Here is a 144,179-nt window from a genome sequence, read left to right on the forward strand (position 1 = left end):
TAAATATTTTGCATCGCATGGAAACCCAAGAAGAAGAATCAGCCCCCACTGAAGAAGAAGAATCAGCCGCCAGAGAAGGAGGCCGACCTCGACCGCCGCCACACCGGAGTCATCGTCGACCTCCAAAAAAGATAAAAATTCTCCATATCCGCTTGGAATTTGATTTCGAGCATCTCTGTGACTAAATTGGAGCAAGAGGGATGGCGGGTGAGTTAAAAACTGCAGGTAAAGTCTGGTGGAATCGCTAGGACCAAAACCCAAAAATCCCTCCGATGAGCCCCTTCCCACTTTCCGTTTCACATAATTTTTCAATCATTGTATTCATCGACCTTTTCTGTGCAGGTTTGCTGAAGAAAGAATCTCAGCCACGAAGGAGGACTGGCAGAGTCGCCGCACCTGGAAGTTCCCCCACCGGTAGGTTCGATTTTTTTGATTTTCCAGCCAATCAATGCTCCCTAACATGTTTTTCTACAGGGATACATGTAAAACTAGTTAAAATTGGCCAAAACCGGCCAGGTCAAGATGAACCGCCACTACGGGGACGGAACCAGCGCTAGAGCACGGTGGCGTCGTCGTGTCGAAACCCAAAATTTGCCCGAAAGAGTTTTATATACCGATTTTGGATTTTTTGAGTATTTTTAAGTATATGACGAGCATTTTAGATTTTTACATAAAATATTCAAGAAATTCGGTATCCGTTGGGAGGCATAGTAGATAGCACGACGTCTCAAAACACTGATCCGAGTAAGAATCCCTCACTCTATTCTCTGTTATGGTAAATTGATGCTCAACGACGTATAATTTCATGTTTTTATAAAAAATTAGAGAACTCTAAAAATAATTACATATCACTAGTGGAGCCGAAAACGGTTAGTTCACGATTGTCTCGATTTCTTATTTATTTTTTTATATTGTTGTATTTGCTTGTTATTATAACCAGCATGTTCTTAAATTATATTTTTTATAGCCTTATCAATTTATTTAGTTTATTCGGTTATATACCGTCAGCATGAATATAGTTTAATTGATTTGTAAATATAATATGAGATATTGGTATGCGTGGTTAGTTATTTTGTTGATAGAAATTTTTATATGAAAGACTTACTGGGTACCCAGGGTAAGAGCGGCTGAGCCCAGTACATAGAAAATCCTACCGTAAACGTTACCTCAGTTGGACGGGGCTGGAAAGTCCCTTACTGGGAAGGTTTGGGAGTTATGGTTCACCCTCATAGTAGACGGGGTATCGTGGCGATGGAATATTTGGTGCCCATTACCGGACAGGGTATGGGGACAACCAGTTAATTATTTAAATTGGATATTAGGTTTACGAGTAGGAGGACATCCCTATGGACTCCAAAGGGTACCAGTAAGCAGGTAAGAAAAGGAGGTTATTGTTTCTTATTCTCTTATGCGTGAAAATAAAAAGTTGTATAAATATAGGTCTTCATATGTTGTTTTTGAAAAACTTGTTACGGTAAGTATAAAATAAAAGGTTTTTTTATATTGAATAAATTTACTCAAATTACGGGCTCTATTAATTATTTTATGATTTTTATTAATTTTCAATTTTTTATATCCGTAATTAGTGTGATATTCTTACTGAGTTAGTTTAGCTCACCCTTTCATTAACTATTTCAGATCAAGAAGACTAAAACCTAAATCCTGATCAGTAATAGGGTTGTGAGTAGTTTAGCACCCAAACACCCTTCAAGTACTAGTGAATGTTGTCCTATAAGGCTTATTTATTCACTCTTCTTTTTATTTTCTTAATTACTATTTATATTTTAGTAAGGACATTTTCGTAACACTATTGGATATTCTAAATTATTGTATAAGGAATGTAAACGCTAACTCTATTAATCGCTTCCGTATTTAAATTATATATTCATTTCCTTTAAGATTTTGGGTTTTTATACTTACTCAATAAATACGAAAAATAAATTAAACACTTGCACATTTTCATATTAAAAATACATAAACTACTTCAAAATTATGTAGGCTATGAATCTATAATATTCACTTACATTAGGTACTTAGCAGTCATAATCTTAATTATAGTAGAGTTCCGACTTTATTTATGATATTTTTCTCTCATAAATCCGACATAACTTCAGAATGATTTTTGACTACTTTCTTGACTTAAAAATATCAAACACAATACTAAAAAACTAATCGCGAAAATCAAAGAGAAACCAAACTTCAAAACTTAAGAAAAGACTTAACTTTCTAATGGTTTATAACCTTTATTTGATCATGAGTCTTATTCCACTTCTCTATCTCTTCCTCTGCTCTTACAAATTTAGAGAGTTTCCCCAATATTTTTATATAAAATCTCAAAATACTCTAGAAAATCATAAGTTTTGTATTCCCTATCCTTCTTTTATAAGGATCTGTTTTTTCTGTTAAGAAAAAAGTGTTTATTCCACACACATAACCTGATAAGTTTACATAGTAATAAGTGAAAACATAAGATTTAATCATCTCCTATATGAAATTACAAGTCATTATAAAATTCTTTATATTACATTATTATAATATAATTAAACCGACTTTATATGACGAAACTCTCACTGTCATTAAAGATTCTCCAAAGTCCTTCCTCGACCTTGAACTTTCTCTTGATCTAGACTAACCTGCACTGGGAGTGTGAATTGGGGTAAGCTTCACGAACACAGTAAGAAAGAGGGACAGTGCCTAAAATAAAGATATGCATACACTCAATCACACAAGATTTACAAACCAAATGCATATTTTCTTTAAAACCAATTCTCAAGCAATATGATAACAACAATATCACGAATCTCAATAATTTCCTCATTCACACATGTTCCTAAACATCACGAATATTCTAACATCACTTTCACATAAATAAAGAATTTCACAATAATATTGTTCACTGATTTAGTAACACTTGCACTTACACTTATCATCAAATCATTTATCATTGGACATGCCAATTTCACTTTCACATTACGTTGTTCACTTATCACTTTTTAGTTACTCTTTCATTTTCAGTTGTATTTTTATTAAAGTTCACAATTACCATTTTTTTACGTTTTTCAACAATTTCATCTCGCGATGCTGTTTCTGTCGGCATCAATGAGGGCACTAATAATCTCTACCGCGTGAATACATCACATATCGATCATCACCTTTCATTTTTACTTTCACTTTTTACTTTTCCAATGCACCCGAACATGGAACAATTATGCATTTCATATCAGTAATCACTTTCCACATATACCCCAATATGGAATGGTTATGTATGAGACTTCTCAGTTATGTCTAGTTGAGGCCATATCCACGGATAGGATTCACCACACTTCACTTGCCAAAATGGCTACACACACACCCTCTCCCCATTGATACCCATTAAATGAATTTTCATATCTTTTAAATATTCATTATTATTTTGTAAATCAATCTCATTGCTCTAACACACCTACTTATAAAACTTAAATACTTACATACCTCCACATATAACAAGCATACACTATTTGCACATATTTCGATACAAAGTTTAACTTTCATAACTATTCAATTATCAACCAATACATATATATACATGCACACCATTTATACAAATAGTTTTATACATACACATATACATAACATATACATGTATAACTTTACATATATACATACATAACCTTACTAGTTTACTGAAATTTAAAGGATAATCCCTACAACCACAACACTTATACATTCTTACCTATATACACTACATGTATACATAAACTCATACATCACTTATTTACACTAATTCACGCATCATTCATTTGTACATGTTCTAATGCTCATATAGTCATTATGCATACATAGAAATCATGTTTATACAGGTTTACACATATTATATCATACACATAAACTCACTTTTATACATTTAATTATATATATTCATGAAGTATTCACACATTACAACATACAAACACATGATGAGTTTACTGAAAATACGTTAGAAAACCTAAACAAATTTATAAAATCTGTAAATAATTTATTTTAAGAAAAATAAAATTTTATAAAAACACATGCGTCTTTGAATGAGACTAACTCAATCCCTTACCTATAATCGAATTGAAAAGTGTCAGAATCTTTATTGGCTTTAGTCTATGCTCTCCTCTAAATTCAACATTGTTTAGATAATTATCTGATTACAAATAGAAAACACTTTGGTTAATGACGGACACTTGTAAAAATAATTAGAAAATAGAAGTGGATCAAGTTTTACTGTAGTGCGTAGAAGTGTTAAATCATTTAAATTTAAAACATAAACATATATACGAGACTCTAAATTTTCTTGTTTACATTACTAAAAAAAAGTACGAAATAATAACCTTAATCTCAAAGTCTAGCTTCAAAAATTTTCTTCGTATCACCGCTAACTCTGCATCGGTATTTTTTGTATCTCAATAAACGATATCATAAAATCACAACATAGTATATACAATATATAATTTTTTTTACACACAATGGAATATATATCATATAATATTTTTAAAATAGATATACAAATTAGAAAATGAATGCACAAATCAGAAAATAGATTCACAATTACTTTGTTGAATACTTCATCACTTTTATGGAAGATCAATTAGTTCATCACTATTACAAGTACTAGCATTATTATCGTTAGTAGCACTTTAGCTGTAGACTACGTGTTGACCTACCACCATAGCCAAGTTTTTGACAATATACATGAATCCATCTAAACTTTGCTCGATCTGGTCTTCCAGAACCCAATGTGCCTTATCTCTTAGTATCCTTGCCATTTCCCACATTAATTAAATTCGAACTTAGAGGGATTTCACAACTCTATCTAAGTCTCATGTAACTTTAAGTCTTGTATTCAAGGGATGTCCTAAAATTGTATTTTGATACAACTTGTCATAGACCATACTCGGTCTTATAGAGTAATAATCGGAACATAATTACTTAAATCATATGGACTCGAGTTGAGTAAAATAACTTAACTTCATTAATTATAACAAAGTCGTAGAAGTGTTACATCATTTAAATTTAAAACATAAACATATATACGAGATTCTAAATTTTCTTACTTACATTACTAAACAAAAGTACGAAACAATAACCTTAATCTCATAGTCTAGCTTCAAAATTTTTTCGTATCACCGCTCACTCTGCAGCGATATTTTTAGTATCTAAAAGGTGATAGGGGGTGAGATAAAATATCTCAATAAATTGTATTATGAAATCACAATATAGTACATGCAATATATAATTTTTTTTACACACAATAGAATATATATCGTATAATATTTTTAAAATAGATATACGAATTAGAAAATGAATACAAAAATCAGAAAATAGATTCACAATTACTTTGTTGAATACTTCATCACTATTTTGAAAGATCAATTAGTTATCATACATTATGCGTATGCACATATATTTATCACTGGTTTTTCATATACCCGAAAATAAAATGAAATACATGAGTGCCTTGAAACACGTATATTTATCTCATTATGTGTACGCACATATATTGAAACACTGCTACCCTCCGAATACGGAATGATTAAGGCATGCAGATCAGACTGTTTTTTTATATACCCGAATACGGAACGGTTATATATAAATACACACTTATCACTTCACCAATATACCCAAACATGGAACCATATCGAATGTTAGCATAATATAGGTGCTTCCTAAATAACTCATTTCTATGATGAATGATGCACACATATCAAAATCACATTTTAAAAATATAGAGTGAAATAACACTTATATCAAAGTAAAATTTTAACAAATACTTACTCAACAAATACGAAAGACAAATTAAACAGTTACAAATTTTTATACTGAAAATACGTAAAATACTTCAAAACTATGTAGGTTATAAACACATAATATCCACTTACATTAGGTTCTTAGCAGCCGTAATCTTCATTACGGTAGAGTTCTGGCTTTATTTATGACTTTTTCCTCTCATAAATTTAGCAAAGTTTCGAGATGATTTTTTTATCACTTTTTTGACTCAAAATATCTAATATAATACTCAAAAATTAATCTAAAATATTAAAGAAAAATCAAACTTCAAAACTTAGGAAAGGACTTACCTTTCTAACATTTTATAATCTTCTTTTGATCGTGAGTCTTCTTCCTCTTATCTTCTTCTTCCTTTGCTCTCACAAATTTAATAGAGTTTCTCCAAGTTTTTTTATCTTAAACATCAAAATATTCTAAAAAATCATACACGTTGTACTCCGTCTTCTTCATTCATCCTTTATGCTTCTCACTATTTTTTTCTCATTAGGAATGTCTCTTCTTCCCTTCTCCCATCCTGTATTTCTAGGAGTCAGGAGCCATGAGAGAAAAGTTGTCACCATTCCATCATGCCACTTTATCCAAAAGTTGTTACATTTCATTATGTCACTTCATCTAAAGGTTATCATTTATCACATGCCGTTTTATTTAAAAGGTTTTCACTTTTCACATGTCATTTCATCTAAAAGGTTATCACTTTTTACATAACACTTCATCTAAGAGTTATAATTTTATATGATATCACTTTATTTAAAAGTTATAACTTTTCACATGTCACTTAATTTAAAAGTTATCACTTTCCGTTATATCATTTTATCTACAAGTTATCACTTTTTTATTATACCACTTTATTTGAAAGGTTTTCATTTTTTTTTATATCTCTTCATGCTTATTCTAGCTCTTTCTTATTTATCTATTATTTTTTCGTTTGACTTGAAATTATATTTTTAATCTTATTTTATATTTTAAAACACATATAAAAACTAAACTAATATATCAAATATAAAAAATTAACTCGAGTGTATTTTCAAACTATCACACAAACAGTCTTTTCTTATGTAGAAATATTATATTGAGTTTTCCAAACCATTATATTTATTTCAACTAATATAATATTATAGTTACAAAATATTTATACGAATATGTCATAATTTTTTAATTTAATTAATTATTTAAATTTTAAATTTTATTAAATTAAATATTATTAATCAATAATTATTAACTTATAATACATTTAAAAAATATTAAATTTTAGATAATCGGAAGTCACCATTTAATTTATTATAAGGCTGACTGGGAAACAAATTTTTTTGTTTCCTAACGTTCTTGTAAACGTGACGGGAACAACAAAACGTTTGTCCTATACGTGATGGGAACAATTTACGATCGTATATATTTTAATGAAGATTAATTAATTAATTAATTAATTTATCGTCATACAGTTTAATGTCTTTTTCATTATCCTTGGAGATATGGATAGATGAGAAGCAGTTTTCCATGCGAAACCTCAAAGAAAAAAGAAAAGAAAAGTTGGTATTGAAATAAAAAGAAGAAGAAATTGAGAAAATCTGTATGTTGTATATAATAACATGCCTCCGTAACTTTATATTAAATTATATATATTCCACGTCATCAACATTTTTAGCAAACATAAATATTTTGTGCACAATTAGGTGAACATGTTAGATATGTTATTTATCGAATTTATTGAGTTATGTTTTATTTTTTTCATTTAATTTTTTAATTAAAAAATATGATACTAAAATTAATTATATTTATATATAAATCATCTTTTCTTCTGAATAAGATTTGAATTCTTGACATATATTCCACACGAGAACACCAATAACATTATCATACATAACCCATTTATTTATTTAATTATCTTATTATTAACATTTTATTAAAGCATAAAATATGGTTAATTCTTATATGTCATTTATATTTAGCAACTCATTAGTGCTCCATAATCATTAATCATATCTTGTTTAACTAATTGTTTGAAAAGTTTTTATATGGACGCACATGTGTATGTGTGTGAAATTTGCATCATATTTTTTGTGAGAAAATAACTTTGAATTAACAAATTATAGTAGCTATTTAGATATTATTGTAATTTATCTAACATTTTATTATGTATAATAAAAAGTATTTATTATTTTATAATCCTAAATTATTAATTATTTTCAACTATTTTAATTGTCAAATTGTAATTTTTAAAATATATTTTAAAAGTATAAATAGACTTAAATATTATAAAATAAATTTAATATCGTAAGTCAAATATAGAATATAATTTTTCTTTACAAAAAGCGTGATTATTACAAAATAGATTAAATGTATGTTCAAAAATAATATAATGCATGTTAATATATTTTTTTAGTGTGAACACTAATTTATCACTAATTATCAGGATATCTTAAACAATTACGAATTCAGGGATCTCGAATGATGATATGCTATTATGCTAAACGCATAATGAGCCATATTGCAACGGATAACAAACAGTAATATCCTTACGCACAAAAAATAATATATAAATATTGAAATTATGAACGAATAAAAATAAAGTAATTATATCTTATAATCCTTGTATTAAAATTTCAATTAAATATTTGACTGAAAGAGAGAGTTTAGCTGCTCATATTGAGCATGATACACTATAATGTTTAATTAAAATCGATCGAATAAATTACATAAAAGATAATTGGGGAAGATGAAATCTGCTACTACATTTTACTTTCCGCCTTCAATCTTTTTTTCTTCTTCTATTTAACAAGTCAAGTTATGGGCAGCTAGGTTTTTTTTTTTTTTTCTTCCTTTGATCTTGGTCTCCTTCCATATTTAAAATACTCATTTTTATTTTTCTTCTATGTTTTCTCTTTTTTTATTTCATTTTGACAAATTCTGAAAAATCTATATCTGATCATGCGCTTAGGGTGTAAACCTTACCCAAGGCTTGTCTGTGCACAATCTGATGTCAGCTGTTGTTTATGGGTATAAACCTTGCTCAAAGCTTAGTCACGTACTTGCTACTGAAATTTGTTTTGCTATTATGTTTTTCTGATTTTGAATTTTATCTTTATACCTGTATCAAACTAATAAAAATAACACAAATTAGATATTAAGTGATTTAATATATATTCAATCTAAACAATAAAAGTGACATTTATGCACACTATTGATTAATCATTATAAAATAATTATTTTAATAAAAAACATAATAAACTTACCAATAATTAACTCAATTTAATTACTACAATTCTATTAACACAATAATGAATTAAGATATTATTTAAATTGAATCAAGTATTATGTTCTGATCACTAATAATTCATAATATATAAATAAAGTGTTAAATTATACGTACTTAATAATATTCAAATTTGTAATTTTAAATAAAATATAATAATTTTAATTATTAAATTACCATATTATTCATAAAAATAAATAATAATTAGAATATATATATATATATTATATTTAGTATTTTGATAGTATTATTATTATTATAATGTGCTCAAATCTAATGCCTGGTAGAGAAAATCCAAGTAGCCCAACACCGTACTAGGATTAGGTCACGAGATAGATACATTGAAGTATGCATTATTATTTAGTTGATAATAATAAAATAAGTAAAATACTCAAATCCACTTTCATTAATTAATAATTTTGAATTTTTTTCTTGAATAATTATAAGCATGTATTAATGAATTATATATGTAATATATCCACGTTGCACCTATCTACTGCTTTTAACCATTTTTTAGTGCTCAAATAATTGACCAACGTAAGTTCGTACGTATGCACATATATATGTAACTTTTTTTTTAAAGTGCATGAAAATTAAATATTGTAAAGGGATTATTTTTCAATACGTAATTTATGATTACTTTTTAATAATTTAAAACTGAGTTCTGGTTTTATTTAATTTTTAAAAATTTATAATTTTTGTAGTTAAATACAAATTTTGGTACGAATATGGCATAGAGAAGTGAAAAAAAGGACCTCCAAGGGTAATCTCGTAATTTAACGGGAATCCCCGACAGCTTGCGCGCGAATGTTCCCTTCTCTTTGCGTCTCAGCTCAAAAAGAAAATAAAAAATAGAAAATAAAAATAATTTTTCTTTGAAAATCAGAAAATGAATCTTTGAAAGCAAGTAATAAATTTAATTTTTAATAAAAAAGGTAATAAATTTAATATTAAACGAAAATAAAAAATTAAGTAATTAAATTTCTCAATTACTTCCCATCATCATCGGCACACTGTCCGTACTGTAGCACAGATTAATTTATGTTCACTTAAAAAAATAATAAAAAGCCCTAACTACCACTCTTCTGTCTCTCCAGTCTCACTAAAATGCAGTAATAGCTCACTGTCCTTTCCATCTCTCACTCACTCTCTCTCTCTCTCGTAAGCTGGATGTGTTCGCTAGATCTCTCATAAAATCAACAATTTCTCCTCCTATTTCTCTCTGCAACTTTCTGCTAATCAGTTCTGATTACCATATTAAAATGTAATTATTTTATCGGATGATGATTATGCTTTTGCTCCGTTTAGTTTGATCGTGTCGCTAAAGCTTCTTTTGATTCGATACGTTTCGTGGACCAGTGTAAGTGAAGGTACTGTTAGCTTTTTGTTTATTTTAATGGCGATAGGATCTTCTTTAGTTGCTGAAATGTGAATGGAGATTGGAGAATACGTTTTTTTTTTAATTTTATTTTTTTGCCATCATTATTCTTTGCTTGAACGCTGATTGTTTAAGGAAAAGTGATGGTCTCCTTTAAAAGAAAACGGTTGATGTTATGCAGATTCACGTGGTTTCCTTGATCTGAATGTGAAAAAATAGGAGCTGCAAAGGATTGGGATCCGGCTTTTGCTGCTCCTCTCTCTCTCTCTCTCTGTCTGTCTCTGTCTCTCTCTCTCTCTCTATCTCTCTCTCTCACTCACTCTGCGGTAAATCTTCTTGATTTATTTTTTCCTCTTTTGGCTGTCTCTATCAATCGGTGTTTGTTAACTGCATAAGTTTCATTAGTAATAACTTTGATGTTCATGGCTGTGGCTTATACATGTTTGGTGTTCTTGATAGATAGTTATGTGTATTGTATTTAGAGGTAGCAATCATGTTCAGAAGCTGAATTTAGTTTTTCTTTCTTTTGTCGAGTCGTGATTTTTCTTTTTTTGCTCTTATTCTTTGAAGGAGGCATGTAGAGTTCTTCTAGCGGGCGGCGGCCTATTGGAGTTTCCCTTTATTCTGTTTGGTACGCGTAAAGATTGGGGGAAATAGTCGACATTCTTACTAATATTTAGTTTTCCATTTTATTTTCTTTTTCAAAGTTTAAACTCTGCGGGAGAATGACTATGCACCTTAAGATACTTCTTAACAACTTCTCCTAGTTATATGATTTAGCTGAGTAGAGAGGATTTTGCGGGGCAGATTCTAACATAATTATCAATTATGTCTCTCCGTTTCCAGGAACCTCTACCTAAAGTAAAATTTAAATAAAATAATCATTTTTTTGGTTAAAACAATAGTATAAGTTTAATGTACTATTTTCTGTTGAAGAGTAATATTTAGATAATTTTTTGTTATCTTCTTTCTGGTTTTGCCATGTCGTCACTTTTTTAGTTGATTGTATTTACTGATTATCATTATGATGCAACAGATAGTCTCTGCCTGCTGAATTGACACCTGATTGGAGAAAATGAGGGTGTTGGAGCTTGGGTGTACAACTCTAATTTTGTTGGCTCTCTTTATCATTGGGAGAGCTGAGGTTTACATAGTTACAATGGAAGGAGAGCCAATTATAAGTTACAAAGGCGGTGAGAATGGTTTTGAAGCTACTGCTGTGGAATCTGATGAGAAGATTGATACAACAAGGTATTCTTGAAATACAACAAGTTTTTCCTGGGAATTTCTGTTTTCTTATTGAAATACACATCGATTTCAGTCTTTAAAATTACTATTTACTGTCAGCTCAATGCTTGCCTCTCACTATGCCTTATTCGTTGAAACTTTGCCTTATTTTTTTTGGTCAAAACCAGCTTTAAGCTAGTTTGACCAAGAAAAAAAGCCAAGACATGCCTGGATTGACATAAGCCATTTGTTTATTGCTTCTCTGAAAACCCTCTACAAAGCCCAGGACATGCCTAGATTGACATGAACTAACACCAGAGGTTAAATTTTTGTGTTATTCTCCTGTGTTTATTTTGCTTTCTCACTATGATTCATGTTGTCTTAATCATCAGTTGGTTAGAAATCCATAGAATACTGTACTGCTCGACCATTAGACACTTGTTCATCCAATTGAATATATACTTTTTTCGAGAGAAATATACTGTAACTTCCTAATTATTTGTGCAGCATATAACATGTTAAGAAATAATGCTACGTAACGTCATGATCATATTTTGGGATAGAAATCTCATTTTAGGATTTTTTCAATTATATTTTAAGTAGTCCCTAGAAGGAAGTTTCAGGCATAGTGCCAATGGCACTATATAATTTATAGCGGTAAGGTATTTGCTGTGGTGGTGTCCTGTATGTAATATTCTGGCTCACATTCATAATCTCTCTCTCTGATCACCTTGACTCTTTAAAAAATTGATATATCATTATTCCTTCTTTCAGTGAACTGGTCACATCCTATGCTCGTCACCTTGAGAACAGACATGACATGCTTCTTGGCATGCTCTTAGAGCGCGGAACTTACAAGAAACTCTACAGCTATAAACATCTAGTAAATGGCTTTGCAGTTCATATGTCCCCTGAACAGGTGAATCTTTTGAATTCACTCTTTATTGATTTCTTTTTCGAAAGTTTGATCGGTTTTGACAGTTAGCCCTCTTTCATTCTCATTTCTTTACATTATTCCAAAATACTACTAGGCAGAAACCCTAAGACGTGGTCCAGGTGTGAAATCTGTGGAGAGAGACTGGAAGGTGAGGAGGCTCACAACACATACCCCACAGTTTTTGGGGCTTCCAACTGGTGTATGGCCAACAGGTGGTGGTTTTGACAGGGCAGGAGAGAACATTGTAATTGGCTTTGTGGACTCAGGCATTTATCCACATCATCCAAGCTTTGCAACTCATAATACTGAACCATATGGGCCTGTTCCAAGATACAGAGGAAAATGTGAAGTTGATCCTGATAGTAAGAGGAGCTTCTGTAATGGAAAGATAATTGGAGCCCAACATTTTGCTGAAGCTGCAAAAGCAGCCGGCGCATTCAATCCTTCTATTGATTTTGCTTCACCCCTGGATGGTGATGGACACGGAAGGTTTGCTTGGATATTGATCACTTTCAACTCAAAGTTTATGCTGTCATTTTTTTCATTAATGTTTAATTTATGTTATTCCACCTTAACAAGAGAGATTATAATCTTGGAGATGCATAAATAACTTCCTTTCTTTTCAGTTGTTGGCAGACAAAAATATAGATAATGGTTGAGAATCCAAATACTGAGCGTGCATTCATGGGCAGGCATTCTGAACCAAATATTTTAGTTTTACCTAATAATACCGAATAAGTTAATCATGATCATAAATCACATTGAGTTTCCTAGAACTATTATTCTAATGCAATATTGGCAGATTTAAGATATTTATCTTGATAATTTTTGTTACAAATGTGTGCAATCTAGAAGAATTTATTGAACTTGCATTCAGAGATCTTGCAATATAGAAAACTTTTATATGATATTTTCTGACAGTAAAATGTTACATATGCTTTTTACCTTTTCTACTGTCCGCTGGATGTCAAGAAGTTAGTAATCCTTGAAATAAAACTTAATAGTATTTCGCTTCAAAAGAATTGATGGATTGGAAAAAATCTACTAATATTAACATTATGACGGTGCTGGCCCGTCATTCGTCAGTCTAATCTTTCTTAGAGAGAGTCCATGACAATAAGATTTTTCAGCTCATAAGTTTCTTTATTTGATTAGTGTCTTTTTGCAATTTATAGATCTTTTATTCAAGTTCCCAGCAGTGATATTATTGTTCATTGCGATGGAAGAATGTCTTGAAATTATGTGTTCATACCCAATCACAATTTCAATTCATACTGACATGACAGATTAATATTTGTGATTGTAATATAATGGTAATTGTATCACATTCTTATTTTTTATAAGAGGACCATTTTGAGTCATTAAAATCATATCAAGCAACTAGTTGATTTGAAGGTTTAAGTGGATTGGAATGTGCCTAAGATGCACTTGACGTAATAAATGAGAGGTAGAAGGTACCGTGCTACTTCTGTTACTCTAATCCTGAAGAATGCTTCTCAATGTATCTGTATAATAATAGGCTTTAAATCAAAGAATACGACATACTGAATGCCTTGTCCTCATCTTATTTTCTCCTAGAAGTATCTGATATCTTTTTCTTTTTTCTTTTAATTAAATTCTTGGATACCAGTCACACAGCAGCTATTGCAGCTGGAAATAATGGTATTCCTGTGAGAATGCATGGCTATGAATTTGGGAAAGCAAGTGGAATGGCTCCCCGTGCCAGGTGGGTATTAATAAACATTTCCATAGTTAATCGAACTGGAAATATTCATATTAATTTATTGGATACATGAAAACTGAGAGAATTTCTTTCAGGATTGCGGTGTACAAGGCTCTGTACAGGCTTTTTGGGGGTTTTGTTGCAGATGTGGTAGCTGCAATTGATCAGGTAAGTTCGTAGTTGTTGACAGCATCTAAGAAATTGGGAGAGGCTTCTAGAATTGTATTTTGATGTTATTCCTTCTTCAAGGATTCATGAAGTATTAGGCTGAGTACCTTCCTTTCACAAATTCAAAGACCATTTTCCTATTGTGTTTTTTGTTTGGAGGGAAAAGATAATATAAGCTTATATTTCTGCTTCTTCTTGTTGACAACTAAGCAATTGTCTAGTATTTAATTAAACTTTATGTTTAGCTCAAAAGTTTTTTCTAATGAACTAAGCATCTTTGGAGAAAAGACAATATAATAGCGGTTTTCATTCATTTGTGATAAACAATCTTCCTTACCAACTTCTTTAATGAGAGTCCTTGCTTCATTGTCTGTAAATACTGTGTTTTCTGCAATTAATATGATATAAACAGATGGCTTCATGTCAACCAAGTAGACACTCCTTTTTTAAGCATTTGTTTTTATCTATATTTCAATTGAATGCTTTTAACTCAAAGAACTTTTCTGAGCAGGCTGTTCATGATGGGGTGGATATACTCAGCCTCTCAGTTGGGCCAAACAGTCCTCCAGCAACCACTAAGACCACATTTTTGAATCCATTTGATGCTACACTTCTCGCAGCTGTAAAAGCGGGTATTTTTGTTGCTCAGGCAGCTGGAAATGGAGGTCCTTTTCCAAAAACCTTGGTTTCTTACAGCCCATGGATAGCAACTGTAGCAGCAGCAGTCGATGACCGTAGATACAAGAACCATCTGACACTTGGGAATGGAAAATTATTACCTGGGATTGGATTGTCGCGTAAGTGTTAGCAACAATAGTAATTTTCTTCCAATGTTTTGGCTTCTGGGAAGAGAGACAAAGCATCGTGTAGAGCGTAGAATCGCATCAAACAAGAACTAGATTTTGAAATTCGATTGAGAAGATAAATCTTGGTAATCTGTTGAAAATTGTATAAGATCAAAACAACAAAAACTGTGGAGCATACATGGGGAAGGGAAAAAGATAACATGATCCAATAAAGTAACCCATATATTATTTCAAAAAAAAAAAAGGTAACCCATCCAATAGTATTTAACATTCAGAAAACTGCCAAATAAAATGCGTTCCAAGCTAAAATATTGCAAGTATCACCTCTTGCTGATGAAATTGCTCTTCAAACTTTCTTATAAGCGATTACGTTGTCTTTTCGTCCTCATTATGCCTTACAGATCAAGTAGTTATTTACCAATTCCCATGCATATGCTTTTTTCTGGTCATTTGGGTTCATTGTGATGCTCAAGCTTGTTTCTACGAATAATTTATAAAATCTCAAGGATCTTGTTTATATTGCCTAGTGCTTCAATGCCTGCAGTTAATCATTTAGTTTCTTTAATCATATTCTGAAACTGAAAATAATCTTATGTTCTTCTCCAGCTTCTACTCACCTGAATGAAACATTCACTATGGTTGCTGCAAATGATGTGCTTCTGGATTCTTCAGTAATGAAGTATAGTCCCTCAGACTGCCAGAGACCAGAAGTATTTGATAAGAAGTTGGTTGAGGGAAAGATTCTTCTTTGTGGCTATTCTTTCAATTTTGTTGTTGGTACTGCATCAATCAAGAAAGTCTGGGAGACAGCCAAGAGTGTTGGTGCAGTTGGCTTTGTTCTTGCTGTGGAAAATGTTTCTCCAGGAACAAAATTTGATCCTGTTCCTGTTGGTATTCCTGGAATCCTTATCACTGATGTCACTAAATCACAGGTATATCGCTACCACATCATGACTTGCATCTGATAGATAATGCAAATGGGAAATCTTCGGTTTACAAGTTCGGTAAAATAAGCAGAAAAAGCAATTTTGACTAGTATTTTTGGGAAAGCTCCTTGAAGTCATGTTCCCTTTTATCCTCTTGATTCTTTTACAAGTTGATTGCCATCTATCATGGCTCTGAAGTATATAGTCTGAAATTTGTGGCCAAATATGCTCGTCAAATCTTACCATGCGACAATATCGTTGCTATGTATTCTGACTATTGCTTTACTCTTGCGAGGAGATCAGATTGAATACTATTCTAAGCTTGTCACATGTGAGAAAGAGAAGTAATCCAGTAAAGAAAGGAAGGAGGGAAAGAGTAATGAGGACGAAAAGACAATGTGACTTCCTCATTCCTCAAACTTTACATTGTGAAATAATGAAGTGTAAGAAAAGGAAAGGAGGGAAATAAGGCAAAAGAGGAGACTAGCACAGAAAACAGTATTAATATTCCCTTAATTTTTCTTTTGCAATAAGATATTTTAGTGCTTAACTGAGCTTGTGCGGATAATCTGTTTTTTGTGATTCTTTAAGGAGCCATTGTCATTATTATTTTATATTTTCCTTATTCATTCCCAATATAGTCTTTCTCTATTTCTACCATTTCTTGCACTCAATTTTGATAGTTTCTGATCTTGTTTGTTGCCTTCTTATTTAGGATTTAATAGAATATTATAACATCTCTACGTCAAGGGATTGGACTGGACGGGTGAAGAGCTTCAAAGCTATAGGTAGCATTGGAGATGGTTTGATGCCCATACTGCATAAATCAGCACCACAGGTGGCGATATTCTCTGCTCGAGGGCCCAACACTAAAGATTTCAGCTTTCAAGATGCAGATCTTCTTAAACCTGACATACTGGCTCCTGGTGCCTTAATTTGGGCAGCTTGGTCTCCAAATGGAACAGATGAGCCTAATTATATTGGTAAAAATGTGTCCAGTTATCTAGTTACATTTCTTGTCTACTTAGACACGAAGCTTAGGACGTAAATAGCATATAATTTTGCAGAGAAAAGAAGGAAAATAGTGATTTGCTTGGAAACACAGACCATTTACATCTTAAATGATTATTTGTTTTGAGCAGGGGAAGGATTTGCCATGATATCTGGAACTAGCATGGCTGCACCACATATAGCAGGAATAGCTGCTCTAGTGAAGCAGAAGCACCCTCGTTGGAGTCCTGCTGCTATAAAATCAGCTTTGATGACGACATCAACAACGCTGGACAGGGCAGGAAGGCCCCTTCAAGCACAGCAATATTCTGAAACAGAGGCAATGAAGCTGGTTACAGCTACACCTTTTGATTATGGAAGTGGTCATGTCAATCCAAGGGCTGCATTGGATCCGGGACTCATTTTTGATGCAGGTATATCTGCTTCTCCATTATAATTATATTCTCTTTGATTTGTTTATCGGAAACTGGATATAGTTTGGACCTAGTCTTGCTAACAGATTTGCTCAAAACCTGAGAAATCAAGCATGCAGTCTGAGGAATTCTTTGGACAGATCCCCAATGACCTAAGGATAAAATGTTTTTGTCTATATTATCTGAATACATTTCCAAAACAAACATGATAAGTACAGCAGATCAGCATTTAATTACAGATCTTTTAGAAGGAATCAGAACCACAGTCAAAATGTTTGGAAAATAAATTGAATTTAAGGCAGTTGTATTCTTAAATTATTAATTTCTTACTTGAACCCTAAAAGAAATGGTAAAATGTTAGTTAAATTGTTAACTGTTTGTTTACTAAACAATTATGATTCTTTTTCTATCCATGGTTCCTACTGATATATTGCATGAAACCGAAGTTTCTGGTTCAATGAAAATCTCAATTTGCTCCTTTTAACTTCCCTGCCAATTCTTGTTATTATAGGCTATGAGGATTACCTGGGATTTTTGTGCACAACACCCGGGATCGATGTCCATGAAATTCGGAACTACACAAACTCACCTTGCAACTACACCATGGGCCATCCTTCAAATTTCAATACCCCATCAATCACAATCTCCCACCTAGTGGGAACTCAATCAGTCACTCGTACAGTAACTAATATTGCCGAGGAAGAAACATATGTGATGACAGCTAGAATGGACCCATCCATTGCCATTGAAGTGAATCCTCCGGCAATGACTCTTAGACCGGGTGCATCACGAAAATTCTCTGTGACTCTCACTGTTAGATCAGTTGCTGGAACCTACAAGTTTGGGCAAGTGTTAATGAAAGGTAGCCGCGGACACAAAGTTAGGGTTCCAGTGGTAGCTTTGGCGCACTGGCGATAGTTTGATATCTACATTAAGGTTTTTATGGTTGTATTATTCTTTCTGATATATGGTAATAAGATAGAGATGTAGAGATGTATTGTCTAAAATATGCATGTGGAATAGATGTAAAGATAACTGGTATAAGGGGGGGGAAACTCCCTTGTTTTTTATGAAGTTTTGCTAATTTTTGCTAGTAATTTGATTTCTTATTACCATCTAAGTCTAAATCCCCTTGCCTATATAATTGGATTTCACATATAAAAATAAAGTTAATTTTACTGAATTAAAAATTAAAAATTACTACTCTTAAAAACTCAAACTGGTAATAAAAGTTTCCAAAACAAGTATCGGCACAAACTTCTTTTTTGTTAAAACAGTTTATAAATATTACTGGATAATTATCTGTATATCTTTTTTAGTTGTTTTATAAAATTTTCGACTAATGAAACCATTTCTTTATGTAATATAAACACTATTTTATGTACTATTTGATTAATTATTTACGTAGGATTTATAAATTGAAAAATTTCAGTTACAAAATAAATTTATCCTCATAGCCTATGGGCAGGTGGAGATTATAAACTCTGAAAACAAAGAAAGCCTCCGTAGCGTAAAACTAACTCCCAACACTCTCCCTTTCATTCACTTTCCCACCCGACTCGACACAACCTTTTCGCACATAGAAGGGAAGCTAGATACAAGTAAGCCTGCGAATAACAACGCACCTTTGATTCAATTAATTAGTGGTTGCTGTAGCAGATTCTAACCGAGTCTTCAATTGGTAGCATGTTTCTGCTTTGATCATATGTTGCTGCTTTGATCATATGTTGCAATCTTGGAGAGAATATCAGTGTGTTCTAGGGTGAGGTGTTTGATAAAATGCTCCAAAGAAAGGCCTATTTTAGTGTAGCTTCTTTCCTTAATATTTGAGGTTTATCGGCAGCCGAGTTTTTGTGGCTGCATTTTGCATTATGAACATGATCTGTATTATCCTAATGCAAAGGAATTATTGTTTGCATCCTAGGTCTTGGGCATGAAGAGCTAAAGTAGGTTTTGGAATGTTTTGTTCACCGTTTTCAATTTGTAGCAACCAATTATTGCTTCTGATAATTTTTCCTATGAACACGGGTTGCAGATAGCTACAAGGTTTGGACAATTTCTGTAGCACATGGAAGAGTCATCATTTCTTGATAGAATGCTCAGCCATCTTCGGGCATCATGCAAGTAGGAGTTTATTTTTTAAAATTCCACCCGTTCCATAGAGTTTCATTTTAACTACTGAGCTTGTTTTCTTTTGATGTTTTTCTTCACCATAAATGTACTGTAATTGGTGAATGTACGTTGCAGTGTAGGTTATTTCCATTTTACTTCCTGTCTAGGAAATATTTTGTGCTAGCAAGTATCTGTTGCTTTTAGATTAATTCCTTTTGTATTTATAAGCTTGAAACCTGTCTGCCAGTTGTTTGCTGGGGTCACTGTGAACTTACCATTGTTTTTTGTGAATTATTTTGTACTCTATACGGTGTGGAGTGATAAAGATACCCATTGATTGATCTGTTAAATAATTTTGCTAGACACAAAATTTGAGAAATAACTGTACTCAGCGATCATACAGAGTATGATGTGTGAACCTAAATTAGGGACAGAAAGAGTTAGTGTCACAGTGGAAATCAGCTGTTTGAGTAGCGTGGAATCTCCTTTGAAATCATTCCTTTTTTCTGATGGAATACTTGTTTGCTTGCCTTCAAAAGACAGTTTAACCTCATTTCTTGCACGTATTACTTATTAAACCAAGGTACTATACTGGTTATCCAAAAGATCTTGGGCCATCGCGGATTATTCACTTTACATCAGAGCGTGAATTTGTCCAGCTCCTTCATGAAGGTCGGCCTGTAGTTGTTGCATTCACCATCAGGTAACTTGGAAGTGGATGCCTTTGTCCTCCCTCTAACTTTTATTTCTTCAATTATGAACTGAACTCCACAGATCTGACCACCATTTATTTTAATAATGTAGGAGTAACTATACAAAACATCTTGATAAGGTACTTGAGGAAGCTGCTGCAGAGTTCTATCCGAGTATAAAATTTATGCGTGTGAGTAATTTCTGGTAAATGGAGGTTTGACTTGATATATTTTGCCAAAATTTATTGTTGTAAATCACCTGTAGATATTTGTCAGTTGTTTCTTTCTTCATGGTTTTTGTTCTTTAATGAATTTGTTTTTGGGAATTTCACCGGAAAAAGCATGTTCATATTGTTTTCTTTCATATAAGCTTCTTAAAAAGAAGGCCCAATTGCAGAAACAGAAAAAGAAAATTCAATTTTTCATCCAAAACCAAAAAGCATGAAGCTACAGTACAAAGTATTAAGCTTCCTGCTTTGCATCCTTGTGATATGAAGATGCACTCACGTACCAAAGGAATGTGTGCCACATACAAAAGCAACTCAAAGGAAAGAAATCTACAAGGTCCACCAAGTTCTGCTTCCTTGTTGAGATGTGCACTAAAAACCAAGAATAAAGGGTATACAACCAAAATTTTCTAACTATATGAAAAGAGTTTTCCACCTCACAGAAACCCGCATGTTCCCTAGCCTACCTTGCAGATCAAAAGATTGTGAGAGAGATAAGAGCTCTAGCTTTTGAGCTCTTACCTTGTCTAAAACAGACCCCTGTCCTGAACTGAGGGCATCAGAGAAGCAAGTAACCAGCAATTGCAGCATTTTTCCTTTAAATAGTTATACTCTTTTTTTTTAATGTTTAATGATTTTGAAAAGTGAAAACAATCTGCACAAATACTAACCAAATATATTTGTTTATTTCGAAATAACAAAGTGAACAGAATAGAAGTCGCTAAATGCCACCTATTGATTTTGCATAATGTAGTCTACCCCTGAAATCTGAAAGCAACTTATGATATTAGTTCAAACTCTTCTGGATAGTTTTGTTATCTCCTTAAGGCCTCTGTTGCTTATTCTCACCCTAATTAATAAAAGTATTTTGCCTCTTGCTTGGTCCTTGTTTTCAGGTTGAGTGCCCAAAATATCCTGGGTTCTGTATAACGCGGCAGAAGAAGGAATACCCTTTCATTGAAATTTTTCATAGTCCGGAACAAGTATTCCTTCATTCTTGTTTTTTTTTCTTTTCTGTAATATATTTTGCTTAATATCAGTTACTATCTCTTAGCTTCTATCATCTCCTATTTGAACTAGATCATCTGTTTGTGGTTTATTAGGAAGTTTATAATGTCACGTATGGGAAGGATAGCAGGTTGGATTTGAGGCAGGGAATAACTTTCAGATCCCCACCTCTGCAAGCTCCCTTGTTCTTGATACCTGGCGAGGATTTTTTCCTGCTGTGCATTCCTGCAGTTTGTCTGCAGATTTTTTTAAAAATTTTTTCTAATGTTAATCAAATCAAGTTATAACTACACAAATTTTTCATATAATCATAAATTCCAAAAGATCATTCCAAAAAATCATAAATTCAACATATTCAATACAAATTGGAAAAAGAAAATCTCAACTATTGATAAGAAAGGTAATTTATTTATTGTTGTTACTAACACAATATAAATATTATACATAAAGCATAAAATATATTATTATACATGTGAAGTGGGTAAGTGGGAAAGGGAACCCCTTTCTCTGTTCCCGTCCTTGATTTGCATGAGACTTGTTTGTCCCCATCTACTTCAGTCTCAAATAGGGCATTGATCTTGATATTATTGGGGATTTTCCACTAATCCCACTCGGGTATGGGTAAAATTGACATTCCCAGTTACTTGTTGAAAGTTATGTGACCATAGTCAAACAGGGATTTCACTCTTTTATGTAGCTGAAGTTTGCCTCCAAGATTTTCCATGACTGAACCAGGAAACTCTGCTGCTAAGCAATAACTTGATGTTGATAAACTTAGTTAGTTGGATTATCAGTTGGAGTTCACAGGATGCTTTTCCTGTAACTATGGAAGCTATAGACCAAAAAATTATAAATTCCAAATTCTTGCTTGAGGAAACAAACAGAGGAAAAAGGGATGTTTGAAGTCCTCTTCAGTATCAAAATAAATTGGGTGGTAGGATTGACTTATGAGTTCTAACTACTTAAATCCTCGTCTCATGGAAAGCTTTGATAGTATAAGGGCACTGCATGGCTTTGGTTAAAGATGTAGTTTTGTTTGGGGATAACTAAAAAATGCAGTTTCTTACGAGGGCGGTTGTGGCGCCTGTGTGACACATGTTGGTTCCGGGATTTTAGTTTGTCTCTATTTTCTATAGCCATAGACAATGCCATGTTAGTAAAGCTCTTCTATTTGTCAAGGGTAGCACTAAAAATTCTTTCTTTTGCAGGCAGCCAGCCAAGGAAGGGTTGCTGATCCAAATATTACAAGATATTCTGTAAAAGTTTTACCAGTGAGTCTTTATTTTCCTATTTGTCATTCTAATAGTAAAATTCATAAACTAAGTAATAGTGTTCTTCTAACCCAAGAGGGCTATTCCTGTACTCTCTATAGGGTGTTTTTGTATGAAATACTAAAAAGCTTTCAAATGCATTAGCTGCAGCTATAGGCAGCCAGCCTCCACTAAATTAATTCCACCATTCATTTATATGATATCTCTCTATCTTTTCCTGAACTTGATGATTCAGAAGATTATGTGGATGATAATGCATTAGGATCATATAAGTATGCTCTCATAACTAATCTATGAAATCTTGATATTTTAACCCGTAAAAAAGAAGCAAAAACACGACTGATATACATACACCTTTTATTTTTACCCCCTGTGGGATTGTAAACTGACTAGTTTTTTCTTTCTCTATCTCCCATGTATCTCTGTTTGCCAGTTCAATTATGACCTAAGTGCCTATGGATTCAGAGAATTCTTCAAGCGCTATGGAATAAGATCATCAGATCCCAGATAAAGAGCAGATGTTCACTGTAAGTTTATTATCTCCTCCTGGGTTATTGTCGCTACAGCAGAATTTTTTTCCATGTAGACATTTACTTGGTGGCCATGTGAACCACTTGTAAACTGGTTAATTACAAACGTATTTTGTTAAATTGTCAGGTTCTCTAATAGTAAATGTTGGGTATTTTATTTGTGTAATATAAATATCATGAATTTGGAGGACACTTGTTTGAAAATTAAGGATCCGGGAGGCTTATGAATTTAAAATTGATGGTCAGTAAAATAGTCAATAATATTTAAAGCTTTATAGCTGTTGGAATGAAATGTTTTTCTTTCATTGTAATCAAGAGTTGTGTATCTTCCTTAGTTAATTTTTCTAATAATTATTCCGCTGCCAATAAAGAAGTTAAAGAATTTGTCTAATTGGAAATGCAGGAGAAATTCTTTTGCTGAGGTTTTTTTTATTTTTTATTTTTTATTTTTTATTTTTTATTTTTTAACAAGCAAACTTTCTTTCAACTAGTGAAAAGAAAAACTTTATCTACATTTGGAATTTTTGTGTGTGTGTGTGTGTGTTTTTTTTTTTTTTTTAATTTTCAAGGAGAGAATTATATTTAATTAGGTGAAATTTACTTGTAATTTTGGGTTTGATTTTATGGATATTATAATTAAATTCTCTTAGCGTTCAAAATATTTTTTGGGTCAACTTTTGTGCATTAAAACTAAGTTTTTATGGTTTGACTAAAAATATGTAACTTATATAGGAAGTAGGAGATTTATGAGATAAGCTTCGCTGCATTTTTTGGATCCTAGACTTGAGTTATAAGTTGATATTAGATTAGAACCGGCTAAGGAGGTGTTAATTTAAAATTCTCAAAATTTTATGTTTATATATATATATATATATATATATTCCTTTTGAAAATGACTGTTTTTTTTTAATTAAAAAGTTTTAATTTGATTTTCAAAATGTACAAGATACATATTATTCTCCTAATGAAGGTTTGCATTCAATTACCGATATTTATATTACCACAATATTATTTATATTTTTTAAAAATATTTTGGATACTATATATCTTTATATTATTTAACTTTAAAAATAAATAAATAGTTAATTTTTAAATTCTCTAGATTCTTAATAATAATAATTTTTGTCATTTAATTTCATTAAACATTTTTCAAAATTATCTATTTTATATCTACGATGGTATATGATGAGAAAAAATGAACATCTAGAGTTACAAAATAACCATAAATACGTATGTAATAAAAAATTATAATTATGCCTCAAATTCTTTGTATTACACATCTAACAAATCATATAATACCACTAAAATGTGGAGTTCTATATTGGACAAAATTTTAGGATTTAGATCCAAGACTTTAAAACTTTGAACTTAAATTATTGGTATTTGTGATTTGAACTTTTTATATATAGCTTAGGAATTATATATGTAAATATTAATGTAGAATTGGAATATAAGTATAATGAAATATAATATTTATTTGAATTTGAATTGTATAAGGAAAAGGGATTCTACAGATGAGATTTGATTGCTTATTTTGGATTAGTTGGATTTCCAAAGGATAAGAAGTCTTTTAGTATAACTCAAATTTGGCGACTATAATTAATTTCTAAGATTCTTAACTACAAAAAGTATTACAAAAACTAATATTGGGAGATTTTTTTTCAATTATTGGATTAGATTACAAAGTGAACTTCTTTTTTCTCAATACACAACAGATCCTAGATTCTCTAACAATAATACATTATTTAGGTAAAATTTAAGAAAATCAATGTATAATACCTTTACTCCATTGAAGAAGATATTCGTTGTTGTGCCTTGATGTCCAAGTTGAATATTTACAAAACAAAGATAAAAAACACGCAGAAAACTAGAGCTTCTGGCGTTTACGTGAGAGAAAGAAGTCTGGAGAAGAAGAAAACCCAATTAAGGGTTTTCTGGTGGAGAAGAAGAGGTATCTATACCTCATTTTCTGGTGTAGCAGTAGCCAAGACACACTGTTTAATGAAACATTGCGTTTTGGTTCCCATATGGAAGTAGCCTGACAGAACATGGGCTGCACGCAGCTCATTCTAACAAGCCTTTTAACATCCCCCTCAAGATGGAGAATAGATGTTTTCTGCTCCTATCTTGATCATATGTTCTTTGAAAAGCCAGCTAGACAAAGCATTTGTAAAAATGTCTGTTAGCTGTCGTTTACTGTTCACATGTCTCGTTATAATACTCTATTCCTGTACCTTATCTTTAACAAGGTGGCAATATATTTCAATATGTTTAGTTCTCTCATGGAATATAAGGTTAGTAGCTATATGTATGACAACTTGATTATCATAATACAAATCTATTGCTCCTAAGGTACTTACCTTAAGGTCATTGAGTATATACTTGATCCACGTTAACTCACAACATATACTAACTATAGTTCTATACTCTGCATCTGCAGAAGATCTAGTAATTGTTTGTTGTTTCTTAGACTTTCAAGATACTAGCAAGTTCCCCAACAAAACACAGCATCTTGTAGCAGATTTTCTTGTGTCTGGATATCCCGCCTAGTCACTGTCAATGTAAGCCTTTAGTTTCAATTTAAATGTGCTTGAGTGAAATGGACCCTGGCTTGGAATGCCTTTGACATACTTCAGAATCTTATATGCAGCCTTTAGATGGCAGTCTCTAGGACTTTCCATAAATTGGCTGAGCATTTGAATAGAGTACGCAAGGTCTAACCTAGTCAATATAAGGTACATTAATCTACCATCAACCTTCTATGCATTCTTGGATATGGGATTGGCTCTGTTTCATCCCTTGAAAGTTTAATATTTTGGTCTAAGGGAAGTGATGAACTTTTGCTCCCTAGAACTCCTGCATCCTTTAAAAGGTCTAAGGCATACTTCCTCTGACATACGTGAACTCCTCTATTTGACCTAACAACTTCAATTCCAAGAAAATATTTTAAATTTTCTAAGTTCTTAATTTTAAATTTATTATCCATTATTATCTTTAGTTCTTTAATCATATCTTCATCATTACTTGTCACAATGATGTCATCAATATATACAAGTAGATATGTAAAACTTTTACCATTAGCTTTTATGAATAAATTGTAGTCGGCCTTGGATTGTTTGAAATCTTGTTGAGTAATAATCTCAGAAAATTTAGCGTACCATTTTATAGACACTTGTTTAAGTCCATATAAGCTTTTCTACAGTCTACAAGCTTTCTCTTCTCTTGTTTTAGAATGCCCGGGAGGAAGTTCCATGTATACCTCCTCATTTAAGTCTCCATGCCATAAGGCATTGTTGACATCCAGTTGTTGAAGATGCCATCCCTTAATTCCCGCTAAAGCTAATAATATTTTTACTGAAACTATTTTGGCAACTGGTGAGAAAGTCTTATGGTAATCTAAACCTTTTATTTGGGTGAAACCCTTAGCGGCAAGTCTGGCTTTATGTCTCTCAATGGTACCATCTTCCTTGAATTTCACTTTGTGAACCCATTTGCATCCAATAGCCTTTTTTTTTTTTTTTTCCGCAGGGAGGTCCATAATCCTCAAAGTTCTATTATCTTTTAGCTTAAATTGCATTGCCTTCCGCCAATCGTCACTCTTGTTTGCTTCTTCAAACGAGTTAGGATCTTCTTGGGATGCTACAACCAGAATATATCTCTTATGTCCTCCTATAATCCTAAAGTACCAAACAATATTTGCTATGGGAATAACTCCATTTGATTAAGAGTCTTCTCCATTTGTCTCTTCAACATTATTTTCATGTTCCTTGATTTGCTCACACATATAATATTTTAAGTACGTTGGTGCCTTTCCTTGTTCTTGTGGATTTTTTCGAGTGGGTGTCTCATTAGTGGCAACTTCGTCAGAGACTAGTTCTTGATCAATGTCCTACCCATGACTTTCTATTTCTCTAGTTGTTGTTTCTTCCAGTATTTGATTAGGTATTCCCACAACTCTTTCTAAATTCTCCATTTGTCCCTCTAGGTTAACCTCTTCAAAGTCTAATGCAATGTTCATTCTTGTTGTGGGTATAGAACCATGCGTTAATTTTGTGGAGGTTTCTGATGTCCTCATCCAACTTCTATTCTTATAAAGAAACACATTCTCATGAAAGATAACATTCTTAGATATGATAATATCACCTATTTCAATATCTTATAGCTTGTATCCCTTAGTATTAAAAGAGTATCACAAAAATACACATTTCCTAGCCCTTGCATCAAACTTATGTCTGTTTCCAATTAAAGTTGATGCAAAAGCCAAACAATAAAAAAATTCTTAAATGGTTATATCCTGGTGGTTTCTCAAATAATATTTCAAAAGGAGTTTTTTTGTTCACAGCTGGTGTAGGAATCCTATTAATAAGATAAACGATAGTTGATATAAAATCACTCAAATACTTTATGTCAAGACTGCTTTAGAATCTTAATGTTCTGGAAGTATTGAGAATATGTTGATGCTTCTTTTCAATTCTTCTATTTTATTGCAGTGTCTCAACACAAAAGGTTTGATGTAAAATTCCTTTCTCAGCATAATATTTCTTCATCTCGAATTCTTTACCATTGCCACTCTTGATCACTTTCACCTTCCTATCAAATTGAATCAACAAATGCACAAAAATGTTGTAAGTGCATGCTGGTCTCAGCCTTGCTTTTCATCAAATATACCCAAGTACATCTACTATGATCATCAAAAATTGATAAAAAATACTTATAAATATTATAAAATATCTCATTACAGGGCCCACAAATATTACAGTGAATTAGATTAAATCATTTTAAAGCTCTACTGCTGCTATCATCAAAAACGAATTTATGCATCTTAGCTAGTGGACAAACATAACACAACTTACAATTATTTATTTTGGATACATTTGATTTTATAATTGACTTGGATTGTAAAAGTTGTCCAAGTTTGTAGTGTGATACATCAATTTCTTGCATTTCTTTAGGACCCAAAAAGGTTGCACCTGTGAAGGCTGGTCTGGTTGTTTTTCTCAATGGTTTGGTGGAATTAAGTTGATACAATCCATCCTTAATTCCTCCCATTCCAATCATTTTCCAGGTTATAAGGTCTTGAATAACACATTGTGTTTGTGAAAAGATAAACAATACTTACAATCTTGTGTTAGTCTTCTAGTAGAAATTAAATTGAAATTAAACGATGGCACACACAACACATTGTTGAGAACTGTCCTCACTCAACTTAGTTATTCCAGTGTGCAACACATTGACTTTTACACCGTTTGGCAAAGTAACATTGTAAAAGATATTTGATGTAATTTTAGTATATAATTCTGATGTGTGAATAATATGATTAGATGCACCACTGACAATTATCCAAGGAACATGCATATTCTCATCACTAGAAGATACTTGATTGAAGGCATTTTGTTCGGTATACCTCTGTTCGAGGTCAGCCCAAAGATTACATGCAGTTTTTGTATAAAATGTGTTGGCCTTAATGTTTGAGGCTAGATTTGAGGAATCTAAAATCTTTCCAGTCAAACAATGAGATTTTGGTTTGCATTTGAGATTGTTCTGGTTAAAACTATGGGCCTTTTGTTTATGCTTCTCATGTGTGAATGTAAGCTTTTTATTTCTGTCATTTGTTTTATATGTACTTCCCTCCTTTTCACAGATTTGAAACTATAATAAACCCAATAATTTCTTTAAATAGGCACTCGAACTAACCTCTCGATTTTTCCTTTTTTGTTTCTTTTACAAGTTTAGATAATAAACCTCTCGTCTTTTTTCCTCTTTTTTTTTGGATTCAGACCAACCCGTTCTGTATGTGTTTGTTTATCAGGTTTAGATAAACCGAAAGAGACCTTAGGTTATAAAGTGAACTTCTTCTTCCTCGATACACATCAGATCTTAGGTTCTCTAACAATAATACATTACTTTGATAAAAAAATGAGAAAATCAATAAACAATACCTTTACTCCATTGAAGAAGATATTTGCTGTTGTGCATTGATGTTCAAGTTGAATATATGCAAAACAAAGATAAAAGGAAATGTAGAAAACTAGAGCTTATAGTGTCTGCATGAGAGAAAAAAGTCTAGAGAAGAAGAAAACCCGATTAAGGATTTTCTGGTAGAGAAGAATAGATATTTATACCTCATTTTCTGGCGTAGCAGCAGTCAAAACGCACCGTTTAACGAAACAGTGCGTTTTGGTTCCCATATGGAAGCAGCCTGACAAGAACATGGCTGCACACAGCTCATTCTAACATGTCTTTTAACAATTTTCTCAATTTACTAAAATTAATTTGATTTATTTTGATTTTAATAAAAATGTACTTTTTTTTAAATATTTGAGTTAAAAAAAAGATAAACATATACCTTAATTATTACATTATTAAATGTACAAGTGGTATTAATTTAATTAAATATCAAGTAATGAAGGAAAATTCCCTCTTGACCTCTATAAATTACAATAATTTTGGCTCATATTCAATGAACACCCAATAGCTTCCCATTTGCCTACTGATCTCTCTCCCTGTATGTTCCCTCTCTCAGTTATCTTTATCCATTTTATATATACACACAAACATATACATATACTTATCATATAGATATACAAAAACAAAAAAACAAAAAACAAAAAATGGACATGACAGTCTCCATCAAGAATCACTACACGGTGAAACCAGCAACTCAAACATGGAGGGGACGAATCCCATTGACAGAATTGGATCAAGTCGGCATCATCTCTCATGTCCCCATTATTTACTTCTACAAGCTTTCCTCCCCAGACTCCATCATCAACATCCTCAGAGGTTCGCTAAGTCAAATCCTTGTCCCGTTTTACCCATTAGCCGGCCGCTTATGCTTGCTCGGCAGAGGTCGAATGGAGCTCGACTGCAACTCCGATGGCGCCTTGCTCGTCGATGCCGAGTCTAAACTCAGACTCGACTTCTCAGTTCCTGACTTTTCATCTCTATCCCGATCACTCGCTCCCCACCTTCTTCCCCGCATAGATTACCGTCGTGTCCCTCTTCCAGAAATCCCGATATTACTCGTGCAGCACACTAAATTCAACTGCGGTGCCATCAGCGTTGCAGTCGGGATTTCTCACACCGTCGCCGACGGCCGGAGTGTCTTCCATTTTATCTCCGAATGGGCCAGAGTTACTCGCGGGGAGCCGGTCCGTGTTATGCCGCGGTTTAATGATGCAGAAATTCTTCGAATTATCAATCCGTATGATTCAGATCCATGGCAAGACCCTGATAAAAATTTCTCCTCTGACCCACCTATATTGCTTTTCGACCCGGATAGTACCCATTCCTCCATTGATAAAACAACCGAAGCAACCATGATTCTGACAAAAAACAAAGTAGCCAATCTCAAAATCATGGCTAATTCTGACTCTAATCTCAACTTCAGCCGATACGAGAGCATCGCAGCCCACATCTGGCGTTGCGCGTGCAAAGCTCGTTTCCAAAAACCAGATGACCCAACAGGGTTAGCCGTCTGTATTGACATCCGCAACCGTCTACGGCAGCCGGCGCTGCCACAATCCTACTTCGGCAACGCGGCTTTCGACTTCGTCGTAAAGAGCACCGTCGGCGAGATAATCTCAAACCCATTAACCTTCGCGACGAGTAAAATCAGGGAGACGGTAAAAAAGGTGACGAATGAGTATGTGAGGTATGCCATAGGATATTTGAAAAACCAACCGGATCTGACGATGTTTCAAGACAGTCTTAAGGCTCTGAAGCGCAGCGACATTGTTGGGGTGTTGAGTTGGTTGACATTTCCATCTCATGATTTTGATTTTGTGTGGGGGAAGGTGGAGTTTGCGGAGCCTGGAGATCGGGATTTTGATGGCGACTGTGTTATTCTTCCAGGTCCTGAGAATGATGAATCCATAGTTGTTAGAGTGAGGTTGCAGGTGACTCATATGGAAGCTTTTAAAAAATACTTCCATGAAGATATACATGCAGCAGCTTACGCTGATCGAACAGGTTTCAAAAAGCGTTCTTCTCTTTAGTTAGTTAATTTTCTGCTTTTATATATATATATATATATATATATATATACTTTTGTTGTATTCTCGCTACAATATTATATCGTAATTAATATATATATATAAACTAATTAAATAATTTTTAATTTTTATAATAATTTATATAATTGTGAACTTCTAAGTACAAATACATGCAATTTTACAATTGAATAAATTAAAACTAGAAACGTGTCTTATAATATATGGCTGACTATCTAACGTTATTATAATTATAAGTTGATAATTATTATTTGTTAACGTCAATTTTCGGCATATTAATAAATGAATATTTTAAAATAATAATAAAATATAATAATATAAATGACCAAAATTGATAATGTAATTCCAATATAACCTACCAAATACAAAATTTGATATTTCAATATTTTTAAACTTAAACTTTATCTCTTTGATAAGTACAAATATAGAGTTGGAGACTGATTCAAATAATAATAATAATAAATAAAAAAGTCAAAGTTGAACAAATTTAAACTCTTATCTAAAAGTCAAACTTGAATAAACTCTATAAAATATAATGCAATAAACCTAATCCTTTTAAAATATGTTTATTCTATAATAAATAAATTTTAAAAAGTAAGATTATTGGGTTTACAGAATATTATTATTATTTGAATATTAAAGAGAAAACCCTGTAAAAATAAGCTTATTATAATATTCGTTATAATTAATTAAATGTTTTAAACACTTGTTTTTCTAATAAATATCAAAACGCTATTCGCCAATTTTTGAAGGCAAATGAATACACTTTTTACGTGCATTCTAAATTCAAATCATATTAATATATATTAGCAAAATTATATGTAAATTTGTAATCTAAATTTTATAAAATTTATTAGTAAAAGTTTATAAGCAGATTATCAAAGTCATATAGATTTTTGGTTCTTAGTTTATTCTAAAACGTACCCATACTACAAATTTTATATACATGGAAATTTTATATGTACATTTTAGTTAAATTATGTGCAAATTTGTGAATAAATCTAAACCTTATGAAATTTTTAAGTATAAATTTGTATAGGTAATATTTGTAAGTTATTAGATTTGCTTCTAATTTTATTCTAAACACATCCTTGATATAAGATCATAGTTAAGCAATCTAAGATCAATTATAACAATAGCTTCCCGTTTTCGTAATCTTTGGAATTTACTATCAAGAAATCTTTCAATCTAATTATCATGCATGTATGTTATATAAATCATTTATGTTCTAATTTTTTTTATTATATATTAAAACTAAAAAAAATAAGCAACTAAATTATTAAAAAACCACAGGATTTGAACTATAATAAGTGTAAACTAAAGAAATAAAATTTTAATTGATCTGAATTTATATACAGCATAGTATATTTTTCTTAAGAAAAATAAGAATTCTACAAATGGTGTAATTAATATTTTTCAAAAATTATAAAATAAATTGTAAATTTATGTTAATTGGGCTTATTAGATGCATGTTATAATTACACAGTCAGCCCATATCAGTACGAGCCCAGATGAACATTAGTATAATTATAATATATATATATATACACACATATAATAACTTTAAAAAACAGAAGAATAATAATAATTAAGCCCAGATGATATTAGTTCAAACTCTTCTGGATATTTTTGTTGTCTCCTTAAGGCCTCTTTCGCCTCTTTCGCTTACTGTCACTATGGAAGCTATAGACAAAAAATTGGAAGCAAGAGGAAAAAGAGAAGCTTGAAGTCCTCTTCAGTATCAAAATAAATTGGGTGGTAGGATTGACTTATGAGTTCTAACTACTTAAATCCTCGTCTCATGGAAAGCTTTGATAGTATAAGGGCAGTGCATGGCTTTGGTTAAAGATAACTAAAAAAATGCAGTTCCTTATGAGGGCTGTTGTGGCACTTGTGCGACAAATGCTTGTGTTTGAGTTTTAGTTTGTCTCTATTTTCTTTAGTCATGGATTTCTATCAGATTTCAGTCTGACAAGGCCATGTTAGTAATGCTCTTCTACTTGTCAACGGTTGCACTAAAAATTCTTTTTTATGCAGGCAGCCAACCAAGGAAGAGTTGCTGATCCAAATACTATTAGATATTCTGTAAAAGTTTTACCAATGGGTCTTTGTTTTCCTATTTGTCATACTAATAATAAAATCCATAAACGAAGTAGTTATGTCCTTTTAATCCGATAGGGCTATTCTTGTAGTCTCTAGAGGGTTTTTCCATATGAAATTCGTGAAAAATTTCATATGCATTATTAGTTGGAGCTGCAGGCAGCCAGCCTCCACTAAGTTCATTCCATCAGACATTCATCTCTATGATATCTAGAGATCTTTTCCTCAAGAACTTGGTAATTCAGCAGTTTATGCGGATGATAACACATTAAGATCGTATAAATAATGCTCTCATAACTTAATATATGAAATTTTAATTCGTCCAGCTGTTTACATTTTGTCTTTATCCCTGCGGGATTGTAAACTGACTAGTTTTTGTTTCTTTATCTCTGATATATCTTTGTTGTCTAGTTCAATTATGACCTAAATGCCTATACTGAATAGATTTGTGAGGTAAGTTTTGCCAGTCTTTTTGAATCCTACACTTGAGTTATAAGTTGATATTACCTTAGAACGGGCTAACCAAAATTTTATGTTTATATATATTCTTTTTAAAAATGACTATTTTTTAGTTTAAAAGTTTTTGAAAAATTATATATATATAATTTATATGATATATATATATATATATATGTTTATTCTCCTAGTGAAGGTTTGCATTCAGTTATGAATATTTATAGTACCACATGATTGTTAATAATATTTTCTTTCAAATATTATGGATACTATATCTTTCTATCATTTAAATTTAAAAATAAATAGAATTCATAATAAAAATTTTCATCATTGAAGATCTATCAAAATTATCCATTTTATTTCTATAAAATGAATATATAGAGTAAAAAAAATAATCGTAAGTACATATGAAAGGAAATTATAATTATGTCCCATGTTTCTGTATTATATATCTAACAATCATATGATGCAATTATGTTGTGAAGTTCTCAATCAACCATTACTAATTATACAATTATTTTGGACTTACATATAAGAATTTAAAAATTTAAAAATCAAGTTATTAGTATTTGTAATTTAAACTTTTATATAGAGTTTAATAATTATATATATATATATATATATATATATACATTTGATGTAGGATTGGAATGTAAGTATAGTGATGTAATAGCCTAGATTTGTGAGGGAGGGTGAGATGAACGGTTAGGATGAGATAAAAGAAATCAATGGTTGGAATGTGAAGTTGGGATCGATATAAAAGGAGGCGTCGGGCAGAGAGAGGGAGGGAGGAGAAGAAAGAAAAGAAAAGGGAAAACAAAGAGTGTGCGAGTGAGAGAGGGAGATGATTGCGAGATAGGCAGTAATCGAAGGCGAGTGCAGGAGGAGAACTACTCGGAAGTTCGGGAAGGAGGTGGGGTTGTGGTAGCTTTGGGAGATAGAGGAGGATGGAAGCAAGATGTAAGAGAAATTTGAAACTTCTAAACTAATTTAGGGCAAACCTCGGTGAGATTGTGTGTGCAAATTAATGGAGATGCTCCTTATCAAGGAGATATAAGTCGAGGCACAATATTAGCCGAGGAAGTGCAAAAGTAGTCGAGGTCTGATAAGGGAGAGGGAGTAATTTGAAGAGAGAGGTGTAGGGGTGGGTAGTTGGTTGCGTAAGGGAGAGGAGTGAACTGGAGGTGTCGTGGGGACGAGAACAAAGCTTGTGGATGATGAGTTTGTGTGTAACCGAGGGGTGAGGTAAAAATGAGAGTGGGATGCATTGTTGTATAGGTATAAGTATCGGCGGCGGGTGACTGGTGGCGAGTGTAGGTTCAGTTGTGTGTGTGTAGGGCTACTTACCGAGGGAGACACCTTCTGTTGTGCAGGGACGGTGGCACGTGGTCTGTACGTGTGAAACTATAGGTGGAGTGGGGTTTACGTGATATAGTGGGTAGGTTAGGCAATATGTGGTATGTGTATGTATATGTACTTAGGTGTGGGAGGTCTCTTAGTCGGTGTATGTGGATTCTAGTATACAGGTGTGGAAATTAGTGGCACGCTGTGTGTGTGTGTGTGATACTTGCATACATGGATGTGCCGATATGATGAGTAGTGACATGTATTTATGGCCACTTAGTGGTCGATGGGGCACTCACCTGGTCAAGTGTGTGTGAGGCTGTTTGGCTGATGTTGGTGGAGTTCGGTGGGGCCATTCAGTGGTCGTTGCCGTGGGAATAACGGTGTGTACTTGAAGTTGTGGTGCGGTAGTGCATAGGGCTATCTAATGGCCGATATGAGTATTGTGGTTGCTGTTGGGGAGGGACCTCGGGATACAGTGAAGGTGTGCGTGTGTGGTCTTGGTGGACCAATGTTTGGATGCATTCCAGCGTGCGTGGATGGTCTGGATCTGTTCTCTCCTCAGGCACGATCAGACGATCGCGATTTAACACAATGAATAGCTTAGATTCGTTCCCTCTTTAAATGCGATCGTACGGTGCATATCCAATCGTGATGAACAGTCCATATTCATTTTCTCTTTAAACGCGATAAATGGTCCAAAGTAAAGGGAGATGAGTATAAATATATCACTTCATACCGAATTCTAACTCTAGTCCCCCAGCCCCCCGCTAGAGAAGAGAGCCGATCGTCGCCTGCCGCCGCATCGGAGCCACATCCGACCGCCAAAAAAGGTAAAAAAAAATTTATTCGCTCGAAATTTGATTTTGAACACCCCCATGATCAAATCGGAGCAAAAGGACCAGCGGATGAGCTGAAAACCGTAGGTAAAGCCTAGCGATGTTGCCGCAGAAAAAACTAAAAATCGCCTCCGATGAGCCCTTTTCTGATTCTCGTTTCGTGTAATTTTTTCGCCATTGTACTATTCTGTTTTCTACAGGTTAACTGAAGAAAAATGCTTAACCGAGAAGGTGTGTAACACCCAAATTTTATTATTTTTATTTTTATTTTTTAATTTATTTTAATTTATATTAGAATTTTAGTTTAATTTTTTAATATTTAATTTATAATATTTTAATTTAATTTAATTTAATTTAATAAAAATAAAAATAATAATAATGATAAAATATGGTGAAATTATTTTTGGGATTTAATTGAAATTGATTTTAGGAAAAATGGGTGAAAATTTAGACTCTAAAGTGTTTTTGAAAAGAAAATCAGAAACCAGGGGGTCAAAATGCAATTTAGAAAAGTTGTGCCACGTCAGAAGCCTCGGCCAACCAGAACACGCCGCGTGGCAAGGAAGCTGATGCGGGAGGCCACGCAAGACGAAGCCATGTGGGCGATCCGCGTGCACGTGATCGAGCGGTCCAGATCTCACGCGTGTGGACGGCCCAGATCTCACACGCATGGACGACCCAGATTGAATTACGCACAGATGGCCCAGATCGCATCGCGATGGACGGCCCAAATTTATTCCTATTTTAATCGCGATCGGACGGCCCAGAATAAATTGTGTTGGACGACAGAGATTAAAAGGGAAAGGTTATAAATAACCTCACCCACACCCGACCCCAAACCCTAGCCGCCAGTACCCTCGCCGGAGAAGAAGAACCAGTCACCAGAGGAGCCGGCCCCCTTCACCCGCCGCCGCATCGGAGGATTTTTCGACCGCCAAACGAGGTAAATTTTCTCCCCATTGGCTCGTTTTTTGATGCTGAATCCGCCTATGGCCAAATCGAAGCTAAACCACCGGCCACTCGGTTGGAAAACACCGCCGAAGTTTAGCGGCACCGCCGCGGCTTCCCTCAGTTTTTTCCTCCGATGAGGCCCTTTCCGGTTCCCGTTCGATGCAATTTTTACACCACTGTGATCAACGTCCTTTTCTCTACAGGTTGACTGGAGCAAAACATCAAATCCTGACTCGCACTGGAGAAGCCGCTGCACCCGAGAGCTCCGCTGCCGGTAAGTCTCGGTTTTTCATGATTTTTTGGCCCACCGAGGGCCCTATGGTTGTTTTATTGCAGGAACCAATGCAAGTTTGGCCAAATTCGGCCGAAAACAGCCAACCTGAGACAGATCGCCGTCGTGCCAGAATTCTGATATTGGTAGAAAAGGGGCCCTGGGTTCGATTTGGGATTTTTTGGGACACGTGCAGGTACCGGTAGTATGTTTCAGTTTCCCAAAAAAAATTTAAGGAATTTAGGGACAGCCCGTAGGCGCATTGTAGAGCTGATTTCAGACCCCGAAATAAGTAAGGATTTCTCACCCTATTTTCTATCACGGTATTAAAGCTCAATAAATAATAAAACGACATTTCATGAATTAATACATGTGTATAATTAATTAAGGTTACTAATGGAGCCCGAATTTGATGTATTTTTCGGTCAGTTGTTGTTTGATCTATTTTTCAGCTTTAAATGCAGTATGGTATTTGATGTATTTATTTTATGATTTTGTATGCATTAATCATGATTTCTTTTATTATGGTTTGAATTATGGTGAACCCGATGTTGTGTTGTTTTGTTTGGTGTTCATTATTGATTTACGTGTTTGTGTATGATTGGATAATTGAGACCAAGAAAAATGGGGAAAATGTTATGTAAATTGATAAATGGATAATGTGGACAGCCTGACTAGATATCCTGGGAGATGGTGGACGGACCAGATCCGTAGAGAACCCTACCGGGAACGTGGTCTCTCATATCGGACGGGGTATGGAGACCTTATGTGTTTTGGCGCCCATACCAGACTGGGTATGGGGACGACCCGTTTCACCCTCATACTGGACGGGGTATTGAGGTTTATGATTTTGGCGCCCATACTGGACGGGGTATGGGGACAGCCCGTTTCACCCTCATATCGGACGGGGTATTGCGGTTCATAGTTTTGGCGCCCATACCGGACGGGGTATGGCCCTGGAATCAGATTATTAATGTTAATGGTTCACGTGTAGCGGAGACCCCCTATGGATCTCCACGGATACTAGTAGGCTGGTAAAAGATAAAATTTGTTGTCTGATTATTGAAGTGCAAAAATATAACATGTGTTATGTTACAAAACGTATATGATTTTATGATGGTTATAATGTTATTGTTTCCATATGTTATTTTCACGAATCTCACCGAGGTAAGTGGACAGTAAATGTTTTTATAATTAATAAATGAGTTTGTTATAAATTATGCTCTATTGGTCGTTTTTGTTTTCTACCAACCTTTACATCTGTGGCAATGAGATAGTTGATGTCTTTACTGGGCTAGTGTAGCTCATTCCTTACTTAACCATTTCAGCTCAGGAAAATGTGGTTCCCGAACCCGTTCCGCAGGAAGATGGCGAGTTAGACGCCTAAAGATTTTATAGTTCTATTTATAATTTTTATTTTGAGTATTTCTTTTAATTAGCTTATTCTTTCATACGTTGAATACGTTTATGGTTATTGTGTAAGGAATATTAATCAGAATTTTTATTTCGCTTCTGCATTTAAAATTTTTAATACATACATCTTCATTTAAATTTTCAGGGCCGTTACAGTTGATATCAGAGCCGCGTTCCTCGGACTCATCCCTTACACAATAATGCTTAAAGAAATACCCACTGATAAATCGTTACTCAACTCTTCCGTGTGAAATGCAGGTGCAAAGAAATGAGGAGAGGAAGACCTCCACTAAACCAAGCAACCCGGGATGATTCGCTTCGGGAAGATGTGGACAGAATATTTGAGATGCTAGAAAGGATCATGGTCGCCCAACAAGGTCGAGAGGAGAGAATGGAGTTACCCGAACCTCCCCCTACCACAAATTGAGCCACCGCTACAGCAAGCGGATCCCGAGCCACCCCGGCACGAGCCTGCTCCACCACAGTACCACCCGGCACCACCGCCGCAGTATGAACCAGTGCCCCAACCACTATACTGCCCGACACCACCACAGTACAATCTAGTACCCCCACCATATCAGCAGGTGCCATCACAGGGCCCCCCAGTCTATCCCCAGCTGGGCCTAGTCCCTCTTCCACGGGACTCAGCTCCTTTCTTGATCGACCCAGGCTATATAGAGAGGTACAGGAGGCTGAACCCTTCCACTTTTATAGGGGGATCCTCTTTCGAAGATGCCCAATACTAGTTGTGGAGACTGAGAGAGCCTTCAAGACCTTGGAAGTAGTTCCTGAGCAGAGAGCTGCCGCTGCTTCCTACATGCTGGTAGGGGAAGCAGGTCGTTGATGGGAGCTCAAGCAGGCCACCCTGCCTACACCAGCCACTTGGGAGCAGTTCTTAGCGGCTTTCCATGCGAAGTATCTCCCTAAGCACATCCGACACCTGAAGGAGATGGAGTTTGTTTAGCTGGTCCAGGGAAACATGACGGTATCGGAATATGCTCGTAAGTTCCTAGAGTTGGGCTGATACTCCCTGGAGACATTGATGGATGAGACGGATCGCCGCCGCGAGTGGCGGTGTCGTTGCCGGAGCACGGCGGAGCCGCCGTGCCGGAATTTCGATATTGGCCGAAAAGGGGCCCTGGGTCTGATTTGGAATTTTTTGGGACACGTGCAGGTACCGGTAGTGCGTTTCAGTTTTTTTAAAAAAAATTCAGAGAATTTAGAGACAACCTGTAGGCGCATTGTAGAGCCAATTTCAAATCTCGAAACAAGTAAAGATTTCTCACCCTATTTCCTATCACGGTATTAAAGCTCAATAAATAATAAAACGGCATTTCATGAATTAATACATGTGTATAATTAATTAAGGTTACTAATGGACCCCGAATCAGATGTATTTTTCGGTCAGTTGTTGTTTGATCTATTTTTAAGCTTTAAATGCAGTATGGTATTTGATGTATTTATTTTATGGTTTTGTATGCATGAATCATGGTTTCTTTTATTATGGTTTGAATTATGGTGAACCTGATATTGTGTTGTTTTGTTTGGTGTTCATTATTGGTTTACGTGTTTGTGTATGATTGGATAATTGAGACCAAGAAAAATGATAAAAAGGTTATGTAAATTGATAAATGGATAATGTGGACAGTCTGACTAGATATCCTGGGAGATGGTGGACAGACTGGATCCGTAGGGAACCCTACCGGGAATGTGGTCTCTCATATCAGATGGGGTATGGAGACCTTATGTGTTTTTGTGCCCATACCGGACGGGGTATGGGGACGGCCCGTTTCACCCTCATACCGGACGGGGTATTGAGGTTTATGGTTTTGGCACCCATACCGGACGGGGTATGGGGACGACCCGTTTCGCCCTCATACCGGATGGGGTATTGAGGTTCATGGTTTTGGCGCCCATACCGGACGGGGTATGGGGACGGCCCTGGAATCATATTATTAATGTTAATAGTTCACGTGTAGCGGGGACCCCTTATGGATCCCCACGAATACTAGTAGGCTGGAAAAAGATGAAATTTGTTGTCTGATTATTGAAGTACAAAAGTATAATATGTGTTATGTTACAAAGCGTACATGATTTTATGATGGTTATAATGTTATTGTTTCCATATGTTATTTTTACGAATCTCACCGATGTAAGTGGATAGTAAAATTTTTTATCATGGATAGATGAGTTTGTTATAAATTATGCTCCATTGGTCGTTTTTGTTTTCTACCAACCTTTACTTATGTGGCAGTGAGATAGTATGATGTCTTTACTGGGCTAGTGTAGCTCATTCCTTACTTAACCATTTCATATCAGGAAGACGTGGTTCCCGAGCCCGTTCTGCAGGAAGATGGCGAGTCAGACGCCTAAAGATTTTATAGTTCTATTTATAGTTTTTATTTCGAGTATTTCTTTTAATTAGCTTATTCTTTCATACGTTGAATACATTTATGGTTATTGTGTAAGGGATGTTAATCAGAATTTTTATTTCGCTTTCGTATTTAAAATTTTTAATACATACATCTTCATTTAAATTTCCGGGGCCGTTACAAGGTGAGCCGGCAGAGTTGTTGCACTGAAAAATCTTGTCGTCGGTGAGTTTTATTTTTCGACTTTTTTCGGCCAACCGAGGCCTCTTAATGTGTTTTCTCGCAGTGATGAGTATAAAGCTAGCCAAAATTCGAAGCAAACCGCCTTGCGAGCGGCGATGCCATCGCTGGAGCACGGCGATACTATCATGCCAGAATTTCAAAATTGGCCAAAAAAAGTTTTTAACACCGATTTTAGATTTTTATGGTATTTCTAAATACTTGAAGCGTGTTTTAATTTCTAAAGGAAAATTCAAGAAACTCGGGGACCACCAGTAGGCGCAGGTAAAACTTTAGTGTTTCGGAGACTGATTTGTGTAAGAATCCTTCACCTTATTTCTTGTTATAGAATTGAAGTTTAATTATAAATAATACAATATTTTATGTAATTTAGAAAACTTCGATAATTAATTAAAATTACTAATGGAGCCGAGACCGGTTATTTATTACTGTTTGTCCTGTTTTAACTGATTGATTGATTTTACAGTTTTAAATGCATAATAATACACTGGAGTTGGTAAAATAATTCAGTTGTATTTTTTTTTTATACATGTATTGCTTGTCTTACGTGATTTACAGTTAAATTGTGAAACTAAAAACTAAATTGCTTGATTAAGTGGATGAATGAATGATTGATTTATTGGATATTCTGAGAGATGGTAGACGGATTGGGTATATAAGAAATCCTACTGTGAACGTTGCCTCATATCGGATGGGGTATTGAGGGATCATATTTTTTATGCTTATACCGGGCGGGGTATGGGGACAATAAGTTAGTTGACAATGTTGAAGTAGGGTTCATGCGTAATGGAGACATCCCTATGGACCCCCATGGATACCAGTAGGCAGATAAAAAGGGAAAGCTGTTGTTATGACTAATTGAATATGAGATTATGATCTTGTTTGTGTTATTACCTCTATAAGTCATTTATGAAAATCTCACTATAGTAAATATGTAATAAATAATTTTATTTATGATAAACGAATTTACTTAAATTAATAGGTCCATTAGATGTTTTTTACGATTTTTACCAACCTTTATTTTTGTATCGGTGAGTAGTGTGATATTCTTACTGGGCTAGTGTATTTCACAATTTTATTAACCATTTCAGATCAAGAGAACTAAAATCTAGATCCTGATCAACAAGGGAGTTGTGAATAGTTCACCACTCGGACTCCCTTCAAAAGCTAGTGAAGGTCGTCTTAAGATACCTAATTGTTTACTTTTTATTTATTTCTTGATTTTTTACTTGTTCTTTTATAAGGGTAATTCTCGTAGCTTTATTAGATATTTTAAATTATTGTGTATGTAATGTAAATCATAACTCTATTATTTCGTTTCCGCATTCAATTTATAATTTATTTTCTTTTAAGATTTGGATCGTTACAGTTATTACTTTAATAAAATAATCTGAAATTGATTCTCCTATCTTTATGTGTAAAGTCTTAAAACCAACAAAAAGAGCTTGAAGTTAGACATATATTGCATTTTGGTTGAATTAATATCATGTTAGATGTCATTTATCCGATAATATATCATCTGGTACAAAAAATAATAATTTTTAATAAAACTATTAAAAATTTGAAAAGATAAAACTCAGAAAAAAAAAAAAAAAAAACTTTGAATTGGCTTATAACTGGCAGGAGAAGTATTTTCCTTTTGTTTTATGTTTTTAACTTTAATTAAAAATTAATATTTTGTAACTTTATATGCAGTGTGCTATGTCATTAGATATATACATTCATATATATATATATATATCATATAATGTAGATATTTATCAAATTAAAATATAATATAAGTTTAACTTAGATTAACGTGACATTTTTAATAATAACGTTATGGTACATTAATTCCGAGAAGGATTTAATATTTTAACATATCCAAAACTGGTTAAGTTAATCAAGAGGTGTCTATAGAGGGTGTGAGTCTTCTTTAGTTCATTTTTTATATAATTATTATCTTTAGTTAAAATTGTTTAGGGGAGAATTTCTTTTGGAAATGCAGAAGAAATTCTTTTGCAGCAAATTAACTTTTATTCAATTAGTAAAAATATAACTTCATTTACATTTGGGATTTTGTGTGTTTGTGTTTTTTTTTTTTTGTAGGAGAAAAATTATATTTAATTAGAAGAAATTTACTTGTAATTACAAATAATTTTATTTGCTTTTATAGATATTATTATTAAACTTTTTTAGCGGTCAAAATATTTTTGGGTCAACTTTTGTTAATTAAAACTAAGTTTTTCTTGTGTGACCAAGAATAGGTATTTTGTGTGGTAAGATAATATGAGAAGATGCTTATTTTTCTGCTAACAGAAAACGATTTTTAATTATTGACCTTTTGTATTATTGTCTTTGTTTTCTCCTAAATGCTATTAGAACTCTAAATAATCTTTACACCACAATTGTAATAGCCCAGAACTTAAAAAGAAATAAAAATATGAATTGAATGCGGAAGTGGAATAATAGAATTAGAGTTTACATTTCTTATACAATAATTTTAAATATCCAATAGGGTTACGAGAATGTTCCTTCTAAAAAAACAAATGAAAATAAAAAAAAATAAAACGAAAAGTAGACAACTGAGCATCTTAGGACGACCTTCATTAGCTTTTGAATGAGTCCGGGTGGTAAACTATTCACAACCCTCTTGTTGATCGAGATCTGAGTTTTGGTCCTCTTGATCTGAAATAGTTAATGAAGAGGTGAACTACACTAGACCAGTAAGAATATCACACTACTCACCAATACAAAAAATAAAGATTGGTAAAAATCATAAAAACAACCAATAGAGCTCTTAATTTAAGTAAATTCATTTATTATTAGTAAAATTATTTATTGCATACTTACCGTTGTGAGATTTTCAAAATCGACATATAGAGACAATAGCTTAAAAAACATCATAATCTCATATTCAAGTAAACAAAAATAACAATTTTCCCTTTTTATTTGTCTACTAGTATTCATAGGGGTCTATAGGGATGTCCCACTATGCGTGAACCAACATCCAATCTTGTCAACTAACCAGTTGTCCCCATACCTCCGTTTGGTATGAGCGTAAAAAATATCATTCCTCAATACCCAGTCGATATGCAGGTGAAACGGACCGTCCTCATACGTCGTCGCATATGAACGTCAAAAATACCAATTCTCGATACTCCGTCCGGTATGAGATGACGTTTACGGTAGGATTTCTTATGTACCCGGTCTGTCCACCATCTCCTAAAATATCCAGTAAGACTACCATTTATTCATTCACGTAACCAATCAATTTTTTGTTTACATTTAATTTTCAGTTTTATAATTTAACTGTAAATCAGCATAAGACAAATAATACATGTATCAAGAAAACATAACTCAATTATTTTACCAATTTTAAAAAATCGCATGAAACGAGAATTGGGAAGGGGCTCATTAGATGCGATTGTTAGGGTGATGAGTTGGTTGGCATTTCCATCTCATGAGATTGATTTTGGGTGGGGGAAGGTGGAGTTTGCAGAGCCTAGAGATCGGGATTTTGATGGTGACTGTGTTGTTCTTCCAGGTCATGAGAATGATGAATCATATTGAAGCTTTTAGAAAATACTTCCATGAAGATATACATGCAGCTTGCGCTGGTCAAACAGGTTTCAAAAAGCGTTCTTCTCTTTAGTTTGTTAATTTTCTCCTCTCTTTTTTTCCATATGTTTTCGTTAAAATATTATATTATATTTCAACTAATTAAATAAAATATTTTGTACATAATTTTTTAGTTTTTTATAGTTTTAAACTTTCAAGTGCAAATACATAAAAATTTACAATTGAATAAATGAAAACTAAGAAAAGTATATGATTAACATATTTGTAACATTATGGTTAATTGTTTATTATAATTATGGTTGATAATTATTATTTGTTAATCTCAATTTTTCGACATAGTAATAAATGAATATTTTAAAATAATAAAAAGATATAATCATGATCTATAGATTATTAAATTGGTAATAAAATTCCAATATAAATAATTAAATACAAGGCTTATTGGCTAGCTCACTTGGAAATTTGAATATTCTAATATTTTTATACCTTGCTTAATTCTTTGAGAAAAAAACATATATAAATGGGACTAATTCAAAGAAGAAGAATAATCACAAAAAGTCAAACTTAAAATAAATTCTACAAAATTTAAGACAATAAACCTAACGCTTTAAAAATAAGTTTTATTCTATAATAAATTGATAAAGACATAAAAGACTGATTCAAAAAATAACAACAATAGTAATAAAAAGTCAAAGCTAATGAAATTTAAACTCTGAGCTTAAAATCAAACTTGAACTTAACCCTTTAAAAATAAATTTGTTCTATAATAATAAATAGTGGATAATAGATTTAAATTTTATCCGCCGATATTTAAAAGTAAACGTTTAAATTTAGATTATATTATTTCTTTTAAGCTATATAACATATGTAAATGATTTTTCATTTATTTTATTAATTATATCTCAAATTTATAGTTTAGTTTCTTTTTTCAAAGAAATTTAAATATATATTTATTTGATTTATTTGTGTTACTTAATTAATTGACTCGTGTTATGTTTTTTAATATTGCTAAAATTCAAAAGAAAATAGATATCTGTAAACATCAAGAATCAATACATAATGAAACTAGTGACAAAAACATGAGTGAGTCGGATCCCATTGACAAAATTGGATCAAATCAACATCATCTCTCGTGTCACCATACCATAATTTAATTTTTATAATAACCTCCGTACTAAGACTCCATCGTCAACATCCTCAGTCAAATCCTTGTCTCTTGTTTGCAAACAACACACTTTTCGTATTCTTTTGTTGTAGAGACTTTGATCTATCAAAATTAATATATCTAATAATGAAAATGTCAAAACTACGAGAAACGTGATTGTTGAATGTTTTTAAGATAGAGAGAGAATATTTATCAATAATCATTTTATCTTGAATCCAAATCGTACTCTATTTTTTTTTTTAAATGAGAATCTCATACCATTTCTTTTATAATTGATAAAGATTTAGAAAATTAGTTTTTTAATTTAGAATATAAAAAATATTAAAAATTATTTGAACAATATCTTTTATAATTTGAACGATCACTTATCATTTCTCTATAACTAAAACTTTACAGTTATCTCTAAATTTTACTTATAGTAGTTGTATTCAGTTTCTGAGTACCACAAATTCTTGTGTGTTTCTGCCTTAGGTTAGTGATAATGAGATTTTTTTTTTTTTTTTGCAAAATTAGACCATCTTTCACCATCTTTATTTAAGTTTGTTTGACATTTTGATTTATAATACTCATACTTGTAACATTTGTAGCATTTAATTTTAGATTTATCTGTTGATTCTGATTTTAAATAAGTTGAATGTTTTTTGTCACTATCTTTTCCTCTAATATGAGAATACTAATTATTCATGTTTCTATCATCATTGTTGATCATGCTGCTTCTTTTTTCTCAGTCATCTTTTTTTGGTGTTATAGACTTATTATCAAATGAGACATGTACAGTCTACTCTTTTTTGTCTAGTCGCTTTATTTTTGTTCGTGAAGTACTAAAGTTTCTGTAATTCATTGATATTTTTATATTTTTCGATTGAACAAATAACGTAATTGAATTTTATTGTCATAAAACGAAGTATATTTTCAACAATAATAACATATTCTAGTTTTTCACTATAAATTTACATCTTATTTATAATTATTATCTTATATAAAGATTAAGTTCAATATTTATCGTATTTTTATATGATACGTATAATCGTTATAAATGAAATTTATTACTTATTATTTTCTTAAATAATAGATAAACTAGGTTCATTGCTTATTAGCTTACGAGGCAGTAAACAATTCAAATTAACCGACAATCGTAGAAAAAATAACTATTCAATTTATTTAACGTCTTCCTCGTATTGATTACAAACAAGTTCCTCTTCGAAAAATACCAGCTCGTATAGCTGACGAAGTTTCAACTCGGTTTGACCGGCATCATGAACGAGGCATTTCGTGTCCTCCAGCACTTTAACGATCAAGAATAAGAATTTTTCAAGCTATCAACTCATCTAATTCTGATCATTAATGACAAGAAGTTTCATATGAATCTGTCAAACTTTTCAACAAAAACAAAGATTAGTACCAATTCCACCATTAATAAAACGACCGAAGCAGCAACCATTACGTTCTAATAATTCCACACATCATGATTTTCAACGGCATTAACTTTCGCCTTAAACTTGTCTTCTTTGAAATTCTTTTTCTCATACGTGACTTCTTTACATTCTATTTCTTTTTATTATATATTAAAACTAAAAATCTTTAAGGAACTACAGGATTTGAACTATAATAACTGTAAAATTGTAATTGATCTGAATTTATTATATTTTTCTTGAGAAAAATAATAATTCAAACAAATGGTGTAATTAATATTTTTTTTTCAAAAAGATTATAAAATAAATTATAAATTTCTGTTAATTGGGCTTATGAGATGAATTTTATAATTACACAAAAAGCCCAGTTCATGGGCTGACGGGATATCAGTACGAGCCCAGATGAACACTAGTAGGGAATTGAGGCCAATACAAGGCCCAATTCTCAAACACATTCTAAAAAATTGATTTTATATAATTATATAATATATATATATATATGTATATTCATATAATAACTTTAAAAAATAAAATAAAATTCTATAAACTACCGATTTATAAAAATAGGTGATTGGTAATTGGGCGGCTGCTTGGGTTGGATGAACAGACAAATGAATTGGGGCTCCCTGTAAAATTTGAAGCACTTTTTTATTCATGTCTTCGTAAGTACGGTAGTCGGCCATGATTGTTTGCTTCACATGACTATTAATTTCAGTAGGTGGATGGTGAATTATAAATCACATGCATGAAATAGATGTTTATAAATATTTTAAGATGAGTTGGGAAAGAAAATATTTTAAAAATTAGCATATGAAAAAGTTGTATATATCTTTTAATTTTATGTATTCATGATGAATATATATCCATGAGAAGAATGACTTTGAATTTGCTAGCCAATATTTATTGTTTCAAATATTTAATGGAGAAATAGAAAAATTTTACTCATTTCAAAAAAAAAAAAAAAACCCTAAAGAGACATTCTACTCAGTTGTCTTGTTCGAACGGTTGTAACATTTATTAGTCGGTATATACATACGCTCATATATGAGATAAAGAAGATAAAGAAATTTTATATAAAAATATAATCAATTAAAAATAATTTATTAGTGGATATATATGTACACTGTTACACCACGAAGATCACATTCAAAAACCCACATTATGCATATTGAAACACGATCTACTAGCCATTAGTCTTCTTTTGTATTTTCTTTTACTATATTTCAACTTGTACTTGCTTAATTGTAGGCTTTGTTTGTTATTTCTCGTGTGTATAAATTCAATATCCATTAATAAAATAGGCATTCATCAATTCAAGCAAAATTATGTGATTTTTTTCTTTTTTTGCATCTAAAGCAGAGAACCTTTACTCACAATTCTTAATATTTTGATTGAAATCTATCAATCAGTATCAAAACAAGTTTACTATGACCACAAATAAGGAGAGAATTGAGAATCAAGAGCTTAATACCGGTAGCATGTAAGACAACCCGAGCCGCATAGAAGTAGCCATGACCAACAAACTCCATCAGCTGGAAGACACTCTCCGATGGTTGACAAAGACCTTAGTGTTGAATCGGGAGGGTTCTAGCAGACATTTAGTGAACTAAATGTGCCCTGCATGTCCAATTTGGTACGACATCACTAAGTAGATAAACGGAAGTCGACTGACGTTTCACTCGAAGATGGCAAAACTCAAGTTTCCTACCAATTTTGGCGATGATCCAATGGACCGGGTTGGGCAATATTTCGAGTACAACACAGAAAAGGACCACAAAGTCTCCCTAGCTTCCTTCCATCTCAAATGAGAGGTGAATTAGTGGTGGCTCTAGTTATGATAAGCATTCAAAGAAGAAAGAAGAATACTGACATAGGTCAGATTGGTCGAGGAGCTGTGGGCCAGATTTGGGACGATTGAGTGTGAAGACTTTGATGAAGCTCTATCATATGTGAAGCAAATGAGCCCACAGGGAGACTATCAAAGAGAGTTTGAAAGGGTGGGCAACTAGGTATATCGCTGGACTCAAAAAACATTAGTCGGGACCTTAATGGGCAGGGCTAAGCCTGAAATATCATATGAAATACACATGTTCAGGCTCAAGTCACTGAACAAAGAAATTAGCTTGACTCGTATGAAAGAAGAGCAGTTGGGTTGGCAATAATCTCAGACCGAGCATAACCCGCTCGCCAACTTGACAGCCGACCCCCTTTAACAAACTTGACAAACCTCAGTTTCTAATATTACTAAACAGAAATGCCTCTCCTAGTGTTATCAACCCCACCTCTTGATAGAAGGGATCAAAGAAGAAGAGGACAAAAATACCGGTGATAAGGAGCCCACAATCTATCTCTATGTACTCATATGATGATCCAGTGCCTAGACCATGAGGGTCACGACAACCATCCAGTAACACACGGTGGTAGTTCTCATATATAGTGGCTCTGTTCACAATTTTGTTAGTGAGCGAATAGCTGATATGATGTGATTATTGGTCGTGCCCACCCGAGCCCTTTCAAACAAGGTCGCAAATAGTAGACCACTTCATTATAGGGGCCGATTCAAAGACGTTCCAATCATGATTTAAGTATCCCATCCACTCACAATCTATATGTTTTACCACTAACCTATTTTGATATAATGTTGGGTATATAATGGTTAAAGATGCTAAGACTCGTTAGCTGCAATTAGAAGTAGCTCACAATGGATTCCAATGGGATGGATGCTGTAGGACGTTATGCAACCTTGATGCTCTGCCCATCCAAATCACTTATCTCAAGGAGGTGGCCAGGGAGGCAAGCCGACGGTACTCAATACGTGTTGTCTGTATGTTGGACGGAACAGAGTCGGGAGTGACTGGAATTGACCTAGACATGTAGATAATTGTGGTCGAGTATGCTAATGTGTTCTTGGAGACCAATCAACTGCCACTCGCACAAGAGATTAACCACTATATCAACTTCAAAGAAATGATAAAGCCGACCAAAATGAAACCATACCGGTATGCACATTTTCAAAAATATAACATTGAGAAGTAAGTAAATGATATGTTTCAAGACTAAATAATTCGACCCAGTACTAGTCCATTCTCATCACCGATATTATTGATTTGAAAGAAAGACGATACTTGACACTTTTACATGGATTATAAGACCCTTACTTGTGTTATCATAAAGGACTGGTTCCCTATTCTAACTGTGGACAATATACTAGACGGGTTATATGGGGTGGTCTACTTCACCAAACTAGACTTAATTACTGGATATCATCAAGTCACGGTACACCCAATTGACATTCCTAAGACTGCCTTCCACACCCACAACGGACATTACGAGTATTTAATGATGCCCTTTGACTTGTGTAACACTCCATCAACATTTTAAGCCATCATGAACTCCATCTTCCGCCACACCTTCGCAGTTTCATTCTTGTAGTCTTTGATGATATCCTATTCTATAATCCAAAATGGACCTTACATCTTGATCATGTCAAATAGATATTCGAGATCTTAAGAAAGTACTAAGTTTATGTGAAGCTCAAAAATTGTACATTCAGGCAGCAAGAACTTGAGTATTTGGGATACATCATCAACACTCAAGCGGTTAAGGTAGACCCAAGTAAAATATAAGCAATAGTAAGTCAAGACCACCATCCAATATCACTGAATTTTGTGGGTTCTTTGGGTTTAACGAGTTACTACAAAAAGTTAGTTCGAGATTAGGACATAATAACTTAACCCCTCGCTAACTTGTTAAAAAAGTGACAATTTAGGTGGACCGAAAAAGTAAAAAGGGCTTTTGAACAGCTTAGGCAAGCCTTAACCTCCACACCTACACTAGTATTACCCAATTTTAGTAAGTCATTTGTAATAGAGATTGATGCATCAAGCAATAATATAGAAGCCTTGTTATCCCAGCGAGGACAACCCATCGCATATATGAGTCGAGCTCTTGGAGTCTCAAAACAAATATGATCGACCTATGCAAAAAAAAAAAAAAGGTTGGCCATTGTCATGGCAATCTGACTCTGGAGACCTTACTTGCTAGGACATATGTTTTCCATCCATACAAATCAAAAAAGTCTAAAGTACTTACTGGATCAGCGTATCACCACCCCTAAGTAACAAAAATGGGTTTATAAGCTATTTGGATATCACCACCCTGTCGATGCACCCAAGAAGTAGATATCATCAAGTCAAGATACCATATGGGAAAACACTCAAGAATTATAGACCAACTTCATTGACCTGAACCTTGGGGACAAGGATCTTTAAAAAGTGGGGAGTATTGTAGTACCACGAAGATCCCATAGAAGACTCATTCAAAACCCTTGTTATGTAAATTGAAAACAAGAAAAATGTGAAGAAAATATCGAAAGGGAAATTCGCGCACGATCCAAAAATCTACACATGATCTATTGCCCATTAGTCTTCCTTTATATCTTCTTTTGCTATGTTTCACTTTGTAGTTGCTTAATTTGTAAAACTTGTTTATTATTTCTCATGTGTATAAATTCAGCATTCACTAACAAAAAAAAAAAAAAAGGATTCATTAGTTCAATTAAAGTTATGTGGTTTCCTTTGCACTTAAAGCAGAGACCCTTCACTCACAATTCTTGTGGTTTTGATTGAGACTTATCATACACCCATATATGAGATAGATAAGATAAAGAGATTTTAGGTGAAAATATAATCGTTGTCAAGTAATAAAGCTATTAATCATGTTCGTGTTATTTAATTATGATTAATTAATATATATATTTTTAATAAATTCATGTATAAATCAATTCAAACATTCTCATGAATATCAATTTGATATTTAATTCTACGTATCGGACAGAAGGATTTCTACTTTATTTTGAGCGGAACATGACATGAGGTTCAATTTTATCTTGGGGCAAACCCAACCATGGAAAGTGATAAAGATCCTCTTGACAAACTCCGGAGCCCAAACGTAAGGCAGAAGTAAACTTGGATAAGATAAACCTGATTCCCAAACAAGCCCTTAAATATCTCTAACTGGTTATTGTCACAGTCAAACCATCTTCCATTATTGGTGCAGCGTCTTCCTTCCTGTAGAAGAATTAAATATGGAACGCGGTATCTTCCCAAGGTCTGTTTGGGTGAAAATATTATTGAAAGAATAAACAGATTATTCATTCCTATCATTTTCTCCTTCATTTCCCTCCATCCAAACAATCCTTACTCGGTACGATTCAAGTAAATAGCTTTTTATTCTTTTCTTTTTGAGAGTCAAGTCCATGCGGCTAAACTAAATGTTATCCTGGAGATTCCCTTTAGAATAAGTTTGGTCTTAGAAACAAGACTTTTTAATTTTCTTTTATCATATATATATATATACACACACACTAGCATTGGTACATTATTATTAATTGAATTTGTCATGAAATGATAATTATATATATATATATATATATTTGGTTTACGGGCTTAAAAAAGTCAAATTGAATTTAAATGATAAAATTAATGATTTTTTTTCTTTAAAAAAAAAAAATTAATTTGCCTTCATTTCATTGATTTTAATTTTTTGTGTTTGATTTTATTTTAGAAAATTTGCATTACGATTGTGGGATATATGTGAAAATGAAAATGTAATCATATTATTACGAGTGTGAATTTCAAAGTTTTTGTTATTTTCTGATGGATCAATTTGCATGAACATTGGTACTTTTTGCTTCCTTCAAAAAATTGATATAATAATTTTTATAAATACCATAATTTAATATTTAAAACTCATTATTTTATAATTATGTTATGATTTAATAAATTTTTTTTTTTATTAATAAGAGTGCCAAGAATTTAATATCTAATTAATATTCTTATATGAAAAATTAAGATATTAAATGTTGAAAAATTAGTTTGAACTACTGAATAAAAAATAAGCTATTGTATGTATTTGAGAGAAGGTGAGCTTGCTTATATTATTAATTGGCAGGAGCGCCAGGCCGCGTGGTGAACCCGTCGTATTATATTATTTCTCTTCGCCGTTTTAGACTCTATAAATATTTTAAGCGACTTTTGGCTGGCAGCAAAACAAAAGCCTCTCTTTTCCCCGTTGATTCTCTCTGCGATCAGTATCTCTTCGTCATCTCCGTCCTACTTGTTTCCTTCCTTCTCCTCCAATGGTACGTTTCCTTTCTCTCTCTTCTCTCTCCTGCTATTACGGTCTGTTTCGGTTCCTCTTTTTCTGCTTATATAACATATACGTGAGGTGTCGGAGTGTATATGTAGAAATTCACAGTGAGAGAACATATACTCGTTTTTTCATCTTTCGATCGGTGATCTGTATTGATGGTTTTCCCTGTGCTGTTGTTGCTGTTTTCCGGCGAGATTAAGGTGGTATTTGAATGCGTCAAGTTGTTTTCTCGTAATCGCCGACGATATTTCTACGGCGCATTCTAATATTCCGCCGTACTTACCGTCTTTATAATGATTCTCTCTTTAATTTTCTTCTCTAAGAAGCGTCTCTGTTTAGATTCTTAATTCAAATCACGGTTCGTGTTTATCTCCTTCCTTTTTTCTACTCTCAAAATAATTTATTTTAGTATCTTCTCCAGAAAATTTTCTTTAAAAAAAATGTATTTTCACGATTTGAGGTAACTACATCGATTTTGCTTTCACATTGAATAATAATTTTGATTTGAATATATATATATATATATATATATATCACTTAACAAAGAAAGTACTGTAGCACCAAAACGACACATTAGAACTGTTATAAATTGAGTGTGTGTATGTATATATATGCGTGTGTGTGTGTGGAGATTAATTTGATTATCGTAGTCAGAATATTTTCTTGACATTTTCCTCAAAGACAGGAGTATTGCTACGGCGTTTTCTTCGACGTTATACTTTTTAATATTACCTCTTTTATATATGTATACAAAATTTAATATGATTTTTTATATACAATTTGTATTTACTGAAGTTTGGTTTATATTTTAATGTGATTACATGAAATAAATATTATAGAAATTTGAAAAAATATATATAATTCTATTAATTTTTTTCGTCAACTTAAGTTTTTTTTTTTTTTACTGACATGTGAATATAAAAATTTATAATTGTAAAATTAAAAAAATAATTAAATTTAATATAATGTGTAGATTGTAATTAATTAATATATATGTTTGGATCAAACAAACTTTCATATTTTAAGTTAAAATATTAAGTAGTGAAAGATCCATTCAATTTTTTACTTGAAGCCCAAGATAATTAATTTGACTTATGTAATAAATCATTGAGTTATATAGCTAACTTGAAAATCATCTATGAACTCATTTTGGGTTAGGGATATAGTATAATATGATTTCTTGTGTATTTATATATATATATATATATATATTAGTACTATGTTTTTAAGTATTGTATATGACGTGAATAACATGATATTCTAGTTGTTAAAGAGTATTTTATTTTATTTAAAAATTATGAATTTTTCAACGTGAAATTCATCATATTATGCTTAATTTAATAAAATTAATTTATTAATATATTAATAGAACTACAGAGTTAAATTTTATTAAATTTATGAAGAAAAAAAAATGAACATTTTGTAATTAGAAAATTTCTTTAATTTAAAAACTTAATCTAATTTTTTTATTTAACTTTAATTAATTACCGATGGTGAGACAATATCAAAGATATGGAGTGATTTTTTTAATAAATTATTTTTATTAATTGAAAGCAACTAAACTAAGAAAAGAAAAAAAAAATTAATTAAATTAAGATGAGTTTAAGGGCACTAATTAATTGTGTTAGGTGGGTGTGGTATTAGGGTTAATTATACAATTATAGATGTGGATGTAACAATGATTGTTTGTTTGTTTGTGGTGGATTATTAAATTATATATATGAATATAAAAATTAAAAATGGTGCAGGTGATAGATGACAAAGAAAGAGAGAGGACAAAGGTTGTTCTTACCAAACCGCTGTCGTTAAATGAAGAATCAGATTCAGATTATGGAGCTCCCAATCTTCTTCAACGTCTCCTCAGTCTCTTCAAAAATGTCCGCCCTGGTTCTGATCTCACCTCCTTCCAGGCAATCCCCACTCTGTCTTTTACCCTTAAATTTTATAATAATGAAATCTCATACCAATAGTCATGTAGTAGGTGGGAGCTGCTGCATGTAAATATAAATATATGGCACATGTCTAATACATTCTTTTTATTTTTAATTGTTTATTTAATAATTTTTACAGTTGCCGCCTCTGTTCAACTTCCCAAAATCACATCTCCAGTGCTATGGAGAATCAGTGTACAGCATCAGTAGTGATATGCTGAGCAAATGCAGCAAGGCCGAGACACCCATCGACAGATTTACAGCAGTTGTCGGCTGGAGCATCTCTACTTTGCGCCCGTTGACTTTTGGAGTCGCTCCTTACAATCCTGTTCTCGGCGAGACTCACCATGTCTCCCGAGGAAATCTCCATGTCCTTCTCGAGCAGGTTACTTAAACATACTGTAGATTTGTATGTATGTCTGTATACATATATGTGGGTGTGTATATTTATATAACAAGAATTCTTCTTGCAGGTTTCACATCACCCGCCAGTTTCTGCACTCCATGCAACAGACGAGAAAGAAAACATTGAGCTCATCTGGACTCACCACGCAGTTCCCAAGTTCTACGGAACTTCGGTGGAGACGGAGGTTCACGGAAGAAGGCAACTCAATCTCCTAACCCGAAACGAAACCTATGAAATGAATTCACCCAAATTACTCATCAGATTCCTTCCTTTCCCCGGCGTTGACTGGGTCGGAAACGTCAAGATCTGCTGTCATGAAACAGGCCTCGAAGCCGACTTATCTTTCAGAGCGACTTCATTTCTAGGACTTAGAAAAAGCCACAGATCCGTCAAAGGCAAAATCCATCACCGCTCATCCCCCAACAATCCCCTGTTCGAGATTAACGGTAACTGGGACAGAACTGTGACAGCGAAGGACGTTAATAATGGAGGAATAACAGTGATATTCGACGCGAAAGAAGCTCTTACGGGGCTTAAAACTCCGGCCATTAAAGATTTGAAGGGGGTTTGGAGAAGTGAGTCGGCGGCAGTGTGGGGAGAAGTGAGTGAAGGGATAATGAGGGGGGATTGGAAGAAAGCGAGAGAAGCGAAGATGGCAGTGGAGGAGAAGCAGAGAGAGATGATGAGAGAAAGAGAAGGGAGAGGGCAGACTTGGGTTCCAAAGCATTTTAGTCTGAGTTGCAGTAAAGACGGTGTTTGGGAATGTTGTCCTCTGCAAAAATGGGTGCCTCCTGCTCCAATTGTTTCATCAATTTGATAATTATTTACTAATTTCATCATCTGTATTGCCCACCAAACACCATGTAACATTATTTGTGAATCAAATTAGATAGTAAAATTATTTTTAAAAAGTTGAGACTTAAATTTCTGTTTTATTTTTTATTTCAGTTATATGAAATTATTAGTTATTTAAAAATATTTTTTTTAAAAAAAAAAAAAAAAAAGACTGTGAATTTACATTTAGAAAAAAAAATTAACAACGATTAAGATATAGAATTACCAATATATATATATATATATATATATCTTAACAAAGAATTAGGGAAAGAAAAAGAAAGAAAGTTGGAATGGTAATAAAATCAAACAATAAAAGTAGAGACTATCCATAAAGAGAAAAATCTAATAACAATGGATACTTGAAAGTCCAATGCCAACTGCCAACAATCATAGCTGTGACAAAAGCAATTGCATTTTCTGGGAAAATTTATAAATTAATAATAACAATCCAGAATTCTACAATACTATTAGTGAGATCATAATATATACATACATACTATATATACACACATCAAATGATGATGGGTTCCAGTTACTCTGCATAAATTTCTTGCAAATCAGATTCACTTCTCCGATTAAAAGACCTCTCTCTAATTGTATCCAAAACAGGTCTCCATGACCGACCCAGCCTAGGACCCATCTCTGCTCTGCAACCCATCATCATTTTTTTCCTCTGCATCTCCCCCTCTCCCCCACCATGGCTAGCTTTTTCTGACTTAAACTTACCACTAAACTTGCAGGACTTCGCTCTTTTTGTCAGCTTTCTCGTCAGAGATGCCAAGCCCACCGGAGAAACATCAGTTTGCAAGGTGGAATAAGGGAGAAGAAAGTAGACGTGGCCTGGCTCGAGAATCTTTTCGGGTTTAAGCTCAGGCTTTGAGCAGTTGGAGAGAAGCTGAGATGGGGTGCAGATGAAGGTTTTTGGAGGCTTGCTGCCAGTGATCAATTGGCCAACTGAGACTGGGTGATCAAACTCCTCTACATAGCCATTCAGGTGGACGACACGGATCTTATTGGCTGTGGATGATGGTGAGCTGCTGGTACCGGAGAAGATGCAACCCATGATGATCTCTTCCCCTGTTTAGCTCTGTTTCTGATCTGTTGAAACATTCAAAGGTTGCTAAGGGTGAAAACAGAAGCATACATATATATATATATATAATGAGACTTATCAACTTTCATGTATAGCTAAAAGATGGTCCCTCTCCTTGGTTTGGTGTAGAAAATTTTACCCCACTTACTCTCTCCCTCCTTATTATATATGCATATACACACAAAATTATATATTAACTTTCAATTCAAATTACAACTTGTATGCCACATATAATTTCGTACTTTGCAATTCAAACTCAGTAATCTTTTTTATAGTATTATATGATTTAGTTCACTGACATCTCAAGTAAAACTGAATAGACTATAAACTAATGAGTCAGACTTTTGACATGTTCTTTTACATGAGTGTTTAAAGGTGTGTTTTTGACCAAAGTTGTTGCCCTGGCAGTACGGTGTTTGGTGGATCCTCCACTTCACTAAAATAGAATAACTGTATCCATCCAAATACATTATATTTTTTAGTGGCTTGACTTTCCTTCAAATTTAAAGGTTTTCCCCCATAATTAAGGTTTTAGGTAAGTTAATTGGATCAATTAACAAACCGTATGCTATGTTGAAATTGTTTGGATCTAACCATGGATGGTAATTTAAGTAGTTATTTTCATAGAAAAGTTACAAGTAGAAACCTGTATATAGAACTACCTAGACTTCCAACTATCATGAAGAGAGAGCATTTTCAACCAAATTTCAATAGAACTACCTAGACTCGCCAGAAAAGTAAAAAGTGTGGCCCCAGTTAGAAACAAATCTTATCTGTTGATAAATAGGTATGGTGAGCCACAGACCTAATCATATACTATTTGGTCCGTAGGTCTAAGGCTTCAAAATTTCTATCCTAACAAATTGCAGAATCATCATGCAATGGAAAAGAGAGATTCAACATGCAGGTTCTAATAAATGGGGGTTTACCTCATTGAATGTTCTTGAATTTGTAGATGTTACAGAGAAATCATCTGCAACCCACCCACCAGCTCATCTTATTCAAGAGGAAGCCTGAAAAAGTAATATCCAATAATTGAGAGGCTTTTCATATCTTATACCAAAGATCTATAACTTGAGCAAATGGAAAAGTCTTAAAATATTAAAAAGAAAGATATTAGTATATACCAGAAAGTCCACTAAAAAAAGTATAAACCAGAAAGCAGGAACAAGTCCAAGCATAAAGACAATAAAACAAAATGCTGCAGAACACTAGATAGAAATTTATAAAGAAGAAAATCCACAATTCTTTTACACACATCATCTAGTTCTGTTTTTGAATTTGCTTTTGTCCTACTTGATCATGTGGGACAAAGCCTGCAATCTCACCTTCCACTATGATCTTATAAAGAAAAATATCACAGTAAGCTCGAGATTGTAATGATTAAATTTAAGTGCCAATTACTTAGTTGTTAGATATTAATATTTGAGAAACAAGTACTTCCAAAATCATAATCTGACCATTAAAATGCAGTTACTCTGTAAGCTTGACTTTACGGTAATAACACCCTTTAGAAGAATATGCATCATCTTACTGGAAACATAAAGTGATGTGCTTATAAGCTAAATAAGGAGAGGTGGCTTATACCATAGTGATTGACGATTTCTTATGCTCAAGCCGCCACATAGTTCCGCATCTGCTTCATTATTTCATGACCTGTTTCACAAGATGAAAACATCAACAACAAAGTTAAATTTGAAAAAATTGTAAAAGCAACCCCAACATTTGCCTCGACAAAAATCACAAAATCCATGTAGCAGAAAAACTTTTAAAAGAAAAAAAAAAGAAAAGTTATTTTATGTACTTTTCACCTCATCTTCAAAGAAAAGAGGGCTTCAAACTAACTACTGGAAGATAGTTTAGTTCATGATGTACACAATCATTTGATGGATAATCCTACTTAACCTCATGTTATGTCAATACTGTAAACTGAATAAGGGAAATTAATGATTTATTTGAATATTCTTTCCAATGAGCTTGACCAGAAACTTTTGCCAACATAAAATAGAAAGAAAACTACGTTCCAAATGGCAACATGAATAACAAACTTCAATTACCTTATCAATTGATAAGTCTTGATAACATCGATATTACCTTCAAGGCAGAGGAAGAAAGCAAGTGGTTAGTATTCTGATACAAGAAGAGGAAGCTCCAGATTTAGAATAATTCGTTAAATATCTCCATGACTGCTAGAGATCAATAATCTATTTTCCTGCTGCAGCTCTTCTTCTGAGCAGAACAAACTAATCATGGATAAGTCTTAATGACATATATATCACTTAACTTCAAGGCAGAGGAAGTAAAAATAGCTTGTACGCGGACAACAGAGAGGAAGCTCCCAATTTAGTAGCATCAGCCACATAATTTTACATGCTAAATATCTCCATTCACACTAGATAGCATATTTCTCACTATTATATTTGCCTGCTGCAGCTCTCCTTTTGAACAGAGCGAACTAATTGTAGAGTAGAAAAAGTCAAAATTGTGAATGCGGAAATCTTTTCCTACATTGAGAGGATTTTCCCACACTACATCCCCGTTTCTCAAGGTGCAGTTATTAGAATCCGCATCAGTTATTTGACTGGACACTACTGACCTTGGACTATCCGTATCCAAAGTTTCATGTTCATATAATTCATTTGGTGTTTGTGGTCCATGATTAGCCTGCAATTTCCTCTGGCTAGGGAAAAACATGGATCCAATTTCATCAAGGACAGTGACAGCTTCATGGACATTTCCTCGCTCGCATAGGTCATCAAGAATGCTCTTAATCGAATCTGATTCAACCTCGGTATCAACTCTACTTATTAGTTCATCAACTGAACTTGACTGAAGCATCTCTCTCAGGATGCTCCTAGCCTCTTCCATCCTTCCTTTGGTACAAAGACCTCTTACCAGATATAAAAAACCCAAGAAATCAGGTGACCTACTTTTCCTATTGAACTGAACAAAAAAACTAAGAGCCCCCTCCATGTCACCTTTTTGACAATAACCATTAATCATAGCACTAGTGGTGAATTCATCAGGCATAACACCTTTTAGCTCCAAATTGGATAGTAACTTCAATGCTTCCTCCATTTGACCAAATTTGCAGTAAGCATCAATAAATGAGTTGTAAACATGTAAACTGGGTTCAAAGCCTTTTGACACCATCCTATCAAACAATTTCTTGGCATCTAACAATAGTCCTTCTTTACATAAAGTATCAATAAGGATTGCTATTGTGATTCTAGAGGGAACCAAATCAATCCTCTCTAACGAATCAAATAGTCGAAATGCTTCAACAAGACACCCTTGGCGGCACAGTCCATTTATGACAGAATTATAAGTGATAATATTAAGAGTAATCCCCTCATGTCTAGCAAAAGCACAGAGATCCAAGGCCTTGTGAATATATCCACTCTTGCACAGGCCATCAACCATGATTGTATAATCAACCACACCCATCACTGGCATATTGTTTTCAGCTCGTAATAAAAGTTCATAAGCATCTGATGCTCTGCCAGTCTCTACAAGCATTTTGAAAACAGTGGCTGGGATAGAAAGAGCTGAGGTATTTCCTGCCACCATCTTGAGATACTGTAAGGCCTTATCCACATCCTTCAGACACAAGTAAAACAACAGCATCTTGCCAACCATTGGCAGAAGTAGGCCATATTCCTTTACAAACATAGTCATAAAAGGCCTGAATAGTGTTTTTTTCCCTGCAGTAAGAACCCCCTTTAACATTGAGTAGTAAGAGTCGCACATTACAACTGACCCTGTCCTCCTCATCATGACAAAAACTGCATTTGCAGCATCTAGAGAGGCTCTCTTGCACAAGAAACGGATAGCACCATTACATATGACATCATAAACATCTGACCTCAAATTCTGAAAACTACATACCAGATTCAGGACTCCCTCTGCACCTAATTCTGCAAAAATAGCATTTATTAGTGTCTTATAGACCCCTATATCCAAAGCCAAACCTTTATCACAGAGTTCAATAAACACTTCCACGGCCATATCCAGCATTCTATTTTTGCAGAGTGCTTTAAGAATACAATTGTAGCTTGCAACTGAAGAAACTGAGGTCTTCCTAAATTCGTCAAATACCTCAAGTGCCTCCTCAATTCTACCCACACTACAATATCCATAGATCATTGTAAAATAAGTAACAGAATCTGCTAGCAAATCCAATTCCGGCATTGCCTCGTACAGTGAATGAGCATCTTCATATGCACCCACCATAAAAAGTGCTTTCAGAAGTATGTTGCACATAACAACATCCAGACAAACTCCTGCAACCTGAAACCTCTTTTTTGTTTCCAGAACTCCCTTGACATTTTCTTCTCCAATATACCCGTGTAACAATGTGCCATACGTGACAATATCTCCTAGTACGCCTTTTGATACCCCATCTGCCTCTGAGGTCCTACCAACCTTGCACAATCCATTTATCACTGTATTATATGTAATGATGCTCGGTTTAATCCCCTTCTTCTCCATATCACCTAGCAGATAGAAAGCATGGTCTAAATCTCCTCTCCTACAAATCCCATCAATCAAAGTCGCATACATAAATTCGTCCACTTCCAATCCCAAAGCTTGAATGTTCTTGAAAATGGAGAATGCCTCCTCCAACTTCCCTTTCTTGCAAAATCCCTGGATCAGTGATGTATAAGTGACCAGATTTGGTTTCACTCCGTTTTTTATCATTTTCTCCAACAAACCTACTGCTTTTTCAGCATTTCCCTCCTTTGAGAACCCATCGATGAGTATAGTATAGCTAACTGTGTCCGGATTTATTCCCCATTTCACCATTTCCCCATACTCTCGAAATGCCTCCATTAATGCACCTTCCCTCAAATACACACAAATCCAACAACTATAGAAAATGACATCAAATGCCAATCCTTCCTTCAGCATTTTACAGAACAACCCACTAACCTCATTAACTCTATCCAACATACAAAGTGCACTTACAAGCGACGTATAAGTGACAACATTAGGTTTTAAAGTTCCTGAATTTAAAGCATTCTCGAAGAACCCTAATGCAAGTTCCGGTTTACCCATCTTACAAAATCCAGAAATCACTGCGCTACAAACAAAATTATCAAATGGGTACTTAACTGTATCATCCGTCATCAATTCTACAACCTCAATAGCTCTAGCCATGTTTCCTCTGGAACTGAAACAATGTATCAATGAACAGAAAGTGAACGAAGAAGGCAATATACCATGATTCCTCACGCAGTTCTGCAACACGGCGAAAGCCTTCTCGGGATCGTCGAGCTTGATTATATAACCCTTAATTAGAGCATCCCACAAGCGAGTTGGAGAAAATCTTTTTGATGATCTCTCTGTCAGGGTAGTCATGAAATGCTCTGCTTCTTCGAATTTGTCCAACTTGAGAAGAGCCCAAGTGAAGATAGAGTGAGTTTCGAGGTTTCCTGGGATTTTATTCGAGCTCAACTGAGAGAAAAAATGAACAATTAAATTGAATTTACGTGTTTGAGAGAGAAAGCGAAGAAAATGGTTTATAGATTTGAAGCTGGGAGTGAAGCCTCTTTTGAGCAGAACTTGTAGAGATTGCGTTCTGGTCAGATTGTGAGAGGAACAATATGAAGAATAAGGATAGAAAGAACGAGAAAGTTTCTGGGTTAGAAGAGGAGAGAAAACCATGAATGGTTTGAATTTGCAGAAGAGTTGAGGATGAGTCAGCTCCTGCAGTTTCGACATGGGCATTTTCCGTCGCTGGAAACCATGGAGCTCATGGTAATGGGGCTCTTGCAGGCAGAAAGACTGCCGGCAAATTAATATGAATAATTAACACTTCCACACAATTCAAACATTTTCTTCGAACAAATTTAAGAAAGATTTTTATCTTCTTTACAATTTTGTGTTTATATATAAAGAGTAAAAAGTCAGCGTAATATTATTTTGATGTTGTTATAGATTTATTTTATTTTGCTTAACGTTGCTAATATCATATTTGTGGTTTAAATAAAAATAATTATTTACTTTTTTCAGTTTGTTAATGTTTCTTTTAATTGTTATAAATTTCAAATTATATAGAATATAAAATATGAAAAACAAAATAAAATTTTGTATCTTTTTTGTCAGAAAAAAAAAAATCAATTTTATAAAATAATCATGAAATATTAAAATAATTTTATAAGTTTAAAATTAAATTATTAAAAAATAAATCTAATTGTATGATATATCAAACAATTAAAAGGTATATTACAACAATTTAACCTAAAATTAAAGGTTACCATTACTATGATAATCAATTATTAATATAAATTAAAAATATTTATATATGATATTTGTGTTACATTATTGTTTAAAATATTAATAAAATATCTTAACTCAACATTATAATAAAAATTTTATGATATTCAGGTTTTTGAATTAATATTTTATTTACAAAAAACCATAAATAATTAATCAAGAAGTTGACAATCAATTCTCTGAAAGAAAATCTTCTTCCCCAAAAGATCATAACCAATGTTGTAGTTCTGTTGAGCCATGACTCCAATCACATTCAACTCATGAAGATTGCTACCATGCACCGCCATGCAGAATTCATCACCACCATTCTCCTGAAACATGCTCTCTGCATCTAATCCCAGTTCCGCACCTCCGGCGAACCCAAACGTCACCACCGGAAATCCCTCCAAGTCCCGATCAACTCTCCCCCTGTAGCACAACTGCGACGGCTGATCCGGGTTGTTCACACGTTCCAGAACTCCTTCCAGTAGGCTCTTCACTTCACCGGCGAGAGCATCGAAGGCGGCATTACTCAGGAACGTGATCGTCGTACCGCTGTCAATGACGGTCCCTCCGGCGCCGGAATTCGTTCTTTTGAACGTCTCTGGGTTGATATCGAGCGCCTTCTCGCCAACAATGATCTTCTCCATGTTGAGATAGTAAAGCGAGTTGAAAACTTCTAAGGAAGTTGAAAAACCTTCCATGTCTGCTGCATCACCGAATATCAACTGGTTATCCATGTAATTAGGATCTCTGATTCTCCCCAAGCAGTAAGAGAATTTTGAATCCAGCTTGTTCACCAAAGAGATTGGATTAGGACCCAGACCCAGAATCCCGCTCTGTTGCCTATCGAAGTCGTTGTTGTTATGTCCACAGCCGATAATCACGTCGGTCACAGACGTTAAACCTTCATCGGAGGTACTAAAAGTCAGCTTCTCAGTCGCCATTAGGCCGGCGACATGGGTTCCGTCCACATACCCAAGAGAAAATTTACAGTTTTTTGATAAATCGCAGTTTCCTCCCGAACAAAAACCAGAGTTACAGTCCAAGTTTCGGTATGTTGAAGATTTCGACGGATCAAAAACAGGGCTCGATTGTTCAAAGCACCTGACGCAAGGAAGACACTGAACCCACAACAGATTGCTGCCGGTATCCACGGTTACCAACTGCGACACCGGCGGTTCGCCGATGGAGAAGTTGGCCAAGAACTGCACGGCGCTCTCCGCTGCGACAACTCCGATGTCAATGGTTGGTGAAACATTATTGTTCGACATGGCCTTGGATTGCAAGTAGGCCAAACGCGCCATAGAGTGTTTCAAGGAACGTGAAGCATGGCCGGAGACGGTGGCTTTGGCAGCGTCATAGTAAGGAGAGGAAATGGAGTCGCGGTTAATGAGTTTTGTAACTAATCGTCGCAGAGATGGTGAAATTGCACGAGGGCTATTAGCTGAAGCTGCTATAATGGCAGGTAGGATCAATGGCAAAGTGAAGAGAAGAGTGTGGAGGAAGAGGAAAAGTGAAGTGTAGTTGGCCATGGGGAAAATGGTGGTCTGTGTTATTGAAGTAAAACAGAGAAGAAGCTGATGATTTACTGGTGAATGATCTGTTTGTTATTTAAAGAGGTATTTGTTTTTTCCCTTTCATGAGAAGAATGAGAATTACCAATCCTTCTTCATAAAAAATATTTATATATTAAAAAAATGTACTACATGTATTTATATATACCAATTCTCTCTTTTACTAAAACCAAAAAAAAAAAAATGTGCAACCTTCTGTCACAGCCAAGATTTCTATAGGTTTCTAAAAAAAGTTAGGTCTATCTAAAAACTTAAGAAATAAATATACCTTGGCACATAAATTCTTTTGCCTGAAACATATTCACAAGGTTAAAACCAGCAATTTCTCTCCGAGTTAAAATACTCAATTCTCCAAGATAAGATATTCTAATAAAAGTTTCTAAAACTCAAAAACATTTTTTTATAACCTAAAAGGTAAATTTTTAGGGAATTTTAAGCATAGAGGAAAAATAACAAGAACAGTGATAATATACAGAATTCATCCGTCAGTGTTTTTCCCATCACAGACTTCAAATTTCTAAAGCCTGAAATTCTGGCAGAAATTGAAGAAAAAAAGTTCAATTTCAAATTTTTCACTTTTACAATGACTAACAATTAAAATCACTAAAAAAAATTAAGCCCCCAAAAATTCTGGTCCAGAAATATATAACAGCCACAGCTCAAATGACCATCAAATATAAACCCCAGCCTCCTATAACCAAAACAAAAAAAACATAACCGAAGGAAGCAACACAAAGCTTGCTCACCCTTCAAGTCTCTCCTCTCATGTCCTTCCCCTCCTCCTAGTTGCCCTTTCATCAAGAATTGTTGTCCAGGAACATTTCGTGCCTTTAACAATTCGCCAATTTACAACTTTTGAAAGCTTATATGTCAGAACCGTTGACAGGCGACAAATATTGGGGGGAGTAATCAAAGAATTGAGTGTGATGTATATCTCCCTCAAATTGTTGTATAGTTTGAGAACATGTCCAGCAACTTATCTAGAGCTTCAGGATGAAATTTCCTCGCAAATAAGTAGCATGGCCGTCTAATACCATTCCATACGCATGGCCAATATAGCTCTTCCCCCTGAAGAACCAAAGAATAACAGAAAAATGAAAGAGGATCAGCGGATGTCAGCTGACCTTCTAATGCAATCACGAGAAAAATCATTTGGTATCTTACCCTGCCCACACTAGTTACATGTACACTTATTTCTGTCGTCTGCATTCATAAAAGAGCATCAACATATTAGTTATTATTACCAAAGTATATGATGCTTGGAAAATATGCCTATCTAAAAATTTCCAGGGGTGAAAAGTCACAATGACAATTTTTATGGACAAAAGTCAAAAAAGTAGAACACTCTTTTGAGGGCTTAAAAAAGAGGTGACGACTGAAATTTCTTAGCATACCTCACACCTCTTACCTCCTATTTACTTCCTTCTCCACTTCTTTTCTCTTTCCTTTATTTCAATTCTTTAGTTCAAAACAATATTTCAGCAGTATTAATCACAATAACAAGAGAACACATGACGGCATTCAGATTGACCTTTCTTTCTATTTGGGTCCTACAAGCTGGTTTTGAAAGAAAATTAATTCAAAAAAAACCAAAAACAGGTTAGATGTTTAGGAAGTGTTTTACTTCATAAGGTACTCTTATCAGCTTATTTTTTAGTTTATAAGCTCTAGAAATAAGCATATAGGCTAGAGAAATAAGATAAATAAACTTTTTGCCAAACTATTAACTCACAATTGATAAAATTTATGTTTTAAGAACTTTTAAGCTTAAAAGAAAAACAGCTAATCTAAATAGCTTTCAAGTAAAAACAAAATTAAAGCATCAGTATACCGTAAGATTCTTCAGAAGATCGTACGTAATATCCTGGGCCCTATATAACTTTGGATGCCACTTTCTTTCAGACCAATCCACCTGTGTTACTGACCAATTTGAAATACCGCTAGGATCAAGCATCTGAAACCATGTAGAAGCTTATTAGTTTTAGGCCAAAAATATCAAAAAGTTAAAGATGGGATAGTGAGGATGATTCTCACATTGAAAAAGGTCGGTAAGTAATGCTCATCAGCAATGCAGTTTTTATTACCCTCAACACCAGGCTGTAATTCATGAACACCCTCATCAATAAATGGTTAGTGAGATAGAATATACGTTGCATGTAAGAAGAAGAACCTCTTGAACTTTCTATCAAGGTTGCAAGTGAGAGAAAAACAAGCTATAATGATAAAAACCTTTCAAACATTATATATCAAAGATAAATCCTTACATAACAAAATTTCAAAGTAACTTCAATGGTTTCATAAGAATATCAAGGGAAAGTGGACAATAACTTCCTGGATTAGAATGTACTTCGTAATTTGCCATCAAATCATGAACATTGAAGCTTGCTAATTAAAAAATTTCTAAGCTCAGAAAAAGAAGCCATAATATTAACATATGTCCATGAGGATTGACATGGGAAAAACATGGAAAAATAAACAAAACAAACAAACTCACATGACCCAAACCTTCCCAACATACCCTTTTAAAAAAAGCTCCTTAACACAATGCTACGAAGTCTTGAGAATTCAACAAACAATGAGCATTTCTAGTCCAATTAGACGAGTCGACAAGATAAACCAAATCATGAATTGAAGCTTGCTAATTGAAAACTTATAATCTCAGAAAAAGAAGCCATAATATTAACATACATCCATGATGACTGACATGGGAAAGACATGGAAAAATAAAGAAAACAAACCAACTCACATAACCCAAACCTACCCAACATGTCTTTTTTAAGAAAAGCTCTTTAACATAATGCTACAAATTCTTGAGGATTCAATGAACAATGAGCATTTCTAATTCAATTAGACGAGTTGACAAGATAAACCAAATCATTTCTTTTTTTAAATAAGATAAACCAAATCATACTTCAAACTATAGATATGCACACACCCTACAGTAATCCCGGAATTTTGAGTAGTAAAGACTGTCAGCCATAACGATCACAGCATGCTGCCGCTTCATCGTGAACCACTGCCCAAAGAAAATATAAAGATAAGCTTTTCAAGAAGAAAAGAAGCACAAACCAGACATCAGACACCAGAACTGCATATTTCTCAGTGTCAAGCTACTACTCTGTTAATGTAGACCAACCATAAATGCTTTCAAATGTTCTGCTGGTAATTTTTTCAAACAGCCAACTGAAAATCTACAAGGTACGGCACAATTTAGATTTTATAGTTACCAGTGTTGAAAAACTAATGGTGAAAGAAGTAGCCATTTGATTAGTGCCACCAACTTTCTTCTCAGTTGTGATTATATAAACAGGTTAAGCTTTTCCTTTTCCTATATTAAGGAGAAGAAAATATACCTGAGCACCCTTTCTGAAATCTTTCCTCTGGATTTCAGGTAACATGTGTTCCATATGCCTGCCAGTTCCATGTGGACCAGGATCCTCGAAGCTGGGGACGAAAAGAGGCATGCATCAATCGCCAGAAACAAGGTTAGGATAATCAAACATCATGATACGGAGAATCTCAAATCATTCCTAGGTCTCTGGAAGCAGGGAGGGAAAACAAAACTGACTAGCAATGCAAATGATTTATCTGTTGGACAAAATGAGGGGAAAAAGTGCCAAACCACACAGAATACCGTATATTCAATCCATCATGAAAGAAGATATATGTTACCAGTCAATAAAGCTGACATTTGTGTACATCAGATAGTTGTAGACATATTCAAAATTCCAAAGGGGAATACAACTGCAAAGCAAGAAACAAGTTCTCACAAAATGTTTGAAATAATATCTAAATGGTTAGGAAAGAATAAATAAATGTTATACAGTGAAGCAACATAAACATCAAACCACCTTTCAGAAAGCAGTACAAAATGCAGGTTATCAGGGTCTTTGAGAGCACTAGCCAAAAGTCGCTTCTCTGCATCAACCATCGAAATTCTTCCCCATACCACCTATAGAAATAATTGACCAACCAGTGTAACGCACGCTGAACTGAACTACACATGTGAACTAGAACATATAACAAAATAGCAATAGTAATTGAAGTCACCGTGCTTCGGAATTAGGGGCAGTCTCTAACTTTTGTGCAAGATATGGACTCTTGAACTCATTTTTCTCAAAGACCCAGAAACCATGCATGATTTATGAAAAAAAAAAGCTATAGAACAATAATAAAAATTTTTGTAGATAATGCACAAAGGAAATGAACTCAAACAAGTAACACCTGCAAATTTCAGAAACAATATCACCAGCAAGTCCATCAAACAAAATTCCGCAACTCTAACTTATAACAGAGAAACGAATTGCAGCTGTTTATGCCTCATGAACTTAGTTTGTTCCAATAGGTGAAAACAGTATCTTCATTTACCATCATCTTTTTTCGCTAATCCTCTTGAGCAAGGGAACTAGAAATAAAGTCAGAAACCTTATTGCTCTGATTGTGAATAACAGGTCATATATGTTATTACTTTTAAGTTATTGGCTTCATGTAAATGAGAGAGAATTATTTAGTCTCTAGAGCTTCCTACTTCCAGAAAGCTAAGTTATCTTGTACCTACGTTTTGTCTTTCACAGGAAAAAAAAACTAAAAAAAAAAGTTCCTTGCACCAGAAGCATAAAAAGAAAACTAAACAATTTCATCTGGCTTTTAATCCTGGAGTGTTTCGTACTCCACAAGGTCAGACATGAAATTATCATAACAAATTCTGGCTATTTCACTATTATTCTAGCATCAAAAAACCTTGCAGATTTTGCTAAAAAAACAGAGCCAGAAAACAGAAGTGGATGTAAATGTTAATGACCAGCATGATGTGAATGCACTCAAGCTAACTTGTAGAAAGTAGATTTATGAACCTCATCACTGCGAATATCCCGATTAAGGAAGTACCGGCTAACATGAACTGGTCTTTGCTTTGATGCATGCACATAAACAGAGAATTTGCCTTCATGGCCCTGACGAAAAGGAGAAGATGAAGCAAACATAAAGTTATATAACTTCTACCAATGCCAAAAGTGCTCAGTTTATATACTTGTAAGTCTACTTCCTAAATGCATTAAGTTTAACAAGACTAATATATAACATACTTGGATCCTTCATTGATTTTGAAATAATTTTCTATTTATTTCCTAATTGCCAGATGCTTTGATACTTCTGTATGACAATACGCTACTCATATTTCTAATGTGATATGTGCGTGAAAGGAAAGTAAAATTTGGTCACCAATGTTACTTTCCCTAGCCGAAGCTCATGGGTCATAGCCTAAGCTTAGATGTAACAGGAACAAAGCAGACGTGCAACTTTAAGTCTCAGTAAGTTCTTAAGTAATTTTCTGTCCAGCATACACAACATTTAATAGTGCCAAACAGTAAGGTCAAATTCTTCCAGCAAATTTTGGTTCATGAAAATTGAATGCTTACTGAAAAAATACATGGAATGGTTTTTTTAATTTTACGTAATGCCAAAAAGCAAGACTAAAGCATCAATTAACATGCTTATTGAAATTAAAGCAAAAGAAAAGAAAATAATACATATAGGAAAAACAGAACCATACCTGGAAAAATTTATCCCACAACTTCTCAAAAGGCAGTGAACCAGGACTCAAGAACATGAATGCGATTTTAGAATTTTTAGTTAAAACAAGAGGTGAGCTCAAAATATCCCTAATTACTACACGAGATGCTATCTCCTCATCACTATATTCCCTGACAGGAGGTGGAAGCCAATCATTAAAAGCCTTGCAACTATGGGAGAATACATAACAGGCAGCCTTGGTTTGGCGTGGATGCATATACAGAAATACTAAAAACATGCTGACCAAGGAAACCAGCAAAGCAATCCAAAGTGGCCTCTTCAAAGGAGAACGGTGGCGAGGCCCAGGCAAGATCTGCATATCACCCATGCTGCCTAGATGCCACGCCTGACCTGCCTTCATCTAATCAAATGCATCAAATTTTATGTCCATTAAATGTCCTTCTCCAAAGTCTTACCCACTCCCACGCGCCAACTGGAATTAATACTTATAGGGAACTAGATATTGTTGGACTGGTTGATATAACAATCTAAAACACAAAAGCAAAAAATTCCATTAGCAGGCTAGAAACTTGTAGCAAGAGCAGACACTTATCTTTTATTTCAGGAGTAGAAGAGAGAAACAAAGCGAAAAAATTGGGCAATAAGATCAAACAAGACACCAAAAAGAAAAGCAATGATGCTGCTAAAATATGTCTAGCAAGAACATCATAAATGAAATATATGTCATGCAACTGCAGCTGTTAAAATCTTTACCCTCAGAAACCTAAAATGTCCGAGCACCTAATCGAAGCTAAAAAGGTCAAATCAGGCACTCTCCATTAAATGAGGAAAAACAGTTTCCTCTTTTCTCAGTTTTTCCCGCACGGTTTCCAGCAAGCAAACACCAATGGCAATTCTAACTTCTCAATCGTCTCAACAGAAGAGCAAAACCAAAATCAAATTGAATTAAGAATGGCAGAGTAAAAGAAGAGTCGGCATATAATGCAGATCCTTTGAATTCAATTTTATTTCCATTTGCGCAACTACTGAAACCGAACTCGATTCCGAAGCAGTCCACATTAAAGAAAATAACGAAGCACCGACAGGGGGACAAGAGTCAAACCAATTCCCAACCCCCACCTGCAATATGCCACCAAAGAACCACTCAAAATCCAAATCCAAAATGCACACGCTCAATTGAATCTATTCTCAACTCTTTCACATTTCCTCCATCCATTTCCAAATTGTATGCAAGCTCATACGACAGGCTCACAGATATCGAACAGCAAACAAAAGCATAAAAAAGGAGTTAGGAAGAAAACATTTGCCTTCTCTATCATTAATACGTAACCCGATAAGACACGGGCGTTGACTTTAAGTTAGACCAGTAATTGCAATCAGATTCATCTGTTTCAAGCATGTGCATTTCATTTCCGGAATAGAAAGCGCAGAACGTGAAGACATTATTTCTCTCTCTCTTCCCTTTCCATCCCCATCTCAGGTGCCAAAAAGTCAAGACACCAAAAAGAAAAAAGAAAAAGAAACGAAACAAAAACACATCTCCATCACGTAGCAAGCAAGAAGAACCAATACGGATAACACAAGACATCATCAGTACCTGAAAATTCAAGCTGAAGAGAGGTAAAGAAAAAGGCAGATCCCAACACGACGCAAAACTCTACAGAATCTCGGGCCTCAAAAAGGATCCAGAATATTTGCTTATGGCGTTTCAAGATCTACGACAAGACACCACTAGAAATAACGCCCTTCGAACACAAACGAAGAGAGACAAAGAAGAAGAAGGAGGAGGAGGAGGAGAAGGAAGAGAAACAGTAGGAGTTATATGCTTGCATTAATGTGTAAATATACCCGATTTAGTGATTCCTTAGAGACGATTCGTTTTTTCTCTGTGTTGTTTGTTTGGTGGATTCGTTTTCTCTCTCTTCTTCTTCCTTCTTTGTTTTCTTTTATATAAAAATTGTCGCCAAGACGAGAGAGACGACTCGACGAAGCACTGGTGTGCTTTTCGCTCCGGTCCAAACACAAACGTGGAGAACGAATTTAGCCGGCGACTTATTTTATTTATCTTTCAATTTAATTCTTTAAAAAATAATTAAGGGGGAATTATTTTTATTTATTTAAATAAATAATAATAATAATAATTTACCCTATTTGTAGGGGGGTAACATGGTAGGCCTAAGCGCATTCCAAGCGCGTGCCCGCGGATTTGTCTGGCCGCTAGCACTTTCGTGTATTTACAAATTTACCACCAGATATAGGTAATTTTTTCAGTTAATTAAGTTTTAATAAATTTTATTGGCTAATTTTTTGGATTAATCTAAGTAAATCAATGAAAATTAAGATACTAATATAAACTTTTTATATACTAACATAAAGTTTAGATGTTAAATTAATTGGTGTGACATTTTGAGAATTTTTTAATATAATTTAATAAAAAAAAAATTGTATCAATTTTAAATAAAAAATAAAATAAAATTTCGCAGGTCTTATTTTTCTTAAAAATATTCTCTATGACAAATATAATTTATATTGTAATGTCTTAAAATATACAAGATTTTAATACTAAAACATGTTAGTATAAATATGTTGAGTACATAAATATACATATCTTATTTTTATTGTTTAACTAAAAGTACGTAAATATGTTATCATAATTAGGTATAGGTATCAACATGAATTAAATATATGTAACGCCCGTTTTTTTTTCTTAATGGCGTAAGCTAAGACAATTCTACGACCACATATGAACGCGTCATTCCAAATCCACCACAAACATAGAAACTTTACCGCAATCTATTATTTAAAGTCACAATAAACCTGCAACCCTACATGTAATATCACAGTGAAGAATAATTTTACAGACTCCCAGCAGACACACTAATCTACCCCACTACTAGTTATTACACACTCAATCATGCCAAAAAAACGAAAGTATTATTGCCATGTTCCTTTATCCGCTAGGCTCAGAAATCAGCAACTCCGATCCCGACTCCATCCCTACTTCATCTGTAAATAATAAGGAATGAGTATATACAACTCAGTACAGTAAAAATTAAGTTACAAGCATCATATACAACAATAGGGAACTTAAGAGTCCTATATGTACTTCACCTACTCAACCTAATACCTACCATTGGTAATTTAAAAATTATGCATGTTAATTGTGACCGCCCCTTGACGTCCCCTAACCGTACAAATACTCTCTCCCGTCACCAATATCACCGATCACCAATAAACCGTCTATCTCCCGACCCCTAATAGGCCACACACACACACAAATACCATTCTCACCCATCACCAGTATCAGCGCCCACCAATAAACCACCTATCTCTCGACCCCTAATAGGCTACACACACAGATTTCATTCTCACCCGTCACCAGTATCGGCGATCACCAATAAACCGCCTATCCTCGCCCCTAATAGGCCACACACACACACAGATTCCATTCTCACTGGTCACTAGTATCGGCGACCACTAATAAACTGTCTATCTCTCGACCCCTAATAGGCCACGCACACACCCAAATATCATTCTTTTCCGTCACCAATATCGGTGACAAAACCCCTTCCCGTTGGAGTCTCCCGACCATCACCACCATCGGCGATCAACTTACTTTTTTTAGGTAGCGACCACCAATATCAGCGTCCCCCAATGTTACCAACTCAAGGACCCTACCATCCCATACTAGCTCCACCATGTTATCTTGAGACTCTCCTATTCCTTTACCTGGTATACCTGCCCAACACACATCTCTTCCTAGAACACAGACTAACATTTCACACACACGTTGGTAATGTTCCCTCGCCAACTATTACATTTACAGCAGTTATACCAACTTATATACAACCCACACCCTCACACCACACAACTACCAACACACCCCTATCCGGATACCTTAAACCACGCCTTATTGGCCTATCTTTTCCTTTCCCATATTTCTAGCATATACGCTCTCCTCTCCTTCTATATCTACCTCTCCCTACGGTCATACCGCACTTCTCCTCTTACCCGAATCTCTTCCAACACACCGAACTCATCCATCTCCCTCCTTCCACAGTCCACTATAAGGACCCCCTACACAATTATGAACTCTCCTCTCTCTCACAGAACTCACACACCACTTTCATTCTTCTTCTACCTCCCATAGCCTATTCAAAATATCACAACTCACACACTCACAATCACAACTCTCATATCTCTCACAGAACACTCACCATCTTCCTTCTTTCTTCTCTCTCCTCCTGCGGCCTCCTTCGTGTACCCCACTCGCACACACACAACGTCACCTCACCCTCATGGATCTCACTCACTCATCGACCTCCTCGTTCACTCTCTCTTCCCATGGCCTTCACCATGTACTCACACTCATGTTACACAACATAACCACATTCTCTCACGGATCTCTCCCACTCTCCAATCACACACTCACAATCACAAACTATCATCTCTCTCACAGAACACTCACCAACTTCCTTCTTCCTTCTCTCTCCTCCCGCGGCCTCTTCCGTGCACCCCGCTCGCACACACACCACGTCACCTCGCTCTCACGGATCTCACCCACTCAGCGACCTCCTCGTTCACTCTCTCCTCCCGCGACCTTCACCATGTACTCACACTCATGTTACACAAAATAACCACACTCTCTCACGGATCTCTCCCACTCTCCAACGTCTTTATTCTCTCTCTTCCCGCAGCCTCCTCCGTGAGCACCTCTACGATTCCACCTGCCATCCACAACTGCTTGTCTCTACCCCGTAGTCTATTGCTCTACATGCTAAACAGAACCTAGAATTCTCAACTTAAGATCACATATTCGAAATCACTCCACACCTATACAAGAACTCAAAATTTACCGTACCTCTCGTCTCCATTTTCCTCCTTCCCTTGGCTTGCTCCGTCACCGTCCTCTGCTCCTCCTCTCTCTCTCTTCTCGCTCCTCTTCGCTCCGGCTCTTCTCTCTCTCTCTCTCTCGAACCTTTTCTTTCCCCCGATCTCTCTTCTCTCTTTTCTTTCCTTTCCTCCCTTTTTTCTTTCCTCTTTTCTCTTTTCTTTTCTTTCCTCCCTTTTTTTCTTTTCCTCTTTTCTCTTTTCTTTTCTTTCCTCTCTTTCTGCCCGTCCATCTCAAAACGACGTCGTTTCTTTTTTTTTTCCAGTTACTACAATATATCACCAGTATAGGGCACATATGAATATTATATGTACATATATATATTTCTGTTTATGAAATCTTCTTACTTTAATGCTATTTGTGGATCACAAAATTATTTAGAAGATTGGTTGTGACAATATGCCCAAGTAGCTTGCACTTCAATATTTATACTAAATTTTTTTTTTTATTTTTTATGTAAAAAATAAATATTTTTATATTGCTTATATCTAAAATTATTTTTATTTTCTTAGATACTATACTTATTATTTAAGAAATAATAAAATAGTCATGTAAAATAGTCATTTTATAGATAAAATACTATAAAATATTTTATAATATATTTTTTATAAATATTTATTTTTACAATAATTATTTATTAAATTATTTTTTAATTGAGATTACATTATTTTAAATAACTAAATTGAATACATATTTGTGATTAGTACATTAATTTTAACCGTTTAGTAGTGTACCATATGGTGTTTGCAAATAATCTTAATTAATTATAATTTTCTCTTTACTTTTTGGTTTTTTTAAAAAAAATATAAAACATTGATATTACATCAAATCTTACATATTGATACTTATTCTACTTTCATTGATAATTTAATTAGAATTTTAAATTATATATTTTATTAGTTAATATAAAAGATTCTGTCAAGTTATTTGTCAGAATTGTTAATATTACATCAAAAATCTAATTATTATACAAAAATATGAACCCTCTATGCATGTTTTTATAAAATTAAAAGAATTTGTATATAATATAGTATTTTTATTACTAATTTGATTAAAAATTTACTTTATATTTTGTAAAAGCCCAAATCCCATATTAGATATTCCATGTGTATAACTCAAATATGGTGAAATAAACAATACTGAAATTTATAATTTAGTAGAAACAATCTGAGTTTAAGATTATATTTTTTGCACAGTTTACTTAAAATATCTAATATGGCTACGGGAATGCCTTTAAAACTTTAATGAGAAAAGTATAGGAGAAAACAAATATGATTAACCTATACTCGAAACTGACGAAATTGAAGAGACAATCTTATAACTAGTTTTTTACTGTTCAGGATCCGGGTTTTAGTCATTCTGATATAAAATAGTTAATAATAAAAGAGTGAGTTACACTAGCTCAATAAGAATATCAACATCTTACCACTAATACAGAAAATTAAAGAGTTGTAAAAAATATTATACAAACAATAAAGCCCAATTTTAATAAAACTCGAATGTTAGTGTAATTATTATTCGTTTGACTGAAAACATTAATATTTTCTCAACTCACCTATAAATTCTTAAATGTCACAATACGCATTTTAAAAGATATATAACAATTAACCCTACGTTATTTTTCAAAACTAGATTCCTTACCATATTCATCTCCGTCATTTTACCTTTCCTACTGGTGTCGCTGGGGGTCCATAGGAATCCTCACTACATGTGGACACGAATATTTTCTTTATAATTAAACGATCGTCCCCATATCCTGTTCGGTAATGGGTGCCAAAACACATAACCACATCAATACCATGTCCATTATAAGTGTAATTAAACCAATTCCCAACCTCATCCGGTATGAGATTTTTCAGTCCCGTACGACTGAGGGTAATGTCTATGGTAGGGTTCACCCCACGCATTAAATCCATACACTCTTTTCCAAGATACTCGATTAGTCCCTTACATTCAACACCATTATTTCACACATCTCTTTTTTTTTTATTTACTATTTAGTCCTAAAAGATACATCTATATTTTAAACAATACATAAGTACGGAACTCATATTTTAGATGTGAAATATGTTTGCATTATATCAATAAAAACGTATCATACAATAATAGAATGACATGACAATATAGATAAAAAAACTTTATCACGTTAGCCATAGATTTAAAGTGAATAAATTAAAGTAAGCAAAACAGTAAATAAATAAGTATAATAAACGACTAAAGAAATAACTACTGCAAATAAATTTCAAAATAGGTATAGACTAACCGGTTACTTGCTCCATTGGCAACCTGTACTTAATTAATTAAAGAACTGCTAATTAACTAAATTTTTTTATTTATTATCAGTTTGGCTTCAATTTAATCGTAATAGAGAAAAAAGGTGAGAGATTCCTACCCTGGGTTGGTATCCAAAACACTGTATTTTTCACTACGGTCCCTAACAATTTTTTTATTCTTGGATTTCTTAGATTTTCCTGCTAAGATCAAAACATATGTCAAAATAACATGAAAATATGCGAGAAACGGCCAAAAAAAGACAAAAATCTCATTGGGGGTTTGGGTTGAGGTTATGGCACAGTGCCGCCGCTGCGCTCTGTCACCTGGTCCTCCCTCTTCGGCGGCTCTTCCTCTCAGTTAGGCCAGTTTCAGCCAGATCTTGGTGAAAATCTGTTTAAATCATGGTTAGGAGGGGTCTATTGGCGAAAAAAGGGAAAAATCGAAGCTTACCAGCATTTTTGGCCTTCTAGTGCAACGACTCAGCCGAGCTCTGTAGTTCCTTCCCCACGAGTTACGGTTGTTTTCGGTTATTCTGCATTAAAAATGTGTTAGGCAGCTAGAGGACAAAGAAACGGGAAGAACGGGAAGAAAAATCGTACTCATTAGCGTGTTTTGAGTCTCTTGTGCAGCAGCACCAACGTCTTCTAGTGGTTGGGCTTCTCCTTCGATTGCCTTTCTTCTTCTTCTCCAACGAGGTACGTTTGGCTAGGGTTAGGGTTTTGATTGGAAGAGACGCTTAAATACCCCCTTCCCTCGATCTAGGTCGTCCATCTGGGCCCGCATGGATCCTTATCAGCTGTTTAATCACGCTTATTAGGAAAACAGATTTGAGTCATTCGATCGAAGATGTTTGGACCGTCCGATCATGCTTATCTGAAAAATTAATCTGGATTGTTCGTGCGCGGGGGAGTGAACACGGGCTATTAAATCACCTTGGCACGTGAATTACTTGAGTGGTTCCTGCGTAGAGCCCGTGCCAGTGTGTCTGACACGTAATGCGTTCTGTGTAACACCTTGCTAGCCCAATATTTCATTCGACCCAATTCAAAAGACCCAAACCCATAAGCTCAGCCCCAAGCCTTGGACCTCTCTTTTCTTTTTGCTACCTATAACCCAACAAAATGGAGGAGTTTAGTACAAAAAAGGAGAGGAATCTCAAGTGGAGGGGGATAGTGTCAGCCTAGAGAGAGAAGGAAAGAGATAAGAGTGTGAGAGAATAGTAAAAAGATACTGGAGGGAATAATGAGATTAAAGGAAGCTGGGGGATAGTGAATAACAAGTATATCGTCCAAAGCACCATCACTAACGCAGGGGCGTAGGGAGAGGAAGGAGAAAGACCGAGAAGACAGAGGGAGGGAAAAGAGACAAACTAGTGTGAAATTGCTGGGAGAGTTCGAGGAAGATGAAGATTTGAGTGAACTATTGCTGAAGGATAAAAAATAGAGGTGAGGGTAAGAAAATGTAGAATTTCATATTTTATTATGGTAATACTTGCCCGAGTCTATACTTTTCTAGTTTTGAATGTCGATTGAGTCTTAATATTAGGAGAAAGTTGGGTGGAGGTCACATAACTGGACTAGAAAAACTAGGATGATATTGGATGGGAGTAGGATTGGTTAGGAAGGAGAGTAGGGGAGGACCAATCGGATGGGAACGGATGAGGAGCTGGAGTGAGTGTGAACCAGGTAGGCTAGGATAAAGTCATAAAAATTGAGAAAAAGAGTTAGATAATATGGTATAAGGGGAGTGATGAAAGTGTAGGGACCATCAGTGTGTATGTTCGGGTATAATTAAAATCAATGAGAATATAGGTGTGTGCATGGCCTCCACAAGCCAGAGGTTATAAGTCAGTGTGTGTGATCGTGTGGTGTGTTGTGTATATATGTGGCCTTTACAGGTTGTGTGTGTTGTTTGGGATAGCCTCATAGGCCATGAGACGGAGTGTTGTTGTGATATGCCTTGTGTATGTGTGTAGCCAACAAATGGTCGGTATTGGCATGAGACTGCTGTTTTATATTTTAGAAAGCCAATATAGGTGATTGTATATGTGTGTGGCCAACGGATGGCCGATATTGGCATGAGGCTGCTATTTTATATTTCAGAAAGCCAATATAGGCGATTGTGTGTGTGTGTGGGACCCTCACATGTCGGTTTTATAACGACTTGAAATTTAAAAGAAAATAAAGACATGAATTGAGTACGGAAGCGGAATAATAGAGTTAGAATTTACATTCCTTAACAATAGTTTTAAATACCAAATAAGACTACGGAAATGTCCATTCTAAAATAATAAACGAAAATTAAATAAATAAATGAAAAGTAGATAATTGAGCATCCTAGGACGACCTTCATTAGCTTTTGAAGGAGTTTAGATGGTAAACTATTCAGAACCCTCTTATTGATCGGGATCTGAGTCTTGGTCATTTTAATATGAAATAGTTAATAAAGTGATGAGCTACACTAGTCCAATAAGAATATCCTACTACTCATCGATATAGAAACTGAAGATTGGTAAAAATCATAAAAATAACCAATTGAGCTCTTAATTTAAGTAAATTCATTTATCATAAGTAAAACTATTTATTGCATACTTACCATTGCGAGATTTCCAAAACTGACCTATAGAGACAATAGCTCAACAACGTCATAATCTCATATTCAAGTAAGCAAGAATAACAATTTTCTCTTTTTATTTTCCTACTGGTATCCATAGAGGTCCATAAGAATGTCCTACTACGTGCGAACCAATATCCAACCTTTTTAACTAACCGGCCGTCCACATATCCCGTCTGGTATGAGCGCTAGAAATACCATCCTTCAATACCTCATCCGATATGAGGGTGAAACGAAACGTCCCCATACTTCGTTCGGTATGAGCGCTAAAAATATCAATTCTCGATATCCTATCCGATATGAGGTGATGTTCACGGTAGGGTTTCCTATGTACCCGGTCCATCTACCATCTCCTAAGATATCTAGTAAGGCTACCATTAATTCATTCATTTAACCAATAAATTTTCTGTTTACATTTAATTTTTAGTTTCACCATTTAACTGTAAATCAACGCAAGACAAACAATATATGCATAAAGGAAACACAACTGAGTCGTTTTACCAATTCTAGTATATTATCATACATTTAAAGCTGTAAAATCAAATAATTGGTTAAACATGACAACAATAATAAATAACCGGTTCTGCCTCTATTAGTAACTTGTAATTAATTTTCGATACTTTCTAAATTATGCAAAATACTGTATTATTGATCATTAGACTTTAATTCCATAACATGGAATAAAGTAAGAGATTCTTACCCGAATCAGTGTTCGAAATATCAAACTTTCAACTACACCTACTAGTGGTCCCCAGGTTTCTTGAATTTTTATGCAGATGTTAAAATACGCTTCACGTATCTAAAAATACCCCGAACAAATTCAAAATCGATTTAAAAGCCTTTTTCAGTAAATTTTAAAATTCTGGCACGGCGGCACAGTCGTGCTCCGGTGACAATATCATCGTCTGCGGTGGCAGTTTGCCTCAGACTGGTCATTTTCAGCTAGTTTTGATCGGTTTCAGTCGGTTTTATACCCATCCCTGAGAGAAAATATATTAGGAGGCCTCGGTTGACTGAAAAAAGTAAAAAAACAAAAACTTACCGGCGGCAGAATTTTCTGGTGTGGCAGGCATTTTTCTTCAGTCAACCTGTAGCGCCCGGACAGAGAAGAAAAAAAAATAAAATAAATAAATAAATAAATAAAAAGCCACATCGGCAGCCACGTCAGTAGTCCCGGCCAACCGGGACCTGCCACGTGGCAAAACCATGTCGTTCCAAAAAGGGCCACGTTGGCGATCCGCGTGGGCGCGATCGGACGGCCCAGATCAGGCGTGCGATCGGACAGCCCAGATTTAAACGCACGGACGGCCCAGATTTAATCAAAAACGGACGGCCCAGATTAAAACAAAATGGACGGCTGATATCAAAAGGCAAGGGGTTATAAATAGAACCCCCACACCAGACCACAAACCCTAGCCGCCTGCCGCTCGCCGGAGAAGACGAACCAGAAGCCGGCCGCCGCCACCCGCCGCCGCACCGGAGGAACTTCCGACCGCCGATCGAGGTAAATTTCGTACCCCCGACTCGTTTTTCCACGCTGATTCCTCCTGTGGCTAAATCGGAGCCAAAATCCCGGCCAAACGGCCGGAATGCACGGCCGAAGCCCAGCGGCGCCGCCGCGCCCTTCTCGGTTTTTGCCTCCGATGAGGCCCTTCCCGGCCTCCGTTTGATGCAATTTTTATATCACCGTGATCACCACTCTTTTCTCTACAGGTTGACCGGAGCCGAATCACCAAAACACGAACCTCGCCGGAGAGCCGCCGCACCCGAGAGCGCCGCCGCCGGTAAGCTCCGTTTTTCCGTGATTTTTTGGCCCCCCGAGGGCCCTAGGGTTGTTTTCTCGCAGGGACCAATGCGAGTGTGGCCGAATTCGGCCGGAAACGGCCGAAAACAGCCAACTCGAGGCGAATCGCTGCCGCCAGCGGCGGCGCCGTCGCCGGAGCACGGCGGAGCCACCGTGCCGAAGTTGCGATATTGGCCGAAAGGGGCCCTGGGCCTAATTTGGAATTTTTTTGGAACACGTGCAGGTACCAGTAGTGCGTTTCAGTTCCCCGGAAAAAATTCAGGGAAAATTAGGGACAGCCTGCAGGCGCACTGTGAAGCCGTGTTCGGACCCCGAAACGAGTAAGGACCCCTCACCCTATTTCCTATCACGGTTTTAAAGTCCAATAAATGATAAAACGGTTTTTCATGAATCAACGAATGTGTGAAATTGCTTAAGGTCGCTAATGGAGCCCGAGTCTAGTGTGTTTGTCGGTTAACTGTTATTTGGCCTGTTTTACAGTTTTAAATGCAGCATGAGGTTCGATGTTTTCATTTTATAGTTCCGTGTGTATATTTTACTGTTTTATTGATTATGGATTGAATGACCGGGATATTGATACTATATGTTGTCTGTTTGGCATAAATTATCGTTTTGCTTGTTTGTATGTGATTGATAATGCTGACTGAGGGAAAAGGGCGAATGAAAGATTATGTGAATGGAAATTGTATAATGTGTTCAGCCTGACTAGATATCCTAGGAGATGGTGGACGGACCGGGTCCGTAGGGAACCCTACCGGGATTGTGGTCTCCCATACCGGACGGGGTATGAAGATCTTATGTATTTTGGCGCCCATACCGGACGGGGTATGGGGACGGCCCGTTTCACCCTCATACCGGACGGGGTAATGAGGTTTATAGTTTTGGCGCCCATACCGGACGGGGTATGAGGACGGCCCTGTAATATGATTTTAAGTGTTAAGGATTAACGGGTAGCGGGACCCCTATGGATCCCCATGGATACTAGTGGGCTGGTGAATTAGGAAAATATGTTGTGAAACTATTGAATCACGAAGAGGGTGATAGGTATTATGTTATACAGTTCATATATATGTTTTCATGATGATGATGATGTTATTGCTTTCGTATATTGTTTTATGAATTTCACCGAGGTAAGTAAATGGTAAAGATTTTATTTTCGATAAAAGGATTTGTTGTAAATCATCCATTGGTCTTTTTGTGTTTTCTACCCACATTTACCTCTGTGACGGTGAGATATCATGATGTCTTTACTGGGCTAGTGTAGCTCATTCCTTATTTAATCATTTCAGATCAAGAGGACATCGTTCCCGAGCCGGTTCCGCAGGAGGACGGCGAAGGGGACGCCTAAAGACTCCATAGTCACATTCGAAGTTTTTACTTTCGAGTTTTCTTCCTTAGGTAGTTTGATCCTTTATATTTTGTGAGCACGTTTTTGGTTTTGGTGTAAGGGATGTTATTCAAATTTTGACTTTGCTTCCGCATTTGATATTTTTAATATACATTCCATTATAAATTTTCGGGGATGTTACAGTTGGTATCAGAGCCAGGTTTCCTCGGACCCATCCCTTACACTAATGTGCCTTAGAGAAATACTCACCGATATATTGTTACTCAATCATTCCTTGTGAATGCAGGTACACAGGAATGAGGAGAGGAAGGCCCCCACTAAACCGAGCGGCCCCAGATAATTCAATTTGGGAGGATTTAGATAGACTATTCGAGATGGTGGAGGCTCTCGCAGCTGCCCAGCGAAGGCAAGAGGAGAGAAGGGAGTTACCGGGACCTCATCCGCTAGTGCAGGTCGAGCCCCCGCTACAGCAGGCTGATCCCGAGCCATCCCGGCAGGAGCTTGTTCCTCCACGATACCACCCGGCACCACAGCCGCGGTACGATCCGGTACCACAGCCACAGTACCAACAGGTGCCGCCACAGCACATTCCAGTGCCCCCACCACATCAGCAGGTGCCACCACAGGGTCCCCCAGTTCACCCTCAGCCGGCCCCAGTCCCTCTACCTCGGGACCCCGCTCCCTCCTTGATCGACCCCGGCTTCATAGAGAGGTACAGGAGACTGAACCCTTCTACTTTTTCAGGGGGATCCTCGTTCGAAGAGGCCCAATACTGGCTGGCAGAGACTGAGAGAGCTTTTGAGACCTTGGGAGTAGTTCCTGAGCAGAGGGCTGCCATTGCCTCCTACATGCTGGTAGAGGAAGCAGTACGCTGGTGGGAGCTCAAGCGGGCCACCCTGCCTGTACCAATTACTTGGGAGCAGTTCCTAGCGGCCTTCCATGCGGAGTATCTCCCTAAACACATCCAACATTTAAAGGAAATGGAATTTGCTCAATTGGTCTAGGGTAATATGACAGTGTCGGAGTATGCCCGCAAGTTCCTGGAGCTGGGCCGACATGCCCTGGAGACATTGTTGGATGAGGGCCGAAAGGCCAGGAAATTCCAGTGGGGCCTCCGCCCGGCGATCAGACAGCACTTATTGGTGATGGAGCTCGAGACATATTCGGCAGTCCTGGCAAAGGCGCAGATCATAGAAAGGAGCTTTGACACCCGCCCTCAGCTAGCGGGAAGTTCCCGACCCTCAGGCCCGCTCCGCAGGCCAGCGCCTACCATGCCTGTCCAACCCAGTAAGAGGCCCAGGCCTGCCGTTCAGGCCCCTCCTCAGGCTATGGGGGCAGCACGTGGGAAGATCTGCCAGTACTGCGGCAGGGATCATGGGGACCGACCCTGCTACCGCCTCAACAACACCTGTCGCATATGCGGCAGTGCCCAGCACTATGCGAGGGAGTGCCCTAGGAACCAGAATCAAGGGAGGCCTCCAATCTAGGGCAGAGTTTACAACCTTACCCAGAAGGATGCCGACGCAGACCCGGACGTGGTACATGGTATGTATACTATCTCTGGCCACATTGCTCATATTTTGTTTGATACTGGTGCATCACATTCTTTTATTTCACATGTTCTTGCTTCCAAAATTTGTGTATCACTTGATAGACTTGATTCATTATTGTTTGTATCTACCGCTGGGGGGGAGACATTGCTAGGAGAGGTTGTCTACAGGGCATGTGCCGTGGAGATAGCAGATAGAAAATTGAGGGTAGACCTGATAGGGTTAGACACAGGGGATTTTGATGTAATCTTAGGAATGGATTGGCTAGCGGCGTATCACGCCACCATAGACTGCTTTAATAAAAAGATTGTATTTAATCCTCCCAACGAGGAGCCATTTACAAGTTAATAAAATTATTCGGTACTGATTTTCCCTAACGACAAATTCTTTTCTTCTTAATGCCTAGTGCCTTGATATTGTATTTTCCCTAACTAGGTAAACCCAAGAAAGAAGTTTGTATCCAAGAGATTCCAGTAGTCCGAGACTTTCCAGACGTATTTCCGGATGAACTGTCCGGTTTACCAGGGGATAGAGAGGTCGAGTTCACCATAGACTTACAGCCAGGAACCCAGCCCATCTCGGTAGCTCCTTACCGAATGAGCCGCATCGAGATGGAAGAGCTAAGGAAACAAATCACTGAGCTACAAAACAGTGGCTTCATTAGACACAACATTTCCCCATGGGGTGCCGGGGTTACTTTTGCAAAGAAAGGGGATGGAACGCTGAGACTGTGTATTGATTATAGAAGGATAAACAAGGTAACAATTAAGAACAAGTACCCTCTTCCCCGGATTGATGACCTTTTCGATCAGTTACAGGGTGCACAGGTCTTTTCTAAAATAGATCTACGATCAGGTTACCATCAGGTAAAAGTGAGAGCAGAAGACATCCCCAAGACGGCATTCCGAACCAGGTACGGACACTATGAGTTCCTGGTTATGCTGTTTGGGCTAACCAACGCCCCGGCCATCTTTATGGATCTAATGAACAGAATCTTCAGAGAATTCTTGGACCAATTTGTCATCGTGTTCATCGATGATATCTTAGTCTACTCAAAAAGTAGGGAAGAACATGCTCGTCATCTTGCCCAAGTCCTACAGGTACTCAGGAAAAAGAAGTTGTATGCGAAGTTGAGCAAGTGTGGGTTTTGGCTCGAACAAACCGCCTTCCTAGGACATGTTATATCGAAGGAAGGGGTGTCGGTGAACCCCGAAAAGGTTGAAGCGGTACTTGGTTGGGAAAAGCTGACAACAGAATATCTAGCATTGGAACATCATACATAAAGAATAAACGATTGTTAGTATGAAATATTTTTCTTGATAAATACATGAATGTATACACCTTATCACCGTTGAGAATAGAATTGTGCGATATAGATACTAATACTGATTGATTATGTACTCTCCAAGAAATTTTATATATTTTAGTAAATGAGATGATGTGAACTCGTTGTATGATGCACAATTATTGGGAAGTGAGTTGACAGGTACGCCTCCATAATTAGAATGGGGTGTTACATTTTGATGGCCACGTGGTTTGTACTTTTTCTTTTTAACAATTTGATAAAAGTTTTTAATTTTCTTTCTCAAACATACCCCATTTATTTACAGTTTTACCCTGACTTTTTAAAAATTGTTTCAAAAACGTCCAAAATGCATATATTAAAATAAATCAATAAAAATATTTCAAATCTAGGAACTTAATATTATTATTACTTAGAAAACAATATAATTTTCCATCTCGAGCATAATTTTTGGATTTGGGATGTCACATATTTTACTATATTAATTAATAATTTGCACCATTTGATAGCATGCCCTTTTAAAGTACAAATTTTAATCAAAATAATCCTAAAAAAATCAACCAAAATAAGATAAAATAATTTTTTTATTAAACTATTAAAAAAAATAATTGAATATGTATCATCATAAATTTTTATAATTTTTTTTCAGTTAGGTATAAAAGGGTTGACTTTGATTATTTTAATTATTCGGTTTTGGGTCAATTACATGAATTGTATTTTCTACTTTATTAAAAAAAATAATTGGGTCGTCTATAATGATATTTATTTATAGTAAGTTGTTGAAAGTTTTGTTAATTATGAAAAAGTATTTTTCAAGTTAATTTTTTATTTTACAATATTACATAACTTTTTTTTCTCTTAGAATTAAATCATAAATTAATTTTAAACTGAAAATTAAGTTATATTAATATCTTATTTTCTCCACCTAATTTTCCTGGAATATTAAAAAACAAAATTAATTGGAAACCAAAAAAAATAAATTAAAATTAAGTAATATTGCATTTTATCTTTTTTTTTTCTTTTTTTTTTTATACTGTTTTAGTATTCTGGGAAGAAGAAAACCCGGACTTGCAATGATTGGTTGCGAATTGCTACGCGACTCACGGCGCGTGATATAATTTTGAAGCTTGAGCATGGCATGTTTGCACCAATAGAATTCGACCTTACATTATTGGACTCCACGTCGAATTACGAAATGACGAAACTACCCTTCTCTTGTTTCATGCAGTTCAGACCAATCCAATTGGTCAAATTAGTAATTTAAGCAACTAATATTTAACAAATATATATTAAATTTAATGTTTAATTTAAGGGGAATGAAGATTTTATTAATGTTTAATCTTAATTTTATTATACTTATGAATAAATAATTACGGGAAAATTTTATAAGAAATAAAGTCTCAAATACGGTTTAGAGATCAAGTCATATTTTTTGACAAGTAAAATAAAATAAAACGCAAATATGAAAACGTATTTAGGCGGTCAAACTATTTACTAATAAAAACATAAAAAGTCAACAATCACAGAAGGTTCCCAAGAAGCCAAGTACAATTAATAAATATCAATCATACTGATTGACATATTCATAATAGATTAAATTGAACACAAAATAATAAATTAATCTACTTATTCTCTTAACTAACTCAATATATATAAATATAAATAAATTCAAATTCTAAATCTTTTTTTTTTTTCAAAAGATGCAAATGTTATTTTTAATTTTTAAAATGACTGCTATAATTGATAAAGTTTGCTCTCTATAACAAAACCCTCGGATATTGATAACCCAATATATAATTTAATTATTTTGGTTTTATTATATAGTATATTAGTTATTCTTTCTTTAATCTTTATGTGCAAGAAATAAAATTTTCCAATTTCACATGTAAAAAAAAAAAAAACACAATAGATTAATGGACTTGCTACCATATCTATTTAATTTTAGTAAAGTTTTTATTTTTGATCCAATTATAATTAAAATAAATTTAAACATTGTCATTTATGATTTAAAAATTGCATTAAAATTAATTAATTTTATATTTAAATAATGTATAAAGTACTTGGTTTACTATACGGACTGAAAAATAAAATATATATATTGAATTCAAAAAATCTTCTTAAAATTTTAAATCTTGATTTTTCAAAATAAAATAACAAAATTTAGAAATTATCATATTATTTTTTTGTATAGATATTATGGATTATAATGATTAAGAATACAAAAAGTTAGTATTGAATACTTATGGTTGTGTCTATTTAGCTGACTTTATTTTGAACTACCTTATAATTAAATTACCTTTACACATTCATTTTTTTTTAATTTTAATATAATTCAATAAGTAAAAAAGTATTTAATTTACAAAATAATAATTGCAATTAAAGATTAATTAAGCATTTATGCTTTTAATCAAGTGGGTAATTATAATAATTACTTGAGATTAATTATCTAAATCTGGGCATGGAAAATGGAGTCAAGAAAACGTGTAATTATTCCACAGCCATGCTTTGACCATGTGGGAGAAGTCAGTGATCATAAACAATTGGTATTATGAAAATTAATTATGTAATTAAGGTTGGATTTTTTGACCAGTAATGCCCTAATTAAGGACAGGTCTTATCTAGCCCAGGTCAAGCCCTAAATGTCCTTGTACTTAGGACTAGATCCAATGGCTGGCCTGACCGACCGGCTAATCCAAAGGCTAAGGCCCAAGGACATGGCCTGTCAACTTGATGTAAACCTGTCTATTTTGGGTTTAAAATTAATTTAAGATTAAGGTTTTTAATTGTGTCAATATAATAATTATCTAAAATTTTCTAAAGCAATGATTATGATGTAATAAATAGAAAATTACATATTATATTATATTTAAAAATTTTAATTATATATATAACATATATAAGATATTATTTATTTTTTAATATATTTATTAATAAAATAATATATAAACATTAAATATATATTCATAATCCATAAAAATTATCACGAATTAATTTTCGGGTCTAGATGTTACATAAAGAATGTAAACTCTAATATTATTGTTCGTTTATGCATTTAAAATATAAATACATTTCCTTTGAGTTCTGGATCATTATATATTATTTATTTTTTAAATATTTTTATTAATTAAATAATATATAAACATTAGTGATAATACAATATAAAGTATTTTTAAAAGGAGGTATACCGTAAAATAGTTAAACTTAAATGTATAATTTTTTAGATAAGTAGCGATTAATTAATTTAAATTTTATTATTTATTTACGCCATGAGGTAATTTTTATACTTACCACTAAACTTGTTATCTTTTATTTACCAGCCCCACCATTTCATCCCCTAAACTTTATCATGTTTAGTGCTCTTTTTTTTTTACTTGAAAAATAATATAAAAAGTAATAACATATATAGTTCAGAATATTTTTGATCAATAGATTAAAAAAATAATTAAATAATATCTTGGTCATTCATTATATAATTTAATAAAAGCTAACCATTTATATTATGCTAATATGACATATTAAATTATTTTGAAAATTAATATTAAACTATATATATATTATTTACCCACCTTGATTATATACTTCTTTGCAAACATGTACTAGTTCTAATACTGTATTGGTTCACCTTTTACTTGACAAATGATATAAAAAATAATCACATCATTTAATTCAACAACTGTTAGATCAATAATTAGTAAAATAATTAAAGTTTAAATAACATGTTGCTCATTAATTATATAATTTAATGAAAACTAACCATTTATATTATGCTAATTTGACATATTAAATTAATTTGAAAATTAATATTAAACTTATATATATATATTATTTCCTACCTTGATTATATGTTTCTTTGTAAATATATACTATTCATAATAATGTATTAGTTCACCTTTTGCTTGACAAATAATATAACTACTAAAAAAAATTAAAATTTAACTAAAATGTTGCTCATTAATTACATAATTTAATCAAAGCTACCCATTTATATCATGCTAATATGACATATTAAATTAAATTGAGAATTCATATTAAACTTATATATATAGATATTTACCTACCTTGATTATATATTTCTTCATAAGTATGTATTATTCTTAATAATGTATTAGTTAACAATTTAAATTTTGAATATTTAATACTTAATTGGATCAAATTACTTTTAACGTCATATTAATTCATCATCTATAAAAAAAAACCTACAGCTCAAAACTAATTAACACAACAATTAACATTGTCTACAATGATTAACCATCTTAATCCCAGATTTCAATATTCTTCCCTCCTCCTCCTCCTCCTCCTCCTCGCCTCTCCTTTGTTAGGTATGCGCGCGCGCACACACACATACATATATATGCATATATACATTAACATATATGGATACCCCCTGTGTATATGTTAATGGTATTTACTGCAAAGATTGTAATGTTAGTAATAACGAAGACAACAGTAATACTAACAGCGACAAAATTAATTTTTAATATATAATTTATGTGTATGCAGTGAGGAGTTCGAAGGCGATTTCTAGTGCCAAAACATATGATTGCTCGGAATCGTTAGGATTATGCGATAACAATTGCGAGGCAAGGTGTCGGGCTAAACATGGTCGTGAGACTCAAGGATCGTGCGATTATACATCGAAGCTGCCACAATGCACCTGTAACTACAGCTGTAATCCGCCCCGACATTCGCCTTCATTGCTAGATACTTGCACCAGTGGTGCTGGCATATGTAGTGAAGCCCACAGCGATCCCCAATGCAATCAATTTTGTGGCGAAAAATATCCTCGGGGTATAGGCTTTTGTATCGAAATTGGTACGTATAGATTATGTGAATGTCAATATCCGTGTTAAAAATATTTGTTCAATAAATACAAAACCAAATATTTTGAAATTTATTAATAATTATATGGCATTGTAATTCTAGTTTGAATTATTTAATTTAATCTAAATATTGAATTAATATTATTTAATGTATAAAAAATAATTAATGCATCAGCGATGATGAATTAAGCACGTGCCGACAAATGCGAGTATAGTTAGAATTTAAACAATAAAAATTTGTTTTAGGATATTATTGAAAATAATGTTTAATTTATTATTTTAATATATTTAAATAAGTAATCGTTAACTTATAATATATTTATAAAATAATAAATTCTATATTTTTGATATTATTTAAACTCATAATTTTTATTAAAATATTATAACTTTAATAATAAACTACTGAATTATTTGTAAGCATCTTAAAAAGGATAGATATTGTATTGCCTTAAATTTATTTTAAATTTTAGGGTATTAATCAAAATGAGAATATAACTAGTATTTATAGTTATAATTGTGCTTATATAGTTGATTTTATTTTGGATTACGATAAACTAGAATTGGATTAATGATTAATAAATTTACAGGATTCATTTAAAATTTGAGATAATTTCTAGTTTTAAGTATAATGCAAAAGTAAATATGTATATTTTTGTTATTTAATTAATTTTAATATTTATTGATGTATAGATGATTAATTTATTAATTTTATAAGGACACGGAACTTACATGGAAACAATGTCATAAATTAAATACGAAAGTGTATAATAATATTAGGATTTACATTTTTTATATATAAATTAGCATACTCAATAGGGTTACCGAAATGTCCCCTTCACAGCAGTTCGTAAAATAAAAAACGTAATAACATATAAAAATAGTAAATAAATATTATAGGGATGTTAACCTCCACTAGCTCTTATTAGGATCTGGGAGGACACCTACTCACAACCCTCCTGCTAATCAGGATTTGAATTTTAGTTTTCTTGATCTGAAATGGTTAATAGGGGAGGGGGTGAGCTACACTGACGTGATTAGAATATCACACTACTCATCGATACAGAAACCAAAGGTTGGTAAAAATTATAAAAACAACCAATGGAACTCTTAATTTAAGTAAATTCATTTATCATAAGGAAAACCATTTATTGCATACTTACCATTGCGAGATTTTCAAAACTGACCTATAAAGACAATAACTCAAATAACATTATGATCTCATATTCAAGTGAGTAAGAACAATAACTTTCTCTTTTTATTTTGCTTAATGGTATCCCTAGAGGTCCATAAAGGTATCCCACTATGTGTAAACATAATATCTAAACTTGTCAACTAACCAGCTGTCCCCATACCCCATCCAGTATGAGCACCAAAAATACCATTTTTTATACCCTATTCGATATGATGGTGAATCGGGCCGTCCGCATATCCCGTCCGGTATGAGTACAAAAAATATCATCCTTTGATACCCCGTCTGGTATGAGGTAACGTTCACGTTAGGGTTCCCTATGTACTCGGTCCGTCCACCATCTTTCATGATATCCAGTAAGACAACCATTCATTAATTCACATAACCAAGCAAATTTCCATTTGCATCTTAATTTTAAATTTCACAAATCAACTGTAAATCACGCAAGTATATACATTAAGAAAGCACAATTGAATCATTTAACCATTCCAATATATTGTCATGTATTTAAAGCTGTAAATTCAAATAATCACTCAAATAGGATAAATAAATAACTAACAAGTTTTAACTCTATTAGTGACCTGTATTACTATATTATTTCATAAAATACTATATTATTGATTATTAAACTTTAATTCCATAATAGCAAATAGGGTGAGGGATTCTTACTTGAATCGGTGTCCGAAATACAAAACTTTTTATTGCGCCTACTGGTGTTCCCCGGGTTTCCTGAATTTTTTCGTTGAAATCAAAACACGCTTCACATACTTAAAAATACCCCAAAAATCCAAAATCAATGTTAAAATTTTTTTTTGGCCAATTTTGGGGTTCCGGCAAGCGGCACCGTTGTGCTCTAGCGACGAGACAACCGCCCACGGCGGCGGTTTGCCTCAGCCTGACTGCTTTTGATCAGTTTTGTAACAACCCAGAACTTAAAAAAAATAAATTATAAATTGATTGCGGAAGTAAAATAATAAAGTTAGGGTTTACATTCCTTACACAATAATTCAAAATACCTAATAGGGCTACAAGAATAACCATTTTAAAAGAACAAATAAAAAATCAAAGAAATAAATGGAAAGTAAACAACCGAGCATCCTATTTGTAACCCTCTTATGAATCGGGATCTGTATTTTGGTCCTCTTGATCTGAAATGGTTAATGGAAGAGTGAGCTACACTAGTCTAGTAAGAATGTCACACTATTCACTGAACAGAAATGAAGGTTGGTAAAAATCATAAAAACACCTAATGGAGCTCTTAATTTAAAAAAATTCATTTATCATAAACAAAATCATTTATTGCATACTTATTGTAGCGAGATTTTCAAAATCAATCTATAAAGGCAATAACACAAACAATATCATAATCTCATTTTCAATTAGACAGAACAACAACTTTTCCACAAACAATATCATAATCTCATTTTCAATTAGCTAGAACAACAACTTTTTCTTTTTATCTGCCTACTGATATCCATGGGGGTCCATAAGGATGTCTCCACTATGCGTGAACCCTTATTCAACATTATCAACTAATCAGTCATCTCCATATCCCGTCCAGTATGAGCACCAAAAATATCATCTCTTAATACCCCATCCGATATGAGGGTGAAATGGGTCATCCCCATAACTCGTCCGGTATGAGTGTCAAAATACCAAACTTTAATACCTCGTTCGGTATGAGACAACGTTCGCTGTAGGGTTCCCTATGTACCTAGTCCGTCCACCATCTCCTAGGATATCCAGTAAGGCTACAATTCATTTATTCACTTAATCAAGCAATTTTTCGCTTATATTTAATTTCTAGTTTCACAATTAACTGTAAATCATACAAAACAAGCAATACATGCATCAAGGAACCACAACTGAATCATTTTATCAAATTCAGTATGTTATTATATATTTAAAACTGTAAAATCAATCAATCAGTTAAAATAGGACAAACAGTAATAAATAACCGATTTTGGCTCCAATAGTAATATGTAATTAATTATCGAAAATTTTTAAATTATGCAAAATATTATATTATTTATAATTAAACTTCAATTCTATAACATGAAATAAGGTGAGGGATTCTTATCTGAATCGGTGTCCGAAATACTAAACTTTCAGCTACGCCTGTTGGTAGTCCCCGGGATCTCTGAATTTTTCTTTAAAGATTAAAATACGGTTCAAGTACCTAGAAATACCTCAAAAACTCAAAAATTAATGTTAAAAACCTTTTTCGGCCAATTTCAGAATTCCGGCACAGCAGCACTGCCGCTCTCCAGCAACGACACCACTGCTCGCAGTGGCGATTTGCCTCGAACTGGCCATTTTGGTCAATTTTGGCTGATTTTAGTCGGTTTTATACTCATCCCTGCGAGAAAACACGTTAACGAGCATTCGTTGGCCGAAAAAAGTTAAAAAATAAAAATTCATCGACAGCAGAATTTTTCGGTGAGGCGGCTCCACTGGCTCACCTTCGCGGTTGGGCATTTTTCTTCGGTCAACCTATAAAAAATAGAATAGTGATTACAATAGTAGAAAAATCGCATGAAACGGGAATCGAGAAGGGGCTCATAAGAGGCAGTTTTTTATTTTTCCCACGGCGGCACTGCGGGGCTTTACCCGCAGTTTTCAGCTCATTCATCGGTCTTTTTGCTCCGATTTGGCCATGGGGGTGTTTAAAATCAAATTTCGAGTGAATGAAATTTTTTTACCATTTTTGGCAATCGAAGGTGGCTTTGGCGCGACAGCGGGTGGCGGTCGGCTCTCTTCTCTGGTGACTGGTTCTTCTTCTCCGATGGGGGGGCTGGCGGCTAGGGTTAGGGTTTAGTGTTAAATGAGGTATTTATATCCGTCTTCTTTTAATCTGAACCGTTCGTCGCGTTTGATCTCGACCATCCGATCGCATTTAAAGAGAAAATGAACCTGGACCGTACGATCGCGTTTAAAAAGGGAACAAATCTATACCATTCATCGCGATTAATTATGACTGTCCGATCGCGTCTAAGAAGGGAATGGATCTGGACCGTCCACGCACACGGGAACAAATTCGGATTGTCCGATCGCGGGCACGCGGATTGCTAGCATGACTTCCTGCGTAGCACCGAGTCAGCGTGCATTGCCACGCGGCGCGCTGTAGTTCGTCGGTGCTACTGACAAGGCGAATCCTACGTGACACATTTTTTTAAATTGTATTTTGACCTCCAGTTTTTAATTTTTCTTTTAAATATACCCCCGAACCCAAATTTTTACCAATTTCTCCCAAAATTGTTTTCAATTTCATCATCCACTTATTTTTTCCTAATTTTACATTAAATAAAAATTTATAAAATTAAAAATTATATTTTTATGTATTTATTATTATTATTATTATTATTTTAAAAAATTAATTTCGGACCACGAGTATTATAACTCTCCCCCTCCTTAAAAGAAATTCGGTCCCTCAAATTTGTATCTCTCTCACTCAATCAAACAGTTGGGGATATTGGGCTCTGAAGTCTGATTCTAACTCTCATGTGACCTCTCTCTGTGTGTGATTTTGCCATAGGACTTTAACGAACGAAATTTCCTGGTTGTAAAATACTCTGCTATTTCGGTCCACAATACCCACTGATACCTCCTCGTAGGATAGATCCTCCTGGAGTGAAAGGGGCTTGTGGATTAAGATGTGAGAGGGGTCAGGGTTGTACATGCGTAGCATGGACACATGAAATACATTATGGATCCTAGATAGTTCTGGAGGCAGTGCTAGTCTGTAGGTGGCGGTGCCAATTCTATCTAAGATTTCAAATGGTCTAATAAACCGGGAATTTAGTTTTTCCATCTTGCCAAACTTACTGATTCCTTTGAAATGAGTGACCTTAAAGAACACCCGATCACCTTACTTAAATTCCAAATCCCTCCTCCAGGTATCCGCATAACTCTTCTGCCTGCTCTGAGCTGTCTAGATGTTTTTCCTGATCTTAACTATTTTGGCTGTAGTCTCCTCCACAAAATCTGGATTGAATAATTTTTTATCACCCACCTCTTTCCAACAGATCAGCAATTTGCATGAGTGACCATACAACGCCTCGTACGGAGCCATACCGATATTTTCTTGGTAGCTGTTATTGTAGGCAAACTCTATTAGGGGTAAATGATCATCCCAATGGGCTCCAAAGTCAAGAATACAAGCTCGGAGTATATCCTCCAGTGTGCGGATAATCCTTTCTGATTGTCCATCAATCTAAGTGTAGAATGTAGCACTAAAGGACAGTTTCATTTCCATGGCTTGTTGAAAACTAGACCGAAATTAAGAAGTGAACTTGGGGTCCCTATCGGGCACTACTGTCACTGGCACTCTAAGTAACCTGACTATCTCCCGTATATACATTCTTGTTAACTTGTCCAAGGGGTGGGTCGGCCCTCTTGATGGCCAAGAAGTGGGAAGACTTTGTGAGCCAGTCAATAATTACCCAAATGGTATCATGTTCTGAGCGTGCCCTAGATAATCATGTCACGAAATTCATTGTAATATATTCCCACTTCCACTACAGAATCGGTAATAGCTGAAGTAGCCTGCCTGGGTGTTGATGCTTTGCCTTGACTTACTGACATACCAAACACTTGGAAACAAAGTCGGTCACATCTCTTTTAATCCCGTTCCACCAAAATCAGGGTCGCATACTTTGATCCATCTTAGTGCTTCTAGGATGCATTGCTAACTTTGAGCTATGGGTCTCGGTCATGATTCCCTTTTCAGCTCACTGTCACGTGAAACACACACTCTATCCTAAAATCTAAGCAACCCATCGGCAGAGACTCGAAATTCTGAATTTACTCCCTATTCCGCATATTTCTTGAGGGCTGCTAGGGTGGAATCACGGATTGGACTTCATTTATTCTCTGAATCAACTTAGGTTGAACAGTTAAGTGGGCCAAACATGTAACTCTCTTCAGGTCCTGGAGTTGTACATGTTGTACGGCCCCTATTGCCCTGCATTCTGAAACCATTAAGTGAGCTAATATACCTGTATTTTTTATGCTGAGTGCATCGGCTGCCATGTTGCCCTTGCCCGGGTGATACAAGATGTTGCAATCATAATCCTTGAGGACTTTTATCCATCTTCTTTTATAGATGTTGAGATCATTTTGAGTGAATATGTATTTTAAGCTCTTATGGTTGGTATAGGTATGAAAGGTCTCCCCATACAAATAATGGTGCCAAGTCTTCAAGACGTAAATAATCGTGGCAAGTTCTAAGTCATGGGTGAGATAGCTTTTCTCATGACTCTTCAACTGCCTGGACCCATAGGTTATGACCTTTCCATGCTGCATCAGAACATAACCTAACCCCAGATAGGAGGCATTACTATAAACTGTATATCCTCCTGTCCCACTCAGCAAGGCCAACACAGGTGCAGTAGTCAACCGGTTCTTTAGTTCTAAAAAACTCTTTTTATAATCCTCGCTCCACTCAAACTTGACGTTCTTTTTTCTAAACCAAGTCAAAGGAGTGGCTAGGCTAGAAAATCCTTCCACAAACCTGCGGTAATAACTTGCCATTCCCAGAAAGTTACAAATCTCTTTGACTGATGTTAATTTTTCCAAACTGAGCATTGCCTCAACTTTTTTGGAGTTCACTGAGACTCTATCCCTTGATATGATGTGTCCTAGGAAGGTAGTTTGCTCGAGCCAGAACCCACACTTACTCAGCTTTGTATACAACTTCTTTTCTCTTAGAACCTGCAAAACCTGAGTCAGATGGTAAGTGTGTTCCTCTCTGCTTTTTGAATATACTAGGATATCATCGATAAATACAATGACAAACTGATCCAAAAATTATCTAAAACCCCTGTTCATCAAATCTATGAAGATGGCTGGTACATTGGTTAGTCTAAATAGCATGACTAAGAATTCATAATGTCTGTACCTACTTCAAAAAGCTGTTTTGGGAATGTCTTCTACCTTGATCTTTACCTGATGGTAACCTGAACGCAGATCTATTTTGGAGAAGACTTGGGCACCTTACAACTGATCAAAAAGGTCATCGATCCTAAGGAGGGGGTACTTGTTCTTGATCGTGATCTTGTTCAGTCCTCTGTAGTTAATACATAACCTTAACATCCCATCTCCCTTCCTTGTAAATGTAACTCCGGTACCCCAAGGGGATACACTATGTTGGATGAATCTACTATTCTGCAATTCATTGATCTATTTCCTCAACTCCTCCATCTCAACATAACTCATGCTATAAGGGGCAACCAAAATAGGCTGGATGTCTTGCTGAAGATCTATGGTGAATTCAACTTCTCTATCTACTGGTAGTCCGGGTAATTCATCCGAGAAGTCTCAAACTACCGAAATTTCTCGAATATAAATTTCTTTCTTAAGTTTGCCTAGTTGGAGAAAACAACCGAGTTAAAGCACTTAATAATAGGAAAAATTGCCATGATGGAATAATGTTTAAGGAATTTTATTAATTTGTAAATGACTCTTCATTAGGAGGGTTGAATACAAGTTTGTTATGAAAATAATCTATGGTGGCGTGATACACTGCTTGCCAGTTCATTCTTAGGATTACAACAAAGTCCCCCGTGTCAATCTCTATTAGGTCCACACTCAATTTTTTATCTACTATATCTATGATACAAGCTCTATATATAACCTCCCCCAGTAGTGTCCTACTCCCAAGAGTAGACACAAACAATACATAATCAAGTCTTTCAGGTAATTATATTTAAGTTTGATGCAAAAGCATGTGAAACAAATGAATGTGAGGCACTAGTATAAATTAAAACAATTGCAAGATGATTATAGATAGTGTACGTACCCTGTATCACGTCTGCATTGGCTTCTGCATCTTGCTAAGTGAGGTTGTAAACTCTGCCCTGAATAGGAGGTCTGGCTTGGTTCTGATTCATCGGGCACTCCCTCGCGTAATGCTGGGCACTCCCACATATGCGGCAAGTATTGTTGAGGCGATAGCAGGGTCGGTCCCCATGATTCTTACCACAATACTGGCAAGTCCTATCACGTCCTGTTATCATAATCTGATGATGAGCCTGAGTCATTGGCTTAGGTCTCTTATTCTGCTGAACAGATACAGTGTTGCTGATCTGCAGTGTGAAACCGAGGGCCTGAGGTTCCCTACTACTGGAGGAAAAATACGAAGGTTCATCTCCACTAGCTATGCCTTGGCTAGAATGGTCGAGTAAGTACTGAGCTAAAACACATACAGTTGCTGTCTAATCTTAGGACGAAGGTCTCATTCGAACTTTCTTGCCTTTCTGCCTTTATCCATCATGCTCTTAGGGGAATACCGGTCCAACTCTACGAACTTTCGTGCATATTCTGATACAGCCATATCACCCTGGACCAGGTGTACAAACTTCATTTTCTTCAGATGTCGAAGATGCTCTAGGAGGTACTCTGCATTGAAGGTCATCAAAAATTATTCCTAAACGACTGGAACAGGCAGGATGGCTTGCTTGAGTTGCCACCAGCGGCTTGCCTCTCCCACTAGTATGTAGGTGGCAAGTATGACTCTCTGTTTGGGAATCATCCCAAGAGTCGTGAAGGTCTTCTCTGTCTCAGCTAACCAGTACTCGGCCTCTTCAAAGGAGGATACCCCTGCAAAAGTAGATGAATTTAGTCTTTTATACCTCTCAATATAGCCTGGGTCTATCATGGGAGGAACTGAGTCCCGTGGAAGAGGGACTAGATTGTGTTGGGGATAGACTTGATGGCCTTGTGGTGGTACTGGATGATATGGTGGAGGCACCAGATTGTACTGTGGTGGTGCTGGGTGATGTAGTTGGGGCATCGAGCTATACTGTGGTGGTGCCAGATGATGCGGTTGGGGCACCGGACCATATTGTGATGGTGCCGGATGATACTGTAGAGGAGTAAGGTTGTACTGGAGTAGCTTAGGATCATCTCACTGCAAAGGTGGCTCAACTTGTGGTAGTGGGGGAGGGGTAGATAGCTCCCTACTCTCCTGCCAGGTCTGTTGGGCAACGATGAGTCTCTCCAGTATTTTAAATAATCGGTCAACATCCTCTTGAAGCGAACCATCCCAGTCTACTCGGTTTAGTGGGGGTCTTCCTCTCTTCATCTATCTGTACCTACATTTCACAAGGAACGGTTGAGTGATAATTCATTTTTTTGGTATTTCCTAGGGTTTTTGTCTAAGGAATAGTTCCGAGGAACGCGGCTCTGATACTAATTGTAACAACCCGAAACTTAAAAGGAAATAAATTATAAATTGAATGCAAAAGTAAAATAATAAAGTTAAGGTTTACATTCCTTATACAATAATTCAGAATACCCAATATGGCTATGGAAATGACCCTTCTAAAAGAACAAACAAAAAATCAAAAAATAAATAGAAAGTAAACAATTAAGTATCTTATTCGCAACTCTCTTATGGATCGGGATCTAGATCTTGGTCCTCTTGATCTGAAATGGTTAATGAAAAAGTGAGATATACTAGCCCAGTAAGAATGTCACACTACTCACCGATACAGAAATAAAGGTTGGTAAAAATCATAAAAACACCTAATGGAGCTCTTAATTTAAGTAAATTCATTTATCATAAATAAAATCATTTATTGCATACTTACCATAGCGAGATTTTCAATACCGATCTATAGAGACAATAATACAAACAACATCATAATCTCATTTTCAATTAGCTAGAACAACATCTTTTCATTTTTATCTGCCTACTAGTATCCATGGGGGTTTATAGGGATGTCCCCACTACGCATGAACCCTTATTCAACATTGTCAACTAACCGGCCATCCCCACACCCTGTCCGGTATGAGTGCCAAAAATATCATCTCTTAATACCTTGTTCGTTATGAGGGTGAAACAGGTCGTCCCCATACCTCGTCCAATATGAGCGCCAAAATACCAAACATCGATACCCCGTTCGGTATGAGAAAACGTTCATGGTAGGGTTCCCTATGTACCCGGTCTGTCTACCATCTCCTAAGATATCCAGTAAGGCTACCATTCATTCATTCATTTAATCAAGCAAATTTCTGCTTACATTTAATTTTCAGTTTCACAATTTAACTGTAAATCACGCAAGACAAGCAATACATGCATTAAGGAAACACAACTAAATCATCTTACCAATTCCAGAGTATTATTTTACATTTAAAACTGTAAAATAAATCAATCAATTAAAACAAGACAAACAGTAATAAATAACCGATTTAGGCTCTATTAATAATATATAATTAATTATCAAAGTTTTTTAAATTACGCAAAATAACGTATTATTTATAATTAAACTTCAATTCCATAACAAAAAATAAGGTGAGGGATTCTTATCCCAATCGGTGTCCAAAAAACTAAACTTTCAGCTGCGCCTACTAGCGATCCCCAAGTTCCCTGAATTTTTTTTTGGAGATTAAAGCACGCTTCAAGTACCTAGAAATACCCCAAAAACCCAAAAAACGGTGTTAAAAACTTTTTTCAGCCAATTTCTGAATTCCGGCACGGTGGCACCGCCGTGCTCCAGCAACGGCACTGCCACCTGCAGCAGTGGTTTGCCTCGGAATAGCCGTTTTCGGTCAATTTTGGCCGATTTTTGCCAGTTTTATACTAATCCCTGCGAGAAAATACGTTAAGAGACCTCGGTTGACCGAAAAAAATCGAAAAAAACTCACCAGCGGTGGAATTTTTTGGTGCGGCAGCTTTGCTGATTCACCTGTAAAAAACAAAATGTAGTTATATCAAAAACAATATGTTCCAATTTTTAGTTAAATTTATGTTTGTAATAAGTGATGGAATCCGGTTATACCAAGTCTAATTTTAAAATGATAAAAATCTCTAAATACAATATAATTAAATTATAAATTTAAACAAAAAATCTGTAGCATTCCAACTCAATTGCATTCTAATTCAAACTAATTACTTTTATAATTAAATTTATTAACATATGAAATTAAGAATCTATAACTATAGAATTTAAGATACATATAAGGATATGAATTTAAAATGTATGGAATATATAAATCCCAACTAATTCATACATATTAAATAAATAAAACTTAAGAGTTGAATTAAAAAATATGTGTATATATATGAGCCAAACACTTAATCTTGAGAAAAGAAATGGATTTCTGATTTTGATATTTAATAAAAGTGGATTACTATTTTTATTCAAAATATAAAAACTAAATTAATTTTTTTTTTTCAAATTAATAGATATAAGTCCAAAAAAGTTTTAACCAACCCTAAATATTAATAATAAGAATTTAGTTGTTAATCTGTAATTAATCTCTATAATTTATGATAAATTGATATCATATTAATTACCCCGCCAGAAATTTCCGCTTCAGGATTCTGTTTATCTTCCATTATCAGAGTTATCCCTTGATTATTATTTATTCTTAATTATATATTAATTATTAATCATATGATATTTCCGATTTTAGTGAATTCTTTAATAGCTAATTAGCTCAATAAATCCAAAAAAAAAATCCATCATCTACTCAAAAAAAGAAAAAGAAAATCTCAATTAATTATCTTAATTACTTTGATTTATACTAATCCATCATTTATAAATAAATCTACAACTAATCAAAAAATCAATTGCACAATATAATTTTCCAGCATCTCAAAGAAACTTAACGTCATAATGGCTAAGCTGCTTAATCCAGAATCCTGAAGCCTTCCTCTTGGCTTTTGCACTTGTAGGTATGTGTATACAATATACCCACATATATATATGACCATTGTAACACTCCGAGATGTTAAATGTACTTGTTGTCATTCCTTAATCAAATCATGACTACTAAATAGATATTTTCTGCGTTCTTCCAAATCAATTCAAGATATCGCACATTACAACCACCAATATTAAAAGGACAGGTGAAAACTCCCATTTACAAAGGAATATTAAATTGTAATGTTACAAGTGTAAGTCAATATGAGTCTACACAGTTTGACTAATCCGCTTCCTTTAAATATTATACTATAGCTGCTACTCCCAACTATGTTCCATGTACTACTGCATCTTAAAATGATATAAAATGAACATATACTACCTCAGTAAAATGAATTCGCAATGTAAAAAATAGTATGGAAAAACATTTGCATTTCTAGCCTGACATCCCCCCATGTAAACCTACTCAATGTACAAATATACCCCAATCACTTCCTTCCACCCGTCTCCCTCAAAAGTCCCCAACCCTTCTCCAATCAATTAACAATACTGATTAGTCTACCTCCTCATCATTATTGGTGTGTCCTGTACCTACAGAGACCTAACCAGCCCATATTTCACAATTTATGACACTTATATAAGCTTACTCTAAACCTGTATCTAAAGAACAATGATCTTATATATATGTAGAGTCATGTCAACTGCATCGGCATGAGAATATCCACACCAGTCACTCACCATGACCCAGAAGAAACACCATAAGAGCAATCCTAAGTGATACACTACTAGAACAGTTCAACCATTTAACACATGCATACGTTGACGTTCATTCGACCACTCGCACCAACAATACGCTAACCCTCACTCAACCGCACTCATACACACCAACGCCACAACAACCCTCACTCGGCCACAAACACACTAACACCCCAACGACCCTCACTCGGCCACACACACACACCCCCAACGACCCTCGCTCGACCACCCACACAACACTCTAACCCCTAACAGCCCTCACTCGGCCACACACCTCCACCACATTGGCCACATACACATCTTCACCACACCAGCCCTCATCCAACAGCCACCAATTGATCATATGCATGCACACAGTTCTACCACTGTTGGCAATCCATCGGCCACCCCTAGGCCACACACGCACACCATTATGCCATTATTGGCCAATCATCGACCAACTTAAGGCCATGCACGCACTACACTATCTCGATTCGCCCCTTAACGACCATTCCAATGCCAGACACACACTGTTTCGCCATGCCAACACTCACTGGCCCCCTCAAGGCCACATACACTATTTTGCCACCATCGACACCCACCGGCCATTATACAACCACACACTCATCCCACTTCGCCATTGTAACACCCTTGGGTGATTCATAACACGCACATTATACTCAAACTCCCTACTCATGAACTCATCCAAAACCAATGTTCTCTATGCATTACAATTATCAAGTCTATCTAACGAAATCTTCATAACTCGTTTCACAATTCAACCATATCAAGGTAGCAAATGAAAAAGATCCCCAAAAAGTTTCTATTTATTACGAATACATGAAATGAATGAAAATCCAATATAATCCAACATGCATCCAACTTCTTGGTAATTTACTTCCCCAGGTATGGTCCCACTGGCTAGGGTTTTGGTTCCGTCTGTTGTCCTACTGTATCTACAAATGACATATAGTGTGCATACTGTAACCTAGTAAAATAAATTCACAACTCAAACAAGGGATGCAAATACATTTGAACCCCTAACTTGATGCTAAGTCTACGCCCACAACTTAATGTCTCTCCCGCCCTATTCTCTCTTTGTAACCCTATCTCACCACTCCTTGGTTTACTCTACAACCAGCCCAAGCCCTTGTTAATTACTACCAACTACCAACCCACTCATCCATACACTTACTAGACACCTATTGCATTTACCGACTCTTTCATTCTTCCTCAAACTAAGGGAACCCTTAACATCTCATTTCACCTAAAAATCTCATACCACAAGGAGCATTCCTATAATAGCATAGTCAAAATAAAAACATAATATCTCCCTTGTACACATATCGACCTTTGCTTGGCCACACATACACCTACTCTAGTCCTAGCTATTTTCAGCCCTATGCCACCCACATACACATACCTCCAATAACTACACTGCCCCCAGTTATCACACGCTCTTCCGGCACCAGTTCGGCCACACACACATACACACCGACTCTAACTCTACCATATACATACACTTACTAACCTTAATTCAGCCACACACACAACCCGGCTTTAACTAACCACACACATAACTCACCGACCTTAATCAGCCACATACACACATTTACCAGCCTTAAGTTTTACTATACACACTCACCGGCCTCAATAAGCCACACACACTGGCATTCATTCAGCCATACAGACACACAACGACCTTAATTTAGCCACACATATGCATACACACATCAGCAGTACACACACACTCACTGGCCTTAATCAGCCACATACACACCCTCACCGGCCTTAATTTTTGCAACACACATTCACCAGCCTCAATCAGCCACACATACACACACACACACATCAACAGTACACACACAACACTACTCAAACAGAAATATCACCGCAAGCTATAAAATATACACGCATCTACCGACGTCAGTTCGGCCACACACACAACCTGCTACTAGCACCAACATCGGCACCACAACTTCCCTCTTTGTCATCACCAACATCAATGCACCAACAGTCACATACACCGGCACCAATATCGGCACCTTAATGTGTCCAACCAGCAAGATTGCCAACACCTATACCGCTCCAATGACTCTATGCTAGACTCACTTTTCTTCCTACAACCTTGTCTTATTACTCTCTCTCTGTTAACTCTCTCTCTTCCCATCTGCAACAACTCGACCCACTTCTGTATACTATCCTATTTCACCCCAATCCTATCATAGGACGCATACTAACTCCATTAATGGTTGTTCCTTTCATTCCCCCTCACTTCCACTCGATTCACTCACCATTCCTCATCTCTCTACTTCCTTCTAACTTGAAATCATCCTTTAAGCACCTGGATAGAAATTCAAACCATGTCACCATAGCAAAGTTTGAGAACCCGAATTTATTTACCTTTAGCCTCCATCTTCTCCTAAATTGGTAAGATCTTCTTTACTCATACACTTCTTCAACCTCCGTTCTCGATCTCTCCTTCAGTTTCTTCACTCTTCCTTCTTCTCTGTCAACTGACCTTTCTATCTTTTCCCCCCTTTTTTGTTTTTTTTTTCTTTTTTCTTTTTTTTTTCTTCCCTCAGCCCACCCTTATTTATATATCTTCCTTCCCATCCAATCTCAACCATTTATCATACCATTCCAATCCTCACTATCCACCTAGTTGACTCTTATGCCTACCAAGACCTTAAACCCCTTGCTGTGTTACAGGTGAGAAGAGTGGGGCTGGCCTATGGGCTTGTGCCCTTTGCATTGTGCCAAAGAAAACATTAGGCTAGTTGGGCGTTACAAATCTCCCCCCTTAAAAAAAATTGGTCTTTCAAATTTGCAGCAAGTAGGGGTTCAAAACATACTTATTTGTTTCCAAGTTCCTCCTCAACCTGATGGTGTTGTTGTAATGTTATTACTGAAAAAATTTGTTTAATTTGTAATAATTTTTTTCCTAACTTCCATGACTAGGGTATAATTGTTATGGTTTGGTCTCTCAATTCCAAATATTTTAACACTTATCGTTGTTGGTGACTCACTGTAATTTTTTTAGAATATTTAATCAAGTTAAAGGAATGCCATCTTGGGCTATAGTGATCTTCAAAATTCATTAAAGTCTAATGTCTTTCAATCATAGTGTAAGAAATTGTTATTACTATATCACCTGTTTTGAAAACATCATTTCATATTCTCACTACAAGAATTGATTTTTGATTACCTAAGCAATCTCATCACTGTGGTACATTTCCAGTCTCCCAAGTTTCCCACGTCTACTTTACGCTACTGTTTCCTAATTTTTGAAATTCAATATTTGATTATTTGGAGTGTATTATCTTAAATCTTTAATAAAAATACACATCATTCCTAAGGACTTAGGGTTTTAATCTACTGTGGCTGTTCGTATTCGTATAGGAAAGTTCACCAACACCACAATTTAGTCTTACTCTTCTGTTTCATATTCACATCCTCCAAAGTAGGTGTGTACGAAACTAAGTGGGTGAGATGCTTTTCGAACTCTCGGATGTTATTTGTGGGTTCCTTACCATACTAAAATTCACAAGATCCTTTTTCCTTTTTTCTTTTAACAATTTGCATCTTCATGAATTTCCTTTAGCTGAATCATATTATTCTTCTAAATCCATCAAGGCTAAATGATTCATAATATACCTCAATACTTGATCAACCTACTCCTAAAGTCCTTTTGAATGTACGTGATGGCTATTTTAAGCAATCATTAGGAATTGCTTAGGCAAAAGGTTCATTTATGAGTGACTAAGTTTGGTTTTATCTCTTACAGGATTAGGTACTACACTTTTGAGTTTTCAAAATTTTTAAGTGATCACTCTTAAATATGACCTTAAAATATGAGTTATGTGTTTATCATATCATCGATTTCTCTTTGTTGGTTCAGAGAGAAATCTTCCACGTGTGGTGGGTTATGGGTCTTCTACACTTCCACTGTGCTGTTATGATAATATCTACTTGGAGGTCTATCCTAATATATTAGCATATTGTACTACTTTGTGTTCCCTTTAAGTATAAGAGAACTATGTGCTAGATTTATCATCATTTTATTGATGATTTGTTCGTCATAACATGTATAATAGTGTCATGGCTTTCTTCCGGGTCACAACCAGCCTGAGCCCTTGTCAATATTTCTATCACCTACCAACTCATTCATCCATACACTTACTAGACACCTATTGCACTTACCAACTCCTTCATTCTTCCACACACTAAGGGAACCCTTAACATCTCATTTCAACTAAAACTCTCACACCACAAGAATCATTCTTATAATAGCATATTCAAAATAGAAACATAATGTATCCCTTGCATACATAACGGCCTTTATTTGGCCACATATACACCTACTCTAATCCGAGCTATTTTCAGCCCTATGCCACCCACACACACATACCTTTAACAACTACACTGTCCCCTATTATCACACGTTCCTCCGGCACTAGTTCAACTACACACACACACCGGCCCTAACTTTGCCACACACACACACTCACCGACCTTAATTCAGTCACACACACAACCTAAACTTAACCAACCACACACACACACACTCACCAGCCTAAATCAGCCACATACACACCATCACCGACCTTAATTCAGCCACACACACAACTCGGCCTTAACCAGCCACACATACACTCATCGGCCTTAATCAGCGATATGCATACCCTCACTGGCCTTAATTTCTGCCATACACACTCATCGGCCTCAATCAGCCATATGCATACCCTCACCAGCCTTAATTTATGCCACACATACTCATCGGCCTCAATCAACCATACACACATTGGCCTTCACTTGACCATACAAACACACACACCGGCCTTCACTCAGCCATACAAACACACACACCGACCTCAATTCAGCCACACACACACACACACACACACATCAACAGTACACACACAACACTACTTAAGCAGAAATATTGCCACAAGATATAAAATATACACCCATCTACCGGCCTCAGTTTGGACACACACATAACCTGCAACTAGCACCAGCATCAGCACCACAACTTCCCTCTCTGCCATTGCCAACATCAGCGCACCAACACTCACATACACCGACACCAATGTCGGGACCTCAATATATCAAACCAGCAAGATTGCCAACACCTACACCACTTTAATGACTCCACACCAGACTCACTTTCCTTCTTACAACCTCATCTTGCTACTCTCTCTCTCTCGTTACTCTCTCCCTTCCCTTTTGCAACAACCCGACCCCCATATACTATCATATTTTACCCCAATCCTGCTATACGACACACTTTAACTCCATTATGGGTTGTTCCTTTCCTTCCCCCTCACTTCCACTCAATTCACTCACCATTCCTCATCTCTTTACCTTCTCCCAACTCGAAATCATCCTTTAAGCACCTGGACAAAAATTCAAACCACGTCACCATAATAAAGTTTGAGAACCCGAGTTTATTTACCTCTAGCCTCCATCTTCTCCTAGCTCGGTAAGATCTTCTTAACTCGTAAGCTTCCTCAACCTCTGCTCTCGATCCCTCCTTTCATTTCTTCACTCTCTCTCTTTCCCTGTCGACCGACCTCTCTCTTTCCCCCCCTTTTTTGTTTTTTTTTTCCTTTTTCTTTTCTTTTCTTTTTCTTCCCTTAGCCCACCCCTATTTATATATCTCCTTTCCCATCTAATCTTAACCCTTCATCCTACCATTCCAATCCTCACTGTCCACTTAGTTGACTCCTAAACCTACTTGACTTTACAACACCCTCCTTTGCTGTGTTACAGGTGAGAAGAGTGGGGCTGGCCTATGGGCTTGGGTCATTTGGATTGGGCTAAAGAAAACATTAGGCTAGCTGGGTGTTACAACCATTACCGACAACTGACCATCAAATGGCCACTCATACACACACACAACCTTTACCGACACATCAGAACACACATTCCTTCAAAATCTGATGACATTCCTAAATGTTTTTACCTATTTTCACCCTTACCTCTTGATCTCCATGCAATTCCTTCCTATCACCCCTAAAATTGACTCAGACTTTCTTGCTACCTAAACTTTATAGAACATTATCTATTTCCCTTCCCCTTTCTCTCCTCACAAACCATAAAAGTAATAATCTGGTAAGAATTTCATAACTGATTTACCATTTTCACCATTCAAAATCCACTTGCCTCTCGTTTCGAGTGTGGTGTCAGATTGCAGTGACATACCTCCTTTTAAATAATCTCCCTCATATGTGGTTGTACTCCGACAAGGTCTCTCGTGCTACCTCATCCATCTTAGCCTTTTAAGAGTCGTTTCCTCTTTTCCTCCTTAGTCGAGCTTCCTCCCTTTTTCTTTATGCTAACCTCACCATAAAACCCTTACGATGTTGCAGATGAGAAGAAGAAAGGGAAGGCTATTCGTGTAGGCTTGGGGTTCGAGCTCGGGTGGGTTTTTTTATTCTATTTTATTAGGCTGAAGGAGGTATTGGGCTTGTTAGGTGTTACAATCTCTCCCCTTAAAAAAATTAGTCCTCCAAATTTGTCATGACAAGGGATACCTGTTTTCAAGTTTCCTCCTCAACCAGATGGCTTCGTTGCTATGTTATCACCAAAAAGATCTTTTAGTGCATAACCACTTCTTCTCTAAATCGCATAAGTAAGGTATAATTGCAAAGAATTCATCTCTCTATTCCAAGTATTTTAGTGCTTAGAGTTTATTGGTGCCTCACTATAGTTATCTTAAAAACATTTGATTCAACGAAAAAAATATCATCATGGACCCTAGTGATCCTCAAGATTCATTAAAGTATAATATTTTTCAATTATATTGTATGCAATTATTATTACCATCCACATGCTTAGAAAGCATCATTTCTAGTTTATCCTTTTAACAGTCTGTATTAGGTACTAATTTCACCACAGGAATATATTATTGATTACCTAAGTAGCCCCCATACTATACATTTCCAGTCTCCTAAGTTTCGTATGTCTACTTTAAACCATTGTTTATTGACTTCTGAAAATTAATATTTACTCATTTAAAGCATATTATCTAAAATCTTTAATAAAAAAATATTAGGTATCACCAAAATACCCATCATTCCTAAGGATTCAGGGTCTTAATCTACTTTGATTGTTCTTATTGGTATAGGGAAGTTCACCAACATGACAGTTTAGCCTCAATATTATGTTTCATATTCACATTCCTTCAAGATATGTGGGCACAAAAATTAAATGGGTGTGAAGGTTCTCAAACCTCAAGTTATTACTTGTGGTTTTATCACAATATTAGGGTTCTCAATGCCTTTTCCCATTGCTTCCAATGACCTTGCACTTTCTTGATTTATCCTTATGTTGAATCATATTGTTCTTTTAAACCCAACAAAAGCTGAATAATTCCTAGTATGCCTCGATACTTGATCAACTCATTTCAAAAGTCCATTAGAATGTGCGTGGTAATTCATGAAATTCGTAGATATTGCCGACAATCATTAGGAATTCCTTGGGTCCCAGATTCATTTATTAGTTTTATTACGAGTGGTTGAGTTTGATTTCATCTCTCGCAAGATCTGATATTACACTTTTTGAGGATTTTTTTTACTTTTCGAGTGACCCTATTAAATATGGCTTGAAGATATAAGTCACTTGTTTATCATATCATCGATTTCTCCTAGTTAATTCGAAGAGAAATCTTCCATATGTGGTGGGTTATGGGTCCACTACACTTCTGCTGTTTTATTATGATTATATTTACTGGGAGGTTTGTCCTAATATATTGGTATATCGTATTACTTCGTGTTTTCTTTAGGTATATGGGAACTATGTGTTGAATTTATCATTATATTTTTAATTATCATTATATATGTATATATTTTTTTAATATATCCATGGTGTCCTGGTTTTCTTCCATGGGGGTTTTCCTAAGGAGTAACAAGAATTCAAGAGTCGTAATTAGGCATAATTTGACTCAACCAACACAAAAGTTTTCTATCCACCAAACGTATGGTGAATTTATGTATAAGGTTTTCGAACTATCATCTCTTATGTGGTATATAGGGATTTAAATGAAAAACATTATTTCCAATGTTTTAATATTTAGCCCAATGATTTTAGGAATTGTATTCCTTCTGAGGTGGTAACGGTTTTGAGAGAATCCCTAATTAGTCTTACTTTGTTTCAATTACTAGAAGCGATTCCCTCCACCACGTACATGATTTATTCAATCTCCCAACATACATTTCTCCTCAAAGTACAAGATTACTCCATGACTTGGAGTTTTAAATCATCATTGTAATCCCTATGAAGAACCTTGATAACAGTTTTGGAACAGGTAAGATATCCATTTTTCTTAGATGAATTACCATAGGAATTTCTAGAAACCCTCAAGGTCTTGATATTTATCTAGTCTCGCAACATGCTTGTATATTAAGTCTTCTTATGGTAAGATTTCTCTGTCTTCTTAATCCTTATTGGGTCTAGGAAATGTTTTCTTGAAAACTTACCTACTTGATAGATTTTTTTTTCCATCATAGTGCCGTCTATGAATTTTTTATTTTTTTTCAGACTCTTGGAGTTATAGTTTTACTTTCTTTTGGGGGTCAGATACTATTCTGCATGAAGGTTCGGAAGATAGAACCAGCCATTTGAATATTTCTTTATTTTTTTTCTTCCTAATCTCTGGTGAACTTAGAAAATGTATTCTTCTAGTGATTCATCCATCTCATTTATGCATTTAAGAATTCTCCTTATAGTCTTGATTTGAATTTAGTTTGCCTCATTTTTTTTTTACTTTCTATTCCGAGGAAGAGCTTATCACTTCTATTTATACTTCTTATTCCTTTGCCCCTATGGAGTTGGTCCTTTCAGTGGTAGTTCAAGCTTTCATTGGCATCTATTGGCATTCTTTATGTTTCATCATGGTCATTGATTATTCATTCTTTCCAGCTGGCTCCAAAGTGAAGCCATTGTTTCTTGATCTCGAATTCATTAAATTTTAATATAAGAAGATCCTCCTTCTAAGACTTCATAATCCCATACTCCTACATGCAAATATGTTTTACTTTTCAACCTAATCTTTTCTAAATGTTTCCTGAGGTTTGTACACCTCATATAGTCCAAGGACTCATAAATACTAAGTCTCATGTAATAAGAAATGCCCTAAGAACGTGTGCTCTGATACCAACCATAATACCCCTAAATTTTTTAGGCGTTAAATGTACATGTTGTCATCCCTTAACCAAACCATGACTAGTAAACAAATATTTTATGCATTTGACTACTCGCAATATATCAAATAATCCAATTCATCCAAATCAATTCAAGATATCGCACATTACAACCACCAATACCAAAATGACAGGTGGAAACTCCCGTTTACAAAGAGAATATTAAATTGTAACTTTACAAGTGTAAGTCAAGATAAGTCTATACTGTTTGACTAATTCACTTTCTCTAAATGTTGTATTGTAGCTGGTACCACCAGCTCTGTCCCACATACTACTGCATCTGAAAATGATATGCAATGAGCATACTCTAGTCCAGTAAAATGAATTCGGAACGTGAAACAAAGTATGAAAAAATATTTACATTTCTAACCTTATATCCCCCCATGTAAACTTACTCAATGTGCAGATATACCGCAACCACTTACTTCCACCCGTCTTCCTCAAAAGTCCCCAACCCTTCTCCAACCAATTAATAATACTGACTAATCTACCTCTTTATCACCGTTGGTGTGTCCTGTACCTATAGAGACCTAACCAGCCCATATTTCATAATCTATGACATTTATATAAGCTTAATAATTGATAACATGGTATTTTGTATAATTTAGAAAACTTTGAGAATAATTATAAGTTACTAATTAAATCGGAACTGGTTAGTTATTTATTTGTTTATCCGGTGTAACTGATTGTTTGCTTTTATAGCTTTAAAATATGAGAATATACTAGAATGGTTAAATGATTCATGTGCTTCCTTGATGTATATTTATTGATTGTCTTGCGTGACTTATAGTTAATTTATGAAATTGAAAATTAATATGCAAACGAAAAATTATTTGGTTATGTGAATTAATAAATTATTGTCTTATTGGATATCTTGGGAGATGGTGGACGGATCGGGTACATAGAAAAATCTACCGTGAACGTTACTTCATACCGGACAGGGTATCGAAAAATAGTATTTTTGGCGCTCATACCGGACGGAGTATGAGGACGGCCCGATTCACCCTCATACCAGACGAGGTATTGAGGGATGGTAGTTTTGACACTCATACCGAACGGAGTATGGGGATGACCAGTTAGTTGACAATGTTGGATATTCATTCATGCGTAGTGGAATATTCCTATGCACCCCCAAGGATACCAGTAGACAAGTAAAAAGAAAAAGTTGTTGTTCTTACTCACTTGAATATGAGATTAGAATGTTATTGGAGTTATTGTCTCTATAGATCGATTTTAGAAATCTCACAATGGTAAATATATGCAATAAATTATTTTTTTTATGATAAATGGATTTACTTAAATCAAGAGCTTCATTGGTTATTTTTATGATTTTTACCAACATTCAGTTTCTGTATCATTGAGTAGTATGATATTCTTACTATGGTAGTATTACTTACCTTTTCATTAACTATTTCAGATCAAGAGGACCAAGATTTAAATCCCAATTAACAAGAGGGTCGTGAATGGTTCACCAATTGGACTCCCTTCAAAAACTAGTGAAGGTCGTTCTAAAAAGCTCAATTATTTGTCTTTTGTTTATTTCTTTGATTTTCGTATGTTCTTTTAGAAGGAAAATTTTCGTAACTCTATTGGGTATTCTAAATTATTGTGTAAGAAATGTAAACCCTAAACTCTATTATTTCGCTTTCGTATTTAATTTATGATTTTATTTTCTTTAAAGTTTCGAGCCTTTACAGTTGGTATCAGAGCCGCGTTCTTCAGAACCATTCCTTATACAAATATTTAAAAATATCAAATACGAACTATCGTCCAACCCTTCCTAGTGAAAAATAAGTACAAAGACACGAGGAGATGAGGTCCCTTATTGAACATGGCAGCTCGAGACGGGTCGCTTCAAGAGGATGTCGATAGGCCTTTTGAGATTTTAGAGAGACTCATCTCTGCCCAGCAGGCCAAAGAATAGAGGAGGGAACTGTCTGACCCTCTACCACTTCCACAATATGAGCCACCCCTACAACGAGAGGATCTAATGCCACCTCGATGCAACCCTGATCCTCCGTCATATCATCCGACACCATCACAATACAATTCAGATCCCCAATGTATCATCCAGCACTGTTACAGAGCCACCCGATCCCTCCCAGCAACATCTGGCCCCTCTTCCATGGGACTCGGTTTCACCTATGAAGGACCTGATAGAGATTGACACGGGGGACCCTGATATATTTCTAAGAATGAACTGGTTAGCGGTGTATCACGCCACTGTGGATTGCTTCCATGAAAAAAATTGTATTTAAGCCTCCTAACGAAGAGTCATTTACAAGCTAATAAAAGTTTTGAATATTATTCCCTCATAGTAATTTCTTTATTAAATAGCGTTTAAATTCAGTTGTTTTCTCTACACTGGGCAACTTAAGAAAGAAATTTGTATTCAAGAATCTCGGTAGTTCGAGATTTTCCGAACGTGTTTCCTGATGAACTTTTCAGACTACTAGTGGATAGAGAAGTTGAGTTCACCATAGACCTTCAGCCTGGCACGTAACCTATCTTAGTTTCCCCTCATTGAATGAGTCATATAGAGATGAAAGAGTTGAGGAAATAGATCAAGAAATTACAGGATAGTGGGTTCATCGACACAGTATTTCTCCTTAGGGCACTGGGGTCATATTTGCAAGGAAAGGAGAAGAGACGTTAAGATTATGTATTAACTACAACGGATTTAACAAGGTCATGATCTAGAACAAGTACTCCCTCCGCAAGATCGATGATCTTTTTAATCAGTTGCAGAGTGCCCAGATCTTTTCTAAAATATATCTATATTTAGGTTACCATCAGGTAAAGATCAAGGCAGAAGACATTCTCAAAACAGCTTTCCGAACCAGGTACAGACACAATGAGTTGCTGATCATGCCATTTAAACTAACCAAAGCACCAGCCATCCTTATGAATTTGATGAACAGGATTTTCAGACAATTTCTAGATCAATTCGTCATTATATTTATCGATGATATCCTGATCTATTCAAAAAACAGAGAGGAACATGCTCACTATCTAACTTAGGTTTTGCAGGATCTTAGAGAAAAGAAGTTGTATACAAAGTTGAGTAAGTGTAGATTCTGCCTCGAGTAGACAATCTTTCTAGGGCACATTATATTAAGGGATGAAATTTCAGTGAACCCCAAAAAAGTTGAGGCAGTGCTTGGTTAGGAGAAATTGACATCGGTCAAGGAGATTCGTAGCTTTTTGGGAATGACAGGTTATTACCGCAGGTTTGTAGAAAGATTTTCTAGCCTAACTGCTCCTTTGACTTGGCTCATAAAGAAGAACGTCAAGTTTGAGTGAAACGAGGACTATGAAAGGAGCTTTTCAGAACTAAAAAAGTGGTTGACTACTGCACCTGTGTTGGCCTTGGTGAGTGGGACAAGTGGATATACAATTTATAGTGATGCCTCCTACTTGGGTTTGGGTTGTGTTCTGATGCAGTATAGGAAAGTCATAGCCTATGGGTCTAGGCAATTGAAAAATCATGAGAAAAACTATCCCACCCAAAACTTAGAACTTGTCGCAATTATCCACACCTTAAAGACTTGACACCATTACTTGCATGACAAGACTTTTTAGATCTATACCGACCATAAGAGTTTGAAACACATATTCATTCAAAACAACATGCATCAGAGACGATTGATAGAACTCCTCAAGGACTACGATTGCAATATTTTATGTTACCAGGATAAGGGCAACGTGGTAGCCGATGCACTCAATAGAAAAAGTGCGAGTATGTTAGCTCACCTAGTGGTTTCAAAATACAAGGTAATAGGGGCCGCACAACAGGTACGACTTCAAGACCTGAAGAGAGTTACATGTTTGGCCCACCTGACTGTTCAACCTGAGTTGATCCAGAGAATAAAGGAAGCTTAATCCACCGATTCTACTCTAGCAACTCTTAAAAAAGATGAAGAACAGAAAGTAAATTCAGAATTTCGAGTCTCTGCAGATAGGTTGCTTAGATTTCAGGATTGTGTGTGTGTTCTATGTGACAATGAGCTGAAAGTGAAAATCATGACAGGATCTTATAGCTCAAAGTTTGACATGCATCCTGGAAGTACTAAAATGTATCAAAGTATGCGATCCCAATTTTAGTAGAACAGAATGAAAAGATAGGTGATCGACTTTATTTCCAAGTGCTAGTGTGTTAGTAGATCAAAGCAGAGCATTAAAGCCCAAGCGGGTTACTTCAACCATTACTGATTCTGGAGTAAAAGTGGGAACACATCACAATAGATTTCGTGAAAGGATTTATTAGGGCACGCTCAGGACATGATGTCATTTGGATAATTGTTGACCGTTCACCAAGTCTTCTCACTTTTTGGCCATCAAGATGACTGACCCCTTGTACAAGGTAGCAAGAATGTATATCCGGGCGATAGTCAAGTTACATGCAGTGTCAGTGACAGTAATATCCAATAAGGACCCCAGGTTCACTTCTGGTTCTGGTCTAGTTTTCAGCAAGTCATGAGAACGAAACTATCTCTTAATACCGTATTTCACCCTCAAACCGATGAACAATCAGAAAGGATGATCCGCACACTGGAGGATATGCTTTGAGCTTGTGTTCTTGACTTCGGGGGCCATTGGGATGATCATTTACCCTTAATAGAGTCCGTGTATAATAACAGCTACCAAGCAAGTATCAGCATGACTCTGTACGAGGCGTTATATGGTCGCTCATGCAGATCATCAATCAGTTACGAAGAGGTGGATGATAAGAAATTATTCGGCTCAGATCTTGTAGAAAAGACTACAGCTAAAATAGTTAAGATCATGAAGAATATCCAGAGGACTCATGTAACGACCCACGACTTGAAAGGAACTAAAATTATAAATTGAATGCGGAAGCGAAATAATAGAGTTATGGTTTACATTCCTTACACAATAATTTAGAATACCCAAGAAGGCTACGGGAATGACCATTCTAAAAGAACAAGTGAAAAAATCAAGAAATAAATGAAAAATAAGCAATTAGGTATCCTAGGACGACCTTCACTAGCCTTTGAATGGAGTCTGGGAGGTGAACTATTCACAACTTCCTTGTTGATCTGAATCTGAATCATGATCTTCTTGATCTGAAACGGTTGATGAAAGGGTGAGCTATACTAGCCCAGTAAGAATATCATGTTACTCACCGATACAGAAATGAAGGTTAGTAAAAATCATAAAAATAACTTATAGAGCTCTTAATTTAAGTAAATTCATTTATCATAAATAAAATCATTTATTGTATACTTACCACAGTGAGATTTTCAATCTATAGAGATAATAGTTCAACAACATCATAATATCATATTTAAGTAAGTAAGAATAATATTTTTTCCTTTTTATCTATATACTGGTATCTATGGGGGTCCACAGGGATGTCCCCATTATGCGGGAACCGTTATTTAATATTGTCAACTAACCGGCCGTCCCTATATATTGTCCGGTATGAGTGCCAAAAATATCATCCTTCAATACCCCGTCCGGTATGAGCACCAAAATATCAATCCTCGATACTCTGTCTGGTATGAGGAGGCGTTCACGATAGGGTTCTCTATGTACCTGATCCGTCTACCATCTCCCAAGATATCCAGTAAGGCTACCATTCATTCATTCACTTAATCAAGCAATTTTCGTTTACATTAAATTTTCAGTTTCACAATTTAACTGTAAATCATACAAGATAAGCAATATATGCATCAAGAAAATACAACTGAATCATCTTACTAATTCCAGTATTATTCATCGAAAACTGTAAGTTTAAATAATCAGTTAAAACATGACAAACAATAATAAATAATCGGTTTCGACTCTATTAGCAATTTGTAATTAATTATTGAAATTTTTTAAATTACGCAAAATACTGTATTATTTATAATTAGACTTTAATTCTATAACAGGGAATAAGGTGGGGGATTCTTACCTGAATCGGTGTCTAAAACACTAAACTTTCAGCTGTGCCTACTAACAGTCCCTAAGTTTTCTAGATTTTTTTGCAGAGATTGAAACACGCTTCACGTACTTAAAAATATCCAAAAAAAATCCAAAATTGGTGTTAAAACTCTTTTCCGACAAATTTTAGAATTCCAGCACAACAGCACCGCCATACTCCGGCCACAACACCACCATCTGCGACAACAACACCACTACTCGCGGTGGCAGTTTGCCTTGGACTGGCCCTTTTTGGCCAGTTTTGGCCGATTTTGGTGAGTTTTATACCCATCCTGCGAGAAAACAAGTTAGGGGGCCTCAGTTTGCCTAAAAAAGTTGAAAAATAAAAACTTACCAGCAGTGGGATTTTTCGGTGCGATGGCTCACCTTCGCAGTTGGGTGTTTTTCTTCGGTCAACCTGTAGAAAATAGAATTGTGAAAACAATGGTAAAAAAAACACGAAATGGGAATCGAAAAGGAGCTTATAGGAGGCGATTTTTAGTTTTTCCCGCAGTGGCGTCACTAGGCTTTACCCCCAGTTTTCAGCTCATCCGCTGATCCTTTTGCTCTGATTTGGTCATGAGGGTGTTCAAAATAAAATTTCGAGCGAATGAGAGAATTTTTATTTTTTTTAGCAGTCGAATGTGGCTCCAGCGCGGCAGCAGGCGGCTCCCTTCTCTGGCGACTGGTTCTTCTTCTTCGACAAGAGGCTGGCGGCTAGAGTTAGGGTTTAGTATGAAGTGAGATATTTATATCCGTCTCCCTTAAATCTGGGTCGTTCATTGTATTTGATCATGACCTTTCGATCGCATTTAAAGAGAAAATGAATCTAAATCGTTCATCATGATTTGATCTGGATCGTGCGATCGCGTTTAAAGAGAGAACGAATCTGGACCGTTTATCACGTTTAAATGCAACCGTTCGATCGCGTCTGAGGAATGAATGGATCTAGACCGTCCACGCGCGCGGGAACAAATCTGAACCGTCTGATCGCGGGCACGCAGATTGCCAGTGTGGCTTCCTACGTGGCATCGAGCCAGCGTGCCTTGCCACGCGGTGCACTCCGATTCGTCCTGGCTGCTAACTGAGTGGTCCTACATGGCACATTTTTTCTAAATTATATTTTGACCTCAGTTTTTGATTTTTCTTTCAAAAACACTCTCTGAACCCAAATTTTCACCTCTTTTTCCCAAAATTATTTTCAATTTCATCCTCTACCTATTTTTTCCTAATTTTACATTAAATAGAAATTTATAAATTTAAAATCTATATTTTTAAATATGAATTTTAATTTTTAAAATCAATTCCGAGCTAAATTTTGTTTCCAAGTATTACAACTCAGAGCAGACAGAATAGTTATGCGGAAACCCAGAAGAGGGATTTAGAATTTGATAAAAGTGATCAAGTACTCCTTAAGGTTGCCCATTTCAAGGAAATTAGTAGGTTTGGCAAAAAGGAAAAACTAAAGCCCTAGTTTATTTGGTCATTTTAGATCTAAGACAGAATTGGTACCGCTACTTACAAACTAGCACTACCTCCAGAACTATTCAGAGTCCATAATGTATTTCATGTATCCATGTTATGCAAATATAACTCAGACCCCTCTCACATCTTGACCCACGAACCCCTTTCACTCCATGAGGATCTGTCCTATGAGGAGGTACCAGTGGGTATTGTAGACCGAAAGAGCAGAGTACTTTGCAACTGGAAAATTATCTTCGTTAAGGTCATATGGCAGAATCACACACACACAGAGGCCACATGGGAGCTAGAATCAGACTTCAGAGCCCAGTATCCCAACTGTTTGATTAAGTGTGAGGGAGACAAATTTGAGAGACCAAATTTCTTTTAAGAATGAGAGAGTTGTAATACCCGGGCCTAGAATTTTAACCAAAATTAATTTTAACATTCTAAAAATATATAAGAATCCATTTTTGAAATTAATAAATTTTAATTTAATACGAAATTATGGAAAAAAAAATAGATTGATGATGAAATTAAAAATAATTTTGGAAAAAATGGGTAAAAATTTGAGTTCGGATGGTATTTTTGAAAGAAAAATTGAAAACTTAAGGTCATAATGTAATTAAAAAAAATTTCACGTAGGACCGCCCAGTTAGCAACCTCGATGAACCGGAGTGCACGTCGTGGTAAGGCACGCTGACTCGGTGCCACGTGGGAGGTCACACTGGCGATCTGCGTACTCCGCGATCGGACGACCTAGAAGCATTCCCTCCTGCATGGATGGTCCGGATCCGTTCCCTCCTTAGGTACGATCAAATGGTGGTGATCAAACGTGATGAACGGTTCATATTTATTTTTTCTTTAAACACGATCGGATAATCGAGATCAAATCACGATGAATAGTACATGTTTATTTTTTCTTTAAACACGATCGAACGGTCGAGATCAAACGTAATGAATGGTGCAGATTAATACGAGACGGGTATAAATATTTAGCATCACATTGAACTCAAACCCTAGCCACCAGCCTCCTACTGGAGAAGGAAGTCGTCCGCCAATCGCCAACCGCCAACCACCGGCGTACTGAAGCAACCTCCGACCATGAAAAAAAGGTAAAAATTCTTCTATTCACTTAGAATTTGATTCCGAGCACCCCCATGGCCAAATCGGAGTAAAAGGAACGACAGGTGAGTCAAAACTGCGAAAAAGCTCGGCATCGCGCCGCAGGCAAAACCTGCAACCTCTTCCGATGAGATCCTTCCCGTTTTCTGTTTCGTGCAATTTTTCTACCGTCTTGTTCACCGTTCTATTTTCTACAGGCTGATCAAAGAAAAATGTCCAGCCGCAAAGGTGAATTGGCAGAGCCGTTGCACTAGAAAATTCCACCACCGGTAGGTTTCTATTTTTTTTTTGGGCCCAATCAAGGCCCTCTAATGTGTTTTCTCGCAAGGATGGATATAAAACCGATCAAAACTGGCCAAAACTAACAAAAATGGTCAAGCCAAGGCAAATCGCCTCCGTAGGCGGTGGTGTCATCGCCGTAGCACGGCGTTGTCGCCATGCCAGGACCCCAAAATTGGCCGAAAATGATTTTTTTTACCAATTTTGGATTCCTATGGTATTTTTAGGGACATGAAGAGTGTTTTAATCTCCACAAAAAATTCAAAAAACCCGAGGACCGCCAATAGACACAGTAAAAAATTCGATATTTCGGATACCAATTCGGGTAAGAATCTCTCACCTTATTCTCTGTCATGAAATTAAAGTTTAATAATCGATAATATGGTATTTTATGTAATTTAAAAAACATTAAGAATAATTACAGGTTACTAATTGAGCCGGAATCGGTTAGTTATTTATTTATCCAGTGTAACTGATTGTTTGCTTTTACAGCTTTAAATACTTGAGAATATACTGAAATGGTTAAATGATTCAGTTGTGCTTCCTTAATGTATATTTATTGATTGTCTTGTATAATTTATGGTTAATTTATGAAATTGAAAATTAATATGCAAATGAAAAATTGCTTAGTTATGTGAATTAATAAATGGTTGTCTTACTGGATATCCTGTGAGATGGTGAACTGACCAAGTACATAGGGAATTCTACTATGAACCCTGTCTCATACTGGACGGGGTATCGAGCAATAGTATTTTTGGTGCTCATACCGGATGGAGTATGAGGACGACCTGATTCATCCTCACACCGGATAGGGTATTGAGGGATGGTATTTTTGGCACTCATACCGAACGAGATATGGGACGGCCCAATTCACCTTTATACCATACGGAGTATTGAGGGATAGTATTTTTTGCGCTCATACCGGACGGGGTATGGGGATCGGTTAGTTGATAATGTTGGATATTAGTTCACGCGTAGTGGGACATCCCTATGTACCCCCAATGATACTAGTAGGCAAGTAAAAATAGAAAATTATTGTTCTTACTCACTTGAATATGATATTAGAATGTTATTGAAATTATATCTCTGTAGATCGATTTTAGAAATCTCGCAACAGTGAATATATGCAATAAATTATTTTCCTTATAATAAATGAATTTACTTAAATCAAGCTCCATTTGTTATTTTTATGATTTTTACCAACCTTCAGTTTCTGTATCGGTGAGTAATGTGATATTCTTACTGTACTAGTGTAGCTCACCCTTTCATTAATTATTTCAGATCAAGATGACCAAGATCCATATCCCGATCAACAAGAGGGTTGTGAATAGTTCACCACTCGGACTCCCTTCAAAAGCTAGTGAAGGTTGTCCTAGAATGCTCAGTTATTTGTTTTTTTGTTTATTTCTTCGATTTTTTTTTGTTTTTTTAGAATGGACATTCTCGTAATCCTATTGGACATTTTAAATTATTATGTAAAAAATGTAAATCTTAAACTCTATTATTTCGCTTAAGCATTTAATTTATAACTTTATTTTCTTTTAAGTTTTAGGTCTTTATAAAATATATAAATTTCGAAGTAATTTATAAATGTTAAAAAAATAAATTACAAGAGTTGAAGTAAAATAAAATAGACTTGTCTCTCAAAAAGAAAAAGAATATATTTTAACCAAACACTTAAATTAATTTTTTTATTTTACTAAATTGAATTTCTGATTTTGATATTTTACTAAATTAAATTACTATTTTTATTCAAAATATAGAAACTAATAATCAATTTTTTTCGAATTAATAGATATAAGTCCAAAATTTTTTTAACTAACCCTAAATATTACTAATAAGATTTTAGTTGTTAATTGTAATTAATACGAATAATTTATGATTAATTGATATCACGTTAATTACCCCGCCATAAATTTCCACTACACGATTCTGTCTATCTTCATTAGTAACCGTTACTCCATGATTATATTTCTTCTTAATTATATATTATATTAGTCATATGTATTTCCGGTTTTGGTCTCTTTCAATAATTAATTAGTTCAATCAACAAAAACGAAATCCGTTATCTACTAAAAAAACACAATTAATTACCTTAATTGCTTCGTATTAATCTATCATCTATAAATAAATTACAATTAATCAAAAAATCAATTGCACAAATAATTTTCCTAACCATTGTAATGGCTAAGCTGCTTAATCCAGCATTTCAATCCTTCCTCCTGGCGTTTGTATTCTTAGGTATGTGTATATATAACATACCCACATATATAAACATGCATATACATGAACATGTTTGAATATCCTCCGTTTATATTTACTTGTATATACATATTACATTTCAAATCCAAATTTATATAAGCATGATAATGCATCATACTGATTGGTATTTCTCATCCTCATTTTAGCATGAGTAGAATTTTGATTAAGGATGTCTAAAATTCTTATTTAATCCTCACACAAAATCTATTTACAAACAGTTTCTTTTTCGAAATTTATATAAATAAAAAAAGGTTATATTTCTTTTACTACTAATTTGAATCTGCATGAACTGTAGTTAGTTTCAACATATGTATACTTTATAATAATAGGTTTTAATATATGTATAACTGTAGCAGGAAGTTTGAAGAATATTTCCGGCGATGCGGATATATGTTCCGAGCCGTTAGGATATTGCGGCAACGACTGCGAGTCAAGGTGTCTGGCTAGACACATTGGCGTCGAGACTCAAGGATCATGCGATTATACACTGAAGGTGCCACTATGCACCTGCTACTACAGCTGTAATTTGCAGCCACCGCCACCTGAGACCTGCAATGATGGCCTTGGCTATTGTACTGTGGCCTGCGAAGAGGATTGTTGCAATAGAAAATGTAGCGAAAAGCATTATCAGGGACGAGGTTTATGCAACGAGATTGGTACAATTAAACTCTGTCAATGCCAGTATCCATGTTAAATAGTTACGGAGTTTAAAGTTCAACACTTGTTAATTCTGAAATTATGGAGTAATTGTGAATTAATGAAGATTTGCATGAGATGATCTGATTAACATTTTAATATGTAAAAGATTTACTAAATTGGCAAGTTCTTTTTTGATTAAGCATGGAAGCTATTCAGATCTCTAGTAAGTCCTCACTTATATCTATATATGTGATGAACTAAGGCATCCTTCTCCACAAAAAAAAAAATAATAATAATATTAACCTGCATAAGATTAGATACCGGTGAAATTTATTTGTAAACACAATTAATTCTACTAAAAATGATAATAGTTTTTTTCTAAAACAATAAAAATTAAGCTCATGTAATACTTAATGTCGGAATAATTTCATCAATTTTATCATCTTCTGATATAATTTATTTTATTTGAATTCAACGAACTCTAAAGTTTGCTCCAAATATACCCTAAGCATTATCGATCAGGGTTTATGCATCAGCTCTTGTTCTCTATTCGCAACCAGAATCTATGCATTGGCTTAAGCCTCTTTACATTATAAATGCAATAGCATCGATATATCCACATGAAGTTTAAGCTGTAAATTCTGAGATTTACATTACCTTATGAACATTTCTTTACATGATGACGTCTCCGGATCCTATTATACGGATGGGTCCTATGAGAATTTCGATTACCCTTTTTTACGCTTTTACTGCACAAGTTAAGAAAAATATCATCTGCCAATCATCACAAGATAGGAAGGATTAAGTTCTCATAACAAGGCATAAACAGAAACTAACCTTGTTATTGCAAAGTAAAATTTGAAGAAAACTACCATCGGGAGGACCAACAGAGCTGAGGCCTACAACAATTCAATAAAGGAACAATTAAACATGCTCTACGTTTTTTGAGCAATTTTAGATATACAGTTACTGAATCAAGATTTGATTTTTAATAAAATGTAGTTCCGTCAATATAATTGAATTATTTTGATATTGAATTAAATATTGTAAAATCTTATGATTCTAACAACAATGAAGTCATTATCATCATGTTGCTACATTAGCACGATATCTTTGAAATATAATATTAAGGATGAGGCGAACTAAAACTTTTAGGAAGTACCTACCAGAAACCAGGCTAACTCTACACTCGCAATTGATCTCGTTAACTTGTTGTTTTTCAGCACTTGTTGAACCTTAGAGAATTGCAAGCAGTTTGTTAGAAAGTTCCAGTCTAGCTACATGTTTATAAGCAGACTATTATGATTTATCAATTTATTCTCCGTTTAAAAACTGGAAAAGCATTGCACTTATCATTGTTAAATCTAAAAAGAAAGAAGAAAATAGGATGTTCATACCCGCTGATGATATATATTTGCAGATTCCATCAACATAACATAAGCTTTATTGGAATGAAACCTTATGACAATGGCAACCCGATTCATGAATGGCTCAACAAACCTGCCAAATCCCTGTCAGACAGAAATGAGAAATTCCAGAGTTGGCAAGCATTCAAGAACAATGATCATCAACCAAAAAGACAATCAAACTAAATATAGATTTACCTGAATGTAAGGCTCCACCGAATCCAATGTCTTGAAAACATGATCCATTGATGAATGGTAGGCGTTGGTGCTTTTAGACATTAGTGATCGAAGCTGCGGTTGCACCAACTCTAATGTCTTTAGAATGCAATCAATTGATGAATGACAGACCTTGATAGTCTTCGAGGGAAGAGATTGAAGTTGTGGTTGCACCAACTCTAATATCCTCAGAACATGTTCGACCGATGAATGGCAGACCTTGATGGTCTTACAAGTTAGTGAACAAAGTTGTGGTTGCAGATGGGTAGTAAATGCCAACCATTTCTCTTTCATCATTGGGATACATTTCTATAGATAAAAAAAGAAGATAATCAGCAAATATCTGTCTTTATGAAAAACAACATTGCAAAGAACATTGCAAGTTTATCATCATTTGGAAAACATCATCACGGATATAATCATACAAATTTATGAATTGTGATTGTACAAATGTCTCAAATTGTTCTATGATGTAGAAAAATTAGTAAGCAAGTTAAATCCATAAGGTGAAAGATAAAGAACTTGCACGGTTTAGGCAGCTTGACCTACTCTGCTGAGATAATGGATTTGGAATTATTACAGAAAATTACTTTGGTCAAAACCAAAGGGCCACATCAATTTCACTTCAAATTTAGCCAAGAAATCTTGATAAGTGAAATCAAATACAACAATGTCTCAGAAATGAAACTCTAGAGGGAGCATCCAAAGACAATTCATAAACATTATTTATAATGGATTAAGAAATGATCAGAATAGCTTACTGTATTAATAGTTCTTATATGTAAATCCAACCACTTCTCAAGTTGAACTTTCTTTTCCAGTGCCTGAGAAAAAGAAAAAAGGCAAAGATTTCCTTGGAAACTAAAAATAAGACATAATTATCGTTGAAAATCAAAAGCTCTAATCTCAATCATGGTGGAAAAACTAACCTTCTCAATTGTGAAATCCAAAGCTGGTTGCAAGTATTTATTCCACTGAATCAGCATATAGGACTGCATCTCACAAATAATTAGTCACAGGAAAGAGCAACTAGCCATGCTCAACCAAATATGCCGATAAACCAACTAATATACCTTAATTTTACAAAAATGAAGTACAAGCCAATGTGGATTTAATTCCCGCTTAACCTGCATTTATGTCATGAAATGCTGCTTTGATTCACATTGCTAGATATATATATATATACACACACACACAGCCATCACATGAAATTTACATAAAATATTAAAGAGGGACAAAAAAAATCAGCATACTCGCCTCTGTTAACTTCTTAAACATTGAAGCTGCTTCTGATTTCGCCTTCAACATTTCTTCCTAAAGAACCACAACATTAGACCTTGTCTATGACAGAGCAGGCATTGACAGATTATGAACTGATAACAGACCTTCGTCACTTTAAGATCTCGTTCAGCTTTATGAAGTCGAGTCTTCTGTTCATAATCCACCTTCAAAAGCTAACAGTGGCAATAGCAAGGAAGAAGTTAGAGTAAACCTTATGCATATATAACAATACCAAAACATTTTAATACTAGAGAAACAAACATAATTAACATAAAAGAGAAAAAATTGACTTTGTCAAATGAAAATCTCGGGGGAAAGAAACAGATGAATTAACTACTTACGTCTTCCAGTCTTGAGTTAAGTTCCCATATATTTTTCTCGGCTATACTTGCTCGGACTTCCAGTGCATCATTTTTCTTATTCTGCAATTCTATTTGCTTCCTAAGTTTCTCAACCTGTAGAAAGAAGTGAATAACATCTAATAAATGTGAAACTTCCAAAAGAGATAACTAGAAAATACACCTGTTATGTTCCTAACCTGCTTGTCAAGTTCATTTAACTGTTCATCTGCCTTACCCTTGTGCTTTTTGCCAATAAAAGATCCTGTAGACTAGGAAGATAAATAATGCATAATTAATTACTGTTGATTGAGCATCAGTAAATACGATTATCTCCTTAATCGAATGCAACTAAATAAATCAGACCCTTGATCGAGCATTTTGCCAGTCGCATTAAAACCACGGAATTCGAGAGCATTAATGAAAACTCCAAAAAGATTCTTACATCTGGAGAATCTATGTCATTCTGTAATAATGAAATGTTATCTAATTGCTCTTGAATGATCATCTCCATCATTATGATCCGTTCGTTCTTGCTTCTCAATTCATTGGTTCTCTCCTTGATGCTCGATTCTTAACAAGACCAGAGACAAAATGAAAAATAAAATAAGATAAAATTGAAATTCAAACACTTGAATCATACATGGAAGCAAATAACTAGCAGGAGATAAGCTAAGACAGTAGTATTTTTCAGCAACCAAACAAGCAACAGAGGAAACATGGAAAGCAAACCAAATACATTACTTAGTCCAATACAGAAATCAGTTGAAACAGCGCTCAATACTCGGGTAATCGCTCAATTTCTTCATGTCTATACTTGGAAAAAAGAGGGTAAGAATCTCAAATTTCGACAATGTAATTTGTGAAAGATGAGCATACCGTATCAAAATCCTGAATTTCATTACAGATACATACTATAACCATATATAAACCTATATACACGTTACTGAAAATTAAGAAAGAGGGATTTGAAGTGGGGAAATCACCTAGAGAAGCAATTTTGGACCTGAGTTGGTCGAGTTTAGTCCTGACAGAAGAGTCGTTGTCTTCTTCAAGGTTTGACGTAATTGGGGTGACGATAAGTGCTGATAGTATCCAGAAAAGCAACAGCTTCTTTGAGGCCACCATTATAACGAAATCAAACCAGACCAGAACGATAGAGAGAGAAAGAGAAAGAAAGAAGACTCTGTTATCGGAAGCTGTAATGGAAGAGAGTTGAGAGCTATTAATGCTTCGACCTATGGCTATGGAGATTGGCTTTCCCTTTTCCTTTTACAGTCCTTTTGAAAAATTGACCGTGTAATGATCGACCGTTGCCTCGACTTCCCTCGTAGAATTTTCCTTTTTAATTTATAATTTTTTAGTATATGAATTAAGAATATAGATCAAATTTATTTTTTAAAAGAAAATACATTGTATGTGGTACTTTTTTTTATTAATAATCTAATAAAAATTGAAATGATTAATTTAATAATAAATCATTATATATAATTAGCAATAGAAAAAAATTAAATCATTAATAGAAAAGGAAAAATGGTAGGTGGAAAAGAATATTTCATTTATCTGGTAAAAAATAAAGATATAAGAGGAAATAAATTAAACAGTATACAATTTTTTACCTTTTTCTTGTGAAAATAATAGATTTCAATTCTCTAAAACTGGAATAGTTTTAAAAATTAGATATTGTTGGAATTGGAAAGACAATAATATATAATATATTAAATCTCATGTGAAAATGAGATTAAATATATTAATAATAATAAATAAATCTGAAATATATGTGTGTGTGTGTGTGTGTATATATATATGATAGAAATTAATAGTTAGACTCAAATCTATTTGACAAAGAAAAATAAATAATATAACTCGTCATTACGTATTGAAATGTATTATTATTTTTATCAATAACATTTCGATTAATTAATATTTCTCTTAAATTAATATAATATTATCCATAAATTCTTGCTTTTTATAACTGTACTAACATATATATATATATATATATATGTGTGTGTGTGTGCGTGCGTGTGTTATGCAAAAGATATATGTTGACAAGAAATAACTAATTAATTAAGCAATTACCGATAATAACAAAGCTGATCATGAGTCATGAAGCTTAACAAACTTGTACGCCATGTATGACGATCATATATATATATACATATGTATGCATATACATATATGTCATACATATATATATATATATGAACTGATTTTGTATCTGGGCATCACATGTTTTCAGAATATACATGTACTGGTTTTCGTACCGTGATATCATATACCTTTTGAGGATATGGTGTGTGTGTATACATATATGTCTGTAAAAAATGTGCAGGTGGATAGAAGTTTGACATGAGAAGAAGAGAAAGACATGTAGCCAAGGACAACCTGCCGGCCGGCGATTATTTGGAAGCTTTTTATTTTCCGGCTGGTAAAAGCCAATGCCGGCGGCCGGCAAGTCATCCTTGGCTGCATCTAATATTTCTCTACCTCTTCGTGCAAAAACTCTACCACCAAATTTCACAACTCAAACTCTCTCCACGGTGTGGGAATTCTTATGAGCGATTGCTTATATATATATATATAGAGAGAGAGAGATATAGAGAGACCATAAGTCGGTGGAGGATATATATATATATATATATAAATAATATAATGGGTGAGATGTTCTCACTTTGACCAAATTAATCACTTTTTTTCTTTAATTATATGCATAAGTTAGCTCATATATTAATTTGTAATTTCAATTTTAATATTTATGTCTATACAATTTGCTATGCCCAAAAAATATTATTATTTTTGAAATATTATAAAATTAGTCCCATTGATAAAAGTTATATATGCTCTTTCTTTATATATAAAATATGTTGCATATATTTTTGAATGTAATATATATTTCAAAAGAAATTCTCAACGCGTTTGAATGGTGTGGAAGGATATACCTAATTAAAATTATTTATTAGAATAAATTATTCTAAAAATAATTAGAAAAATTAATTAAAAATAGTGATAATTAAACTTCCTTTTATGGTTAAATTCCATATGTTTGTGGGTCAACACACACGATTAAGACATGGCGCCACCTTATCAGAAGTTGAAAAAGACAAATGCCGATTGAGTTGAAATGAGAATAGAATCTGGTCTTTCCTATATATATATATATATATGCATACACACGTGTACACAGATCTTTGTTTTTATTTTAATTTTTTTCCAAAATTGTAAATTTTTATTTAAATTGTGAGTATTATATGTATTTTTATTTAAAAGTTATTGTCATTAGTGTATAATTATGAATTAATTATTGAAATGTAAAAATTTTTAGTCAAATAAATCTCTCTCTCTCTCTCTCTCTATATATATATATAAAGACACATATACAGAAAATTAAATCTTCAAGAAATTATATGTTGTTGTAAATATATTATGTTATTTTAATCAATAATTTTTATGTTCATACAATTAATCATAACTCTAAAATGTTTTATATATCAAATTAAATCGTTTTAGTTAGAAAATATATATATATATATATATATAAACTTAATTAATTTTTAGATTAGTTGTGGATATTTTTAATTGGAAAAAATATATTTTTTAAAAGAAAAAAAAAATAGTTGGAACCCACTACTCTTTGTTATTAATACAAGTGAAAATCAAATTAATTGAGAGAGAAAAAAGGTGGATCATTCATGGCTCTTCATGCCACCAAAGGCTATTTGATAAGTTGTCTGAGAACTTCTTCTAATTGGAAGAATAATAATAAGTTCTATTAAATCAAGAATATTTCGGCATCAAATTTATAATAGATGAATTTTTAATATATATATATATTGAAAACCCATTTATTTCAATATATGTATATATACATATTAATGAATTAAAAATTGTTGAAAGGAAAATTTTCAAGATCATTGATTGATAATGGAATATTGAGAATTAATTAACATAGTCTATAAAGTTATTTTTATTGATAATCTATACTAAAAAGATCATCTTTCTTTCTTTTTCTTTTTAATAATTCATGTTGGACATTGGCCTTGTTTAATTAATAAAGTAAGATAATTTTTTTAATACATAGTTTTTTAAACAAAGCTATTCACTATTCAGTGACAATCTCTGTTAACCCTCCCATCCCAACTCCAAAATGTCCATGGTTATTACAACATTCCTTCAAATAACTCCTGCAACACCCACCATACTCTCTCCTCTCCAACCTCACACATCCATGGCTACCTCCATGCGCCATCCCTGCTGGATCATAATCACACATCACTACATGATCATGGGAATGAACATGATCAGATTTTTCTTCTGGGCATTGATCATGATCGTTCTGAGCACAACATATTTGTTTTATGGCTGCCATGGAATGAAGCTTTTCATGATCTGATACTTGATTGATGTTATGGTCACAATGTTTGTGTTTGCATAAACCATTGTTGTTGTTCAAACTTGTTCCTTCTTCTAAATGATGTAACCCAACATGATTATGATCGTGGGTAGAAGCATTATCTTGTTTGCAGGAGGTGAGATGATGATGAGTACCTGAACATCCATGCTTATGTTCATGAGTTTCATGATTGTTGCAAGTTCCATGGTTATGGCCATGATGATCATCATGATTATTGCAAGTTCTACGGCTATGGCCCTGATGATCATCCTGATTGTTGCAAGTTCCATGGTTATGGCCATGATGATCATCATGATTATTGCAAGTTCTACGGCTATGGCCCTGATGATCATCCTGATTGTTGCAAGTTCCAGGGTTATGGCCATGATGATCATCCTGATTGTTGCAAGTTCTATGGTTACGGCCATGATAATCATCATGATTGTTGCAAATTCCATGGTTATGGCCATGATGATCATCATGATTGTTGCAAGTTCCATGGTTATGGCCATGATGATTAGAAGATTTTGTAGGGCAAGATTTGGGTTGGGACTTTGAATTGCAGGTTTTATGAGAGTGAGAATGGTTTTGTAAATTTTTGGAAGAACAACAATTATGATTGGTATGAGATGAAGATTTAGGGTTTTTGGCGGGTGTTCGGAGGATTAACATACTATTAAGAATGACTAGTAGACATGTGCCAACATCGGCAACAACTGCTGCCCAAACAAGGGGATGACCAGCAAAAGCCAATGCAATAATACCTGCTTTAGTAATGATCGACAAAATGACATTTTCAATCACTTTCCTGCGAGCTTTTCTCACTAATCGAATAGCTTTCGGTATCTTTCTAATGTCATTCGACATTAAAATTATGTGACCTGTCTGTGTTGCAAGCGCAGAGCCTGATATGCCCATGGATATACCGATATCAGCTGTAGCTAATGCTGGTGCATCATTCACACCATCACCAATCATGGCTGTTGCTCCTAATTCCTTCTTCAATTCATTGATGATTCTCGCCTTGTCTTCGGGTAAAAGGTCTGAATGGACAATCTCTAAGGCATTTCCTAGCTGCAACAATCATGCAAGATTAAGTTCTTTCTATCTATCTATATATATATATATATATCTACATACTTGAATATGCCTATAAACAAGATGGGATGAAGAAAAGAAACCTGTTCTTGGGCATGCATTGCAGCTGCTTGACTATCTCCTGTAAGCATTACAGATTTTATTCCTAACAGCTTTAGATGCTTAATCGCCTCTACAACTCCAGTTCTACAAGTATCAGAGAGACTGAAAATTCCTACCAAGCTACTGTTACAGTAGATATACCCAATTGTCTTTCCTCCTTTTGTATCACCTTCAGTTACTGGAACTATAGATTTAAAAACATATAAATGGTTATGGGATAAATATATATATATATATATACAAGAAACTAATGTAGATGTCTCTGAAAAACATATAATTTTTACCTGAGCTACATCCAGCTCTAACACCAATCTTCCTGTTTCCAATATAAATATCTTTCCCATCAATTTTGCCATGAATACCTTCTCCAGGAAAGTTTTGGTAATCCTCCACACTTTCAGGATTTGGCGTAACTAATTGAGACATTCCATAATCAACTAGTGCTTTCGCCATCGGATGACTTGACTTGCTTTCGATGCTTGAAACCCTTCAATGTTTCGGTAATTACTAGTATTAATCCTCAATAAAACAAAATTACTAAAATTACCAGGTTTTCTAGAAGTGTAAATATAATTAATTCAATTTCCTTTTGGTACTTAATCTTTTGAGAACGAATAAATTATATTTATAGAGTTAGCCAACTATTTGCATTTGTATAAACCTTAATAATCACTCATATTCTCTTGAAATTTAAAAGAGTTCAAGAAGTTATTCAACATTAGAAGACTTACCAATACAACAAGGTGTTCAGGCTTATATCTCGAGTAAGAGATTGAAAATCCATGACAGTAAATTCACCCTTTGTTATTGTGCCTGTTTTGTCAAAAGCAGTGACCTTAATTTTGGCAAGAACTTCAAGATAATCTCCCCCTTTGATTAAAAGTCCTGAACTTGCAGCCCTTGTAAGTGCACAGAAAGTCACAACAGGAGTCGAAAGGATTAACGCGCAAGGACAAGCGCTTACTAAAACAACCAATGCCAAATGAATCCAATATTTCATATCATGAACTCTTAACACAGCTGGAATCACTGCAAGGCTGGCTGATATAATGAGAATTCCTGCAATGATATATAATATATATGTTCATTATTTCGAATCTTGACTTTAAAAGAGAGATACAAATTTCGTAGTAAATTTGGGTTCATTATTCCTATTAAGTGACTGAAATTAACCAAACTACAAAAATATTTCTATAGAATTATGAAAATGGAAGATAAAAAGAGTTCCGATTACCTGGGGTGTAGTACCGGGAACATCTGTCTATGAATCTTTGTGTTCTTGATTTGCTGTTCTGTGCTTCTTCAACTAGTTTTGTCATCTTGGCCACGACACAATCTTCTGCTAATGCAGTAGTTTTTACGCTTATGTAACCTTTAAAGAGTAGAAAAAGAGATTAAAAGCTATTAAAAACAAGCTTTTATATATATATATATATATATATGTATGAACAATGAGAAGAAATGATTAAAGGGAGAAGCCCTAGTCAAAATACCATTTAGGTTAATGGTGCCTGCCCAGACAGTAGAATCCTTTTGTTTGGGGACTGGGAAAGATTCTCCAGTTAAAGTTTTTTCATCAACTTCAGCATTTCCATCAACAACAATTCCATCAATAGGTACAACTTCACCAGTCTTGACTGCTAAAATGGTGTTTAACTTGACCTCATCGGTGTCCACCTCTTCTCCAGTTTCAGCTATTATCGCCTTTTGAGGGGCTAAGTTCATCAAGGAAGACATGGCTGCATTTGCCTGAGAAATTATATTTTAAAATATTTATATAAAAAATTTGTGTATATAAATCTAGCGGATAGCGAAGCAATCTATCTTAGTATAATAAACATCGATTTTGAATATTTAATCAAAAACTTACGACAAAAAAGTATAATATAACGTTTTCTAAACACAAAAGTCTACTGGATGAAATTCAAATATGTTCGAATTTATTTTTACCCTAACGCCATGATATAATTGAATTGAACTATCAACTCTATTAAGACAATTTAAAGGAAAAAAGGAGTTAAAGAGGGGAAAACCTTATGGCTTGCTCTGGATTCAAGCCATTCTGAAATGTTAAGTAGAAAAACAATGGTAGCAGCTTCTGTATAATCCTTCATGTATATTGTACCTATCCCTGTTTAGAAAATCAGTATAAAATTGAAGGGTTAATACATCAGAAAAGTGATTATCAAATATCAATAATAAGAACGAAAATAATTAATTCTTCTACCTTTTACACCCTATATAAATCTGTAATACATTTTACTAAAAAGAGTATATAAAACTTATTATCGGCTGAATCAACGGATTTTAATTTAACAATTATTCAAATTTTAATTTATGATTGACATTTAAATTTTACTCTTATCTCAAGTATAAGATTATCATTATATTGATTTATTTTATAACAATTGGTTATTTGAACCTTAACATTATGTCCAATAACATGGATAGTTTTTCAACTTAGCAATATGTATATATATATATATATATACATAATGGGTAATTAACAAAAGGGTCTATGTGAAAAAATCGAAATTATTACTTCATAGTTTTTTTAAGAATAAATTCCTTATAGATTTACAGTTCTTTAATGGGATTCATTGTACGAGGGACAACCTAAAAAGAAGTTTAATTTCTTTAACATAATTGTCCCTTTTCTTTTTAATCTTATCTTATCGTTATATTCCCATTACTTTTACTTTTTCTATGTGTCTAAGTGTATATATATATATATATATCTCAATAATTACTAATCTATGGGTAGGTTTCAAATTTAATTTTAAGGAATTAAAGTAAAAATACTCTTTGTTTTCATATGTTAATTTTTTCAAAAAAAAAAATAATTTTAGGTAAAAATTTAATTTAATTTTTTAATTAATTTTTTTAGCATAAAAAGAGAAAAATCCCATGAATCCAACAAGCAAGACTAACCAAAAAAAAATGAGAAAATGAAATTGAAAAATTGTAGAAGGAAGCAATAACATAAAAATAGAAATGTACCAAAAAAGTGGGAAGAAGCCAAATCAACAAAAGTTATATGCTCACTACCATAAAGAAAAATCAATAAGACCTTTTTGTTATGGAAAATATAGTTAAAAAAAAAATTATGTATATTTTTATTTAATATATAAATTTTAAATAAATAACGAGTATATGATAAAATGATATTTACTATTATAAATTAAAATTTTGATTGTAACATATCTAAAATTACATGTGAATTATAATTTGTAATTTTCAATTGGGTTATTTTAGAATATTTGATTTGACTTATATCCAAAAAAATAGACTGTGTAGAATGTTTGTTTTAACTCAAATTGGATCATAATTTAAATATTAAATTATAAGTTAATCTACCTTTAAAATAAGTAAATAAAACTAAATAATTATCTACGTATTTTAATATTAAGAAATAATACAAAAAGGAATTACCTGCAATGATGGCAAGGATGTTGATATCAATCCTCAAGTTTCTTATAGAAGCCAAGGCTTTGAGGAGGATCGGTACGCCCCCGGCGGCCACGGCGGCCACGGCCAGCCACCGGAGCGGCGAATACACGTATCTGAGAAATGAGAGGCAGAGAAGTAAACCAGACGCCACGGCGTACGGACTTGGCCATTTCTTCTTGTATTTTGTCTCTCCATACGCTATTGCATTAGCTTCCAGCCCTCCTTGATTCAGTGCCTTAACTGCCCCCCAGTTATTCCAACTTATTAATTCAAGAAATTACATAGTTTCTTGGCTCAAATGAGAACTAATAAATTAAGTAATTGGAAAATGGGAATTATTTTAAGTGAAAAATTTCTATAAAAAATAAAAAATTAAAAGAATAATTCAAAAAATTCACGAGGAATATTAAAATTAATAGTATTAAAAAAGTTATGAATTGAGTGACAATAATTTTTAATAAAGTATATAACTTTCACAGATAAGTCAAAATAACCTGCAGATGTGCAATAATTATAGAAAAATATAATAGTTAAATACATTATTAATTAGCACGATTAATTAAAAATAAATAAGTTTAAAGTTTTAATTAATTAAAGTGATTGGTTTTCCAATTCACTAATCAGTAATTTATTATAATGCCCTTATCAGATGACCCTAACACGTCATCCCTTGACTACTAATTAGTGTTAGCTTTACTCTTTCTCCAACTCCAACCAGAGAATATGTTTTTCACAAGGGATTATGAATTTAATGCAAAATCTACCACCTCCCATTTTGTTTCCTGATTTGGGATTGTAGAATTTAGCAACATTTTAGGAAACAAAAACTATGTCATTGTCAATTTTCATCCCGCCCACACACATATATATCTCCTTCTATTTTCATGTTAGAGGTAGAAATATATATATATATATATGCATAAATTTATATTTTTATTTAATTTATAGATTTTACGTATAAATTATGATGAAAAAGACATTTAATTCTTGTTATAAAGTTAAGTGACTCTAGCCTAATTATTATTCTCACCCTTCTAAACAAAAAAAATGCAATTTACAAATTTCAACATGTTTATACTTTATATTTTAGCAAGAAATTAAATTAAAAGTAAGTTATGAATATGATGACAAATATATCTTTTAAATTTTTTATAAGTTGTTTATGTATTAAAATTAATTATGATTAATGTATTTGAAATTTTAATAATTATATTACTATATATATATATATATTAAAAAATTTACATGAACTACCATAAATTAAAATTTTGAATCTTTCTATTAGTCTTTCCTTATTCCTCCAATTTCTAATAAATTATTATTCTCAAATAGTCTATCCATATCAACAGTCAATACTTCAGTTATATATATGTTTCCAAAATATCAAGTGAAAATTACTTTAATAAAAAAAGGAAAAGGGAGATTATAAGTTATGAACACTGAATTAATTAGTTACCAAAACAAGAAGAAATTTAGAAAATAGAAGAAATGATTTTGTAGATGAAAATGTAAAATTTTACCAATTTGATGCTGAGAAAGGAGGAGGTTGTCATGGACGACAATGACAGTTCTTGTGGGGACGATGACGGAAAACTCCTTGACGCCGTCGAGAGAATTAAGAATGTTTTCTATCATAGGAACCTCCGACGGACAGCACAGTCCCAGAACGTCAAAGTAGCTTTTCCGGTACTTCTTCATCTCCCCAGCGCTCGCCATTGTTGTCTGCAAAAAAAGTTGGTCAAAACCCAGATCATCATCGTAATAAGAAATGATTTACGTTTCGTCTTTAAAGTGGGATTTTTCACGTGGGTATCTGTCTTTAAGTTTCAAAAAGCTGCAGGCTTCGGAAAAGATAAACGTGCTAGCTATACATACATATATACATATACATGAGTGTGTGTGTTTGGTGGAGGAAAGAAGTAGAGAGAGGTAGCAAAGAGGAAATAAAAAGAAGAAGAAGAAGAAGGAAACTCACAGAATGTTGAGCTTGAGGGGGAGAGAGATTAATGGAGAATAATTAATATCTTAATAATAATGAGGAGGAGGGAGAAATATTCGGTAATGGGTAATATGGGAAGAAGAGGAGGGAGGAGAGGGGGGGGTTTAAGTAGGCAAAAAAAGGTGGGACAGAGGAAGATATCATGCACTTGGAATGAAATAATATAATAATAATCTTATATATATATATATATGTATGTATGTATGTATGTATATATGAGTTAGTTTAATTAGTAAAGAAGTGTGATTTTTTTTATAATAATTTGTATATATAAATAATATTTGAAAGAAAATTATAAATATAGGGAATAAGTATAATATATGGATGAAATTTGAAGATTATTAATAATATGGTATGTACTTTTTTTCTAAGGGTGAAGAGACAGAATTTAAAATAGTAGAGAATCAGTTTTAAAGACCAGAATTGGAATCCACATGTGAATCCCACATTATAAATGCCTTGTTGTTTTTAGGCATATGTGCTTAACATGACACATATATACATACATATTTATATATGTATGTCCCTTAATTTAATTATTTTCCTTTTCCAATTTTTTTTTACTCCTTTACATATATCCATTTGTTATACTAATTTTTAGATAATAACTGAAATTAAAAATTTTCTAAATATCAGTAAGTTATTATATTTACAAAATTTTCAGATTCCCCTTTGTGAATAACTAAAAATTTATAAGTTTAGACAATTTAGAAAATAACATTTTTATAAATCTCTTTAATACTATTTTTTATTCTATAATATTTATAATTAATAAAAATACTATTTTTGAAAATTAAAAAATGAGAAGAAAATAATCCATATTTTTAAAACTATATTATATTGTATTATTTATATTTTTAAGGATATTGATGTGTCTATGGAGGTCAACTATTGTCTTCTCCACTGGGGGAATCAGAATTCTTAATTCTTATGTCTCAGGACCAATCAAGAAAAAAAAATAAAATAAATTTTAAAAATAATAAAAAAAATGTATTTAATTTTTTATGTACCTTCAAGTAATTATTAATTTAAATTTGTATTTAATTAATTAAATTATATTTAATCAGTCAAATGGGAGAAAGAAAAAAAAAAGGGTCAAAATTACAAATCAATTTTAACTATTGCAGTTGAAAATTTTTAAAATTTTTTAGTACTATTTTGCAACCAAACAGAAAACTAGGCTATATTATTCCGTCCAATCTTATACTATTCATGTATCCAAACACTGCCTTCTAACTATTTTGGGCCTAATAGGGTCGAGTTAACCCAACGTCCCAACATGCCCTATTTGCATGATCATCCACTCACGAGGTTGTGGTCGTAATATAACCGCCCGCCGAGAATCACCAACGGTCACTCCGTGATCGTCTAGATGCGCAATCATTGCAAAAATGACGTAGGCAATCTTGGCCGCTGGTTGGGTGGACTTTTTTTTCTGGGGCCTACTAACTGACGTCTGATTCTGTGGGGGCCCACAGGTGATCATCAAAAACCCATTAAGAGCAATACGAGTCAAAATTCTCCAAGAGGTCCAAATTGAGACCCCATGATAGACCCATAAGGCACGAACCACTGAATCCAATAATTTTTATTTGATGGCAACTTCGCATAAATGCATTTGTTTCTGATGGGCCCACCACCTTCTCCACAGACTACTACTATATATGTATATGTATCTTCTGCATTAATAGCAAATAGATGGCATATTACCTTAATTGGTAAAGATGGGTTTCGTGGGTCCGAATGGTTAAATATGGTAGATATATATATATGAGTTTAATAAATTATTAAACATTATATTACTTTATTTTATTAATGAATTTTACATATATATTTAAATAAAATAAAAATATAATATATTAGATTTTAATCAATTGTAAATGAGTTTATATGTCAGTTTATTGTACATAAATAATTATCAATTTGATTAGGTACATTTAAAAGTAATCTATTAATATTAAACAGATATTAAATTTTAATACATCAAATGAAACGCGAATTTTTTTATGTGCTGAAATTAAAAACATCATTTCTAATTTTATAATCGGTTAAATTAAAAATAATAAAAATTTAAAAATATAAATAAATATTTATGATCCCCAAATTATTAGTAAAATTTTTTTGTTATGTTATTATACTATAAAAATAGAGAGTGTGAGAACTTTAAAGGATTATGTATTGATTTAGAAGGTCAAACACAAAATATACATATTTATTATGTTATAAATTCAATTATTCTTTTGTTTTTTTAATTTAATATGAATATAATGACTTAAATTTATATATAATTTTGTAAAATTTTTACTTTCTAAAACAAATCATATATTATATATTGTAAATATATAAATGAACATATACATAGTAACAATTATCATCATCCTGTCAAAATTCAACTAATTTAGCTAAAAGAACTTCTTTACAAAATGTAGAACATGCTGGAAAATAAACCCTTGTTAGTTGCATCGCAATATAATATATATATATATATATATATATATACAATATAATATAATATGAATAAAGAAGAAGGAAGAGTGTCCCAAATTATCAGAATATTAAATTAAAAGAAGTAATCAACATCGTTTAGTGGGGAAAGAGGAAGTCGTATATTATTGAGATAAGGAATGTACTTTACTCTCTTCTGTTGCACGACAAGACTTTTAATATTTATAAATTAATTAATTAATTTTTTATTTTCGCATTATAATAATAATTCCTCAATCTGTTGAAACTTATATTTAACCAATATCATATATGTTTATATTTGTTCCACCACCTGCATCCAAACATGGAGACAAAAAGTCATAGAATCCCATTTTTTTTTTCAAACATAGTACTTCCCCAAATTTTGGAACTTTTTATTTAATATATATTTTAATTTTTTTTACGAACAAATATTTTATTATTTATTTTTTAAAATAAAATTAGTAATTTCGCGACGACCAATTAATTATTACATAATTAATTATGAAAATACTTTTTTTTTTTTTTATGTGGTGGGTAATATGTTCCTGTACCAATAACAATTATGATGCAAATGTAGGAGAAAGGAAAAAGTTGAATTTAATTTGAAATTGACACACCACCACCATCATTTATATATACAATATTATTGCTTACTGATTTGTGTGTATATATATGTATATGCAAAAAATGGCAGTTTTCCCAACGTGTATATTTAAAAAAGAATACATGAATTATCAAAATAGGATAGAATAATTTTAATTGATACTCCTAAAAAAAAAAGTTAAAAGATTTTATTTTCTTGGTATTCATAATCTATTGTGGCAGCAGTTGAAGGCATAATATAAGAATTTTGGGGACAGAATATTGTGAAGAATATGTCCATGATGAATTGGGATTTATACTTCATTTCCTATTAATGGATAATAATCAGTTAAATACCCAAAAATGCTTTTAATCATTTTTATATAATTCAGTGTTTGTATACACGTATGTGTGTATATATATATATATATATATAATCAATTTTATTTTATAATGTCATGATGTGAATCAATTCGTACCATTTATATCGTGTATGCTTGTTAGTGGGTTGGCTTTATTTCTTTTCTCTTTTTTTTTTTAAAAAAAAAAAAAAAGATTTGCTTTTGGTTCTTAATGAGAACAAGTGTAAGTGAAATGTAAAGGTTGGATGATAGTGCGGCTGGATGCAATTATTTGTAATTGAATCTTCGCCAAACTAATTTAATTATTTGATTCCAATTGAGTGTTTAAAAGTTTAATTTGTATTTAATTTAATATTTTCATTAACCCTAAATTAACAATTTTTAATTTATTACTATCTACACCATTTGCATGCTTGTAATTCTTTTTTTTATTCATAATATGTATATCTCTAAAATAATTTTTAAGTTCATCTTCTTCGAATTTCTTCAAATGAAAGATTGAAGAAATTCTAAACAGGTCATCATCTTCTATATGGGTATGTAATATGTCGTCTGTTTGTATATAATTTTTAAGTTCATCTTCTTCGAATTTCTTCAAATGAAAGATTGAAGAAATTCTAAACAGGTCATCATCTTCTATATGGGTATGTAATATGTCGTCTGTTTGTATGAAATTGTAACACTACTCAGAGCAAGATATGTACTTGAAGGAGTTTCATTGCAATCTCCATTCTCAAAAATTATTATTCTCTTTTTACATTATATGTACTATAGTGAAAAAGATGACTTTCTGAATATTAATTTCACGAGTGTTTATATTTTTTCATTAAATTTCACTTGATCCATCTATCAAAATAAAAAATTTAAAAAATATTAAATCATTTAAAATCTCTCAATTCTTGTCTTGTTGTAGAATAATTGCAGATACGATGCAGTATATGTCTTCTATTAATGTAGCATTAGGGTCATTTGTTGTCTTTATACGATTTTAACGTTCTTTTTTTTCACATGTATGAGG

The 144,179-nt window shown here is 34.3% G+C and overlaps 9 protein-coding genes across 30 annotated transcripts; 4 read left to right on the forward strand and 5 right to left on the reverse strand.

Moving 5' to 3' along the window:
- Positions 1-10,120: 10,120 nt before the first annotated feature.
- LOC110811123 (subtilisin-like protease SBT2.5) lies at positions 10,121-18,726 on the forward strand. Of its 12 annotated transcripts, none has more exons than XM_022037507.2 (13): positions 10,121-10,410; positions 10,600-10,744; positions 10,989-11,049; positions 11,455-11,669; positions 12,420-12,564; positions 12,677-13,071; positions 14,213-14,308; positions 14,401-14,473; positions 14,985-15,270; positions 15,886-16,211; positions 16,921-17,188; positions 17,348-17,629; positions 18,141-18,726. In XM_022037507.2, the coding sequence occupies exons 4-13, from the start codon at positions 11,494-11,496 to the stop codon at positions 18,545-18,547; spliced, it is 2,454 nt and encodes an 817-aa protein (XP_021893199.1). In that variant the 5' UTR covers positions 10,121-10,410; positions 10,600-10,744; positions 10,989-11,049; positions 11,455-11,493; the 3' UTR covers positions 18,548-18,726. The 12 variants fall into 12 exon arrangements, with proteins under 12 accessions (XP_021893199.1, XP_021893200.1, XP_021893203.1 ...); XM_022037508.2 differs by having other exon boundaries at positions 10,600-10,691; XM_022037511.2 differs by having other exon boundaries at positions 10,121-10,400; positions 10,600-10,691.
- Positions 18,727-19,054: 328 nt separating this feature from the next.
- LOC110811124 (Thioredoxin superfamily protein) lies at positions 19,055-23,744 on the forward strand. 4 transcript variants are annotated; one of them, XM_022037521.2, is made up of 7 exons: positions 19,064-19,391; positions 19,665-19,753; positions 20,325-20,444; positions 20,546-20,624; positions 21,557-21,643; positions 22,877-22,939; positions 23,373-23,744. In XM_022037521.2, the coding sequence occupies exons 2-7, from the start codon at positions 19,698-19,700 to the stop codon at positions 23,448-23,450; spliced, it is 483 nt and encodes a 160-aa protein (XP_021893213.1). In that variant the 5' UTR covers positions 19,064-19,391; positions 19,665-19,697; the 3' UTR covers positions 23,451-23,744. The 4 variants fall into 4 exon arrangements, with proteins under 4 accessions (XP_088062985.1, XP_021893213.1, XP_021893210.1 ...); XM_022037518.2 differs by having other exon boundaries at positions 19,069-19,230; XM_022037522.2 differs by lacking the exon at positions 19,064-19,391 and adding an exon at positions 19,433-19,575.
- A 977-nt stretch (positions 23,745-24,721) lies between these two features.
- SHT (spermidine hydroxycinnamoyl transferase) lies at positions 24,722-31,538 on the forward strand. The gene has a single exon (XM_088208094.1). It carries the CDS (start codon positions 30,081-30,083, stop codon positions 31,464-31,466), a length of 1,386 nt encoding a protein of 461 aa, XP_088064220.1. The 5' UTR covers positions 24,722-30,080; the 3' UTR covers positions 31,467-31,538.
- Positions 31,539-53,579: 22,041 nt separating this feature from the next.
- On the forward strand, positions 53,580-57,071 carry ORP4C (OSBP(oxysterol binding protein)-related protein 4C). Its single transcript, XM_022037459.2, has 4 exons — positions 53,580-53,747; positions 55,507-55,668; positions 55,829-56,074; positions 56,163-57,071. The coding sequence occupies exons 1-4, from the start codon at positions 53,745-53,747 to the stop codon at positions 56,910-56,912; spliced, it is 1,161 nt and encodes a 386-aa protein (XP_021893151.2). The 5' UTR covers positions 53,580-53,744; the 3' UTR covers positions 56,913-57,071.
- Positions 57,072-58,951: 1,880 nt separating this feature from the next.
- On the reverse strand, positions 58,952-63,890 carry LOC110811075 (Pentatricopeptide repeat (PPR) superfamily protein). Of its 2 annotated transcripts, none has more exons than XM_088207252.1 (3): positions 60,120-63,890; positions 59,613-59,681; positions 58,952-59,038 (listed from the first exon to the last, which is right to left on the reverse strand). In XM_088207252.1, exon 1 carries the CDS (start codon positions 63,753-63,755, stop codon positions 60,399-60,401), a length of 3,357 nt encoding a protein of 1,118 aa, XP_088063378.1. In that variant the 5' UTR covers positions 63,756-63,890; the 3' UTR covers positions 58,952-59,038; positions 59,613-59,681; positions 60,120-60,398. The 2 variants fall into 2 exon arrangements, with proteins under 2 accessions (XP_088063378.1, XP_088063377.1); XM_088207251.1 differs by having other exon boundaries at positions 60,083-63,890.
- A 498-nt stretch (positions 63,891-64,388) lies between these two features.
- LOC110811061 (Eukaryotic aspartyl protease family protein) lies at positions 64,389-66,196 on the reverse strand. The gene has a single exon (XM_022037432.2). The coding sequence runs from the start codon at positions 65,816-65,818 to the stop codon at positions 64,457-64,459; it is 1,362 nt and encodes a 453-aa protein (XP_021893124.2). The 5' UTR covers positions 65,819-66,196; the 3' UTR covers positions 64,389-64,456.
- Positions 66,197-66,310: 114 nt separating this feature from the next.
- On the reverse strand, positions 66,311-73,428 carry LOC110811079 (glycosyltransferase BC10-like). 5 transcript variants are annotated; one of them, XM_088207227.1, is made up of 13 exons: positions 73,241-73,428; positions 72,990-73,107; positions 72,146-72,511; positions 71,412-71,919; positions 70,714-70,812; positions 69,712-69,812; positions 69,533-69,604; positions 69,214-69,304; positions 68,796-68,876; positions 67,895-67,957; positions 67,692-67,814; positions 67,025-67,063; positions 66,311-66,928 (listed from the first exon to the last, which is right to left on the reverse strand). In XM_088207227.1, exons 4-13 carry the CDS (start codon positions 71,790-71,792, stop codon positions 66,800-66,802), a joined length of 1,179 nt encoding a protein of 392 aa, XP_088063353.1. In that variant the 5' UTR covers positions 71,793-71,919; positions 72,146-72,511; positions 72,990-73,107; positions 73,241-73,428; the 3' UTR covers positions 66,311-66,799. The 5 variants fall into 5 exon arrangements, with proteins under 5 accessions (XP_088063353.1, XP_088063355.1, XP_088063352.1 ...); XM_088207229.1 differs by lacking the exon at positions 72,990-73,107; XM_088207226.1 differs by lacking the exon at positions 72,146-72,511.
- A 51,696-nt stretch (positions 73,429-125,124) lies between these two features.
- On the reverse strand, positions 125,125-130,048 carry LOC110811084 (uncharacterized). Of its 3 annotated transcripts, none has more exons than XM_022037456.2 (15): positions 129,696-130,047; positions 129,155-129,282; positions 128,910-128,981; positions 128,713-128,826; positions 128,476-128,544; positions 128,348-128,404; positions 128,164-128,217; positions 128,020-128,082; positions 127,852-127,914; positions 127,073-127,399; positions 126,866-126,979; positions 126,635-126,703; positions 126,306-126,367; positions 126,126-126,217; positions 125,125-125,411 (listed from the first exon to the last, which is right to left on the reverse strand). In XM_022037456.2, exons 1-14 carry the CDS (start codon positions 129,835-129,837, stop codon positions 126,127-126,129), a joined length of 1,425 nt encoding a protein of 474 aa, XP_021893148.2. In that variant the 5' UTR covers positions 129,838-130,047; the 3' UTR covers positions 125,125-125,411; position 126,126. The 3 variants fall into 3 exon arrangements, with proteins under 3 accessions (XP_021893148.2, XP_088063438.1, XP_088063437.1); XM_088207312.1 differs by lacking the exon at positions 129,696-130,047 and adding an exon at positions 129,454-129,677; XM_088207311.1 differs by lacking the exon at positions 125,125-125,411 and having other exon boundaries at positions 126,035-126,217; positions 129,696-130,048.
- Positions 130,049-132,648: 2,600 nt separating this feature from the next.
- LOC110811083 (putative inactive cadmium/zinc-transporting ATPase HMA3) lies at positions 132,649-139,867 on the reverse strand. The gene is made up of 10 exons (XM_022037454.2): positions 139,728-139,867; positions 139,273-139,474; positions 137,735-137,992; positions 136,336-136,433; positions 135,796-136,051; positions 135,537-135,674; positions 135,034-135,361; positions 134,587-134,789; positions 134,284-134,486; positions 132,649-134,176 (listed from the first exon to the last, which is right to left on the reverse strand). The coding sequence occupies exons 2-10, from the start codon at positions 139,466-139,468 to the stop codon at positions 132,812-132,814; spliced, it is 3,045 nt and encodes a 1,014-aa protein (XP_021893146.1). The 5' UTR covers positions 139,469-139,474; positions 139,728-139,867; the 3' UTR covers positions 132,649-132,811.
- Between the last annotated feature and the right edge of the window lie 4,312 nt (positions 139,868-144,179).

Source organism: Carica papaya, chromosome 7 (genome assembly GCF_054855325.1).
Source record: "Carica papaya isolate Zhongbai chromosome 7, ASM5485532v1, whole genome shotgun sequence".
In the NCBI taxonomy this organism is placed as follows: domain Eukaryota; kingdom Viridiplantae; phylum Streptophyta; class Magnoliopsida; order Brassicales; family Caricaceae; genus Carica; species Carica papaya.

What these genes read in the sequence shown, in the direction of transcription:
- LOC110811084 (XM_022037456.2), bottom strand. Translation starts at nt 129,837, where the DNA reads ATGGTGGCCTCAAAGAAGCTGTTGCTTTTCTGGATACTATCAGCACTT. An exon ending in GTCCAAAATTGCTTCTCTAG is followed by an intron (nt 129,283 to 129,695) that starts GTGATTTCCCCA and finishes GGTCTTGTTAAG; the next exon opens with AATCGAGCATCAAGGAGAGA. An exon ending in TGGATTTCACAATTGAGAAG is followed by an intron (nt 127,915 to 128,019) that starts GTTAGTTTTTCC and finishes TCTTTTTCTCAG; the next exon opens with GCACTGGAAAAGAAAGTTCA.
- ORP4C (XM_022037459.2), top strand. An exon ending in CTGATCTCACCTCCTTCCAG is followed by an intron (nt 55,669 to 55,828) that starts GCAATCCCCACT and finishes TAATTTTTACAG; the next exon opens with TTGCCGCCTCTGTTCAACTT. An exon ending in TCCATGTCCTTCTCGAGCAG is followed by an intron (nt 56,075 to 56,162) that starts GTTACTTAAACA and finishes TTCTTCTTGCAG; the next exon opens with GTTTCACATCACCCGCCAGT.
- LOC110811083 (XM_022037454.2), bottom strand. Translation starts at nt 139,468, where the DNA reads ATGGCGAGCGCTGGGGAGATGAAGAAGTACCGGAAAAGCTACTTTGAC. An exon ending in CTGAACACCTTGTTGTATTG is followed by an intron (nt 134,790 to 135,033) that starts GTAAGTCTTCTA and finishes GAAACATTGAAG; the next exon opens with GGTTTCAAGCATCGAAAGCA. An exon ending in CAATGCATGCCCAAGAACAG is followed by an intron (nt 134,177 to 134,283) that starts GTTTCTTTTCTT and finishes TGATTGTTGCAG; the next exon opens with CTAGGAAATGCCTTAGAGAT.
- LOC110811079 (XM_088207228.1), bottom strand. Translation starts at nt 71,792, where the DNA reads ATGAAGGCAGGTCAGGCGTGGCATCTAGGCAGCATGGGTGATATGCAG. An exon ending in ATTTCAGAAAGGGTGCTCAG is followed by an intron (nt 68,877 to 69,213) that starts GTATATTTTCTT and finishes TTCTTTGGGCAG; the next exon opens with TGGTTCACGATGAAGCGGCA. An exon ending in AATTCCGGGATTACTGTAGG is followed by an intron (nt 67,958 to 68,795) that starts GTGTGTGCATAT and finishes CATGAATTACAG; the next exon opens with CCTGGTGTTGAGGGTAATAA.
- SHT (XM_088208094.1), top strand. Translation starts at nt 30,081, where the DNA reads ATGGACATGACAGTCTCCATCAAGAATCACTACACGGTGAAACCAGCA.
- LOC110811123 (XM_088206855.1), top strand. Translation starts at nt 11,494, where the DNA reads ATGAGGGTGTTGGAGCTTGGGTGTACAACTCTAATTTTGTTGGCTCTC. An exon ending in GATGGTGATGGACACGGAAG is followed by an intron (nt 13,072 to 14,212) that starts GTTTGCTTGGAT and finishes CTTGGATACCAG; the next exon opens with TCACACAGCAGCTATTGCAG. An exon ending in GGGACTCATTTTTGATGCAG is followed by an intron (nt 17,630 to 18,140) that starts GTATATCTGCTT and finishes TTGTTATTATAG; the next exon opens with GCTATGAGGATTACCTGGGA.
- LOC110811075 (XM_088207252.1), bottom strand. Translation starts at nt 63,755, where the DNA reads ATGCCCATGTCGAAACTGCAGGAGCTGACTCATCCTCAACTCTTCTGC.
- LOC110811124 (XM_022037521.2), top strand. Translation starts at nt 19,698, where the DNA reads ATGGAAGAGTCATCATTTCTTGATAGAATGCTCAGCCATCTTCGGGCA. An exon ending in CATCTTCGGGCATCATGCAA is followed by an intron (nt 19,754 to 20,324) that starts GTAGGAGTTTAT and finishes TATTAAACCAAG; the next exon opens with GTACTATACTGGTTATCCAA. An exon ending in CGAGTATAAAATTTATGCGT is followed by an intron (nt 20,625 to 21,556) that starts GTGAGTAATTTC and finishes CCTTGTTTTCAG; the next exon opens with GTTGAGTGCCCAAAATATCC.
- LOC110811061 (XM_022037432.2), bottom strand. Translation starts at nt 65,818, where the DNA reads ATGGCCAACTACACTTCACTTTTCCTCTTCCTCCACACTCTTCTCTTC.